Genomic DNA, 143,609 nt, shown 5'->3' on the forward strand with positions numbered 1-143,609 from the left:
GACTAGGATGACTAGGGATGACTGGGATGACTAGGGATGACTACAGATGACTAGGGATGACTAGGATGACTAGGGATGACTAGGGATGACTAGGATGACTAGGGATACCTGGGATGACAAGGGATGACTAGGATGACTACGGATGAGTAAGGATGACCAGGATGACTAGGGATGACTAGCGATGACTAGGATGACAAGGGATGGCTAAGGATGACTAGGATGACTAGGGATGACTAGAGATGACTGGGATGACTAGGGATGACTAGGGATGACTAGGGATGACTAGGATGACTAGGGATGACTAGGTATGAATAGGGATTACTAGAGATAGTAGGATGACTAGGGATGACTAGGATGACTACGGATGACTAGGGATGACTAGGATGACTAGGGATGACAAGGGATGACTAGGGATGACTAGGATGACGAAGGATGACTAGGGATGGCTAGGGATGACTAGAGTTAACTCGGGATGACTAGGATGACTAGGGATGACTAAGAATGACTGGGATGACAAGGGATGACTAGGGTGACTAGGGATGACTAGGGATGACTGGGATGACTAGGGATGACTAGGCATCACTAGAGATGACTAGGGATGACTGGGATGACTAGGGATGACTAGGGATGACTGGGATCAGTAGGGATGACTAGGGATGACTAGGGATGACTGGGATGAGTAGGGATGACTAGGATGATGAGGGATGACGAGGGATGACTAGGGATGACTAAGGATGACTAGGATGACTAAGGATGACTAAGGATGACTAGGATGACTAAGGATGACTAAGGATGATTAGGATAACTAGGGATGAGTAGGGATGACTAGGATGATGAGGGATGACGAGGGATGACTAGGGATGACTAAGGATGACTAGGATGACTAAGGATGACTAAGGATGAAAAGGATGACTAGGGATGAGTAGGAATGACTAGGATGATGAGGGATGACTAGGGATGACTAAGGATGACTGGGAAGACTAGGGATGACTAGGGATGACTAGGGATGACTGGGATGACTTGGGATGACTAGATAGGACTAGGGATGACTAGAATGACTACGGATTACTAAGGATGACTAGGATGACTAGCGATGACTAGGGATGACTACGGATGACTAGGAATGACAAGGGATCACGGGGATGACTAGGGACGACTAGGGATAACTAGGGATGACTGGGATGACTAGGCATGACTAGGGATGTCTGGGATGACTAGGGATGACATAGGATGACTACGGATGACTAGGGATGACTAGCGATGACTAGGATGACTAGGGATGGCTAAGGATGACTAGGATGACTAGGGATGACTAGGGATGACTAAGATGACTAGGGATGACTACGGATGACTAAGAATAACTGGGGAAAACTAGGATGACTAGGGATGACTAGGAATGACTAGGATGACTAGGGATGACTAGGGATGACTAGGTATGACTGGGGATGACTAGAGATACTAGGATGACTAGGGATGACTAGGATTACTAGGGATGAGTAGGGATGACTAGGATGAGAAGGGGTGACAAGGGATGACTAGAAATGACTAGGATGACCAAGGATGAGTAGGGATGACTAGAGATGAGTTGGGAGGACTAGCATGACTAGGGATGACTGGGATGACTAGGGATGACTACAGATGACTAGGGATGACTAGGATGACTAGGGATGACTAGGGATGACTAGGATGACTAGGGATGCCTGGGAGGACTAGAGATGACTAGGATGACTGCGGATGACTAAGGATGACCAGGATCACTAGGGATGACTAGCGATGACTAGGATGACTAGGGATGGCTAAGGATCACTAGGATGACTGGGGATGACTACAGATGACTGGGATGACTATGGATCAGTAGGGATGACTAGGTATGACTAGGAATTACTAGAGATACTAGGATGACTAGGGATGACTAGGATGACTACGGATGACTAGGGATGACTAGGATGACTAGGGATGACAAGGGATGAGTAGGGATGAGTAGGATGACGAAGGATGACTAGGGAGGACTTCGGATGACTAGAGATGACTGGGGATGACTAGGATGACTAGGAATGACTAAGTATGACTGGGATGACTAAGGATGACTAGGGATGACTAGGGATGACAGGGATGACTAGGGATGACTAGGCATGACTAGAGATGACTAGGGATGACTGGGATGACTAGGGATGACTAGGGATGACTAGGGATGACTGGGATCAGTAGGGATGACTAGAGATGACTAAGGATGACTGGAATGAGTAGGGATGACTAGGGATGACTAGGGATGACTAGGATGACTAAGGATGACTGAGGATGACTAGGATGACTAGGGATGACTAGGGATTACTAGGGATGACGAGGATAATGAGGGATGACTAGGGATGGCTAAGGATGACCAGCATGACTAGGGATTACTAGAGATACTAGGATGACTACGGATGACTAGGATGACTAGGATGACTACGGATGACTAAGGATGACCAGGATGACTAGGGATTACTAGAGATACTAGGATGACTACGGATGACTAGGATGACTAGGATGACTAGGGATGACAGGGATGACTAGGGATGACTAGGGATGGCTAAGGATGACTAGGATGACTAGGGATGGCTAAGGATGACTAGGATGACTAGGGATTACTAGAGATACTAGGATGACTACGGATGACTAGGATGAATAGGATGACTAGGGATGACCGGGATGACTAGGGATGACTAGGGATGACTAGGATGACTAGGGATGACTAGGGATGACTAGGGATGACTAGGGATGACTGGGATGACTAGGGATGACTAGGGATGACTAGAGATGACTAGGGATGACTGGGATGACTAGAAATGACTGGGGATGACTAGGGATGACTGGGATGAGTAGGGATGACTAGGGATGACTAGGGATGATTGGGATGAGTAGGGATGACTAGGGATGACTAGGGATGACTAGGATGACTAAGGATGACTGAGGATGACTAGGATGACTAGGGATGACTAGGATAATGAGGGATGACGAGGGATGACTAGGGATGACTGGGATGACAAGGGATGACTAGGGATGACTGGGATGACTAGGGATGACTAGGGATAACTATGGATGACTAGGGATGACTAGGGATGACTAGGGATGACTGGGATGACTAGGGATTACTAGGGATGACTAGGGATGACTAGGGATGACTAGGGATTACTAGGATGACTAGGGATGACTAGGGATGACTAGGATGACTAGGGATGACTAGGGATGACTAGGTATGACTAGGGATGACTAGAGATACTAGGATGACTAGGGATGACTAGGATGGCTACGGATGACTAAGGATGACTAGGATGACTAGGGATGACTAGAGATGAGTTGGAAGGACTAGCATGACTAGGGATGACTGGGATGACTAGGGATGACTAGGGATGACTAGGATGGCTAGGGATGATTAGGGATGCATAGGTATGACTAGGGATGACTAGAGATACTAGGATGACTAGGGATGACAAGGGATGACTACGGATGACGAGGATGACTAAGGATGACTAGGGATGACTAGAGATGACTTGGAAGGACTAGCATGAGTAGGGATGAGTGGGATGACTAGGGATGACTACAGATGACTAGAGATGACTAGGGATGACTAGGATGACTAGGGATGACTAGGATGACTAGAGATGCCAAGGATGACTAGGGATGACTAGGATGACTACGGATGACTAAGGATGACCAGGCTGACTATGGATGACTAAGGATGACTAGGGATGACTAGGGATGACTAGAGATGACTAGGGATGACTAGGATGATTAGGGATGACTAGGGATGACCAGGGATGACTAGGATGACTAGGGATGACAAGGGATGACTAGGTATGACTAGGGATTACTAGAGATACTAGGATGACTAGGGATGACTAGGGATGACTAGGATGACTAGGGATGACAAGGGATGACTAGGATGACGAAGGATGACTAGGGATGACTAGGGATGACTCGGGATGACTAGAATGACTAGGGATGACTAGGGATGACTGGGATGACTAGGGATTACTAGGGATGACTAGGGATGACTGGGATGACTAGGGATGACTAGGGATGACTAGAGATGACTAGGGATGACTGGGATGACTAGAAATGACTGGGGATGACTAGGGATGACTGGGATGAGTAGGGATGACTAGGGATGACTAGGGATGATTGGGATGAGTAGGGATGACTAGGGATGACTAGGGATGACTAGGATGACTAAGGATGACTGAGGATGACTAGGATGACTAGGGATGACTAGGATAATGAGGGATGACGAGGGATGACTAGGGATGACTAGGGATGACTAGGATGACTAAGGATGACTAAGGATGACTAGGATGACCAGGGATGACTAGGGATGACTAGGGATGACTAGGATGATGGGGGATGACTAGGGATGACTAAGGATGATTGGGATGACTAGGGATGACTAGGGATGACTAGGATGACTAAGGATGACTAGGATGACTAGGGATGACTAGGGATGACTAGGGATGACTAGGATGACTAAGGATGACTGAGGATGACTAGGATGACTATGGATGACTAGGCTGATGAGGGATGACGAGAGATGACTAGGGATGACTAGGGATGACTAGGGATGACTATGATGACTAAGGATGACTAAGGATGACTAGGGATGACTAGGGATGACTAGGGAGACTAGGGATGACTAGGGATGACTAGGATGATGAGGGATGACGAGGGATGACTAAGGATAACTAGGGATGACTAGGATGACTAAGGATGACTAGGATGACTAGGGATGACTAGGGATGACTACGGATGACTAGGGATGACTAGAGATGACTAAGATGATGAGGGATAACTAGGGATGACTAAGGATGACTGGGATGACTAGGGATGACTAGGGATGACTAGGGATGACTGGGATGACTTGGGATGACTAGATATGACTAGAGATACTAGGATGACTAGGGATGACTAGGATGACTACGGATGACTAGGGATGACTAGGATGACTAGGATGACAAGGGATAACTACGGATGACTAGGATGACTAAGGATGACTAGGGATGACTAGGGATGACTAGGGATGACTAGGATGATGAGGGATGACTAGGGATGACTAAGGATGACTGGGATGACTAGGGATGACTAGGGATGACTAGGATGACTAGGATGACTAGGGATGACTAGGGATGACTAGGGATGACTAGGCATGACTACGGATGACTAAGGATGACCAGGATGACTAGGGATGACTAGCGGTGACTAGGATGACTAGGGATGGCTAAGGATGACTAGGATGACAAGGGATTACTAGAGATACTAGGATGACTACGGATGACTAGGGATGACTAGGATGACTAGGGATGACAAGGGATGACTAGGGATGACTAGGATGACGAAGGATGTCTAGGGATGACTAGGGATGACTAGAGATGACTCGGGATGACTAGGATGACTAGGGATGACTAAGGATGACTGGGATGACTAGGGATGACTAGAGATGACTAGGGACTAGCCCGAAAGTCATTTTTACTAGCCTGAAAAAATTTTTCTGAAGCAGAATAAAAAAAATAGTAATGAATTATTCCTTTCTTAATTACACTGTAAGTTAATATGTTACTGGCTTTAATTAGTTACTTGACAAAAGGAATAAATAACCGTAAAAGTGTGAACTATAAGTAGACCTGGTAAGATACTCTTGACACAGTACACTAGACTAGTACCTTTACAATAATTCAGTGTTCACCTTTTGATTATAAATGGTCAACTCACAATTATTAAGTGAAGCTAATGGAATTAAGGTGTTCAAAGAAAACATTTGTCCGCTATTTGGACAATGCTAAAAACTACATATTACTGGTTAACCTCTTGTGAAAATGTTCAAATACTCAAGGTTCTGTAACGCTCTGAGTTCAACGCAATATTCACTCCCGATGTCTTCAAACTGTAGAACTTTTTCTAAGTCCACCGTAACACGTGAGTGATTAACATGAGAAGCTCAAAACAATTTCCCGTGGGAGTATTTCTTAGCCGCTGACAGGGGAGATGTTCATATTATTAACGGGTATAAAAATATGATAGCTTTCATCAGTTTACTTCTCATTCAAAAGTAGTGCATTCAGAAGATCATTTTTCTGAAGAAGGTTTGTTTGGGAGTCGGTTTTCCAAGTCAAGAAAGTGTGAGGGCCAAGTCACGCATCGTGAGCAAATATCATGAAAAAAAACATTATGCAAATTTGTGGTTCATCTCGTTACAAGTAACCAAAGGTTTTAAGTTTCAAAAGAACAAAAATTTTAGTTTCATTTCTGGCAACTTTTCATCTGAAAGTTTTCGTGAAAAGTGCAAACAATACGACATGGTCTATATATTTTAATCAACAAACACCTACAGAGTCAGTGTTTAGAATTTACCATATTGAAATGCACGTGACCAATATTGGCTAAAAGCATAATAAATTTCTCACTGGAGTTCAGGATCAAAACCTTTTGTTTACGTTCCTCACAAATGGTCATGAAGCAAAATTTAAACAAACAGCTTTCTCTGAATCAGTAAGAATTAGTCACGGGCAACATTTACCTCCAAAGTTTTTTCAATGTCTTGTTTTACTTTATGCGCGGGATCTCAATATGCCTTGTCTGACATGTAATCTGATACTTCGTCTTGTTTATGCAGATTTCACTTTGTTGGAGCGACTTTCAGTCTGCAGGAATTTATTAGGAATTTAAAGCATTTTGTCTTACAGTACTTCTGTAATTTTGATTCTCCGAAAAATCTTCACTTGCCCATCGGGCAAGTTAAGCACAGAATTCACTAGCCCGATCGCAAAATCCACTAGCCCCGGGCTGTCAGACACGACTTTCTTTGCCACTGGATGACTAGGATGACGAGGGATGACTACAGATGACAAGGGATGACTAGGATGACTAGGTATGACTAGGGATGACTAAGGATGACTAGGATGACTAGGGATGACTAGGGATGACTATGATGAGTAGGGATGACTAAGGATAACTAGAGAAGACTAAGGATGACTAGAGATGACTAGGGATGACTAGTCATCCCAGTTATCCCTTGTCATCCCTAGTCATCCCTAGTCATTCCAGTCCTCCCTTGCCATCCTTACTCATCCTAGTCATCCTAGTGATCCCTAGTCATCCCAGGCATCCTCACCCTAAGTCACCGTAGTGAAGGTAGTTACCCAAGTCACCCTAGTCATCCTAAGTCACCCTTGTCACCCAAGTCACCCTAGTCATCCTAGTCACCTTAGTCATCCTAAGTCACCCAAGTCACTGTAGTCACCCTATCTCACCCTAGTCAGCCTATGTCACCCTAGTCAGGGTTACTTGGGTGACTTGGGTGACTAGTGTGACTCAATAGACCTTTTTACCCATATGGCGGCCATATTGAATTAATTCAATTGAAGGAGTATTATAGGATGCGCATGGGGCATGAGCAAATTTCATTTGTATTTTCAAGCGCTTTTTGGGACATTTTTTCTTAACGTTTTCTTAGAATAAGATTGTAATGGGAAAAAAGATCCTTCTGCCGTGTTTGGATGTAATAATGATTGCCTTTTTCCCGAGAAATATACAGTGAAAGACCATATTTCTAATACTAAACAAGAAATAGGCGATGATTATTACATCAAAACATGGCACAAGGATCTTCTCTCCCATTACAATCTTATTCTAAGAAAACTTTAAGAAAAAATGTCCCGAAAAGCGCTCAAAAATAGAAACAAAATGTGCTCCCTTTAATACTCCTTAAATATGGCCGCCATATCGGTAAAAAGGTCTATTGAGTAGGATGACTTGCATAAAAAAATTTACCCTGGGTGGCGGAGGCTTTTTAAGCGTGGTTTATTTTTGTGGTTGATGAAGCTCCTTGTTAGACTGGAGAAAAAATCTCTGGTAACCAAGGTATAAAATGATCACTTTTGTAACACTTACTTTTTTTAAAGGAAAACTTGCATAAATATTACACAAACTAACCTGACGCTGGAAGAACATCAATGTTTTCAGTGTCTTCTGTCGGCTAAAAATAACGAAACAAACAGGAAATATAGAGGAGTTTAGGCTCATAGTTGCATCATGGATAATCATGGCAAGATGGCGGGAAATTCAAAGATTTGTATTGGTATTCAAAGCCAGCTAATTCTCTCTGAATTCATAGATTTGATGCTTTTGCTTTGAAAAGAGTAACTTAGGAGTTCAAAGAAACAATACACTAAATCTGGAGTGCAAAGAAGTCCGTGATCAGTTTTGAGAAAAGTTCAATTTTCCTGTACATTTTCTGTAGTTTTGATAGTGTTGGATCACAGAAAATGTATGGGAAGAAAATTGTAATCACTAGACAAGGACTCAGCGAGTTGGATTCATCCAAAGAGCAAAGGCTATTGTTTTTACCTCTAGATCATCCACATCTTCGAAATGGTCTTCTTCTTCAACCTCATCGAGGTCATCATCATATCTGTGAAAAAAAAATTAACTTAAAATCACGCTTCGCTAAAGATTAGCTAAAGGTTTTGTACGTACCGCACGCATGTACTTCAATTGGAATTATGAACAACGCGCGTACGACTTTCCATGTAAGCGTATTCTTTTCTACTCATTTCATTTTCAGGTAGCTAAAAACCCTTTGAAAACGAAGCAGGGTGGAAATACAACTTAGCCCTTAATAAACCAATTTCTGTGATTATTTTGCAGAAAAAATTTCAAAGAAATACTCACCCTTCCATGTCATCGTCCGCCATCTTGAAAAGGAAACAATTTTATGAAGCAGTCATCGTTGTGGTCAGCAACGTACCTCTCAAATCATGCGTAGAAGCGCTTGTATCCACGTGCGTTTGTTTTCAATATGGCGGCTGATTTGACATACGAAGGTTGTAACTTCTTTCGTCTAAGACTTGTTTTAGCGACACTTAGTGGAAAATCGGTAAAGATTAAAAACATAAGAGCTAATGAGGACGATCCTGGTTTAAAAGGTCAGAAGTTTTTATTCACTTAAGATCACATTTAGCAGCTAGGGTTTGTTTATTTCTCTTTTTGATAGAAAGCCAGTCTCCACCGAACAGTTTTCAAACTCTCTCATTTCTCCTCATTTCATCTAAAGCGTATTTTTCTTAATAGATTTTGAAGCAAGTTTTATACGACTTCTTGACAAGTTAACGAATGGATCTAGAATAGAGGTGAATGAAACAGGTACTGTGAGGCTCGTATGACTGGACCCAGTACATTATGGATTCGTAAAAATTTATCCGATGTCATGTGTGTGTGAAGTGGGACCTTTCTGGGAGGGGGATGAAATTGCTATTGTCCTAAGTTCTGCTACAACCAGTCAAGTAAGTGGCCTGTGGCGCACTATTCTTTTCCTCTGATGTAACGTACATCAACTGAAAAAAATGGGCCTGTGCAAGAAATGACCCACTCAATGTTTTGAGAATGTGTTTTGTGATGGGTTATCTCCTGTCATCACTGTGTTGGACATAAATCACTTGCATGATTTGTGTGGAACAATGTTTATTGGATGGTTCCTGGTCAAGTATTGGTCTTCCCTGCAGAGCTTGAAGGGACAAATGGCATTATCTTCAACTTACCAAAGGTCAGCGAATCTAGGACTGAGATGAGATGAATGTACTTCCCCTAGAGTTTCCTCCCCATAGGCTGCTTTTCACTAGTGACGGGGTCGGAGTCAGTATCGTAAGCTGATGTGTAAGTACGCAGCTGAAAGTCATAAGTGTGTTTAAATTGGAGTTAGAAGAATCAGAACATCTCCATTTTCGTCTGACTCTGCTTACAACTCGATTGCTTACAATCTAGTGAAAACCATGATTGTTGGAGTCGGAAGCAGAAGCCGAAGGATAAACTAACCTCCATGCACGTTCCCATGCTTTGTGATTGATTTAGTTCTTCTGCTTCTGCTTGTGACTCCGACAACCCATGAACATCATGAGTGATGGAGTCATAAGTGGAAGCAGAACACTGTTTTCACCAGATTGTTAACTCCTATGCTTCTGATTACAACTCTGACGCTGACTCCAACTCCGTCGCTAGTGAAAATCAGCCTTGCAGTGGCCTTTATGGGGAGAGTTCATCAACAAATTTCAATGTAACTAAAATAACTGTCACTTTTTAGGTACAATGTTATTTTATAAGCCTGGCCTCTTAGCTGGGGGTCCTGTGGAGCATGTCTGCAATCCTCAAAGATCAGTCGGTTACTACTTAGAGGCAGTGGTCATGCTGGCGCCTTTTTGCAAGAAACCACTTAGATTAAATCTGAAAGGAGTTACCAATGATAGATATGACCCTACGGTAAGAGAGAAAAATGTCATGCTGTAGGACCATTTTATTGTTTGTTGTTGTAATTATTGTTGCTTGCATCGCCTAGCATAGCAAATGATATTAGTGAAATACATGTCATAAAATAATTTGGCAACTCTTGTGTGATGAATGTTGATTTTTTATCCAAATTCTGATTAACATGTACATCTTGCCATTTTTATAAATCTTTGACAAAAGGTTCTTGCTGCCAATCCTTTGATTATAAGCAATCATCATGTTAATATCAAAAGCCAATGTTTGTTTTTTGTTTTCTTCTTTTCTGATTATCTTTCAATAATTGATTCCTTTCAGTAAAAACCATAATTTTATTAATCCTTTTTAGGTTGATATCATCAAGACAGTCACCATACCTTTGATCAAGAAATTTGTAGTTGACGATGAGAGGCTTGATCTTAAGGTATTCATGCAATCATTTACAAATGTACTTTAGGCGATAGAGATGAAGATGACTTATAACAGCGTACAAGTGTCAGACAGTTCAACAGACTAAAAGAGATTACTTTGTTGTACATTTTTGTGTTTTTTTTTTTATTGGAGGGGTGTTTGGATTCCTAAGTTTCAAGATTTTCTCCAAGATAAGCCATACTGCAAAAAAAAATCAAGGGGGAGTAGGTGTGGTTTATGTACCGGTGTAAACAGTAACTGTTACTTATTTCCATTGATTATTTGACAACAACATCACTGTGTTTGCTAAAGGCATTAATGTGATATTTAACCTGGTATATGAACTAGAAAAACCTGAATCGGGGTTGTTGACTTTGCAGCTGGCTAAGACCAAAAATTCACTTTGATTGAGGCCTTCGGCCTCTCACTTCGTGAGAATAAACTTAAAGTGTTGTTTATTTACATTGAATGTTGCAGATACTTAAAAGAGGGGCACCTCCCGAGGGGGGAGGGGAGGTGATTTTCTCTTGTCCTGTAAGAAAGAGTTTGAGACCTATCCAGAATACAGATCCAGGAAAGATAAAACGGATAAGAGGACTTGTGTATCCTTAACCATGCCATGAGTTAGGTTATTATACTCATGTACAGCAACATATTTGTATAGTAGTATGGTATCTCTATAATGTGCCTTATGTGTCCCTCAATTAAAGTGGTTTGCTTACCATCAATGTGCTATTTTAATCGAAATACACCTTAATCACATTCTATTCGTTCAAAAAACATGTATACCATTGCCCTGGCTCCTTACCACTCTAGAGATTCTGCTTTTGGTTCATACTTTCCTTTGAAGACTTGACAAAAATTTTGGCAAAATCTCCGATGACACTTATGGGGATGGGATGGGTATGAGTATTTTCATTTCTTATACCATCTGACACAATAAATCAGGGGTCGCAAGCTGAAAATACTTTAGTTTGTTCCATTTTACGTTGTTTCAATGATTACCTTAACCAAACTGCAATTTGATTGGTTGACTCATGAAGTTATGCAATGCGAGTGTCACCTGCAATATGCAACAGGGTCGTTGATGCTGTTCGTGGTGTGCTGAATCAGTTTGTTTCTGACATCTACATTTACACAGATCACTGCAAAGGAGCCCAATCTGGAAAGTATGTGCAACATTAACCCTTTAAGCCCCAATATCCACATACAAATTCTCCAAACTGATCTCCATACATCTCCTTTAACAATTAGTTGAGAGAATTTGATCAAAGATCAAAGCATTTTCTCTATGGTGATCATTTTATTAATTCTCATAACTTTATCTCTTGACAGTGTATGGATATTGTTAGGAGAAACTTGTTGTTGGTCACTGTTCGCACTTAAAGGGTTAACCTCATTTGTTACTCTCTGAGAACTCAAACATTTTGTAAAAAATAAAAAATTGAAATTTGCAAGAAGAAAGATGAAAAGCTGACTGTGGGAAGTACTGTAGAAGGAGTTTTTTTATACAGCCAAACTAGAAGAATTTTTCCTCATTGTCAAAATAATGTTAAAATGATTTAATGAAAAGGTAAACCCTGAGGTCCTGAAAAATGTTTGCCTTGTCAGTCATCACAGTGCTGAATCAAAGTTTTGTAAAGTAAGAGAGAAAAAAAGGAAATATACTGACTAAGCTACCATGTACATTGTCTTGATTATAAGTACTGACTAATGTTTCTTGTCAGTCCCATACGAAATGAATGGAGAACACTTTTTAGAGGCTTAGGATGGATTTCCACTATCTAGTAATTTTTTTGTGTGCGAATGCATTTAAAATTTACACGTGTAAATAAAAGAGAGGCAATGTAGGAAAGATTGCATGTAAACATTAAAGTTGTGCAAAAACTATGCAACAATGGAAATCAAACTTAAGGTCTGGTTTTTTGTTAATTTGTGCAGATCTCCAGGGTTCGGCATTTCCTTGGTGGCAGAATCAACAACTGGCTCCATTCTGAGTATACAGACTGCATCTACCCCAGTGGGGGAGGGACAGTCAGTTGTTCCTGAAGATCTCGGCACGCAGGCAGCTGAAATGCTCCTTGAAGAAATTTACAGGGTAGGGATGATACCTTTTGGGTGTAATTTACTTACAAGGCTCCTCTGACACCTCTCTAACTACATGTATGCATGTTGCAGGTGAATTTTTGTCAGTCACCGCGTGTAATGCAGAGTTAGAAGGAAGAGTTGATATTTCATATTTTTTTCTCAGTTGTAGTCTTTTAATGGTTATCTTTGAGTCTGTTTCATTTTTTTATTTTCGTTTTGTCAACAGGGAGGTTGCATTGATTCTCGACATCAGAGTCTTGCACTTCTTTATATGATCCTTGGACAAAGAGATGTTTCTAAACTTCTAACAGGACCATTAACACCCTACACGTAAGTTTGTTGATATAAATGGAAGGTATTGGACAGTATTTTCCGGTGGTGCCATTTATTATGTCGCACAAGATGGTTCTTACTTTTGAGTCAGTGTATGAAAGTGTGACCTTGCATTCTTTACTTAATGAAATTTGTACTTTTTTATTTTTCTTCCACAAACAGCATCCAGTTTTTAAGGCACCTGAAAGAATTTTTTGGAGTCATGTTTAAAATCCAAGCACAACAATCTGGCGATGATGGTTCAACCGATGGGGAGACTAAAGTTCTGCTGTCATGTGTTGGAGCTGGTTACACAAACATCAACAAGACTATGGTGTAGCTTTGCAAAATGCCGTTCAAGCTCTCAAGACAAAATGTTCTTGTAACTTATCACACAATCCTCTCGTTACTTAAGATGTGTTGCATGAGAGGCCAAGAGAATGTCTGAGCACTGTATAGTCTAGAAGACTAGCCCTGAGACAGATCAGGAACAAAATGCTGGAGGAAGAAGATGACACCAAAGTTTTATTGACTATCCTTAAACATGGTGCCTCAATTATTTGCCTCCATTTAGGTCACACTTGGGTGCAGTCAAGTGGCTGGTTAAAGAGAAACTTAATGACGTTATGGTGGTGATGACCCGAGATGCTCAATATTTTATGTAAAAAAACACTTCTTGAACTGAACATTAATATCATCAATATTTGTTTTACTTTTGATGCACAAAGACTGAAAATAGGTTAATACCCAGGAACAAAATACTTCAACAAAGTTACAGTGCAAGATGTTGGTAGTGAATAAAAAATATTTGAATAGTGGCATTATAGACTTTTTTTGGTTTAATAGATTTCTAGAAATGTCACTCTGAGCAGGCTTTTCCAAAATTTCTCATCTTTATGCTTTGCCTGTTTGTTAAAATATTAACCCCAGTGGTGATAAAAATTAATAAATAAGATTCATTTGATTTTTGGTATTCTTTAAAAAACTGCTTGAGGATTCTACTTGGTATAGTCCTGAAAGGGGCCTTTTCTTAGTGCTCCTTGTAACTCAAGGTGATTTTCTCAAGCAAGTGCTGAGCATTTCCTGTTTGTGGTTGCAATCTTTTTTTTTCTTGTGCAAACACAAAAGGACCGAGAAGACTAGGCTCAGTTTGAGCCATCTCCTTAAGTTTCACCATATCCTGACTTTCTGCCGTCTCCTCAACTCACTCTCTTGGGATTGTGTGACTTAGATGGATGGCTAAAATTTAAGCTATAGGAAGGCCGGAAGGTGTGATAAACGCGATAGACACGGCTAAAAGATCAGAGTGGGAAGAAGGGAGGAGTCCTCCGCCCCACTTCCTGCTTCTTTTGACTTGTCCACCACATGCACACCAGAGTGAATAGGCCCTTTCCAAGTTCCAAAAAAAACCTGTTGAATTTCCAAAATGCAAAACATTTAACTGAAAATTCTAGATTTTCTGGGAGCAAAGTTGAATGAAAAGAAAACTTCTGGGAAAATAATTCAAAATTTGGGTATACAGGGTTGTCACTAAGATTTCAAGTTGCCGGGTAAATACAACAAGTAGGTGGGGAATCAAACGGCTAAACACCGCGGCAAAACGCACTGCGCATGAGCACAAAATTTAGCATCCGGTCAGCTTTTTATTTCCGGTCTAGTATATAAACCAATTGAGTAAGCATAACATTGCCGTCGCGCTAAGTTTGAAAGCAAAAAGGGAGAAACAGACAAAAAAGGGGGCGAAAAAAATCACTTCATTCGAAAGCTTATATATTTTTCTAGTGTCAAACTTTTGCACCACATGGTTATCTGTTTGCACCAACGGTGAAAATGATGTTTGAAGTTTGCAGGTCGCGAGCGCTCGACAAGACGAAGTTGTTTTTACTGGCTTTCTTGCATGCTACTGGCTTGGCATAAGTTAATTTGGGAAAAGGCGATAACTAAGAAAAGAATGGCAATACTTATGAAAGAAACCAAAAAAAGCCGTCATCATTATCATTAACACTAGAACCGGGAAATAAAATTTTAGTCCGTTCAACAATTTTTTTATTATCAGCGAAAACAACAACTCAAAACAAAAGATGTGCGGGATTTAATAACAACCTCGACTTTGATGACTGCTGTCACGAACACCCGGAGCTTTCAGTGCTGGGAAACTAAACATACCTATAAATGACTTTCATTCAAGAAAATGCCTATTTAATTCTTTTACATGGTTGTTCTTTGGTTGTTCTTTGGTCAGTGAAGACTTCAATAATTTCAGACTGCGGCTCGGCTGCATCTCATGCAAACACGAAACTTTCAGCTGCTAAATACAAGGCATGAAAATTTCGACTTCTAAAAGCCATCGAACCAGCTTTCTCTATCTGATTCTGAGAATGAAAAAGATAAATAGAGTTGTCAACTTGCTACCAACCTCAACAGTATAATTAAGCTTATGTTTCATGGCAATCAACTCAGAAGAGTTTCGTTTCAAAACACGGTAAAACTCACTGGTAAATAAAAGTACAAAGCGATTGTGTGTTGTCATTTTCCAAAAAAATCTCGAATCGGCTTTAAGGCATGAAGACTGAGAAACTGAAGAACTGAAAATTAGAACTACAATAAACAAGCTTGCAATGATAGCTTTTTATGTCTTAGTTTCAGCCAGGTTAAGTGAAAAATAACACTCAAAAACTTTGTTTTCGTGAATGAAAATCAGTTTATCTGACACTCTAGCCAAAATTACACACTGAGTTATTATCATCTTACCTTTTCTGAATCTAATCGACTAATTGTTTCAGTGATCTGTGCCTGGTTATCCATAAAAGCAATTTCAATAACTACAAAATAGTCAAAAACACGAGCAGCATGAAGCAAAACAACTGAACCACAAGCTGCACACAGAATGAAGCCGTGAGCGCGCGGGAGACTTTGATCTGACTGGAAAGTGTGATTGAAAAAGAGACCGGAAATGCTCAACCTGACGCATGCGTAGACGTTTTGCCGCGGTGTTAAACGGCTAGGGATTTCTTTTGGTTCTATTTTTCTTCTATTTTCTAATAAAAGTAGCCGGGGGCCACTCTCTTAGTAGCTGGGGAAAATCCCCAGCCCCCGGCTCTTAATGACAACCCTGGGTATACCTTACAAGGTTGCCCTGTTTTTGGAAACTTGGAAAATGCTGTTCCATTCGCTCCTGGAAGTTGCTGAAAATTCAAACCAGACGTTTTGTTTGAATGGAAAGCATCCCCCATAACTCTAAGAGGTGACATAGAACAAGCACTCTAAGTAATCGAGCCAAGGAAACCAAGAGCTATATAGCAGAAATAACACTTCTCAGGTTCTTATATCAAGGTTGACCCAGGCTCTCCCAAGATGCTTCAATGGCTACATTGTTTGAAAGCCAATAAGCATTAACCCACTTAGGAAATTCATTACCATGACAACCCCTATGTCCCACTTGTAGTTAGCCAAGGATTACTGCTAACCATGCTTTTCAAAGAAATTGGCCCTGAACTGTACCCTACAGTATGCAACAGCATGTGAGCTTCCTTCAGGCAGGGAGAATATTTTGAATATTAGTCTCCTTTGCAGCCATTTTTAGGCTCGTCACACAACGCTCCTCCCCACAAACAGGAGGGAGGAGCATTGCGTGACGAGCCTAAAAACGGCTCTGAAAGAGACTAGATGTTAAGGTTTTCTGGAATTTTTTGGCATTTACTTTTATTACCATAATTACACAATCATGGTTGCTTTGATTCTCATGGCATACTCTGAATGAGCATTGGGTGGGGCAGTAAGCTGGTAGTCAGAGAACACCCACCCCAGAGCACATGTATGGCTTGTTACCTACTGTTACACTGTTATTTGATCTTAACAAGATCATATTTTATGAAAGTCTTAGCATCACTCAAAATAACTCTTGTTAGCTTGCGTCATTCTCTTTTCGATTAGACACATCACTCTCCCTTTGTTTTTGCAACTTCTTTGTCAGGTCAATCTGTTGCTGTAACTCTTGAACATTCTTTCTCTTTCTCTCTTGTCTCTCTATGTCTCTAATCACACCTTCTTTGAGTCTTTTACGATCTGTGTTCTGCATCTGATGAACTAGAAATATTACAGCTGAGGCAAAGCAAAATGCTCCTCCTAATGCTATTTTTGCTCCTCTGGAAATCATGGCAAACTTGAGTTAAAATCGAGTCAAAAATACATTGCATATCCTATGAAAGAAACAGAGATTCAATGGATTTGCAACAAGTTCATTCATGCCTTGTTGGCCATATTCTATTACGGGTCAAAATTAAATTCAGGTTTAAAATTATTTTTTCTGGCTTTCCATTGCTTAATACTAGCACACTTACTCTTTTTGTTAAATTTCCTTTTTCTCCTAGCACTAATTCTGAAATAAAAAATCTTAACCTGAATTTAATATTGACCTGTAACATACTTGAGGGTACTTTTAAGTTAAAGTGACAGGGATGATTGAAGGATTTTCTTGGGATTGAAATTTTCTGCTCCATGAATTTTTTGGGGAAATTTAGCATTTATTTTTTGGTGCCTTGATTTAAGAAAGGATTCGCTGGGGGTATTTAAAACAATCTGGAGATTGCCATAGTACCATATGCTTATGCCAAGGGAAAGATAAATCCTAAAGATAAATTCAGATAGTACAGTGATTTTGGGGGGTTCTGTTAGAAGCCCTAAGGATTTTAATGGGTTTTGATTTTGTCCCCTTTAATCGTCCCGTAACTTTAACTCATGTAGGGTGTACCGCCGCCCCTACACCCCCCCCCCCCCCTCCCACCCCCGCCTGGGATCCCTCCCCAGGAGAGTCACCCCAGCAAAGGTGGGGAAAGGGAATCAACAAAAAGGCCGGGCAAAGTAATCTAGTTGAATCTCTCTGTGTTCCAGGGCCTGCGAAGAGAAACAAGTTTGTTGATTTATGTCTACCAGACTCTACGCTTCATATACAAGCTTAAATGTCCCATGAGCTTAAATTAACATATATTTTGTTTTGATTTTGTAGCTCATATCAAGACATGAGGAAAACACATTTCGCCCAGAAAAAAAAACCCTGGCTACCGGTTTTTAGTAAAATACAGTAAGAACTATTACTAACCAATTCAATGGACGCAACACTCTTTTTCTTGCAGTCTTCTAGCGTCCTCGCGCAAAACGTTTACAGCCGCCATGTTAAACTTTTGAAAGTGCGCAGTGCATGGTGGGAACTCCACCTCGCAAAGGAACCACGCTTGCTTAGCGTCCACCATTTTGAGTGTTGTCTTGGAAAGGCGCGGTGACTTAGCAAGATTTCACCTTTTCCTGCATTTGGAAGGTAGGACTTTTCGATCAAGGATGTTTGCAAAGAAAGAGAGTCATTTTAGTGCAGTTTTATGGGTAATTTGGAAGAGATCCACAGCGTAAATTGTGTCGGGTGTTTCGTTGAAGAGTTTCGTTTGTATTGTGGCTGCCATTAAGCTAGCACGCAATTTTTTTTATGTCCACATAATTTTTGTCTCTTGGATTCATCGACTTCTAGCAGTCATCACTTATCATCAATGTTCAAGTGCGATTGGCTTTAGTTCCTCGTGATCGGAGAAGGAGTTGGCCATGTTCAACTAAATTTGTCGAGAGCTAATTTTAATATATAATTGGCGTGCACGTTTCAATTTAGACCGAGAACCGCCTTAAATAAGGTTACTGCACATTCTATTTTCCAGCTAAAGTATGATTAGCTTAATTCTTATATATTTTAAGATCTAGTGTTTCTTGTCTTGAGTCTTAAGGAAGGATCATGTAATCAAAAGACGATGTCTGTTACAGCTTGTGCTGTTTTCCCTCGCATGTTTAGCTTAAGTAAACCACCGAATAAACCAAACACTGGATCTTTGCAGTTCAAATTATTTACTCCTCAAGGAAATGAACATGAATCAGAGAAGATCTCTTGGTGGTTACCTCTATGAAGAGATCAGCGTAATTTTTATTTTAATCTTTTGATCTCTTTTGTGTTCTAAAGTTGGAAGAATAGACACTCACAAAGTGGATTATCCACTTTGCACCTTTTCAATGTCAAAAATGTTGAGTCAAGTCTATACATATTTACGGCCGGTTTTTCCACGTACTCGCAAGACAACTTGTTGAACTTTGCCTACCATCACGTGCTTGTTCCTTTAATAATTTTGCAAAATTTTCAAGGAAAACAAGCCTGATCTTAGGTTTTTATATATTTTTTGGTTTTCTAGCACATTGTACGAACTTGGCAGTAATTTACACCATTGTGATAGATGTATATGAAATAAATAATATAAGAACTGCAGAAATGAAGTCAAATGAAGAATGATCCTCGCAGTACACCATTGCTGAACAATGGCTTCAAATGCAACAGAAAATTTAACGAACATACTTACATGTATTTTCCTCAACATCACAGTTTTTTTTCACTTATCAGGAATCCACTCATAGGCCCAGTAAAAATACATATAAATTTGCCACAACAATAAAGGATATTACATTTGAAATCAAGAAATTTTATCTTTGATGATTTTTTCGTTCACTAGACTTGTAAACGAAAGCAGAGATGTTTTATGGAGAAATGAGCCTGGGGATGAGGGGGAGGGGTGGGCTTCGTAGAAACTGCAGATTTTGGTCTAGCGATTCAAGGTGTTTTGGACAGAAACCCCAAATTTTTACACATGAAGCTATCGCTTAGGATTACATACAAAAAAAGCAAATACCATGTCTCCTTCCTGTAGGAGACAAATAAATATTAAGCCTGGGTCATGCCCAGACAAGCATCATATTATTTTTCCCCGCCCACCCCCTCCCTCCCATCCAAAATGAGATACTGATCACTGCTTAAGCCCAAACTTGACCCAGTCAATTAAAAATCATACAGGGATGGCAGATCAGAAGATGTGAGACTGTGGTTCGATAATTTATTCTTGACTAAGAGAAGGAAACAAGTAAAAAATATTTGGCGTGAGGACTCACCATGAAAGATGCAGAGATTTTAACATTGGGTCAAAATTTCTGGAGACCCACAGTTATTTTCTACACACATTCTATCATCAGCAATCCTATCGCATGACATGCAAACAAAACCCTTTCTGAGAAGTTGTATAACATGATGTTTTTTTTTTTCATTTTTACTAAAGTACCATTATATGTCGTACTTTTATCACTACACAACTTTGGTGCTATTCTATTTGCGTGACCAGTTGATGATACTGTATTGATTATTATCCCCTCTGCAAGGCTTCCTTTTATCATGCTGATCCACTTTTTGTGATTGCTTCATAGAGAGGAGAATTCGTTACATCACGTTGCCATGGTAGCAAAATTTTTGGATGACAACAAACCGATGAAGCCACTTAAAAGTCTATTCCCATTATTTCAAACTTTACCAATCTTATTCAATTTCATTTAATTTGGCTAATCTTGGAGAAATTTTCTTTGGGACCTTATTTATTGTTATCTAAGTTTAGAAAAAGAAAGTGACAATTTTTGTGTTGTGTTCACCTACTCCATAATGTAGGCTCATGAAATTATGAAGTTTCATGTCAAAAATATAGTGGTGCAACGAGGGCAAATAAATGTTCAAAATAACATGATGCACGTGCAAAGTTGTTGTTTGTTCAAGTGAACAGTACAGGTTGAGAGTTCCAAATGAATGACTATACATTGTTTAAGAGTTTGAGATGTTGAGATGGCTTTGAGATGGAAATCAATGATCAAAAAATTTCATAGTTAAAACATGAATATGTCTGTAGAATTTTGCAAAACATTTGTGTGTTCCTAAGACCTATCTTTTTTAACAAAGCCATGTGGTGTTAAGTGTTCACTTAGCCAATTCTGTTATTTATTTTGCTTCTTACAGCAAGGAAGAGAGTGTGAATCATGTCAAGTGAAGAAGAAGCAACAGCAGCCAATGTGTTGTCACAGATGTCACAGATCCAACAAATCAGCTGTGAGACAATTGAAGCTACAGTGATAAATGTTGGGCACCACTGTGACGTGGAGACAACTGCACCTCCACAAGGTTGGTTTAGCTTCAAACTTTCCAGGTTAATAGGGAGAATAGGTAATTGGTGGAATTTAATCAAGGTGCTGCATCAACAAAACCCAACATCAGATTGGATGAGATCAACTCCTGTAACTCACTAAGGTTTGGGTTGATATCAGGTTCGGTCCTCTCCAGCATTGTTTAGCAGTCCCTTCTGCAACACCAAGAAACTAACAGGACTTTGTAAAACTCCAGGTAGTGGTCTGGTTCAGTCTGACCACATGCCAACACTGATTAAGGCAACCTAGTTCCCAAGGTCCTCTCATACTCAGCCCCAGGGGCAAAAGAGGGAGAGACTGAAAAACATAATGCATATTATGGCAGTCGTGGTCGAAATGCTTTGTGACTCATTTCCAAATAGCCGAATGATTTCAATTGTCCAAGGGACACGTGACCAGAGTCTCTCTCCCTCGCCATAGGGACGGAGTAGGAGAGGACCCTGGGAAAGAGGTTATGATTAGGGGGAGACGGACTTGATTATTTTTACTTCATGTGTATTTTTTTTCCTTATATCAGTAATGGAGATAGTGCAAGCAGAGGTTCCAGATGAGGAAGCAAATGAAGTTCTCCAACAGGTCCAGTCAGCTGTGCAGTCCATACAGCGACCAAATATGGTGGTCACCAACGATCAAGTGCGTTCTCAGCTTGACACTACTGTTGTGGCCGTGCTACCTGTTGCAGTAGCTCCAGCTAATTCTGCTACGGGTGAGTTAAAGTAGGAAACACCTATAATGGATTTATAAGTCTTCTGGGTTTGTACAATTAATAAGAAAAGCAAGAAACGCTGCTGGGCACTGGCCATCTTGGGACACAGGAAATTAAATGCAGAGTCGCACTTTGCTAAACTCACATTCTACATTGTACCTCTTAAAAAGCTGGGGTCAATGTTGTTATAAGAGCCTATTTCTGCTGTTCCCCTCCCCCCATATTAGCTGTGTTGATTTAGTTGAAACAAAACTTCAAAGTATAACACCAACACTGCACTGGGTGGGAGGAGGGAGAGGAAAAATGCGTCATTTTGACAAGCTATTGTGTTTTTGTCCTAAGAGTTTTGACCAGGGTTGTAGTAATACACTGTGTAACACTGGAGTTGGGGGTGCGGATAAAGGGGTTAAAACCTCCCACCTTTTTTTCCTTGCATTTCATACTTAGCCTATGAGCAAGCTCTCCTATTTGGGCAAGTGAAGCGAGTCTCGCGAGAACGCGGCCCCTCACTCAATTAATATATATGATAAATTGATTGCAAAATTTTCTCCAAATTGCTCTTGCTTCTCACCCTTTAAGAACCCCCATCTTCCATCTTTTCTCTCCCACCTCCCATGATCGTTCCCCTTGCCCTAGTGATAAGTTTTTAACCAAAACTTGTTCTCATTTACAGCAACAAGGGTTGTTTCAAGTGGAGGTAATTTTTTTTTCTGTCTGTCATAGTTACTCTTGTTGAATGTTGCTTGTCATTTTAATAACAGATGTTTTTTTGTGAAATTGTAATTGGATCAGTGGAGCAGTCTACTTGACTAATCTCTGCTCTTTGTCTTCAACATGTGGGTGAAAACAGTTATGCAGTGCAGTGACTTGAAAGAAAGTAATAACTTTCTAACACTTAAAACTTAGCGTTTGCTGCTTACCGTTCTGTGGGGACTGAAATCTTTTTAAATGATTCTTTCTGACTTGTATTAAGGAGGAAGAGTTTACCCTTGTGAATACTGTGGCAAAGAGTTCAACAAATCATACAATCTCAAGACGCATATTCGTGTTCACACTGGGGAACGCCCTTATCAGTGTGATCAGTGTGGACATGGATTTGCTAACTTAGGAGATCTCAAGAGACATGCAAGAACGCACACTGGAGAGAAACCATTCAAGGTAAGTCTTTTGCCAGTAAAATCTCTACTTCACTGTGAGACCTTTTCTGAGATGACTAAAGAGTTTTGATACCTTAAACTAGGGATCTGTTAAAGACTGTTTTATATTACTTTTAAAACTTATCAAGACTCTTAGGCTATGTTCATACTATACCAGACATTTTTTAGCTGCCACAAAAATCATACTGGATAGGGGTTATGTTCACAAACAAAAATTGTTGTGGCAGCACAATTTCTGAAAGGGAGCGAAGCTGCGACGCGCTGGTCTCTAAACCCGAGTGTCACATATCGGTAAGGTCTTAATACTTTACAGGGCTGTCAACGGCCCCCCTCCCCCCCCCCCCCCCCCTTCCCTCCACGTCTTCAAATGTTGAGAATTGATAGAGAACTAGGGGAAGGGGTAATAGATGACATCATAGCGCACGACACATGACGTCATTTGTGCAAAAAATACTTGTTGACCCCGATCACCACAAATTTGCAATGGCACAAAACGCCCGAAAAAGATGATGTTAGCGTAGTAACATTTGACCTGATTGGTTTACTTCCCACCAAGTTATACTATGGCATACAGGGGTTTATGAGGAAAAGTTCAATTTTAACAGCACAAACAACGCAAAATAGTTGAAACTTTTGATATTGTTGGAAAGTCGAGTCTACTGAAATGAAGAAATGGCAAACTTCGGCGATTATCCGGGAGATCTCACACTTTAATCGGGAGACCGGGAGATACGGTTGAAAATCTGGAGTCTGCAGGATTATCTGGTAGAGTTGACAGCACTGTTTTACCGAATAGCTTTTCGTAGCGCCACGAAAAGCTATTGGGTATTGTGTGAACACACCCTTAAAGATCTGCCTCAAACGTTAAGAAATAAAAAATTTACAAATCATATCCTTGTGTATACAATACTTTGTAGCAAACATTTTATTTTTATGTATCGACTCAATAGACACTGCTTTCTCTCTTTCAGTGTGAATTCTGTGGCAAAGTGTTCTCAGATTTTGGAAGTCACAAACGACACCTTCGCCTTCACACGGGGTTCAAACCCTTTACATGTGAGCAGTGTGGTAGAGATTTCACTCGCTTGGACAGCTACAAGAACCACATAAGATTACACACAGGTAGGATAAGTCTAGCTGCAAAATTCACCAGCCTGACGAAAAGTTTCGGAAAATGTTCTGTTACTTTCAGTTGTATAATATTGCTAGTTTACAAGTGACTCGACGGCTGCCATATGTCCTGAAAAACAAAGGCGTTTCTCACTGCTAAGACTACACTCGTTTTTCATTCCTTCCCCATATTTAACAGCTTGTTGTTTTTTTTGTTGTTGTTTTTTATAAATGAAATTAAATGTCCTCGTATTAATAAGACGAGCTGCCTTACACCCATTTTATAAATTTCTCAAAACTTTTAAATCATCCTAGGCTACAAAAGGAGGCGGTTTTTTTCTCAAAATAGTTTTTTCAAAGCGCGAAGCGAAGCGAAGTGTTAAAACTTCCTTTTTATTCTTTTACGTTCGTCTTCTGTGTTCTTCAAATTAGATAAGAATGAATTTTTGTTATTTTTTTATCAGGTGACCGTCCGTATAAATGTGATACTTGTGAAAAAGAATTCAACTACCTCACCACCTACAAACGGCACTTGAACATACATAAAGGAGAGAAACCATTTGCCTGTGAGCACTGCGACAAAAAATTCACCCGCCTAAATTACCTAAAAAACCACCTCAACACACATGCCAAACACGCTAGTCAGGAGAGTCAAACAGACTTCAAGTTCGATGACAGTTCTGCACAATCTCAAATGGTCGTGGATGGCCAGGAAGGCCTGGATTCTATGGAAGAGGAAACCGCTGCCCAGAGCATACAAAATGACAATAAAAGCGAGGCTGATAAAGCAGAAGGTGATGGAGGAACGGACGCAAATAAGGACGACGAGGTACTTGCGACTGTCGCCAAATTCGACGGTGTAATAGCGATTCTTGTTCAGCCACTTCTTTATGAAATGCTTGTACCAAAGAAAGGATAGGTCTTTTACATTATATATCGAGAAGTGTGGTAGCTCATTAAAACCTCTTATTTCGGTCGACCCCCATAAGTCGCACGTGTGTTGTTTGTGGGCTATGTTCTACTGTTAACTTTGATTGGTTATTGTTTTCCCGGCCAATCTAGTGAGGCCTTGATCAAATGAGCCGGGCTTGCTAACTTTGCCGCGGTGACGTTCATCCGGGTAACACAAGCCTGCGAGTATGGCTTCCCTATATCTTGTAATCTCTATTGTGTCATCCGTCAAAAGGAGGGCCTGAATCATTGGGTAGACAGCTTTAGATTCTGAGACGAGGACGACTACGAGTACGAGATTTTCTAAGTAGGGTGCTTGCGAGAGAACCAGCGCCATTTTGGCGGGAAACCATGATAGTAGTCGTCATTCTACTACTAGTTTTAGCGGGAATGTCGCAGTGGCGGGAACAAGTTTAATCATTTTGCTACCGGGAAGGGCTAAACCTTCTCCAAGAAAAAGATAACCTCACTAATTTTTCAGGTGAAAAATTATACAGTGAAGCTTTCCGGGTTGAATATTTTTCGAGAATACGCGAAAAAACTTTAAGTTAAGAACTGCACTCGTACTCTTTCCTCGTCCTCAAATCTAAAGCTTTCTATTTATTTACCAGATCACATGTCAGCGTGCAAAGAAAGTCGTGTCCGATAGCCCAGGGCTAGTGGATTTTGCTATCGGGCTAGTGGTTTTTGTTCTTAACTTGCCCGACGGGCAAATGCTGTTTTTTGGGAAATTCAAATTACAGAAGGATTAATCCTGCTAATCAAAAGGGTTTCAGGGCTAGTTGAAATGACTTGTGGGCTAGTACACACTAGCTACTACTCCTTCACTCTTGAAGGATAAGAAATAAAATCTTCACTGAGAAGTGGCGAATGATGTTTGGTTACCCTGTTCTAGGTTCCAAAATAGTGGGGCGAATGGTTAGCCTGTTCCAGTCTCCAAGATAGAGGGGAAGCATATCGCAGTTGAACAGGTGCAAATTAACCTCGATGCTCTAATCACAGTTTTTCTCTTCTCAAAGCAACATGCCTTTTTGTCATTTCTTTTCAGAACGACGTCCCAGGTACAGCCAGAACTTCAGAAACAAAAGTCCCAGATACCTCTCTGCTCCAGCAAGTTACGCAGGTTTTGGGCGAAATCGTCCCTCATAACCTGAGCGCCGAGGTGACCGAAGGGGCCGGCGGACCTCAGATCGTTGTTCAAGGCGCTGACCAAGAAGGAAGTCAGTTTAAAATCACTTTAGCTCAGCAACTTCTGCTTGCGCAACATCTACTGAACCAGGTGCAGACACAACGGAATGGAAGCGGAGGGACTGATGCGGATGATGGAGAACCCGACGTGGATCAGCCGCAAATTACGACAGGTTAGTTTCGCGACATGTATCCTTTCGGGGGAGAGGTGGGGAAGAGCAGGATTCTGTAGGTTGTTTTACTGTGTCACGAAATTTATACAAAAGTCAAACCGGGGGAACTGCCACAAAACCAGGTGAAACATAAAAATAACATTAAGGGCATGTTTACATGAAGATGGGGACCCCAGGTAGGTGAGTTACCCCACCTAAGCGGGTTACCTCACCTACCTGGGGTACCCCACCTCCATGAAAACAGGCCCTAAAATAAGGTATAAATAACACAGCGGAAACAAAAGGGGGAGCAGATGGACAAACTTGAACAAGATTGTAACAGATTGCAATTCTGGGATTTGAAAACTTGTAAGCCAAACAGTTTTGTTGTTTGTAACTTTTTAAAAAATGTTTCGGAGACGTTATTTGTCTCACACAAAGTTGTTATTTTGTCATTCGCAAGTAATTTCTCAATTTCCATAGCAAATAAGGACGCGTAATCTAAATCAGCATTAGTAACAAAAGTGAGACAGCTAGCGTTCATCGCCATTATTCCAGCTTACTTACTTTGTATAATGTAGGCGAACTCATCCTGGAGCTAAAATCCTTAGAACCATTTCCAAATTCAGAAAGGGAAACAAAATTTCGTGGTCGCTTATTTACGTACTCTATAAAACGCTTATTTTCACGACGAAGTCGTGCAGTGACGAAAGAGAGAAATGTTCAAAAAAGCGTTATGCACGTGCAAAGTTGTTGTTTTGCTAGTCTAAACCTATTGCTTTTTTGAAGTTCTCGTTGCCGTTGCCGTTGCCGTCGCCGTCGTCAGATCTTAAGGTCCCTAATTTGTTGATCGGGGATTTTCCGAACCACTCTATTCCTGAGGCCGCCTCTTATATACGGGCTGAGTGTTTTAACGTCCTTCGGTCCTGCTACAAAAGTTTTTCCGGTTTATCTCCCTCTAGAAAACCTGACATTTCTGAACACCAATCTGATTCTCTGGTGAACTGTCTCTAAGACAGACTCTTTGGAAGTGATGTCCGTAAAACATAGGAAGTGAAGAGAGGCAAGGGCCAACTCTAAGTGTCCGTTTTCTCGGGGTGTCCGTTAAGAGAGAATCGACGGTAGTTCTTTTTTTCGTTTTTAATATTTCAGTGACCATTCCCGAAATAACAGCTGAGCTGGCAGAGCAAATCGTCAACCAGGCAGCCGCGCAACAGGTCGCTGGAGAGCCTACGTCTATACAGACGAGTGCGGGGGATATCCTTATTCAGAGCTCCGCAGGAGTGCTACATGTCCCTGAAGGGGCAACTGCCCAGGAATCCGGGCAAGCAGGGATGGTCATCGAAACTGAAGTGGTGGAGGACTCCGGTGGAAATCATCATGACGAGGTATTTAATGTGGCTTAGTTCTTCGCGAATCGAAGGCCGTAAGGCGGTTTGAACGTTTCGCGTCTCACTTCGCAGAAGAGTTTTCTTTCAATGAATGACTTGTGTGCAACACGGATTTCTTGTCAACATCGAGACCCTTTACCCAACAAGAAATATCTTGATTCAGCGTCTTGCTTGGCTGCTTCGTGTCCCTAAAGGGGGACTGGCCAGGAATCAGGGCAATCAGAGACCGTGGTCAAAACTGATTGTTAAAATGTGGAGGTGTTAAACATGCCTCAGTAACAATCGGAACTCCCCTCTTCCCCGTAAAGGTAAGGGATACAGTGATTCAGAGTTCTACGAGGATGTTACATTTCCCGGAAGGGGAAACTACGGAATAATCAAGGCAAGGAGAGATATGGTCATTGGCCAGAACGTGGTTGAACACTTGAGGAAAGGTCAACATGCCGGTACTAGTTGCTGTAGCAGGTGTAGGCTTTGACGTGCTCGAAGACAAAGGCCCAATATTTTCCTTCCTTGTCTTGCATGTAAAAATCTCTGTTTTCCCTTTCAGGTTGTCACAGAGCATGTGCTTCAAGAGAGTACCACTGTCCCAGTGACGTCAGAAGACGGTGTGCCGCTGGTCGATAGCAACGCCGTATACGTGGCCATTGATCCCAACCAACCGGATGTACAGCAGCTTCTGGGTCAAATTCAAGTGATGGCGGCGGCTTCACAAGTACAACAGGCAAATGAAGAGGAAAGCCACAGTCTAGGAGAAAGCTAACGACCCTAGTTGGCCTGAAACGGCTTAAAAAGTCTTTGTCCGTGTCGATTGTTTCGAAGAAAATCTCTAGAAAGAACTTTGTACTAATTGTGTAAATAACATCTGGTCCCGTATCTCTTTGAAAATTCCGGAAATAGTGTTTCATTGTCAGACCAAAAAAAATTGAACCATATTTTCGCATTCTCTTCAGTTTCGCCTTCATATTTCCATCGCCTTGCTATTTCATTTATGTGACGTGATATGGTTTGGCCCGCGACCATTTTCCCAATTCACTCCTTTCACATTAACCCTGACATTAACCATTATACACCTTGTTTACCCCCAAAATTTTGCATAAGTATTGTTTCCAAGTTCTCTCGGGAGGATTGTCAATCCCAAGAGAAATTGGAAACAATGCTTTTGCGACACTTTTGGGGGGTAAAGAAAGGTGTATTATGGGAATGTGAAAGTAACGAATGTCTTCATGCCCATTTCTCAGCTCGTTAGCCTGTGTTCAGCCTCCCCTCAGTAATATATTTTTTTTTTAAGGGAAGCGGCGTTCTACACAGGCTACCGTTCGTGTGTGCCTTTAACTTCACCTCACCCTTATTTCACACAGCTGCCAGCATTCATTTTGTGTTTCTCTTGCTTATTTCAATTTTCGAATTCCATCGGGGATGACTGATCAACAATTATTTCATTGACGATCGCGTCCACCGTATCACGTCATAAGGCTGGGAATTGGAGGCGATATTCGTATCCTTTTTCCATATTTTATTTTCTTTTACACTAGTTGAAGAGACTACTGGAAAGTAGACTTCTATTTCAAGCGTAAATAATGATAGTCAGTTTTAACAGCAGCAATGCAGTTTTCCTTTCTTTGTGTCGCGATTTTCCTAATCGATAAATCTAAGTATCTCGAGAAAGGGTAGTCTGCTACACAGCCGTTTTTAGTGTCGTCACGCAACGCTCCTCCCCATTAAGTCTGCTACACAGCCGTTTTTACTTTCGCCACGCAGGGAGGAGCGTTGCGTGACGACGCTAAAAGCGGCTGTGTAGCAGACTAGAGAAAACGAGAAAAAAAGAACAACAAACTTAATGATGTAGAGGTTAATAAAACTCAGTTTTCTTTAACTGCGCGCCTGTTACAAAATTAAATGTGTTGAACTATAATCCACTATCAATCTTGCAATTGTGCGTTTTCCCCAAAGAAGACTGCAAAGTAGCCTTGTATTTCATACGTTGCTTCAATGGAAACGCGTGGGCTCTGAGACGAACGCGACACAAGACTCAGTGAGAGACGTCGCCAAAATGAGTTTTTTCTTTCTTTCTTTTCTTGAATCTATGTGACGTACAAACATAACTAATTAGCTTAAATTTTGTAAACTTTAAAAGGTGTCAAAACCTGCAGGCAATTAAAATGTAATCTTAGTCTGTAACACGCTCGAGTAAACGAACCAGGGAAACATAAAACGGAAAAATACTTTTTTATCTCCTTTCATTTCTAAAGAGTGTTGCAAAGATGTACAAGTAATAAATGTTTCAATAAATGAGCTTATTGTAAGATTCAAAGTGCGTCATTTCAACGGAATAACTTTTCGAGAAGCGAGATAAACTCCTCTTTTTGTTGACAAAATCGGCCAGTTTTTCTGTAATTATAACAACTGAGGTATTTCAAAGTCAGGTCAAGCAGCTTTATCCTTTAACGACAGTGTTCCTACCCAATTATTTTAAAAACTTTTCAACACATTCATAATTAACACTCAATGAACGTTTTTGGTTATGTTATGTCGCGGATGACAGGATAACAGAACGTGTTTTCTTTTCATTATATGTATGAATATAGCCTGCGTGGCAAGCGCCGGTTAGTTTTTACAGAACGCGCAAGGGAACACGCGAAGGGAGGAGGCTTACTCGATCCCCTCGTCTGGGCGCGTCCTCGAAATTTCTCCCTTCGCCCTAATAGGCCATTTCCGAGCCTCTGTATCAAAACGAGGTTAAGTGCTCAGCCTTTGATATGGAAATGATTTTTCATTCTCATGCAAAAAAAACTCATTTTCACAAGAAAGGTTGTGCACTTTGCCTCATTTTGAAAGTGAGGGTTTATGGAACTCGGCAATGGCCTGTTAAAGTAAGCATGCCCATATGAATAGTAAGCACGGACGTCAGCTAACAAAGTCGTCACTGACTGTGAGCATACTGTACATGTGTGATAAGAAGTTTTAGACCACACCAATGATGGAAAAACTTCAATTCTCTTTAACAATAGCGTGGGTTCTTTTTCATCCCCTTCAGCTTCACTGATAAAGGAGGGATGAAGAAGACAGCGGCCAACACCTGCATCTGAACTTAGACAAACACACTGATCATGATCTTGCCGAGTTTTTTAAATGACTTGGTAGGTGTTTAAACCCGGGCCTCCCCATCAGGGGACCAGTACTATTCCACTTTAGTTAACCTGGCAGCCCCCACCCACCACCAAGGACGAGTTTTTTCAAATTTTTTAGAGCCTCTTTGATCTCTCTGCTAGCTGAGCGCTTGATTTTGGCGTACGCGAGAAAGACTATCGCTACATGGATGGAGTAAGATCTTTGTACAGTTTCGAACCCAGGCCTAATAGCCGCGCTCTTGGTACAGCTGGCTCAGTTTGACCATCTGTTTATCAATAAACAGATGCGCGCACTCGAAAAACAGAACAAGGTTGACTCGACCAGAGATCAGTGCTGCCAGGAATTCAAAGCCTTCAAAGGCTCGACGCAATTAACGCAGGTAGGGCCTCATTTTCTTCCCCTCACGGTTCAAAAAGACAAAAGACTTGCTCAACTAACTTGCTCTCAGGTTGGCTTAATAAGCTCAACTGGATGGGGCCTTGCGTCCAGTCACTGGCGTCACTGGGACGGTCAGGATTGGAACCTATGACCCATCCACTGAGAGACTCGTGGAAAGGAAGGCCATGTACTAGGTTCACATGTGACACAAGTCCTGCCTACTGTAAGGATTGACCAGCTATGTTGAGAACCCACTGTACTGGTCATACTGTGGTTGAACACGAGACTTGGTCAGTGCTGTGTTTAATTACACATTGCGTGACTGTTTTGGATATGCCATTGCCTCTTTCATTGGCTATTCAAGGTTGTGCAGGAAACTGGGAAAATTTTCCCACAAGACAGTCCCACAATGTAATTTGACCGAAAACCAGCCCAGTCTCACACACAACCTTAGAATCGCCTGTACCATTCTTGTCTCCAGTACTGCGATCCTTTTGGTCAGTGCCCCAGATGGAGTGGATTGCAGCTCTGGAAACAAGAATGGACCCATGGCAATAAATAAATAGAGATCATGGTAAACTTCTCTCAATTCTTACACCATGATTAGTTTGGTTCACTTGACAGGAGGAACTTATTCAAACATCACACTGCTCATAACAAAGAACTTATGACAAAACTCACTTAGTGCTACGTATTTTGCAAGGGTATGCAGCATGAGCTAAATCCCTTGAGTTAATTCGGTTGAAGGGATGTCCTATACTATTAAAATAGTTCTCAGCAAGTTAAAATGTAGTAGGATAGATGGGTGTACAGCAATCAAACAATAATGTTCTATGAGGCTATATTTGGGTTGAGATGTTTCAATACAATACAACCAAGTTAAGTTGTTCGTTCAATTAAATATTTGAAACTATTTTTTCCCTTAGCTTGGTTTCATTTGCACCAGTTAGCTCATCAACCTAGAACAACAAGAAGAAAAATGCTAGAATTTTGTATTAAATATATCCCCTATGTTTGGCACTATTAAAATATATCACCATTAAATATACAGTATACACCATTAAATATATCCCGTGTTTGGCACTGTAAAGAGTAAATGTGGTTTAGTAAGAGAGAGAGACATTAAAATCTAACTCGGCTCTTACATGTTCAACCCTGTGCCCTTCTTCACAATGAGAAAAAGTAAAACAACAAAAAACAGATCAAGCCCTCATAAAGAATGGGGGGTGGGGGCAGCTACTAATCAAAGTTTAATACAGGGAGGCTCCAGCCTGAGGTACAACCCCCTACCAGTGATTTTGTTACCTCTGCGTCCTGCATCCCTGACGCAAGAACAATCCCCCAAGATGCACAATAATTCATGGAATGCATCCCATAGGATGCAAAGAACAATCAACCAATTTGAAGACTTTTTGGGTAGAAAATCCTGTTCATGTGATTTCTGTGGCTGTTTTTTAAAGATGCATATTCACTTCTATGTTAATTTTAGAAGTCTTTTTTGTGCTTTAAATATATTCTTGGCTTGCAACCATTTGACAAGGTGGCCATATTGGGTTCAATACAATAGAATTTTTCCTCGAATAATTTAGTTCCCAGAGGAGAGAAATGCTTTGTTCTTGCATGGCCACCAACATGGCCGCCGTCACGTGACATGCAAACCAGCTATAGAAGGACTATATTTTAATTTCAGTAAACTGTTACATTTATGACTCCTTGTATTTTTGGACTGGGACTCATTGGTGGACAGGGATGAGTCTCAGGACTCACCAAAACTGTTTGTAACAAAATCGCTGCTTATCCTCTCTTATTATATAAACACTGATGAAATACCAGGTGAGCTTTTGTGCAAAAACATGATATCTTCACATGTGAAAAATAAAATAACATGTTATTTTCACATGTGAAAATATCACCTTTGCTAAGGCTACATAATAAGTTGCACCTTTCACACCAAAAAACTATTAAGGTGAAATGGTTTGGTATTTCATTGGTGTTTATATAATTAATAGAACATTACATGGCCGCTTGGAGACACAAAATTTCTCTTCTCATGTTGAAAAAATATTTCACAAGTGAGCACAGCGAACGAGTGAAATATTTTTTCAACAGTCGAAGAGAAATTTTGTATCTCCGCGCGGCCATGTAATATCCTCTATACAGCGTTCTCCCTAAATTTTAGCTCAGCAGTTAAGGGACCATTCGTCGCCGGTCAGGCAAAAAATATGTGCGCACTTTCCTGGGGAGGGGGTAGTAGAGTGAAGGACATGGCTTCGACCACGCTGTGAAATTAAGGAGCTAAGTTCTCTGAAACGTCATTCCCCCTCATTTGAAGTCCTGTTTTACGCAAGTCAGCCGTTGTTATCTCAATTCAATACGTTTGATTCTAACAATTGTTCTCTGTCTTCAAATGCTCTGTTTCCAAAATGCGTGGCCCATAAAAAGAAAACCTGTGTGTACATTAGTACACTTCCATGTATTCATTCATTACCTTGATCGGATCAGATCACAACTTACGTATTCTTTAAAACAACTTACTTAATTTTAGTAAACCTTCAAGAGGTTGCAGGCGGTAAGAAGTGTTACTTCAGACAGTAAATTTTACCGGTTACCGCCTGATAAGGAGAACACTGCTATATATACCATTTTTGGCAGAAAAGGTAGCCCTTTATTACCCCTTCTATTGAAAAACTCCACTTATTTAACATACCTACTAATAAGAATAGTTGCTAAAATGGCAAGTCTTTATGTTATTTTCGTATATCATTTTAATAGACTAAAATGATAAAAGACCTTTTAAATTTCTCTACCCTTTCATGCACTTCAATTTATGAAATATTCACTACCCTTTGATAAACTGAAAACTAGAAGAAGGTACTCCTTTTGGAGGAAGCACATCTCCCCTCACAGGTTCACACCCCATTGAAATCCTGAATTTTTTTCAGGCTTCTTTATGCTATTGCATAAATTGCGTTCACTGCAACGATCATTTCTTCATTTTCAATTGATATTATCCATATCCATGTTTACCTAGCCATCTTTTGATGGCTCAGAATGGCTTTTTATTTCTAGTACACTCGAGCATTAAATTTTGAAGGACCTTTTTGGGACAAAACCTTATATTTGCTTTAGTTTCCGGGACTTTCCAAGGTCTGTGCAAACTATGAATTGTTTTCATGCATTAGAAGCTTCAAGCTCTAAATTAATAAATTATACAAATAAAAACTCATCAACTCTTTTTTTGTCTTTTATCAGTTAATTGCCAAAAGTGCAGACCTATCATGGCAATGGGTGGTCATAATTAGCTAGGCAGAAGATGATGACAGATAGCTTTTAACTGTGGCCTTAAACAAAGGCAAAGACGGAGTGATAATGTAGCAGTAACCGGAAGATTATTTCACACCGGTACTCAAGTGGGCAAAAAAAGAGTACTTGTAGGCATCAAAAGCTTACATAGCAACTTTACTCAGCAAAGGGGTGATCCTCGATAATTATACCAAGTCAATATATGTACTATTGTATCGTTTGGTATGGTGTGAAAATTATTGTGTTATTGTGTGAGGGCTGAGATCACTGATGTGTTCTTTGTGACACAACTCAAGACTTGCTATTCACTTGCTATGTGGTGCAGCAGCCCAGCAAAGGTTATAATCTTTATAACTATCAGATATGTAATTTTATCTGTTGAACTATAAAGACACTTTATTTATTTATTTATTTATTTATTTATTTATTTATTTATTTATTTATTTATTATCACTGAAAGTACTTATTCAATTGTCATTGCCTGATTAGAATAGAGGCCATGATCAACATTCCATTAAGATAACACATTTCTTGCAAAACCCTTTGTCTAGTGTTGCTATTCCCAAGGTTTTTATCTTTTGAAAAAAAAAAGATTATAAAATAAATAAAATTGTCCTTGTACCTTTTTGCCATTCTTGTAGAGCTTGAAAGTTGGCATGGCTGAAATGCCCTCAATTTCAGCAACCTCCTGTTACAAAAAAAAGTAAGGGCCCTTTCAAACCTCATCCAACATTATTCCAGAGAATGTTTCATTACAATTAAAATGTAAACTGCAAACATATTAAAGCCAAAAATATGCTTGCACTGGCTGTGGAATACCATGAATGAGCAATTCTTCATACTGCATGAGATAGCCTCATACAGAATAAAGTATTTCAAGAATTTATTCACCAGCTAACAAAATTATAACAATCATCGCTGACTGTAGAGTGAAATCAAAATTCACCAATCATTTACAATACAGTAAAAGCCCAGATATAAGTACCTAGAATATTCAAGGTCAGGCTGAACAGGTTCTTATAATATTATTGTAGGGTAGTTTTTCATAATTCAGGCTGATTAGGTTCTTAATAGGTTCTCATTTTTCAGAGGTTGTCGTAGTGTAACCACTGGCAGAAAAATTGTGCTACTGATACATAATGGTTTATGGAAAACAGATTTCTTGAGAAAATCCAAACATAATTTGCTAGGATTTTCAAAGAAAACATATACACAATAACTTTTTGTCAGATGTTTCTCACACTGACAATAATACTAAAATCTGGAATTTTGATGATCAAAATTGGAGTGGCTTTTTTGTATAAGAACCTATTTTTCTTTTCCAGGCTGAACAGGTTCTTATTTTTTGGGGTATTTAAATGCCAAATTATGTAATTCTTATATGTGGGCTTTTACTGTATGAGGGAAAAATAATATGACCATCTTAATCCTACTTCAAAAATGACAAATATTTTGACCACTAACTTAATTGAGAATTTCCACAATAATAAAATAATCATGATTATTTCAAAAACTTGATCAAAGACTCGCAAAAGTTTGTTTTATAATCTGATATTCCAACACCTGAAGACAATGCTTAAATTCAAGAATTGAATGAAGCTTGATTGAGCAGCTTGTAATCATAGATAACAAAAACAGACATCCATGTAGCAGCTGGGTGATTTGTTTTATCATGGTATGATTATTACAGACAGAACTGGACAGCATGACTTTCTGTTACTTATTTACCATTAGAAGAAAAAGGTTGAGAAAAAATAACTTTCCTTGGGGTAGACTGTAAAGAAAAGAGAACCTATTCAGCTATACAGCTGCATCTTAATAACAATGTACTGAGCCCAGCAAAAGCATAATGTTCTCATTTTCTTCTCATTGAAAGGATTCTTAAATGAGGTTTTTGTCATGAGAATTTTATTAAATCAAGGTCTTGGAAAGTGTTATCAGCCTCAGCTGATAATTATCATTACCAAGACCTTGATTATTCTGGATATCACACAACCTGAATTTGGTAATATTTATTGTTTGAACATACATTATTTAATAGCTACAATCAGGGTTGTCACTAAGATTTCAAGTTGCCGGGTATTTGTTGTTAGTAGCTGGAGAAGTCGCAAGCAGTCATGGACCCCCCCCCCCCCCCCACCCCCCGCTTCCCCACCAAGAACTTATTGAAGTGCAACTTCTACCCTTTTATAAACGACGCTGAGATGTCAAAACGAGACTCGAGGAGAAGAATGCAAAAGTAATACTAATGCTTCACTTCCCTTTTAAATATAACTTCTTGGAAGTAGAACTGAGAGGATGTAATCATGACCTGCGGACAATGATCGAACATTTCCCATTGACCGTGCGTTATTTTAATTTATATACTCGATACCTAAAGCTCAATGTAGACCTCGTCACTTTTAAGATGTCAATTTATTAAACATAGCAATCAGTCACAGTCTTCATCTTCACAGCCTTTATCATAATCCTCATTATCATCAAAATCACCATCAGGGAGATTTAACGCTCAGATGTAACCTCAACTTCTTCTGTGATGTCAACAGAAATCTGCTCAGGTCTTTCATCCTGAACAAAAAGTGTAGATTCCTTTGCCACTTCTTCGACATGTTCAACACAAAGCTGACACAATGGTTGGAACTATAGGGACTTTTAGCATCGAAAAAGGTGACGGCAGCAAAAACGTCACTTTTAAAATGAATTAGCGTTTTTTCAAACTTTGTCGTGTTTATTTCAATTCGCTGAAAATAGCTAATGTAGGCCAATTTCCCTGGAGTTGATTTCTTTGGGACCGCACTCAAGTTTAGAAAGAAAAAGAAAAGTTTGTCATCGCTTGTTTACGTCCTCCATAAAACGTGAAACTAGGCATTTTCACGTCGTAGTCGTACAGTAACGGCAAAGAAATATACAAAAAAGCGTCATGCACGTGCAAACTAGTTGTTTTGCTCAATAAACCTATTGCTTTTTTTGACGTTCTCGATGCCGCCGCCATTGTCGTTGCTAAAACTCCCTACTGACATTTCGCGAACGGAGGGTTTTCGCGAGTGTGTAAGAGTACCAAATCTAGGTCAGATGTCTTTTCCGACATTTCTTAGTTTTTGCACGGAGTATTTCAAAATTACTGAAACCTGCTCCAGATGAAAACAGCATTTAGTTTCATGGATAGTCTTTGTGCGTTTCAATGGTGTGCTCTTTTGGTTTAATTTAACGACAAAAGTAGCCGGGGGTCATGCTCTGAGTAGCCGGGGGAAATCCCCGGCCCCCGGCCCTTAGTGACAACCCTGGCTACAATACACTGTCACATCAAACACAATTTATTAATTTTGAAACACACGTTATTAATTTTTTTAGTTCTCTGCTAGGGTGAACTGATTTCCAGAATAAACCATAGGCTCTTAGCCAATAACAAGACAGACAATACCATACATTCTCAGGAAGGAGATAATTATTACGATTCATATTTCAAATATTAGGAAATTTGCTACAGAGCACTGGCCTTCTTACTTACAGAATTTTCATCCACATTGACTTTTGCAAAATACGCCTTTCCACTAAACTCCACTGCCATAGCCTGTAACAGAAACGATCCTCTCCATGTTACAATTTCAGTGCAAATTTGACTCTATCACTTTCTGAAAAACTACAGTAGAAACCCAGTAAGAATTTCTGCCAGCATGTTCTTTAACCACGGCAGGTTCTTTCAATGGGTTTTTACTGACATGCCAGGATCTATGAACTTTGACTGAACCTTGTGAATTTGCAGAATGGTGTCACATTATGGTACTATATACACAATAGAACAGGGTTTGCAAATTTTATTGATGAGTGGAGTCAGTGTGACTTCTGCTTCACAAATTTTGGAGTCATTTTGGAATATTTTGAGTCAAGTATCACAACGCAAAAAGCTATTTTCAGACTTTCCAGTACGTGATCCTGGCATGCAAACACTATCGTGAGGAATACATGAAGTAGCTGTGGCGGTCCACTGACCTGGAAAGCTAAAATCCACGATGTCGGACATTGAGTAAACTTTGATCATAATTTACCCTCTTCCCATTTTGTCGTGCAGTATAATTCTTCAATTTCGGTGATTTAATTAAGGTTTGCAACGTTTCCAATTAATGTAAATTGTATTTGTTGCGAAAAAGGTAAGGAAAAAACTGTGTTTCTTACGAAAACATTCTGGAGTCGAAGTGGCTCCCTGTTTGTTACCGAAAATTTCTGGAGTCGAAGCGACTCCCTCCGTAACCTCGGAAGAGTCATCTGAACAACTTTGGTGTAAAATGCACCAAATTTGGCGTATTTGCAAACCCTGAATAATTAGAACTAAGAATAATATGCAGTGACAAGTACATAGCCATTATCAATCTTCCAGGAATCACACACATCACCTGAATGCTTGGTTTCTTTACACATCTTGTCAGACATTTGACTGATCATAAAACAAGCAAAATTTTGAAGATCCCATATATTTAAAGTCATTCATTGGTCATACATAAAGGCATCGTCATGTTAATGTGGTTGTGTTCTTTTCTTTTTCAAGAAAACCATGGCAGCTCAGCTTTTAAGCCTGGCTAAATTGACATAAAACTATTAGTACCGTAATTTTTGGAGCTATCAACTTGCACGGGCCACACCAATCAGCATAAAAGTCTACAACAACAAGTGTTGAGGCTGCTTCCTTGAGAAATGCATCAAAATCGTCCTGCAGAAATTACAGTCATGATTAATACCGTATTTATTCGATTAACCGCCCTGGGCGCTTATTAAATTTTTGGACCTTGAGAGTGGGCGCTTATTCGAGGTGGGTGCTTATTTGAGGCTGGGCACTTATTAAATTTTTCACCATTCTCAGCAAGTGTAGTAGTATATTTTACAACAAAACAGTAAATGCTAATAACAAAAAGCGAAGATGTAACAAAGCAAGGTCTCTGTACAATACCCTGAAAAAAAATCCGCCTTCAGGAGGGTCTCTTATTATCTCTTATTAGTGTTTTTGTGGGAGGGAGTGGGGTGGGGTGGGCGCTTATTTGAGGCTGGGCGCTTATTCGAGGTGGGCGCTAATTCGAGGTTGGGCGCTTATTCAAATAAATACGGTATTAGATTAAAAATGGTACATAATTGCAACTTACTGAGAAACTCACAAAACTGTGAACACTAGAAATATTTTTATGGAATGTTATTATGTTACAAGGAAATAGGCTATAAGGCCAGGAGTGATAAAACTAAAACTGAAAAAAAAAGTGATTACTTTGCAGTTTGCTCATGTGTCCTGAACTTACTGCGCTTTTCACAAACATGCGAATTCTGAAGTTCAAAAGCCAACTGACGATTGCGTTTTTCGCTGCCGTCAATCATCTTAACGGACCTCTTAGGAAACAAAACTTTACTTTAACGGGTTCAAAAGGTCAAGGTTTGTGATTTGTGATTGGTGGATTTCAATCCGTTTTGTGTGTTTCTGTGTTTCCAGGTTCGTTGCTTGTGATCGTAATTATGATTGACGGCAGCGAAAAACGCAATTGTGAACGCGGCTTTTGAACTTTAGAGTTCACATGTTTGTGAAAAGCGCAGTAACTGTGATTGGTCACCACATGTACACAATCAACATTCCTGAAATTTTTTGGTGTTTACGGTTTTCTGAGTTTGACAGTAAGAAGACAAAAAAATCCAAACTATAACCTTTAGCATTCATAAAAGTTACTAGAAAACCTGCCTCTCATCTCTGAGCATCACAGAGAGAGTGTCAAAGCATGTGGTTTAAAGGAGCTGTGTCACTAAATTCAGCCAAATTAGGTAATTACAAAATGCCCATTAAATCCGAGAGAAACATAAAAATAACCACTTAAAACATTAAAGGAAGGATAAAATAACACAACAGATACAACAGATGCCATGGATGGGTATAACTGAAGAAGATTGAAACGGATTGAAATTAGAGTTTTTGAAAACTGTTCAGCCTAACAGTTTTTCAAAGTTTATCTCTGCTGTTTGCAACTTCGAAAATAATGCTCCAGAGACATATTTGTTTGTCTCAAATCTCTGATTTTGTCATTTACCTGTAATTTCTTTGCTTACTTTAAGTTCCATGGCAATTGAGGGTGAGTAATTGGCAAAATTAAACAAAATGAACTGTACTGCCATGGCACAGTCCCTTTTATTTTGATCAACATTGGGTAAGTTGTCGCTTCCACAGATAACATTGCATTAGGCCCTCCCGAAACAATTGATCTCTGACAATTTTTGTCCATTTGATATTGGCACTCTTGTTTGGTGTCGAATTGTAATATTATTTCAAAATATCTACACCTAAGTGAGTCAGTGAGTGAGCAACACATTTGCACATTAAAGTGTTCACAAAGACTGGTTCCATCCCTAGACTTGCTGCAAAACCAGATTTCACAGTGCCCCACTCAAACTGGTCTAAATGATCATACGTTCTAGCCTGAATTTCAGATGATTACTTTCAGATGATTAAGTCGTTTTTACTCCCTCAGTAATGTCTGAATCGACCGGCTGTTAACGCCATCCAGTGACGTCACTACCCAAAAACCAGGTTGTGATTTTGATTGGCTGATTGTCCAAGCATTCGCATAATTATGTAAAATTATGAGACATTTTAGCGGGACTGTTGTTTGATATTCAGCAGATTGCGTGGAGTTAAAAAATTTCTACCATCTTCATCGCAAACAGCAAAATCGGTCAGTGTAAAAGGCAGACTGCGGACTGCAGACTGCAGACTGCGGACCAGGGGTAAAATGCAGACTGAGTGTAAAATGCAGACTGCAGACTAAGAGTAAAACGCAGGCTGGGGTAAAATGCAGAATAAAGACTGTAGACTTTTTTAAACATTTGTGCTCCTTCTTCTTCAAATCGGTGAAATAGCTAGACGGTATCAGTAACACACTTCGCTTCCTAGTTGAAGTGAATTGCACATTCGCCAGAAGTTTCAATGAACATCCAAACAGCTTAAGTCTTCGTACCTTGATTTGCAGTACTTTTATAGAAGGTCATCCAAATTTCCTGCAGAACATCTTTCTTTGTTGTTGGAATGACTTACTCCCGTTTTTATCGCCATAATTCCTGTACAGTATTTTGGGTCAGCAGCTTTCATTTAAGCGTAAACATCTTGGTGTTGTACCAGTTCACGGTCCCTGGTCACATATATCGAAAACTTCGCATCAAAAATTGAAGTTTGAAGTCTCTCGGATGGAAAAAAGGTTCAAGATTGCGATTATGTTTTCGGGTTGTCGACGACGTTCCAGAGAAGAAAGGAATGGATTTGTGAAAGCAGATGTCATCAAGTAAGTGTTCGTTTACATGTATTTGCGGGATTTTTTTGCCCTTAAACTCTTCCACGACTACAGTTTATGCTCGGTCTGCATTTTACCCCAGCCTGCCTTTTACTCTTAGTCTGCAGTCTGCATTTTACACTCAGTCTGCATTTTACCCCTGCTCCGCAGTCTGCAGTCTGCAGTCCGCAGTCTGCGTTTTACACTGACCGACAGCAAAATTGCACTTGTCTTTGAGACTATGAATTGATAAATATTTATTGAACGACGAATGAAGAATCATTGCAGTGAGTCGGGAGGTTTTTCATTTAGAGTCGCTTTGTAACTCCGCAGTGATTTTGTTTATGCAAAGTTTTCTGAGATTTAAGTCATAATTTGACCTTCTTGTCATTTCCACCGTCAAGTGTGATGATTCGGTTAGCTTTTCTGACCTGTTTTCTTGTTTTCTTTCTTCTTCATTAAGGACCAAAGAGATCCTTTTCACTTAAAGCAAATTGTTGTGTTTTTGAAGTGTTCTGTGTGTGTATTTTATATTTCATTGCGATTGAGTTTGATTACCGAATTACAGCAGATTCGTTCAGAGTACTGCATGCAGTTGAAAGTTTGGACATCAAACATGAATTACGATCAGAAAGAGTAGAGCAATTCTGTATCATGTGGACATCTCCACATGATATTTCTTTGTTTGCCAGTTGAAAATTGTGTTTTACTTTTTGCATGGATTAAAGCAAAGGAGAAGTGATGTCACTGGGTGGCATTAACGGGCAGTCAATTCAGATGTTACTGCGAGAGTAAAAACGACTCGAACTAATCGTCTGAAATTCATGCTACGTGGAAAGCACTGGAACTGAAAACTTTGCAACTCTTCAGAATGACTTCAGAAATCCTTAGAACATGTTTGGAATTGGGTCTTGTATGAAAAATTGTGGCACTCTCAGAACGACAATTTCATACTTTTGACTACAAAAACATTGTCTGGTGTACTCTAATTGGTGTAAGGGGTAGTAGTAATGAGCTTTTTATAAACCAGCCAGGGCCTGTTCCGTTTGCTACACGGAATTTGCGGATTACTAAAAACAGGAAGTTTTGGTTGAATGGAAAGTTGCTTTCAAATACCAAGAGGGAAATGAAAAGATAACTAAATGAATCAGAAATAAGCAAATCAATCATTTTACTTCCAAGAATTCCTAAAACCGTATGTGGCCCAACATTAATCAGTTTCGAACTGCCGAAACTAGAGCGCGATAATTTTCAAAGGTATTAAACAAACATTTTTTAGACCCTCATTTATTACAATACACTTTCAGAAATCGTCAGTGCTTAAGATCTATCGTTGACTATTGTACATGTTCAGGCTTATTTTTAAAAAGTAAAGTCTGCCAGACTGTGGTTTTGCTGAAGTCATCGCCCAATTAGACAATAAAATTATGCTCAACCATGGCTGTATGCCTCGCGTGTAATAAAATCTATTAGCATAAGCTTTAATTAGTGTTTCAAACGAGAAAAGAAAGAGAGACAATTTGGATATCTTTCATAGATTATCGATATGATTGAGACAGGTGAAAAACAGTGCGTGGGTAAATTAAACTAAGAACAAGTTGCTTCTGGCTACGGTTGAAAGAGCATCAGGGAGTCGATCACTTGCAGTACAATTTATGGCGCATGAACTTTTAACTTTGTTCAGAGCTAAAACACGATGTATTAGCAACGTATTTACCTTAGTCTCGAGTACAACAACTTCTCCCGCTGTTGGTTTCACCATTCTGTAGTAAAAAGTATTACGTAAGCTTTTACCGGCAATTAAAACTCTACGCCCGAACGACTGTCACGAGTTCTGAACTTCTTACTCAAAAGTTTGATGGGCTGAGTAAAGACTGGGATTTAAGTCCCAAACCACAGGTATCCCAACTTTTCCCAACTTTTCCCAACTTGGAGTCAATCAAAGACTTTGTGGCTTGGTGTAACTCTCTTTCTAATATTTGTTTTTCCTTTTTCTTCGAAATACCTTATTTCTACCTATTATTGTTACTCTACATTCGCCGTTCAGTTAATATTTAGTGTATTTTGTAATTAAGTAGAGAAAACCCACGTTGTATAAGCATCTTGGTTTCCTTGGGCTTTATGGTCATTTTCTGACGAATGTTTCTAATTTATTATTGTATCATTAAAAAGGGGTGAATTAAAAAAACAAAAAATAGAAATAAATTAATAACATTCTTGAGCGCCATTACAACGAGACCAAAACATAATTTTTTTTCTTTTTTTGCTATTTCCAGTTCTTCAAGTTCACTACCCTTTTCGGGATCTATCAGTCTATCCAGGAGCTCCTGGTCTATCACATCACGCCACCACTAGTATCATCGTCATCAAACGTCATTGCGCCAGCCACATCACGAAGAATGCGTGTAGTGCTGTAGTGCATGCGAATAGCAGCCTGGAGATTAGGATTGGGGGTTCCTCTTGTCGCGCGCAATTATTTAACAATTAAAAATCCCCCCCACCCCCTCTCATCCTCGCCGCCACAACCGAAAAAGTTATAAAATATAATCAATGTATTAAATTACAATAAGGATAATGCAGGGGTAGAACCAGAAAAATCCGGAAAAGGGGGAAGAAGGCTTGCCGACTCTGGGAGTAGCTGTATCCAAAAATTTAGGCAAACCACAATACTCGTCACAAATCTTGAAACACTTGTGTGATTTTCCCCTTCCCCAATGTTGATTTGGGTATTACAGTGGTCTCACTGGTCCAAAATACGCGTGGCTCAACATTGGGGAAGGAGAGGGGCAAATTCAAGTGAGAGCGAAGATGTCAGGAGTGAGTGTAAGAAATCTGGAGAAAATTCAAGACAAATGGCTCCTGTTTCAACGATTTGTGACGAGTATTGCAGCTGCGTTCAAAAATTAGTTTGCCAAGAAGTTTGATCACACTTTCAGAGAAGAGGGAGCGGCCATCTCGACCCGCCCTAATTGTTGGTTTTCACATAACGTCACTAAAGCACAAACTACAAAACTATCGATCCTACTGAGATTTTACTTTCATGATGTATTAGAGCTGCTGAAAACTAATTTTCATACAAATTTTCGCTTCAAAAGGGGTCTTGGTTTTGTGATAGAGTACGCTTGAATTTCTAAGCTTTTGCGTGACGTGGCATTTACATGACGGCCGAGAGAGCTGTCATGTAGGTTAAAAAAGTGACCTATTTCGGGGGATTTTGCTGTCTAAACAGTTCCTGGATTACAAAAAGCATTACTTTAATATTTATGAGTTCCTCGAGGAATAAATTCACGCTTTTGTACCAAAACTCGGTAACAGATGTTTTTGTTGGTTTCCGTCCGCCATGTGCCGGTGCCCACCTGGATGGGCACCGGCGTGGCGTCTCCATACAAATCTCTATAAATTTGCGTAAAACATTTCTTCGGATATCTCGTATACGGAATATTCTTCTGACCTGAATCTTGGCGAGGAACTTGGTATATTTACCTCCTTTCATTCCCCACATTCCGGACTTTATCTATTGAACGGTTTTGATTTTGATCTATTCTGAATGCTTATCTGGGATGAAGAAATATACAGGCACTAACTGTATAAGCGGGATCTGATTGTGTGTCCTGTTTGGCCGCGGAATTACCGCGCGAAGCCAACCGCATCCCCAAGGTCTTCTCGTTTTCCAATATGGCGATGGCAGGAGAACACGCGCCTTTGAAGGGGTTTTTAACCTGAGTTTTCGCGGACGTCAATCAACTGTTTCCATGGTTTTCCACGCGCTCTGACAGAGAAGGTTCCCTCATCGCTGAATGAAGGGCCAATAATTTCGAACGACGACGGCTTTTAAAATTATTTTATTAAGATGAAGGATTACATTTTTAAAACAACGAGGTCTCTGCGAGCTGAGTGAAATAGCCGAAACATTCTCTATAGTTTACGTAACGGTTTTCAGGTTGTTCATATATTTGATGTATGAAAACACGGGAGCCGTGGACGACTGAATTGCCAAGAAGCTAAGCTAGTATAAATTCAAAGAAACAAAAGATATCACACCGAAAAGAGAAAAAGTTTCCGCTGAATGGAGGCTGTTTTCGAAAATGAATTTACTACTTATCATTCTTCATGTTATCGAATAGAAACCAGAACTAGCAAGAACTCAGACGAGTTCCCGGTGACGAGTTGCGAGCGATTGAGAAAGCTTATGTGGTTGTAACTTACAGTGTGTAAATATGTCGATAATTTGAGTTTCCTCCGAGAAACACTCAACAAATTCTTTCTCCTCGTAATCTTGACATGAAGCGGTGTCAGATCCTGCAGCAAAATATTGCAAAAACGGCTGAAACGCCGACACATTCTTCCGAGTGCTCAAGAATCTTCTCTAGGCCAACGCGTGAAAAACCATGGTAACGGTTGATTGACGTCCACCAAAACGCATGTTTGAGCCGAAGACAACAACAACAACAATTTATTAAGGTATTTCCATATCTATACATGGCATTACCTATCTAATACTTATGAATAAAGTACAAATATATCATTTATAAATATATGGCAAAATAAAAAGATTATATTCTTTTCTGAAATAACATATCATGTCTGTAACGCATACATTCAAAAACAAAAGCAGCAATTGATCTACAAACAGAGGGATCTATACTATTAAAGAGAAATAAAAGTTTTGAAGTCACATCTAAGTCCTTGAAAAGTGTATATCTATCAGATATTTCACTGAAGAATTTTAAACGTAAATTGTCATAAAGTTTGCAGAAGAATAGAAAATGAAGTTCATTTTCAACTTCATTCGTCTGACATAGATAACATATTCTTAAATTTTCGGGAGTTTTAGGTACTGTGTGTCTGCCTGTTTCAATATGTAATCGATGATTTCCTAGTCGAAATTTATTGAGTGAGGTTTTGTGAAGTGGATTTTTAATCATATTTAAGAATTCTGCTTTTTTATTATCGTTCTTAAAGGTAGTATAAAAATTCAATTTTCTATTTGTTTTAAGGAGGGTAAGTTGATGCTCAGTTAGAGCATTATTGATGTTTTGCTTGATGTAAGAGGTGAAGACTTTTTCGTTGTTTTCATTCAATGTTATGGCGGTTGCGTTGTACTTGCTACATATAGTTTTTATTTTCTGCATCAAACCTGGCTGGTTGTTATCGGCCATTTCCTGGGAGAGTTGTAGACATTGTTTTGCTATGTTTTTATCTGGCATATTTTGTAAATGAATCCAAAATTTAATAATTGAGGTATCTATAGTTAATTTCAGCGGTAATCTACCTAGTTCATTTCTAGCAGCGACGTTTGGACATTGTTTATTTACGCCTAAGGACTGTTTGCAAAAATATATATGCGTTTTTTCAATTATGTCTTTTTCCCAGGCGTTAAAATCATCTTTAGTATATATGCCCCAGATTTCAGATCCATATAAAAGAATGGGGAGGAAAAGCGAATTGATGAGTTTATTGGTTATGTCAATTGGTAGTTTCAAGAAATCAAGGTAGCGTCGTATCGCAAAAAACGATCGTCGTGTTTTTTCTTTTAAGTTTATTTTACACACATTGAAGTTCCCATTTGTAGCTAAATTGATACCGAGGTATGTATAATTGTTAACAATTTCTATTTTGTCATTGTTTATCTTAAAACAATATTTGTTAAGGACTGATTTTCTACATTTCTTTTGAAAAATCAGAACTTTAGTTTTCTTTGAATTAACAGATAGCAACCATTTGTTACAATATTCAGCGAGCACAGAAAGCGCTTTTTGAAGTCCTTCGGCTGAATGGGAAATTAGAACAAGATCATCTGCATAAAATAAACAGTTCAGATGAGTTCCATTTGGTAAAATAATAGGGTCTGTGTCTTGTCGGTCAAGTAAAAAAGGGATTTCATTTAGATATAGGTTGAAAAGCATAGGAGAAAGGATACAACCTTGTCTAACCCCTTTGCAATAGTTAAAGAATTCCGTTCGTTGACAATCGGAAAACTTTATGGAGCATTTAGTTTTTGAATAAAGGTGCTTTATTAAATCATAAAATTTTCCCCCAATGTTGTACCGAAGGAGTTTATAGAATAAGCCATCATGCCAAACCGAATCAAAAGCCTTTTTGAAGTCAATAAAGCAGGTATATAATTTTCCTTTTGTAGTTTGATTGACGTATTTATCGATTAGTGTTCTTAAGGTAAATATGTGATCAGTTGTACGATGATTCGGTAAAAAACCTATTTGAGCTTCATGCAATATGTCTTGATCGATTACAAAATTTTTCAGTCTGGTATTAAGTACTGAGGTGAAAAGCTTTCCGAGACAACTATTTATACATATACCTCTATAATTTCCCGGGTCTTGCTTGTTTCCAGATTTATAAATAGGGGTTATTATTCCTTCGCACCAAGAGCTAGGGTAAAAACCACTTTGGAGTATAAGGTTAAATAATTTTTGGAGTGCGGTTTTCAAGAATTGTACGCTGGCTTTCAACATTTCATTACGAATTTTGTCAGGTCCCGGAGCTTTCCTTGACTTAAGTGATTTGACCGTAGTTTCTATTTCATTAATTGAAATAGGGCTATCTAAGTAGTTGTGAATGTTTTTCGTTTCTTCTAAACTGGAAATGTCTTCCTTTAAGGAAACAGGATCTGTATAAAAAGAAGGGGGGTCTGAAACCGAATGTAAGCGTTTAAAATGGCTAAATAGACTGTCAGCTGGAATATCGTTTTTGTTAGAGGGGGAGCGTTGTTTTTCTTTTAAAGATTTGAGGTAAGTCCAGAATTTCTGACTGTCTTTGTTTTGTATGAGGTCCTCAACTTGAGAATCTAGTAATTTTGCTTTTTTGTGTTTAACCAATTTCTTAAAGTTTTTACGCATGCTGTGATAGTCGTGTCTGAGACTTTCATCATAAGGTTTTTTATGTTTCTTGTTAGATAGTCCCCTTAAATTTTTCCTTAAAAGGGCACAGTCCTTATCAAACCATAATTTATGCTTTTTTGGTTTCTTTTGTGTACAAGCTAATCTGAGAGAACAGGCGCATATATCATTTAAAATGTTTGTAAAATGTTCCGTAGCAGAATCAATGCCTTCACTGTCCATGGCAAAATTAGTATTTTCAAATAGATTTAATCGTGAGAGGAATTTATCTTGTTTTAAGATATTAAGAAAGTGTTCTCTTGAAGTTTCATTCCAGATGAATTGTTTAGGAAGATCAAATGCTTTTGCTTGCGGAGGAGTATTTGTTTGAGGGGAAATTGATGGGGAAATATTCAGCCAACAGATAAGTTGAGAGTGATCCGAGAAAATTGTTGGTTCTTTAACAATAAAATTTTCCGTCAAGCTTAATATTTCATGACTAACAACGAAGTAGTCTACGGTGCTGATTCCTTTTGGAGAATGATAAGTAATGTTACCAAAGGAGTCTCCTGTCGTCCTCCCATTTACGATTCGTAAGTCACATGACTTGCAAATGTCTAGTAGTGATTTACCGTGTTCATTTATATGGGTGTCGTAATTTCTCCTTTTTCTTAGGTTGCGCTTAGGAAAGAGGTTATCGCCGGGTATATGATTATTTTGATCAATGTCAACGAAATCTAGAGCAGAGCCTGTTCTAGCATTGAAATCACCTGTCAACATAATAAAGCCTTCTGCACTATAATAAGCAATGTGGTTTTCGAGATCATCAAAAATGTCAGGGTTAAAATAGGGCGAGTCCCGAGGGGGCACGTAAATGGCACATAAAAATATATCCTGATCTATAGCAAAATAGTTTTTATCAATTTTGCACCACAAAAAATTAGTATGATATGAGATTAATTGGATGCCTTTCTTGAAGGTAGTTCTAAAACCAAGAGCAATTCCACCTGAAGATCTGCCATTTTTCTTTCGATGATGTTTTTTACTGGGGTTTGTGAAAAATTCATAACCCGGCAAAGAAATTTCATCTGACCTCCAAGTTTCAGTCAATACAATTATATCACAATGATTGAAAAAATGTAAAAAATCACTATTTGATAATTTGTTACCCATAAAGAAATTTTCGGATAAACCATTCACATTCCAACTAGTTATAGATAAAACGCTAGATCTAAGAGAGGACATATTCTATAACTACCACTCAACTAAGGAATAGCAGTAAAAAACAACTCAAATGAAGTAAGATAAAGTAATGGATGAAAATCAAAGTAGGAAAAGGATATAGGGTATCATTGATGACGTGTAGATTCATAAAGTCTCAAGAGTTCCATAACAGTGTTAATATTTATTGATTGGGGTTTCATTCCAGCTTGGGTGGTTGTTTCTGGAGGGGGCATCCTCGCCATTTCAGCATAAGACGGTTGTGGTACTGATTGTGTTACTGGTTGTGGTTGTGGAACTGATTGTGGTATTACTGATTGAGCAGTGGATTGGTGAATAGGTGGAAGTGACGGGTAGTTGACTTGGTGGGGAAGACGATTTGCATTGGTCATGAGAGGTCCTAGGCCACGAGAATTCTGAAAGGTCGTAAGAGGGGATCGCATAAGTGGGGGAATCAGTTTGTCTGTTGATCCAATGCTTTTTCTTGGAAGTCTTAATCTGTTGAATATGACATCTTTCAGGTTGGTTACCAATGCACCGATTTTGCGCCTTTTGAGATGTTTATTATCGTGCAGGTAGTCTTCTGGAATATTTTCGTTGTTCACGAGATGAACATTTGGGTATGGAGCGCAAACCGTGCCAAGTTTGGAATTTAAGTCAGATCTGCGTTGATCCGTTGCATCTCGACGCTTGAGAAGGGAGGAGATTAGCACTTTAGAAGACGGGTACTTTTGGGAGGCGATTTCAACCATGGTCTCGAATTGAGTAAGACAGGAGTCGAGTGAAGATCGTTCGATATCGTTTGTTCCAACATGTATGATAAGATGACTTGGCCGACCAAGAAAGGATTCAGTAAGTGTTTTTGTTACTGAAGAGAGTGTTGGACAAAACATTTGCCGTGTTTTTTTGTCAGGAATGAACCTAGCAGTGTCGATATATTTTCCATTTGAATCAATTAGGATAACAACATCATCATTGATAGCGCCCTCAGGTGGGTTTTCCTCAGAGGGGGTTGTATTGTTATCATCAGAAGAAATCTGGGAATGGTCATTGACAGACACATTTGGGGAAGGCGGCGAATCGCTGGTGCTCTGATTGGAAGAGGTTTCTTGAAGGGCAGCAAAGGTGTTGGAAATTATGACATCATCAGGGAAAGTTAACTGTTGTTCTTTTTCTTGATCGGAACGTTTGTCTCCTTTATTATTATCTTTATCTTTCTTTCCCAAACCATGTTCTGTCATCATGTCAGCGATGGAGTTGTGTAATTTCTCATTGTAGGATTGCTCAAAGGATTTCAGTTTTCCTTTGACGTTTTGAATTTCGCTTTTGAGCTTAGCGTTTTCTGATTTGAGAGTCTGGTTTTCATCTTCTAAATCTGTAATACGTGAAGATAAGGATTGGATTTGTACTTTTGAGGATTTTTCGACCTGTGTAATTTTATCCATTAGTTGAGATATTTTATTTTCAACAAGAGTCTCTAGAGACTGCGATTTCAGGACAGAGTTAATTTCGGTAATTTGTACTTCGAGGTTACTGACGACTGCTTTCAATTCAGATACCGTTGCACTTTTTCTTGAGGACAAACTTCTCATTGAATCTAAAGAATTTCTTCGTTTCCGGTTTATTAAAGGTGTTGTAAACACGGGGTCTGGAGCGGTTGTAATTTCAGGATATGTGTCCTGATTTGCGGCCATTGGATTAGACTTTTTGGACTTTGTTTTGCCTTTTTTGCTTGGTAGTGTGTTGACTGCAGCCGCTAGGTTTTGCAGAAGGGCTTTATCCTCTGGTATTTCGACATCTTTAGCGTGAGACACGTGAGGATTTTGTTCCTTTGTATCGGGATCGTGTTGCAAAAGGGGATTTGATATGGCGATTTCTGTCAAATTCTTTAAAATAGGGAATTCTTGATCCGCCCAGACTTTGAAAGCATAACCTTGGAACATAATTACTCCCGTAGTTAAGTAGAGATGTATTGTGATCAATAGAGAACGGTGCGAATCACTGATGGTGTCATTTCGGTGTTGTGACAAGTCGGGTAGCTCTGCTGTGTGTTCGAAGTCGATTTTGTAAATCTTTATCTCGATCTCCTGGAAGTTTGACGAGTCAAAGTTTTCATGGTCGATCCATTCAATGTAGTAACTGTTATTGTCCTTGAGTGTTTCATAATAACGGAATTGGAACGTTCTGATCCAATGAAGAATTCGTTCCTCCGATGTCACAAAGGCTGCACACTTAGACGATGGTTTGTAGATGTCTAAATCAATTTCTTCAAACTTCACGGCTTTTTGCTTGTTTGCTCTTTCTTTGAAGTTACTGATCAAATACTTGCTTTGAATCTCATCCATTGTGAGAGTTTTACCGCTTATAACCGAAGAAAAGTGGTTAAAAGCGAGACATTACTCGGAGACACGTGGAGCTTGTCCACACACCGCCATGTTACAAAAAACCGACCCTTTGAGGGCGCGCGTGTTAGTGGTAACCGCTGCAAAACTCTTCACTCTGTCACAAGTTGTGTTTCTTACTCAAAAGTCTCATGGGCTGAGTGTACATACGTAAAGACCGGGAATGAAGTCGCAAACCACAGGCATCCCAACTAGGAGTCAATCAAAGGCTTAGTGGCTTGGTGTAACTTTCTTTATTCCGCGCGTAGCGACTTTATAATCTTGTCGCGCGCGAAGCGCGCACGCAGTCTGCTAACCGCGCGTGGTCTTAGCCAGCTGCGAATATTCGAGGTTTCATAACAAATCTTTCTTTCTCTGAATGTATGCTTGGTGTCCGCCAATGACGTCATGGAGCATTTTGCGTTTTCAGGCAACACAGACTTCGCCGCCGATGACCAAGGCGCATTTTGATGTGTTTATTCATCGTCTGTGAATGAAAGTTTACCATCGGTGAATCACGAACAATTTCCCATGCAAATGACACACAAGCACAACAAGTGGCTCCAAATCCTCGCCCAGAAAGATTTTCCACCGAGACTCCTCTGAAGCGAGAACGCCGACTTCAAATTCAGCGTGAACAACGAAGAAGAAGACGTCAACAAGAAACCGCGGAGCAGAAGGAAGGAACATCGCTTAGCACAGCGAAGGCAACGCCGACAACAAGAGACAGAGGAACAGGACATTGGAATCAGAGGCATTATTAATCGTTCACTGTCGAAAACCCATCCCCGCCGATATATGTAGATCAAAGTCTGCAAAGTTTCAGCTCTGTATTACAACCCGAAGAATAATAATTTTCAGGCGAACTGTACTATACCGGGCCATATTTGTTCTTTGTTTTTGTCTTTTTTTAAATCCGGACGCCGAAATAATGCTAAATCTGCTTTTCAATACACTGTTAACAATAAGACCACATAATATGCAAAAAAGAAGAAGAAGAAAAGAAAGAACAACGTATGGACCTTCAAGACGATATTCGTGGTTGATCACCCATCCGAGTGCCGTTACCAAACCGAGTTTCGCGAAGGTTATTGCGAGATACGTATTTCTAGTTTTATTTGTTTTTCCTTCATGTTTTAAATACCTTATTTCTACATATTATTTTGACTCTACATTCGCCGTTAAATTAATATTTAGTGCATTTTGTAATTTAGTAGAGAAAGCCCACGTTGTATAAGCACTTTTAAGAGTCAGTGGTTCGCCTTTTAAGGAACCAATTGCCAGGAGATTCTAAAGTAGTGCAATAAATAAAGAGCATTTAAGATTATTCGAGGATTTCAATGACGACTGGGGTGTGTGAATAATTTGGTCTTTTGGATAAAAAAGCTAACTTCTCACTCTCGACTTTTGGTAATGCATAAGTTCACATTAAAATTAAACGCATCACCGTGACTCAATTTGTGTGAGTGGCTACGATCGTAATTTCCGTTATTTATGTTAGGTTTCATGAAATGCAATCAAATAAAAATTTATTGTCCAATATCAACTGAGATGAATTTTTATTATAATGAAGAATATAGAAGTATATTTTTCAGGGGCAAGTGTTACTTAAAATTTGGAGGAAAAATATTTCAGAAATGCAGCTGATATCACTCAGTATGTTAAATCAACAAAGTAATTAAGTAACAACATAAAAGATAAAAATATTGAGCTGGACAAAATAAGCATTCAGAAACAATTAACGTTCATCTGTTTACACCGAAAATTACAGAATTTTTGTCTCACGAAGATAAATGACAGATTTGACTGAGTCAAAGCTGAGTCCGATGCTTTTCAAACAGCAAAATTTTAGTGAAGAGTGGCAACCCGGAAGACAGCAAAAAACGTGCAGTAAAAAGGACTCCTCGACTTTTTATAATAACAGTGAAAAATTGGTACACATACAACCGCTGTTATATTAGGGGAATAGACGATCAGTAAACTACGGCTAACATAATTTTCAGAAACACTGAGTTCAGTAGAATTTATCTTCATAATGGTGATGGCAATTTCGTCGCGTTTTCAATATTTTAGACTAAGGTCACCACTGACAGTTTTGGCTTCGGATTTTTTCTTAAACAGTAAAATAATAATGCGTAATAAAAATGGTAATGATGACGTTAAAAACTTTACTAACTTGCAATGAGAAGAACCTTTTATTATCAGGGAACATACACCAACCTAAATGAGTTATTGGTTGAAAAAAGTGGTCTATTTACGTTTAAATTCCTTAACTAAAACGTTACTTGAAAAAAGATAAGATATATACATTTAGAACCATAAAAGATGATTTAAAAACCTCAATAATTGACCGTCCGCTTTCTAGATGGCAGCCCCGCATCCCCCATTTAGTAGGACTTTTAACTTCATTTTCCTAATTTGAGCAATAAAAATGTGGACAGATCTTTCCGGTCTTGATAATTTGTTAATTTTCAGTGAATTAATATACAGTTAATAAAAGGTACTTACGAGTTCGTAGATCAAAGTAAATGCAGTTGGTAAATGTTGATGTTACCTTGACGAAAGAAAATATGTTACGTTGTCAGCGTAGTTACAGAATCTTTAGCGAATCTAAGAATTATTTCAAATTACCTAAAACGTTTGCAATAGTTAAAAAGATTCATACCTTGGAGTTCCCAGCGTAGAATGCCTCGCCCACTGAGGCCTTGTTGTTTAAATAGTCCTGAGAAGGAACAAAACGTCACTAGTGCCAATCAAAGATAAGAGGGCGGGGCTAGTAGGAGAATTGGAAGAAACAGCCTTTTTTGCCGCTTTTGCTCAAAGTGTTTTTTCTTCCTTTCAGAAGTTTGGCGTCACGATTGGAATTTGCTCCTTACAATAATTGCTGGCCGTTTCGGTAATCAAGGGAAAATTAAAGGCGGAGTTGATTAGAGGACAGGAATGATGAATAGCACCCCGCAGGAATTCTTTGTTTTCCGTTGAGTTCTTTTTAATCCCTTTTTGCTACTTGATCTCGTGACTCCATTAGATTAATAATTCTTTTTTAATTTGAGCAAAAGGATGAATAGCGCCCTTTGTAGTTTTTGTTTCTAAATGCTTTTATTCCGCTACGGTTACCTGATCCTGTGACCGCAATTTGTTAGTTCCCTGATGGTTAATTAGTGGCCTATTCCCCGAGTCTTCCAATATGCACTGACCCAGGACACAGGAAGACTACTGATACTAATTCACTTTAAAATAAAACTATTAAATCTGTGTGTCTAGCTGGTCGTTTTGGTTCTTTCTGCGTGTCTCAGTGGTCGTTATGTGCCTCCCAGATCTCCAAATGTGGAGCCCATTTTAGCAAAAACATTGCATTGAAAATGATTTCCCGTTCCTCCAGAAATAAGCCAATTTTCAATACCCCATTCTAAAGCTTTCTTATTCTAAAGCTATTTTTATGCGTGCTAAATATCATATTCCGTTCTAGCATATTTCTCCAATATGATCGAGATGTCCTAGGAGTCCCTCCAACTCTCATGTTTTGATCGTTTGGGCTATTAACCAGTCACGGTCTCACGATTTAGTCTTCAACTCTTAGGGTGAATCAGAAAAGCTCAGTGAAATTGCCAAGAAATTTCGGTAGGAATGAAGTAATCTCAATAAATTAGTGTGTCCAATCTAACTTTTGACGCTTAATCTGTGAACAGCAAAAGAATACAACAGAGAGCACTTATAAGGTAGAGAATATCATGGGACAATATGATTTTCATTTGATACGAATATTTATTATATAAACACCAATGAAATACCAGGTGAGCTTTCGCGCGAAAACTTGATATCTTCACGTGTGAAAATAACATGTTATCTCTACATGTGAAAATATCACTGTTGCTATGGGTACATAATAGATCGCGCCTTTCACACCAAAAAACTGTAAAAGTGAAATGGTTTGGTAGTTCATTGGTTTTTATATAATAAATGGAACATTACATGGCCGCTTGGAGATACGAAATTTCTCTTCTCGTGTTGAAAAAAATATTTCACGAGTGAGCGCAGCGAACGAGTGAAATATTTTTCAACACTCGAAGATAAATTTCGTATCTCCGCACGGCCATGTAATATCCTCTATATATTTGGATATCTCCAGGTTTGAGGTCCCCGCAATCTACAGGTTTTTTTGGCTTTTTCTTCAAAATATCCTAACATTTGCATGGTCTTGGAGTTGGCATGTATGGACTCATCCAAGGAATTAAATTTAGCCTCTGGCGGGTTGATGGAAATTCCAAGAAAGAGGGCTGTTGAGACATGTTGCGGAAATCAGTAATTGTGAAGATACAGAACTTTTGTTAGCCCAGCCAAGGTCAAAAAACAGGATGCTGTAAGCAAAAATAGCACCTGAACAAAAACATCAGCATTGAAACAATTGTTATCGATCAACGACGTAACCAGACTGTTGCCATAGTTTTTTTTTTAAGAGTAATGCAAATTCCACGGCAAAGACTGCATGTCCAACTTTCAAAAACGATGACTCAATCAATTTCATAGGGATGAAATAAAAGGAAATAAAAAATTAACTTACTTTCTTTATTATTATAGTTGTGAAGTATTTTGAAGGCTGTTTTTAAGATCTGTCTCATCTTTTAAATTCCGTTTTTTGTTTCATTAAGTAAGTCAAGGTTATAGTCTGGATTTTGTCCATATAGGTATTTTTCTCGGATTTGATCTTTTGTTTTTACTTGTACTTGAATGTTTGCTTAGCTTGCGAACTTTTTTGTACTTAACGCTATTTCAGGAATATTCCTGATTGCTATTGTCAGATCTGAGTTTTTCATATATAGTCGTGTTTGTAATGTTAGAACTGACATTGGTTGATTGGTCTCGTTGAAGTTCCTGTTTGGGTTTGTGAACAAGGGATTAGTTTTTTCATTGGTTTGTACACACTACCCCTATAAAATAAAGGTAGTGTAGGTGGGCAAACAGGTTATTTTCCTTGGGAAGAACTTGTTTCTCCCTTTACTACTGTGATCATAGGTAGTTGCTATTTTTTGGGTGTACTGGTGTAAGTGATGGAGATTATGATTGGGGGCTCCTCTTCTCGCGCGCAATCGGCCCATGTTCGATATATTAAAATTCTTACATTTCTCCGAGAGTTTCTGCACATATTTCTATATTTTGTTTGGTTTTCTTTGTGCTCAAGTCTCTTCTGAGAATTGCGAGACAATGGAGTCGTAAAAAATTGGCAACTTTGACCCTATGCCTCGGAGTCATGTTAGAATTTTTATATATCGAACGTGGCCTATTGTTTAACAATTAATTCAATGTATTAAAGCACAGTAAGGATAATGCAGGAGTAGAACCAAAAGATTTAGAGAAAAGGGGCAGAAGGCTTGCCGACTCTATAGGACTTTTCAATGAGTTAGCCTTAAAAGAACTCTCAATTTCAGGGGGAGCAGCCTTCTCGACCCGCCCTAATAAATATTCCCAATAGACTGCTTAGCTGGGATGGAGAAATATACAGGCGCTATATAAGCAGGATCTCATTGCGTGTCCTGTTTGGCGGCGGAATTACCGCGCGAAGCTAACAGCGAAGTCGCGAGGAATGAGGCTCTAAGGGACTCCACCCCATTCTTCTCTCACCATTTTAAACAAAAGCATCGAAACTATCCGTGGAATGGAATACTCACTCGCGATAAATTCCTCTCGCTACACAGCTGGGCTAACAATTTCAAATCCCAAAATTGCGAGTGGTAGTTATTTTCTGACGGTCAATAAAATCACACAAGACAGAGGAATTTACAAGACTACTTTATTATCAGTAACATTAAAAACAACTCTTGAGTTGTGCCGCCATTATCCATTAACAAAATAATCCTGAACAAGGATCCCCATAATTTCTTCATCTGAAGCGAAAACAATTTTTAAAGAAATGATTAGTGTGGACATGTTTTGCTTTAGACATTTTGGTAGGGTAACAGATTTAATTTATGATAACCGTCACAAATATAGACTGTGACTGCTAGACAATGGGTTTTTAATACAAATTGAGCAGATGCGTACCGTCTGCGTCGTTACTAAACACAGCTGATTGGGCAATAGACTATTGTATTGCGGCAGTAACACTCGTCACAGTTTCCAATCTTCCACTTTTTGTTTTCCTCATTTGGACAAACTCCTGCTTCCACTGGAATCAGAAAAATAAATAAAAGAGTACATACATGAATAAATCCTTAAGTAATACGTCTAGTAAAAAGCCGCCTGTGTCGGTCTCCTGAGCGGGAGCTAGGTCGCGGGTTCAAACCCCGGCCGGACCAACACTCAGGGTCTTAGAATAACTGAGAAGAAACTGCTGCCTTTGTAATGACATTTGCAAACAATTAGACTTTGTAGTCTTCTCGGGTAAGGAAGAACAACCAGCTTCCGTCTCACAGCACTTACACTTATTTGGTTCTCGTGGAACGTAAAATAACCCATACCACTGTTCGAAAAGAGTAGGGGACCTAGACCCCGGTGGTGTGGTCAACCCTCACATATCATTCACATCGTGAGTTGGGTGGGTACAGAAAGCTTATAAATGGACTGATAGCAGCTGCCAGTGGCGCCCTTATATGCTGACGTCCGAGCTTACTGTTAACATGTTAATTGATACTGTAAAGAGGGCGCGTCTGTTGTCCTCTCATCCACGACTCCTTCCTTCCTTCCTTTTACCCGCACTTCAGGGACACGCAAAGGACAAGCGTGGGACACGTGTTCCATGATTTGAGGCCAGAAAACGAATGTGAAAAACAAGAGAGGAATATCCCCACAAATGCATAGATTTTTATGGCCTGCAAGCGATAAGGATGCATTCTTCTTCAACGAACGCAAGATAATAACTGGAAAAAGTTGGCCTTATTCCTGTTAATTCCCTTATCAAATTCTGTTCCTGAGCTGTATACCAGGTTGTTCAACCATTTTGCTGTAAAGCTTAGAAGTCTCAGAGTGAAAAACATACTCTCCCCGATTTTTCAGGGAAGAGGACAGTTATACTTAGGATAGGGGACAGACATTTATGAGAAGGGCGAGAGAGAAAAAAGAGCGTTCTGAGTTGATAATAATTTTTTGAATAAAAGCGTGTGGGCGAGGGGTTGGACTTTGACATCTTAATCGAACAAGGACCAGTCGGGATTTTATCATCAAAAATTACCCGGTGGTAAAGACATTTGATTTGTTAGTGGCTTAGAAAAACTTGGTATAAAACTTCAGATATAACTTGCGTACCAAGCAGTAAGTTCTTTCAAAAATTCCGTGACTTTTAATTTCAAGCAATTTTAGTTTTTTTTATAGCCATCCAATCGTTTGCGTGTGAAATGATACTCTGAAAAAGGATTTTTCTCGAAAACTGGTTAATTTGATTAGGAGTCCGTCGTATCTTTACTGGTTATACCAAAGAAAAAAGTCGTTTCTGAGACTTGTTTTTATTAAATCAGGTACACCGTAAATTGCCGGAAAAGATCTGTTTCAGCCCCAAACTGAACTGCGCATGCCAAGTCTGATTCAGTCTCTCCTGGAGTCATTTGAACACAATTGAAGTCGAAGCAACCCATGGGTCCAAACCATCCCTAGATTGAACTATATGTGCCCTGATTGTTTAACGCAGCCAAATTAGTCCCAAAACTGAATAGTAATGTATTGAACTAATGGAAACACCCCCATTTTTAGGGATGAAACAGATCTTTTTTATTTTTAGCTTAGTTCTGGAAAATTGGTTGAAGAAGTATGGAGATAGGAAATTTATTCCCCGGTTCAACCTCCTCTGCTAAATTACCTTCATTGTTCATAGGCAATCCATTTGAGTCTAGAAGATAAAAAATACAAATCAAATAACAAACTGTCTCAATAAAAGGTAATCAAGGAAAAAAAGCTGTTTTTTTTCTTAGCAAATGTCATTCGACTGGTCAAATGACTAAGGTTACCTTCACACAGCATGACCGGACGAATTTTCGACAGGCTGAAAAATTTTACCGGCTGCTTGTTAATACGAAACTGTTCGTTATTTTCGCTCTGTTTACAAGGAACTTGGGGCGATTTGCGTATGACCTTGAAAAATGGTTTCGGTAAGTGTTCGTTATTTGTTTTGTAAGCCAATGAATGAAAAGATGCAAACATGGCCTCTTCGTTTTCCCTTCAAAAACCCCAACATGGAGAAGGCATTGTTCGATTGGTCAATCGTGTTGCAGTATGACGTCAAAGCGAAGTATCGATTGATTTCTAGAAAGTTCTCAGGCATGAAGTTTTTTCAGCAGAGCGTTCGCGTAACCAACCAAAACCCACGAGCGTTTGTATCCGTTGGAAAACCAATCAAATCGCTCTATTTCCGTTCGTTTGTTGTTTCTGTTTTGTTCGTGCGTTTTCATCTCAAGGTCATACGAAAATCGCTCTAACAGCTAGACGTATGAATGTTCGTACCATTAAGGTGTTTTCGTGTGAACGGAACACCTAAAAGCACGAACTTTCAACAGGTCGAAAATTCGCCCGTACCATGTGAACATAGGCCTAAGGGGAAAACAACTGAGCAAAAGAAAATAATGTTACTAGTGCTACTGATAAATAATAATTGTGATTATAACGAACAAAAATAAAAACAAATAATGCACTTAGCTATCGGATAAACCTCAAAACGGAAGGTTTAAAAAACTGAAACTGAAAGCTGAATAAGGGTGACTCAAAGCAATTTTAATTGGGCCACACAGAACACACCTTAGGATATAGCCGAATATATGTTGCATCAAAACCGCGTGTGAATTCCGTATATAAAAGGTTTTTTACATTCCTGCAATCTGTCGATTTCGTCTTTTCTTTTGTTCGTAGAATGTTCGCAACGAATGATTTGTATCGGCTAATTAAAGGTGCCCCTGAAGACAAGGTCGTTTATGGGAGCCCAAGTATAATAGTGAACTTACTGTGCATTAAACATACAAAGAGGAAAATTCCGCAAAGAAATATCAGCGTTCTCATGTCGATGAATAGGTAGGATCTTCAATATCTGCTGAAGAGAAAAACAGAAAGTTATAGAACCATGATAAAGTCATGACTTCCTCTCCTCTCTTGGTTGAGAGGCTCTCACTATCGCCCCTTTGACACTTCAAAGGTATAAAGCTTAGTTTAGTTATCCGAAATATTGACCACCTAATATATCTTACGTTTGACTTTAATATCATCCGCTCTGCATTTTGTTGACTAAGTTTCGAGCGCAGGCTGAATAATGCTTAATTGGCCATTTTGAGGTCCTGGCCAGGCACTGTGTCAAATTGCACACTGGTAATACTTTGGGACGAATTTTACGGGGGAAACATTTTTCCTTAGAAGCCAATATCGTGTCTTATAGGATTATTTTGAGGACTTTCCTCTAATGACGAAGCATAATTAGAGAAATCGTTTTGGAGGCTAAGCAATTCTCGTACAACAGCCCAGCCATGTTCCTTTTAAAATGGAGCTACTTGCCAAGTTTAAAATGTCTCGTCTTTTTTTAACTTGGAATATAACCTCATTTGAAACTATACAGTGACTATATAGAGGTAAATTGTTTTTGGTTCTTCCTCGTTAACTTTTGTTGGCTGATTTATGAACTTATGTTGGTTTTTGCCATGGCCAATTTGACGATTCGAACTAAAATCTGCTTTTACATCCTAATTTGCACACGTTTTTTGCCTCTAAAGTGTTGGTTATTTCTTTGCTAGCTTGTCGACATATATATATATATATATATAAAAGAGATGTCTCGCAAATTCAAAGCAAAAAAAATTCGTATTGATTATTCAACGTTCGTTTTGGCTTAAAGGTTAGGTGGCTTCCCAACAGATATATGATATATTTGGAAGATTAAATTTACTTTACAACCTTACCAGGTCTCTGGGTTTTCCTGCCTCGAATCGTTGTTCCTCTGAAAGTGCACGAATCACTTCTTGGTTTGTCTTTCTTATGAATTTAACCGTAAAAGACAGTGGCAGAATTGTTCTTCGCGCAGCTGAACAAACGAAAAGGACACGCTTCTTTTAACTTAAACACTTTATTTGTCATTGATTAGAAAGGAACTTATTGTGCAATTCAGAAAAGATTAAAAACCATGTCAATAAAACAATAAAGAAAATTGAACAAATGCAATTTAAGAGAATTATTATGTTCGAAAAAGAAACCCGAAAAGGGTAATTATTAGCGAAAATGAGATGAAATTAGAATTTGTTCCGTAAAAGTTTACTTTAGGGAACAGATTATGTGTATTTCGAGGGGCTATATACGCTTATTATGTTTTCATTTCCTGTTACCAAAGGTTATTTTCCGAGATCAGCGCAAATATAATAAGAACGTTTTCATCCTTGGTTATAGAGTATTGGGATTTTACGATGTTCTCTTTAATAAGAAAGTAAAAAGCGCTTTACTAGAATTGATATAAATTATGAAGAAAGAAAAAAGATTGAAAAGAAATTGAAAATTTAACAAATACCAAAGAGGTAAACGTTCCTCCGAAAGGCTTCAGTCAAATCTTCCCAGTTTTGACGAATTGATCATAACGATTGCGAAATTCGGGAGTAAAATGTTCTGTTTCGGTGACTAGTGAACACTCAAAATACGTTACTTCGTTTCCACAAAGTTATCCTAAATAGTTTTTAGCCATTTGCAGAGTTCTAAGATTCCGGTTGCTTTTTATAAAAGGAGGAAAGTTTGTGGAATGATTGCGATTCTCCTTAAGCAGCGAGGATTAAAAACACTGTCATATAGCAATTACAATGGTTCTTAACAACTTCATTTCTTAAATTTTACATGGTCTTGCAAAGAAATTTTATTTAAAATTAACAAAAATAGATCAACCTTGATCTGTACAACCAACAGCACAGCTACAGAAGAGTGTTGCTTAGCAACTATCACTTTAATGGCCATGGCCATACTCAAACATTTCGGCCAGACTTAAAACTAGAACCATTTCGTAAAACCTAGTACAGTATCACAGGCAAGTACTGCTCAGCAGCTTCCATTTCACGGTGCCTCTGTGCAAATAGGCAAGGTAGTTAAGCAATGAAAGAAAAACCAAAATAAATAAATAAATAAAAATTAAGTTACAAACTGAGCCGTTATTCTCGCGCGTCTAACAATCACCGAGTCAACAACTCGGTTTAGAGCGTTAATTATTCAACATGGCGATCATGCAAAACAAAAAAAAACACGAAAAGCGTCAAGCAAAGACATTTTATTTAAGTTCTGTTCAGATGTATTTGCGAGACACAATAAAACTACAAAGTAGCAGGTACGCATTCCATTTAATAACTATTTTTGAGAGCATTTATGATTCACTTATAAAAATAATGTTGGATAATAGCACTACACTCCATTAAAAGACGGTTTCACAAACTTGGGACTATTCTCAAAGGCTCGTGTTAACAGTTCAAGGGAACCCTGGTGAGTTTAAAACAAAAAACGATGAAAAGAGAGACAAGATGTGATAACGTTTCCAAGCAGCCACCAAATGGGTCTCTCAAGGCCGCCAATACAATACGTTCTTTGAAGTTAGGAAAGGAATAAATGGCGTCAAAATTATTCTCGCCTTCTCCGCAGAAGTTCTTGGGGTGTTGTCACGCGTTCCTTCCCCAGGACTGCGTGACAAGCCAAAAGAACGTCTGCGTTGGAGGCTAAAATTATTTGAGATAAATTATCCAAAAACGCATTTAAAACTTTCAATCCTTTTCTAAGTCTTTTGTAAAAACTAAAGAATTAAACTAGTATGGCCGATTCTGGTGAAAAACGATGGCCAGGCGGCCTGTTTGGAGCAACAAAGGAAGCCATCTTGATCTGGTGGTAGGGGGTTTTGATTTTTTATGTTCACCCACAATTACACACCTTCGAGCAATTTTGGTCTCTGGTTTGGTTAAAGTCATTCCCTACCAGTTGTAGTTGTTACTATCCACTCGGGTGTGACCGCGTTTCTCACACTGTGCGAGGCGCGCAACCCACACAAATTTGAGGAAGGGTTGTACGCAAGTTTAACAGTTTAAGCTCGTTTTTGCTATCATCTTTGCGTCGAAGTTTTATCGAAAACAACTTTAAGATTCACTGCTGTTCCATCATCGGGGGTTTTGCTTTCTTTTTTGACGGTAACAATCAGTCTATCAACTGAATTGTAAATAATAAGCACAGGAAAACAAATGCTGTTAAAACAATCACCGCCGGTTTGCTACGACGATGCGGCGAAAGGGTTATAATCTCGTTCGCATTCCTTTATGAGCTAAAGAATATTTGACTGTTGGATCAACTGTAATAACAGCCTGGGCAATTTTGTAAAAAAAAAAAAAACTCTCAGCCCGCTTGTTCAGCCTCATTGGTGTTATCTGTGGTTAGAATGACCAAGGAAACCCCGTAAAGTACATTAGGAAGTTAAAATTATTAATTACAATAAAAAGTAGCTCACAAACTAATTTTTACCGCAGGCCATCAAACATCAAACGATATATTAGTTTTTGGTCTACGTAGACGTGAAGGTTCGGGGAGAATGAGAAATAATATAATTCTTATAAATATGGGCTATACAAAAATGTAATTAGAACTAACTCCACTCCAGCAACCTTCACGCGTTCATTATATTCGACCTTATGTTACAGCACCGTGCTGTGGCCAATTCTGGTATTTTTAAGGATTTAAACAATAATCCTGAGGTTATCATTGCCCCACGAACAAATACCCAGGTTTGGATTCAACAAGGGGAGAGAGAGAAAGCAAAAGAGGTAAAGGGGTGGGGTAGAAGGAAAAAATTGACAGTGGAATAAACACATCCAACGTTAACTAACCACTGTTTACCTTAAATGATATTCATTAACAAACAAGAGGGCTGCCACTAAGGGAAAAGCAACCCACTTATTTGATTTGGCTAGAAATACGTTAAAAATCCTGTCTACATCCGTCTTGGTGATAACAGGGATGCAAAATCTGTAAGAGAAGTTTCCAAAGTAAACCAAGCAGTAATGAAAAGGTAGTTGTGTTTCATTGCTTTTTTCTTGGTTAAATACCATTAGAATGTATCTCCTGTTAGGGTCGATTGCCACTGTCGCGTAATTTTTACGTGCGTACGTACGTAAATTTACGCGCGTAAATAAAATAGAGGCAATGTAAGAAAGCCGCGCAAACGAAAAGATTGAGCGAGGTGAAACTTTTACTTTTGCGCGCGAACTTCCATACATTGCCTCTATTTTATTTACGGGTGTAAAATTTACGTGCGTATGTACGCAAAAATGACGCGACAGTGGAAATACACCTTTAGGCAGTTAAATGACTTCCTCTGTTCAAACAACGACAGATATTTAAGATTATAAAACATGACTAAAAATACATCTGTACACAAGCTGGTATGACGAATATTTCCCTTCCTGTAGTTGATCAACATTGACCTTGAATAATAAACATTACAGACCAATAGTTGCCCTTCCTCCAATTCATTACTGAGGAGTATCACGTTGTCAGTTGACCGGTAAAAAACCCAAACGAGACAGAGAAGAAACTGTACGGTTTCTGCCACTCTCAAAACTGACAACGGTTACTAAGGGCCTCTCCACATGGCTCATGTGAAGAAGCCCTGAGTTTTTCTCATTTAAAATTTGTTACAAACAAACTTGCCTCATTCACCAGATTCAGAACCGGATGCGCGCTGAGTCACGTGACTGTACGTTGCTTAGTTAAGCATAATTAAATCAGACTCTGACATTGAGATAAAGTCTTGAACTACGTTACTTCGCGTGTTTTCGACTTGTTCCGCAAGAGGCCACGGAACAGATGCAATGATAATTTATAAGTTACATAAGCATTGAATTCACGTGGGGAAGAAACTGCGATGAATTCCATTTACATGAGTTTCTGTTACGTATCCCTGCAAAAGAAAACATTAAAAAAATTAAGTCTTCACGGAATTATTCAACTGCTACAGAAAAAACAGTTCACGTTGTTTTGCATTGAATGTGTTATTGCCCAAGTAAACCTTTAATATTTTGCTCCTTTCTTCCAAGAAGTAAATGAGAGTTTTCCAAATATCTGGAGTATTGGTTGATTTTGTATATCGCTCAATGTAAAGGCTTGTCTCGAGTAAATGACTGTCTTTGATCTTTAACCGTTTAAACCCTACGATCAAAATTTGAATCCTCATTTGTTGCCCCTTTTCATTTACGCGACTCAGCTGTCACTGTTCCACCGAAAATCGTTTTGCTGGAAAGAGAAATTAGCTAGACGGTAGGGTACATTAATAAAGAAGCACAAACCTTGAGCCAACGGCGGCTGTTTGCTGCGTTCTGTTTGGAGTGGAACGGCGGCTTGAAGCTTGTCTCTGTCGCGCTAAAAATGACATCCCTCCTGTATTTCCCGATAATCTTTCCTCAGCAGCTTTTCTGTGAAGCTGCATGCCCTGAAATAATATGACACGCTGCTCGGGATTAATGCGACTAAACACTTCAGGAAAATAAAGAGGTTTATCTTCCTTTTCCTCCGCAACCCCGCCCTCCAAGTGGAGCCCACACAAATCCCGCCCTCCAAGTGGAGCCTACACCAACCCCACCCTCCAAGTGGAGCCCACACCAGCCCCACCCTCCAAGTGGAGCCCACCCCAGCCCCACCCTCCAAGTGGGGCCCACACCAACCCCACCCTCCAAGTGGAGCCCACACCAGCCCCAACCTCCAAGTGGGGCCCACACCAACCCTGCCCTTCGAGTGGAGCCCTCAGTTTGCCAAGCCAATGAAGACTCAAACTCTGGCTTTGTGTTTAAAACTTAATATAACACGCGTTCACTCACCATTTCATACCACGCACTAACAATAAGTTTTTCTTCTCGTTCTCTTACTATTTTCATCTTTTCATGATCTCGCTAAAGCAACAGCAGGGCAGAAAGAAAAATAAAAATCAGAAAAGACTCTCATAGAACAAACTTTTCGACATCGTTAAAAAGTTCACCACTTACCTCCAGATGTTCTATAATTTTGTCTTTTTCTTGTACTTGATTTTTTAGCACTTGAATCTGACGGAAGAGGAAACACATTAATGTCTATTCCTTGCGGCTGTCATTTGTCGTGCACTGCGAGTAAATGTTGTCACTAGGTTATAGAAAATATCACGATCTTGATTGATTGCGGTTTATCACTTGGAAAAAATTGTCCCTTAACGACCCTTGGAGCTCATATTGCTAAATTGAGTTTAACAACTACATCGCTCAGTAGAGCTTAAGTTCCTGGAACAACCAGAGGCTTGACAGCCCCTAGATAGAGTTACTCCTTTATGGCTGTCCCCGAAGCCACCAGAGACCGGTCACCAATCACAATCACTTATCAGTGGAGAAAAATAAAAGGAGGGAGGGGTGGGGGTAAACTCAAGTTCCAAAGGCTAAACGAAGCTCAGTGGTCGCCACGAAAGTGGTAGCAGATGCAAGCTCTAAGATGCGAGCAAGACGGACTGCGCAACACCGGCGCGACCAAACTGACCCCTGGCTAATAACACGAGATGTTGCTCTTTGCTGTTAACTGCGTTAAATTTCATTTAACTGCGAGATAATCAGGTTACCTCCGGTTGAGAGCCTTGACTTCGTTTGGGATCCAGTGTGTTTATAACCTGAAATGAAAGAAAAAAAACTTAATGCACGCGACTTACATGGGAGGTTTTACCTAAGATGACACCACGACAATAGGCCATTTCTGAGTTGCTTCAATCCTCGGACGGTTATATGAAGACTCGTAATCAGTAATTGGTGCGTTTCGATCCGTCTATTGTCACAGTTAAAGGTGCTGTGTCACGAAATTCAGCCAAATTAGGTTATTGCAAAATGCCCGTCAAACTAAAAGAAACGTAAAAATAACCGCTTAAAACATTAAAGGAAGGTTAAAATAACACAACAGATACAACAGCTGCCACGGATGGGTAAAACTGAAGATTGAAACGGATTGAAATTAGGGTTTTTGAAAACTGTTCAGCCTAACAGTTTTTCAAAGTTTATCTCTACTGTTTGCAGCTTCAAAATAATGCTCAGGGGACATATTTGTTTGTCTCTAATCTCTGATTTTATCATTTACATGTAATTTCTTTGCCTACTTTAAGTTCCATAGCGATTGAGGGCGAGTAATTGGCAAAATAAAACAAAATGAACTGGACTGCCGTGACACAGCCCCTTTAAACAGTCGTCTATTGTTAGTCAAATTGTCAGTTCTCCAGTCGTTCTCTCGTAGTTAGTTTTGCTTGATCTCATCAATAAGTCGTTTGTACGACGCTGGTAACTGTTGGCTACGATTCACTGGCGTTTATTCTAAGTTAGTAAACCAGCTTTCTAAAGTAAGACGTTGATAATAGTCTGTAGAATACGTTATACATGTCGCAGAGTTCCAGTCAATTTGATGTTTCGTCTGTAAATGGTGCTCAGCAATGTGATTGTTGACGTCACCATTCCTCGTCGTTCGTTTGTGTTTGGTCAGTCGCGTGCTTAGGTTTCTGCCGGTTTCACCAATGTAAGAAGCCTGGCAGTCGCAGCATTTGATCTTGTATACTGCTCCCTGTCTGTCCTCCGGTTTGTCTTTGTCCTTGACATTAGTAAGCAGTCGCCGTAAAGTGGTTATCGGTTTGTGTGCAACACGTATATTGTAAGGTTTTAATATACGTGCAATACGGTATAGTCGCTGTCGTAACAGGGCCAGAGTTGGTCTGAGTGTTGGAATCAGTGTTACTGTGAGTGTTCCGTCTAACAAAGTCCGTGTTGCAATTGTAATTGTTGTAAAGTTAGTAACTGTCTGAAGACGCGAAGTGCACTTCCACTATAAGAAAAGGCATTTACATTTTATAATATTCAGTTCAGTTTCACTGTATTATTCATAATGACCGTACAATACGTTGATAGTATCATGCTGACTAAACTGAGGCCCATAAATATTTGCTCACACTTTTAGCCTTATCCAGATATCTCTTATAGCGTTCTTCCATCCCTTTCATCTCTTGGTCTTTTTTGTTCAATAGTTCTTGAAGCTCATTCACTTTTTCCGCTAAAAAAAAAATACGGCGCACAGATAAACAACTACACTAAAAAATTGTGCAGAAATACAGAGAAACTGGGTTATACGTTTCTAAGAAACTGCCCACCTACCCCTCCCCTAAGACAATATTTTGCCCTAAGAGAGAGGTAAGTGTCATTGTTGACTTAGGGGAGGGGTAAGTGAATAGTTTCCCAGAAACGTATAATGATTCTCTAATTCTTCTTTACGAAACAGTTCATCAATCCAGTTCACTCACTCGTGCTAGAGACTTTGGGTTCTAAACTTTCAATGTACGTCTTCTTCTTCTGTAATTCTTCATTTGCTACTCTAAGTTTGTCCCTGCAAGATATGAGAAACATTTTATTAAAAATTCTTGACGCAGAAGTCCAGGGCGACCAGGGCAAAGTCTTCCTTCCCGCCGCCCTTTATGTTATCTACACAAGCTGGCTAAAAATCCAGTTAAATCAGCCATTTTAACTTCTCTATTGGGACTATTTGTTTTCCCCACCTGGGAACACATGTCCCTGGGGATATGTGTTTGCCCTAGCTGGGAACACCTATCTCTAGGGATACATGTTTCCCTTACCTGGGAACACATATCACTAGAGATATGTGTTTCCCCTACCTGGAAACACATGTCACTAGGGATATGTGTTTCCCCTACCCGGGAAAACATATCGCTAGGGATGTGTGTCTCCCCTACGTGGGAACAAATATCCCTAGGGATATGTGTTTACCCTACACGAGAACACATATCATTACCTGAGCACGTATCACTAGGCATATGTGTTTCCCCTACCCGGGAACACATATCACTAGGGATGTGTTTCTCGAGTAGGGAAACTCATATCAGTAGGGATATTTGTTTCCCCTACCCGAGAACACACACCAGTAGGGATATGTGTTTGGGGGAACACATATCACTGTGACGTGTGGACGTTACTCGGTACAGCGTTTAAAAATAAGCTGCCTTTTATACTTGTAAAACCACAATAGGCCACTTCCGAGTTCAAAAAACCCTCACTTTCAAAATGAGGCTAGGTGCACAACCTTTCTTGTGAAAATGAGTTTTATTTACATGACAATGAAAACTGATTTCCATATCAAAGGCTGAGCACCTAACCTCGTTTTGAAACAGAGGCCCGGGGGGACTCGGAAATGGCCTAATTTATAGGCCTCATACCTCGGAGTTAAAGTCCATACTGAAATATCAATTATTAACGTATATGATCCTTGATAATCTACCTTGTAGCAGGTGAAACAGAATTGATAAATTATGAAATACGTGCATGGTACCATCCGGGGCGATAAACGAATTAGGTGAGAAATGTCTTGAAGCAGCACCCATACTAAAATTTGAATCACGGTACTCAATGTTTGAATCATAAAGATACCTATATGTTTTGCTTCTAAACTCCTTTGGCCGTGATAAAAGACGAAACATTGAGAACTATGATGGCGGTCTCAAAGTGTCCTTGTTTGACCTTTAGCAATTTCACTTTTAGATGCCAACATCGCATTGGTTCCTAGCATTAACTCATAGTACCTGCAAGCTTATTGGCCCCTGGACCACACATACAAACACACAAAGCCACACAGATACAACATGTCGATCCGCTCAGACCACTAAAATAGCTCAAAAACGGCAGCAAAAGCCTGAAAGTGGTATAAAGGATGGCTTTGAAGAAAGGCAACACGAACGGAACTTAAGCTTCATTTTACCATTTTTTACTAGAAAAGTTAGCACTGTTACCTTCAGTGAAGAAGGTTATACCCTCTCGCGATCGCAAAATGATAAAACTACTAATATAACATTTGATAACTTGTTTCCGCCACTTCGACATTCCCGCTAAAACTCGTAGTAGAGTGACGACGGCTACCACATTTTCCCGCCAAAATGACGCTGGTTCACGCGCGAACACTACTTGGTACTAAGAAAACCTCGTACTTGCAGTCGTACTCGTCTTAGAATCTGTCTGTATTACGACTGTTTTAACAAGACTACATTTTCAGACGTTCCGTTGCTTCTGAAATTTTCCACTCAAACGACCCGAAAAGTCGTGCTCTATTTACTTTCCGACCAATTTTTTTCTGGTAACTTTTTGTAAATGGTAAACAACCTATGTACAGAAGACAAAGAAAAAGCCCTTTTGCCAGGAGGTCAGGCTGAGCGGACAGTACTTACAAATGATCCGTATACTTTCTCCCCAGTTCACTGTCATTGTCCATGTCACCCGCGCTCCTCTGATTACGTACGTCATCCAGCTCGCTTTCGGCTTCCATTAGCTTTTGATTTAACTCTCTGTTAACAAAAATTAATTGCGCCGTTTTCTTATGTTACCAAATACTATTTTGTAACGTTGTTTACTACTAGAGCCGTAGTGCAACGCAAACCGAATTGGCCATTTTATGCCAATACAGATATTTAGAGTCTCGTTTATGGCAAATAAACGATGAAAACGGCTCAAAACAGTTCTTATGGATAAAAATAACGTGAAACAACTAATTTTTGAGTACAAGTAATGAACAGTAAACAACAATTATTATTATTCAAAATATTTCCCCAATTCTGATTGGCTAAAAGCACACGCATAATTCACCATAACCAGTTACTGATGACCAAATTTGGAAGAATTTTGTGTTTAACGAGGAAATGACGTCAAAATTCAGCCCGCTACATGTTAAGGCACCGTTACCGAGAAGACCTGGGGACGAGGTTGAGTTGTTTTGGTTGTGAAAAAAAAAATGGCGGACATTTCACTCGTTTCAATAGTAAGAACTACAGCTGGAACTAGGCGAAATAATAGCTAAAAGCATGGCAAAAACAGCAAGACAAACCTAAACGCACACTATCGAAGATGAACTTAACTTCGATGTAGGTAAGCATGTTTTAGCTATGTTTTAAAATTAGGAATTATTTTGAATGTATAATAAAGCAATGAATGAATTCGGCTTTCGTAGGATATGAAGAATTAAGCAGATCTCAGAGGGTGGTATCCACCGGGGCCGAATAACACCCTCCTCGACCTGCTTAATTCTTCATATCCTACGAAAGCCGAATTCATTAATTCCTAAATAAAAGGAAAACTTGGTCACGTGGTAAAAATTCACGTTCGCCGTTTGCCGTAAACGTGTCAGTCTCTAAATCTCTATTATCACGCTTCTAAGGCACAGTTCATAATTTACCGTAATGGTTAAAACAAGAAAATTTAATCTCTTATGCGAGCGACTTTGCCTTCTTTTTCGTTAGCAATTATGGCGCACAAGCATGATATTAAAAAGTTCTACATCAGGAATTAACGTATTTCCAAACTACAGAGCGTTTTCACATGACGTCACGGCGGCCATATTGGCGTTCCAAAACAATGAAACGGCGGCCATGTTTGTGTCCCAAACCATTCCTGTGGGAGTTGATCTCTTTTCTTATGTAAACACTTTCTTTTGTACCTATAAACTTGCATAGATGCTGGTCACGTGAGTGAAAACGCTCTATTCAGTCCCTTTTACCGTCTTAAAATAATCATTTGAGGGCCATTTTAATCGTCTTTAAACGTTTGACCTTTCTACTTCGTAAACAATCTGCAGCTAAAGCAAGCGTTTCTATTGAGTTCACAGTTGCGTTTTTCAAGGAAATTTGGAAATCAAGTAATGAAATTGCAATTGTGTATGAGCTGCGAAAAGCTTTGGAGAAGAAAACTGCTAATAAATATTAGTTTCCTAGGTAGAACATAGGTCGTAACAAACCCCTCAGAAAAATCTTTTGTCACCTGTTTTCTCTTTCTAACTGGTCTTTCCTTTCATTTGCGTCATTCAGTAAACTCTGAAGAAGCTGATTCTGTTGAAAAAAAAAAGATAGTCGTTAACAAAGTTAAAATATGCATATATTATAGTTCCGTTTTGCTGCTCTCTTATTCTCAACAGAGACCGCTATGTCTTACATCGGTAAACAAACTTACAGGCTTTGACTGCCGTTATTGTCCAGCAATAGCCTTGCACGACAGCTTGTTATTATATTGGAATTACCATGACTGAGTTAAAAGCTTTTATTGTTCATTCAAAATATTTCCCCGATTCTGATTGACTAAAGGCACGCGTTTAATTCACCATAACCAGTTACTGATGACCAAATTTGGAAGAATTTTGACTTTAACGAGGAAATGACGTCAAAAATGCAGCGTTTTCGCAGGTTAAGGCAGCGTTAACCGAGAAGACCTGGGGACGAGGTTGAGTTGTTTTGGTTCTGAACACAGGTGACCCAAGCGTAATATGAGAGTTTGTATGGGAAAACTAGAGTTTGAAACTTAGATGAAATAAATGAAGTAAAAGCGATAAAAGTTATTAATAAAGTGTAAATATTGTTACCTGGAGTCTTTGTCTTTGTTTTTACGAAGTTTCAACGAGATTTGAGTACTTTTACATCATCTGGCCTGACAGTGTAATAATAAGAGTCTCTTATTATTACACTGTCATGTCAGATGATGTAGAAGTACTCAAATCGCGTTGAAACTTCGTAAAAACAAAGACAACGACTCCAGGTAACAATATTTACACTTTATTGATAACTTTTATCGCTTTCACTTCATTTATTTCATCTAAGTTTCAAACTCTATTTTTCCCGTACAAACCCTCAAATTACGCTTGGGCCACCTGTGTTCTGAACTTGAAAAAATGGCGGACATTTCACTCGTTTCAAGAGTAAGAACTAGGCGAAAAAATAGCTAAAAACATGGCAAGAACAGCAAGAAGACAACTCGAAGGGCGACATCTGCTATTTGGAGAATATTTGCGAAGCTGGACAAACCTAAACGTACACTATCGAAGATGAACTGAACGTCGATGGATCGATGGAGGTAAGCATGTTTTAGCTATGTTTTTAAACTAGGAATTATGTTGAACGAATAATAAAACAGTTATTGAATTCGACTTTCGTATCATATGAAGAATTACTCAGCCTCATTCATTAACTGTTAATTAAGTTGAACATATCGCGCACGAAGTCTTTTGGATCGTGCCCTCACACTGCCATTGTCATGGTTACGAAAACTCTCAGCTAACAACTGTGTAATGTTCAGAAAATTAGAGACCTTTAGATTCGAGGACGAGGACGACTACGAGTACGAGATTTGACTTTAAGTTTTTTCGCGTATTCTCAAAATATAGACACCACGAAAAGCTTCATTTTACCATATTTCACTAGAAAAGTTAGCATTGTTATCTTTAGTAAAGGAGGTTACGCACTTTCCCGATTTGAACATTTGATATCGTGTTTTCGCCAGCACGACATTCTCGCTAAAACTCATAGCAGAATGACGACGGCTACCACATTTTCCCGCCAAAATGACGCTGGTTCACCCGCGAGTACTATAGTACTACTACTTAGTCCTGAGAAAATCTCGTACTTGTAGTCGTACTCGTCTTAGAATCTAAAGCTCTCTATTGACTTGCAGTGCAAGTAGAGTACCTGCTCTTCTTGTTCGCCAAGTTTCTGCTCCTTAAGTTTCTTGTTTTCATGTTCTAAACGAAGGATGCGTTCCCTGTGATTAAATATAACTGAAAATTATTTCGTTGAAGCAAAAAAGAGATTATTGGTAAAAATGTTTCAACGCCTGTCCTGTTCGTAAACAAAGCATTACAGTCTTGCTACATGTACATACTTCACTTCAGGGGACAGAGAGCCAGCAAGATCAAAATCATCACTTGGAGGAGAACCAGGCGATAGCTGACGCATTGGAGATCCTATAAACAAGTGAAAAAGACTGCTACATGAAACACTCAAGGAACAGAGCAAATAGGAAAGAGGCGGAGATTTCAGATTACCTGCCACTTGAGCTAGCTGTAATTCCTCATTTTCTTCTCTTAACTTTACTCTTTCCTGTCGTAAACGCTTAATACAAAAAAGATCAATAACGTAGGTTAATAAAGGAGGCTATTACACCCTTCATTCAAATAAAAATTCTTTTGGGGGTTGGGATTTTCTGATCCTGGAAAATGTCCACATCCCTCTCATGTAAAGCTTTTGGAATTCTCAGGGAGGAGAGCACAAAGCTCTGGCCTCAGTTGATCAAAAGGTGGATACCGCCGTCCACCGGATGAATTTCTATCCAGTGGGTAGTGCAATTGGTTTCCCTAATACTTATCCACTGGATAGTGATTAATCCGGTGGATAGTACTCTCCAAGGTTTGAACAAGCAGGACCTGATGGAAAATGGATGGGATTAGGGAAGGCAACGAAAAAGACTTCTCAGGGTGTAGGAAGGATGTTTTATTCATGTTAAATGGTACGATAAAAAAAAATAGTTTGCAGGAATGAACAGTGATTTTGTTAGAAATAGTCACGGTGAGTCCTAGGACTCATCTTGTGAAAAAACATGAGTCCCAGTCCAGAACCATTTAGACTGAGTTAAAAAAACAACGAGTTCTATTAAACTGAAAAAGCTTGGGTCTTTATGTGACCAGGCAGTTACTGAATCTGAAGACAGACTCCAAAACTCTTAATCACAGTTTACTGCAATTAAAATGTAGTCCTCCTATTGAAACAACAAAAATGAGGGGACTAAGATAAATACTGTACGCATCGTTAAACAACAACCACATTTAACAGCCACAGAAATCATACGGACAGGATTTTCTACAAAAGCATCTTCAGATCGATCGATCTTTGCGTCCTACGTCTTTGGGGATTTTTATGCGTCAGGGACACAGGACGTAGAGGTAACAAAATCACTGAATAACGCAGAATTTCTTTTCATTAATTCAAAATCACAAAGTTAGGTAAGAAGTGACAAAGACTTACTTCATTTTCCGCTTCAAAGTTTGTAAGCTTTTCTTTTGATTTCTTAGCTTCAAATTCTGCCTGCATATAAAAGCAGCATATTCATGTGAGCACATATAAAAAGGGCACAAAAGTTTTCTAGTACAGCCTTTAGGAAAACAACAAAAACAACAACAGCGACAAAAAAATTGTGGGGTCAAGAAAGGTCATTGATTATGCCAAATATAAATTCAATAAAACTGGCAGAATGCACACTACGACTCCTGCAATCATTCAAGTGCCTAGTTCTTAATTATTACGTTCGGTGTTCACTCTGTGTAGATTTATACACAGTATACAAACCTTGTCTGCCCGTCTTTGCAAATCTGAAACTTGTATCTGTAGCTGATGAACCTGATAAGAAAGTAAAATACAGTATGCATTGCTTAAAGCGATATTTACGGTTAACAATATTAGAGAAAAAAAAGTAATGCAAAAAAGTACTCAACAAAGACTGTAAACTGTTAACTTACCTGCTTTTTGTATGTGTCTACTTGAGATTTAAGAGAATTGGCTTTCCGAAGATCCTGTAAAAAATGATACATACTCTTAGATAAAACGTGTAGTACATTGAAACATTACAACGCGCATTTTAGCGAATGCTAGGCATCAGGATTAGTTCAGTCGGTAAAGAGCTAGACAGCTAAGAGGGTGGTTGCAGATTCGAATCGCTGTGCTGGGCTAATTTTCAGGGTTTCAAAATAACCTAGTGATGAATGTACTGCCTTTGCCCCACAAATGGCTAGACCTTCACCTGGCTCAGATGACCATTCTAATACTCTAGGCATCAATGATAAATGTACAAAAACCATGTACCAAACCCAGAAAGCAGCTGTGATGATGTTTGCAAAAGATTAGAGCGAGCTGGGGAGAGAGGAGAAGTCATCACATTGCCAAAGTAGCAAAATTTCTAGATTTCAACAAACTGTGGTCCTGCAAATATGGCAGAAAAAAAAGGAAAAAATTGACATGTATAACTTTCCCGTGTATCATTGCACTCTGGAACAACAGTAGAACATACTTTTCTTCCATTGTTCAACAATGCAAATGGCTGTATCTGCTAGGAAAGATTTTTGAGATTCAGAAAATTTTGCTACCATGGTAACATGATGTCACACTTCTCTATTACCTGAAGCTTTGTACACTTCATACTAATTGGGAAAGATAAATTGAGGGACAGCTAAATATAAAATGATGAAATACAGTATATGTTGATGAAAGAATTGAGTAAGTTGTCAATGAACAGTGGAAATATAAATATAGTCAAACATAATAGAGGATCAACATTATAGGAAAAGTCAATAGATGTGTGTAGCATTTTGGTAAAATTTCAAAATATCTACCTCCTGTAAATTCATGGTTTCCTTCATGTAAGTCACATTTTTCTCTTCCAATGCCTTCATTTGCTTTCTCATGTCAGACAATTCCTCTGCAAAATCAAAGCTGGTCTTTAAGATATTTAACAGACAAAAGTTTTTTTAAATTCAGAGTGAAGACTCAGCAAACAGAAATAGAGATTGTAAAGGTAAAAAAAATCCTTGGTAACTTAACTTTATAATTTAATGAACGCAGAGAAACAATAGTAAATTAATAATAGGACAATTGCACGATGACGTCATTTTACTACAACTACCAGAATCCTTGAGTTTGTTGTTTTCTTGTGCAAATTAAGACCATTGTTCTTTAATCCTCAGTGGGATTGACAAATTTAAATAACAAGGCAAAAGCGAAATGAATTCTGGTAGTTGTAGTCAAATATCGTCATCACGCAGTTGTCCTATCGTTCTATTCCTTACCTAATTTCTTCTTGTAAAGTTCTATTGTGGACTCATATTTTATCTGATAAAAAGACAAATGTTATTTAATCAGTGCATTCTTAAATAACAAAAAGAGAAACAAACAAGTACTAGAACAAAAGGAGTAAAATAAATTTAGGCAAAGTTGAGCTCAGGATGTGGCACCACAGTCCCGCCAGAAACTTTTGAAATGAACAAGTTGGGGATAATCCATCGACACCGATGGAAAAAGGGTCTTAAAATTAGTAAAATTGCCAAAGTGGCATAAGATCCTCTTTCCATTGGGGTTTACAGACTTTCCTGCATTGGTACTTGGAAGGGTCTATTATGCTTATGGGAAAAGGTTAACAAAGGCATAGAGGTCGAGTGCTTTCCATAGTGGCATATGATTCGTACAACTTCGGACAAACAAATTTCGACTACTTTTCACGGATTTTTCAAGGAACAATTACAGAGTCATTTACGATTTTTACTTCAGCCATCGGTCATCACATTATTTTATACTATTTTCCGCAACAAGACTTTGCAAAATGACTGGGTATGACTCACAATTGCATCTGAGGTGCAGAAATAGCATTTGAAATAAAATATTGTTCATGTACAAAAATGTTTTTGCGTTACTTGTGAGTTTTACAGATTCTTACACCAAGGATAAGCCAAATTTTCCCCCACAAAATAATCTAATAATTAGATTATTTTGTGGAGGAAAATTTTTACAGAAAGAGGTGTCTGGAATAGACAAGGTTGTGAATTTCAAGGACGTTTCAAGACCTTATAAGAAATAAACTACTTTTCAAGGACCTAAACCAAATTCAAGGACTTTTCAAGACAACTAGTAAAATTCAAGACCTTTTCAAGATTGTACATGTACCAACCATGATGGCAGACCAAAATGAAAGTGACCAGGAACCAAGGGAAAATGGAACAAGATTGGTTGATTCAAAGAAACTTACAACTGGACCAAAACATTTCAATTGCATTTTGACTAAATTTTTGTGACTTCTTACTGATGCTTAACCAAGAAGGGAAATTTCAGAAAATGGAATGGTAAGTGTTCATTAGACCAGACTCAGATTAGTGAAAGAGGACCACCTTTTCAGCTGGAACACTTTTTTAACATGGAAATACATGTACCCTTGCCCTTAATTTTAGGAAAATCATTTAAGATAAAATTTCAAAAATTATACAGCTCCTGTAAGTTCACATGAAGTAACCCAGTACATACAACTTTCTCCTGGGAATGCCGTAGTACATCCATTTCATCTTTCAGCATCTGTGATTCCTCTGCTAAACTCTGCAGTTGCTCATTCTTCAAAGACAAAAACATTCAGATTTAACAACAGTGAGCAAATACCCCTTCAACTGAAATTTTGCCACAAAAAATAAATAGGAACATTCTTTTTTTGCCATACCCGCTCATTCAGTAGTAACACATCTCTCTCCATCTGTTCATACTTAATTTTGTACTCATCACGAGCTGAAAAGTGAAATAAGTCATTTAAACATCTCACATTGTTCACATTCCATGTCTATGTACATGTATATAGCACATTGATGAGCTACACAATTAACCCAGCTAGAAAAACTTGTAGGTCTGAGATCTGCATAAAGCACAACCAAGTGTTTGTTCAGTGCAAAGAACTACAGGCACTTAATTGACTGCTTCAGCTCTAAGCAAAACATTCAGACAGTATTTCCTTTTTCTTTTCAGGTAAGGTTGGAGGGATGTCATGTAATCATTTATGAAAATAATGAGCAACAGTCTTTTGCTCATACTTACAGGTTTCCAGAGTGAAATTCTCTTCTTTGAGTTTATCAATCTGGTGCTGAAGATGCTGAAGTTTTTGGGTGGAAAAACTAAAACAAAACACAACATGTCAAGATTTCACTGTTTAGAAAAGATAATTTTACAGAAAATAATCTTAAAATAGAACTACAGAGTAAAAATATTTTGACACCTGGCCCTTATCCCAAACATAATCCTGCAAAACTGACCAGCATTAAAGAAAGAACATTATCATTGTTTTCTACTTAATTTAAAGGATGGATGAACTTAGTTTATTTCAACAGGTACATGTGGCTTCATTAAATATTTACTGGGTTGACATAACAAGATGGGGCATGGATTATCATAAAGATGTGAATGAACAATATTTTTGTTAAAAGTCTGTTGAATGAAAGTGCCATTTGAAAAATTAATTATGGCTCATTAGAACAAAACATTGAAGTTGAGTTAACTGTGTGAGTGTTCATTACGATTTAAAGATTAAGCTCTGGAATTGCAACCTACTCATTCCTTACCGCTGTGCATCTGAAACCACGCCCATATGCTAAGTATTGCTACACTGCATTCTAACTGAATTAAAGTGGGACACCTCGAGAGGCGGCCATTGTGGAGACACAGCAAATGTGGCCACTTTAATTTGGGGCAATGTTTTTTTCTTGTTACTACTTATTAATTTAACTTAGTTAACAACAAGGAGCGCAGGGGCGTGTTGTTGGTCAGCAGTCTGTGCAGTGGCTCAAGTTCTGTCAGAATTTGCTTGCATTATCTCCATGTGCTGAAAAAAAACCCTGGACATCCCGGGCACCCAGCTCCACTAAGCGACACAGTTGTTCATAGTACAGAATAAATACATAACACAATCAAAGTACCGGTACAACATGAAAACAGAAACAAAATGTCCAAAACAAAAATTCTAACAAAAACAAAGTGAGTATGTAACCAGCAACAGTACAATTTGTGCACATAATTTGCTTTTGCTAATAATGTTGTGAATTAATGACAATCAGGGTTCTATATGCCAAATCTATTCAAAAGAAATTAGCAAAATTTTCTGCTTAAAACTACCATCTCCTATAAATGGAGGTGAGTGCCTGGGATGTCCAGGGGCTTTTTCTTTATAAAGCCAGCCCCTAGATAGACTTGTGCCCCCATGCCTGGTAAATCAGCACCTCCCAGCCATGGGCAACCAGGCACCTGTCACTGACTAAGAAAACAATAAAGGGATGCGAAAAATAAAGTCTCGGAGGGAGAGATACATGTAGAAGTAAATGCAAGGTCCAAAGGCTGCCACATTTTGCAATACCAAGTACATGCAAGCAAGCAAGTACATGCAAGAGCCAAAGGCTTAACGAAATTAACCAACTGGCTGCCACATCTTGCTGGACCAAGTACATGCAAGCAAGGCTAAATGCACCTGTGCCAGCAAAGTGACCAACAACAAGTATTGTCACTACTTGTTACACTGCCTTAAAAGCATGGAGGGGAAAGCGCATGAACAGTATACAGCACCATCAACGCCTTACTCTAAAAGGAGGAATTTGCAGTGTACATGTACCTGACATCATCTCTGTCTCCAATGGAATCCTGTTGACTTAATCTTTCCCTGAGTCGTTCATTCTCCATTTGCAAGCTACCTTCATGTTCTTTGATGAAGGACAACTACATGTACAAACAGAGGAAGGTAAAAAAATCACTGATGTTGAAAAAAAAAGAACAGTGTAATAAGTCTAGTTTGACTAAGGAAAAGAAGTGTTGTAAATTTGACAAAACATGAACTGTATCTTTATTGAATGGCTTAAAAATTTGACGACCTTTGATCATTCCGATACTATTAATCAGGTTTTTAAAATAATATTATTTTCCTGAGAAAATCTTAGTGAAAATTTCTGTCTGAATTCATTAAAATATTTTTAATGAGTTTTTCAAAACACACCAGGTTTCTTGGGCAGCAAGAAAGAGCTACTCGTGTCCACTTGAGATTATCTGAATTCCTTTTAGCTATAAAAGAAATCCTTTATTGATCAAGAGAGAGATGTTGAGATGGTACAAAATCGGCCTGTCTTTCTCTTGTTAGTTATAATATGTATAAAGCATTTAAACCTGTTCATCCAATTCATGACATCTCTGGGACAGCTCTTCTTTCTCAGCTGAAATACTGCTCAACTGTTCTAGTGTTCTCTTGTGCTGATTTAGAATAAAACAGAACATTATTACAAATTACTATATACTATATAATTAGCAATATTAATTGATGTGCAAGGATATGAGGGCTGTTTACTATTTACATGGGCAAATGGTGAGAAATATTCAGGACTAGTAAACTTCATTCCAGAATCGCATTTACCGTTTGCAAAAATTAGTTCACTTTGCTGAAAAATAGCCGCTAAAGCCTGAAACTAGTATCAACGATGGGAAAACAAATCTCCATGTTCGCAACATTCCGTCTGCAAAAACAGTGAACCAATTACAGATGTTCCATTGCTCCCAGAATTTTCCACTGGAATGACATGGAAAGCCAATTGTTTCATTTTAATTTTTTAACTGTAAATGGTAACCAACTAAGACCTTCAATTTTCTAATGCATCTCTTTTCAAGTTGGGTTGTCTGGGTATTACGTGTAACTCTCATATGTTTGCTTTGTCCGATGCTCGTGATTATTCATTTTAGAAAGTACCATATTTGGAACGAGAAGAAGAGATAACTGACCAATCAAACTTTGTAAACAACGTGATGTAATTTTCCTTCAGGTTCCCGCGCCGGCTTAAAAAAATGGCCGAAAAACAGGGGAAAAACTCCCGAAAGCTGAGAAAGCTTTCAAAGGTTGAAACCAGGAATCTTACCGAAACACTGAGCAGGATATAGTTGCCTTACCACCCGGGCCAAAAGTAACATTATAAACCCTTTGACGTCCTCGCAACTTCTTGAAGTTCAGTCACTTCAAAAAACGATGCCTCGTTGACCCTCTGCACAGTAAACTTATAATGCAAATAGGCATTTTATTTTTATATTAAAAGTCTAGAATAGACAGTGAAAAATATTTTCGAATAAAATTCATAAGCTGCGTATCGAAAGTGTCCAAAACCTGAACCTGATATCTTCGCAAAAAGCGATGCTTGTAATGAATGTGAGAAGCATTTTAAAAGCTTAAATTAAACTTGGATGTTGTAGTCACGCTCGTGTTTTGAGCTAATTTTATGAATGAACAAACTCAAAACAATAGACAGAGAAGCCGTTTCTTGAAAATTTTTATTCAATGTCCAAAAAGTTAAACCTTTAAAGCAATTCGGAAAACACTATCTGGATCGTGGATCCGTTCACTAAGTGACATTGGCTAAGCACATGGCAAAATTCAACACAAAATCCCTCTCAAATCAGGGCACATTTTGTAATTTTTCTTTAGCGCCGAAGAGAAAAATTTATAAAACGTCTATGAAGCATTTAAAAATACATAAATTCCTTTTCAAAAATGTAATTGTCTTGGCCATAGAGTGCAAAATGTACCTGAAAATTCAGCAAAATCTTCGCTCACTTGGTTGCATTTCAAAACAGACCATGGGCTCTGCTGTGAAGAAAACAAGGTTGAATTCCTCGAAGGACGATTTCTTGATGAAAATCTTCCCTTTCTCCACAAAAAGAAAGCTGAGCATTCTTTTGAACTTTCTCTTTCCATTTTTTGTCTTTTAATGATGTATTTTTAACCTTGAAATGCAGAACTCTTGTCTTAAAACATCTGCATGGTGATCGCTCAGCAGCCATTTTGTTGAAAATGGATATTCCCTCACTAAGATTTCCAAATATGGTCAAAATGAATGATGACAAGCATTGAATGCGAGTTACACGTTTCAACCCCTTATGGGTTTCTGGTGTTACTCAGTAAACTTTGCATGAGATGTCACGTGCACCTTAAATTCAATTGCAGTGGTTTCAGAGCAGCCATTTTGGTTATTTCCAACTTTTCATGTAATGTTGTTAGCTGACCAAAAGGCAGTAACAGGTGAAAAAAGTTGAGCTTGGATTACTGATTTTCTGAGCATTGATGATCACTTTATTAATATTAATCTTGTTAACTTTTCTCTTGACTGTGTATTCAAATAATTGTCACTCTTGTACATGTACAGTGTATATCAATTAAAGCGATATGACTTTTGATAACAAAACCAGCTACAACATTCAGCACAACAAGTGCTTTCAACCAAAGGTAGGGCTGTGCTCTAGCAGAGCCCGGTGGCCCCTGGGGCCTAACGTTTGCCCTCGGGCGACTAGAAAATCTCAAATTTTTCATGCAAATCATACGCTGGGCACCCTAGATTCTAATGTTTCAGAGCACTTGGCTCCCTTCAATTTTCCTTAGAGCACAGCCTTGAAAGGTTACTATAAAATAAACTAGTAAAATGATGTTTATTTTTTGTATATGTACTTACTTGCATTTCCAGTTCTTTGAACATTTCACTCTCCGCTCCTGACAAGCCACTATCTTTTACTGTTAACAACTGCAATACATGGTAAATTTTGTAAAGAAAAGAAGTGAATAATTCTATTACTTTGTTACTTATAAGAGACTTTTTCTTTTGGCAGCAAGCTACCATACCTGTAGATTCTATCTTTTTGGTCGTTTAATGTTTTCTGTTGTAGTTAATTTTTTATCTCAGGAAATTTTTGTTTTTCTTTCGTTTTTGGGTAATGTATGCTAATGAAGTTGAAACAAAGGAAAAATAAAAATTACCCAAGATAAAAAATTAAGTACAACATATCCATTATTTATACCAAATTAATTTTTGTTTTGTAAAATTCTAACTAAAATGAAAAAAAAGTACTATGTACTACTGTATGATTTTGTCCACAGATGCCAAAGTTAGAATGAAAAAAATCTTCTCAGCATATCTAGGTCAAGGGGCGAGAAGGTTGATGCAGCAAAATAAAAAGCAAAAAAAAAAAAAACAGTTCAGCAAACCTCTTGAATTGCCATCATAACAACATGTTGTACTGATTCCTCCATTGACATAATGACTTGGATGTATTCTGAATAAAAAAAAAGATTTAAATAGAATATGCAAGTCTTAAGACAGCACTCCAAGCAAGCATACAGTCGTGTAACCAACAGTATGTAATGAACTAACAGCAGGGCTTTCATTAAATTTTGAAGTACTGCATAGTAAAACTGACTGAATGAACCCTTTATATTAACATAATAACAAAATAATGATATTCTTTACCCATGTACCTGTAAAAGATATGGAAAATAACCTGGATATGAAACCCCATTATATCAGAAAAATTTTTGCCAATCCCTTGGCTTTTTGTTTTATTGTCGTTCCACTGAAGACCCAACAGAAAATGGGAAAAGCAGATGTACATGTAGTTGGGTATCTGACATGTTCTTGTGTAGCACTGAGAATCAGGTTTAAGATATCCAGGCAAAATTCCTTGCCCCTGGCCTTCTGAATGAAGACCATGCACTCTCGTGTACATACAGCAGATGATTGATTAAGTGCTGTGGCACTTATTTCATTTTCCCTGTTATAGGTGCGACTCTTATTCGAGAGCAGCGCTTATTTCAACTACAGGTAAACCCTGAGAGGAATTTAATATAGAGAGCATTAAGTGAGGTGTGTGCTAGGTATGCACAATTTAATTTATATAAAATACGTACACCTACAACTGTTATATGAACCCAACTTCAAGAGCCTACATTAAAACTTTAGAACTCACGAGTTGGTCGAGGTCCCATATAGCGTTATGGTTTTGATATCTCTTTATATGAAGTGCTGTTACAAAGGTGGGGCTTTAATTTGTAAATTCCCAAATTAGTGCCACAGCCCTTATTTGAGAGTGGTGCTTATTAAATTATTTTCGGTAAAGATGTAGCTCTTATTTGAGTAGCGATGCTTAATCAATCACTTATCGTACATGTACAAAACAGAATTACATGTAAAACTGATTTTGAGTGCGAGCTTAATTTCTGAATAATATTATCTACACCTACCCTGTTTGTCTTCACAGTTAACTGCGCATCCTAACACAAGTTGTAACAGTCTTCCTAGCTCCGATATATTCAGGTTTTCCACTACAAATAAAGAAAATATTAACCCTCTAAACCCTAAGATCAAAATTTGAATTCTCATTTGTTGCCCCTATTCATTTCCTACAGAAGAAGAGGGGAGAAGTTAATAAAATATCAAGAAAATTCGCCTTGTGTGATCATGTCTGTAATTCTCATGACCACTTTGTTTTACAAAGCATTGATATTACAAGGAGAAATTTGATGCTGATCACTCTTAGGGCTTAAAGGGTTAACACAGTGTAAGTGCCTTATTTTTACGGTAACAAAAATGAAGCTGACAAAGCACTGTCTCCAGTTTTCCAGCCAGGCATTACCAATGGGCGGAGGGTAAGATCATTCATTCGCTCCTCCTATGGAGACTAAGGGCCTGTTTACACAGAGGTAGGGCACCCCAGGTAGGTGGAATAACCTGCCTGTCCATATAATCTCTCATTTTAATTTGATGACGTTTACATGATAGGTGGGGTGACCCGCCACATGTCACCTCGCCTATCTGGGGCCCCCCATCTCCATGTAAACAAGCCTTAAGTGTAAAAAATTGTCATTTGTGTAACCATGAAGAACTTAAGAGTTCCTAAGAACTTGTTTAAACACATCCATGCCTTCCAGATCAAATTGAAATTTGGAAGTTTTGGTTTTTGAGCAGACGGAAGTACTGGAGTACCCGAAGAAAACCTCCCAGGAGAAGGGAGTGAACCAACTACAAACTCAGCCAACATAAAGCGTTGAAGCCAGGAACTGAATGTGGGCCACGTTAATGGGAGGTGAGTGCTCTCACAACTACATCACCCTTGCTCCCCATGATGTACATTCAAAGCAAAAGGACATTCCCAGACCTTTAGAGATTCCAGAATTAACAGGGAGGACATTGCAAATTGTGATGTCAGATCACTGCCGTCCCAAGCTCAGGTTACGAGTGTGTTATGTAAATTAACTTTCTCATAAGAGAGTCAGGGCTGTGTGGCGTTACACACAACCACTGAGTTTCCTTTATTTATTTTATAGAAAAAAGGGTAAAAATTATGATATTTAGCGTTCACAGACCTCAGAATTTTATTTCTCACAAAATCTCAACTGTTGCCTGTAACATGACACTGACTCTCTTATGAGAAAGGTAATTTACATAACAAGCTTGTAACGTGAGCTTGGGACGCCTGTGGTCAGATAGGAATGGTGTTTTCAAGAATGAGATCACTGTTCAGAGCATCTTGACTGCAAGAGCTGAAAAATAAAGATGATGGCCAAAATGTATTTGCTTTGACCTTTCTAAGTTTAGAGGGCAAGGTCATTCCCCGAATATCCTGGGCGAGAAATCCTGGAATGACCTTGTCTGAAGTGATTTTGTCCTTAAAGTAAAAGTTCCACACTGTACCTATAGCATTTACATCAGGCATTGGAAATCCTGAAATGTCCATTGTCAGGACCTAAATGTTGAAAAAAAAAGTGTTTATTAACAAATATTAGCCCTAAAACGAAACACTGCATTTCTTTTTCTCAGAGAATTACACCAACAACCTACATTGTATGCAGCTATTTTGAGAAAGGTTGTTGAAAACAAATGTGCACACAACAATCCCGAAAGGTTACATGGGATATGATCAATACCCTGTTCCTGACTCTGTAGCTGTCAAACCTACTTGGTTTTCTTTAGCACTCGCAAACATATGCCCATGACCTCTCGTACCATTGTTTCAAATTTCTTTGAAGAACAGTGAACTCAAAACCACCCACAATACCTTTCGGGATTGTCGCGTGCACTTTCTCCAATAACTTTTCTCGAAATAGCTGTACATATGTATATCACAGTGAGCCCAAATGCATTATAGCAATATAGCTACATGTATCTAAAAGCTTTAGGTTACTGATACTAACAACCATTATCAAGCTTGCAAAATTCTTGGACAGCCCCCCCCCCTCCCTCCCTACTATGACAACTACACAGTGACAGCCAAAACTGTACAGAACTGACTACTCAACCTACCCCCATTATTTTGCATATGCTTTTTGGTAATAGATAGCTACAGCTGTACACTAAACATCACCATTTGTCTTACTCTTTGTTGGGTGCTATATTTTTCTTTCATACACCCACTATGCAGGTTTCTTAACTTTGGTTGGGTATGCTTTACACTCTAGAGGAAATTTTCCTATTCTGCAAACTTGCCATATCATATTTTGCATTATTACCTCGGTATAATAATCTTGTACTCCTTTAATGAGTTTCTTGAGGTTGTTTACCTGCCAAAAATATTTAAAGCAAATTTATTAAACAACGACATGTACATGTACATGTACAACAAACACAATGTTGTGCTTAATTTATTTCCTGATTTAAACCTTCTTTTCCTTTGTTTTTGGTTGTGGTAATAAAAATAACGTCTACAGGTTTAAAGCAAAAGTATGCTATAATAACTTGAACCAAGGATAAAATTGAATCACCACAGTACATGTGGCTAAATTAAGGTAATTCAGGCAAAGTTAAACTCAAACAATTCTGGCTGGTGGTTTTGATTGTACAGTGTAGTTGCTCGCATTAATTGTGCAGGGGATCCCAGCCAAGCAGAAGACTTTACAAGGATCAAGCTGCTGAGATTCTTTGCAATTTAGTGTGTTTTGCATTTAAACAGTCTCTTGTTGATTTTGTCTCTGTCCCTCCCATAGGCCACAGAAGCATGGGCGGGGGCTGGAGGGAAGTGGGGGGGGGGAGGGCTGGGTGAGCTTCAGCCTCCGCTTAGAATAATAAATAACTTTCTTTTATTTTACCACGGTCAACTTCTTGATTAGGACTTAAAATACAAAACCTTAATTTATTGGGTTCTGCAATGGATCAGTTGGGTTTCCTGTATTTAATTTTGCTGTATGTGAGACCAACTTCCATTTTTTAATAAACACGAGTCTCGGAATTTTCCGCTCTAAGATGCCTCAAAACATACCACCTTTTATTGCTTATTAGAGGGGGGGATGTACCTTTTTATTTCAGCCCCCCCCCCACTTTTTATTTTGCTCTGCCACCACTACCTCCTTCATTTTCAGGTAAGTGTACACTGATCTATTTGGTCAGTGAGACCGCGCTGGTGGTGTTTGCCGCTCACTGGTTGCCATGGATATATTGCATTCATCTCTTAGGTGGCTGGTACCACCGTGCTTTGGGACAACCACATCCATCAGTTTGAAAACTCTGTGAAAGAAGTTACACTGCACCAGTGTGTGTACTTTCAGCAAAGGTATCGCCATTTAGAGAATAACATTGCTCACAAACCTTGAGTCTTCTATTGTCTCCTGTATCATGCCTGATTTTCGACATCCATTCATCATCAAACCAGTCTGGTGCACTAAAATGAAAAGTGGCACATTATTTTATTTAATTACGTGAAATCACCTGCAGAATATTGTGTCATTTCAATTCGTAAAAAAAAATGGAAGTAAGTTGTCATCAACATTAACCTTGATTCAAAGAATTAGAAAATGGTAGGGGGCCCGTAAGAGTGGATACCAGCACAGTACAGAGAGGTCATGACCCCACTGATCCTGAGGATGACTTTGGGATCACAGTGGAAGGATTTGAATACTACACGTTCTTTATTTACTTCTTAGGGTCAGTTATTGGGGGTATTGAGTGTATATGGGACCCTGCCTAATGACTACAGTCAACTCTCTCTAAGACCTTTGGGACCGGCACTAAGTGTCGTCTTAGAGAGGTGTCTGTCTTATAGAGAGTCATGTAAAAGGAGTAAAGAAAGGCAGGGACCACCTCTAGGTGTCCGTTTTACAGAGGTGTCCATACCTGCCAACTCTGCCGGTTTTCCCGGGAGTCTCCAAGTTTTTCATCAAATCTCCCGATCTCCCGGTTAGAGCACAAAATCTCCCGGATAAAATGGACTTTTGAGCATTTCTGTGCTTTAGTTTGAAATTTAGTCCATTTTTTCACAAAATTCGAACTTTTTTTATTCATTGTACAGTTTCTGGGACATTTTTGCATATGTTTAGTCAATGACAAAGATTAGTTCGTCATTACAATGATGAAAGCGCATTTTGATCCCATGTACGTCATGTAAGACGTCATATAATGTCCTAAGGCAATTTGTTGGCGCGGGGGGGGGGAGTGGGGGTGTTGGTGCTGTCGACATTCAGGGGTGTAGTGCAAAAAAGAGAGTCTCCAGATTTTAGATCTCCGGAGGTTGGCAGGTATGGGTGTCTGTCTGTCTTATAGAGGTGTCCGTTAAGACAAAGTCGACTGTACCCTGTTTATATGACCACCTCATTATTATGAATAGGATTTTATGGCTGAGTGGTGGTTCCATAAACAGGGTTACTGTAGTTCGAAAATCTTACGATGTGACATTCACATAGATGATGTACAAAATTTCCAAAACTTTGACCGAATAAAATACCCCCTCACTTTGTGTTCAAGTTTTTCTTCATTCATAAAAGAACATTTAACCATTGAAAAACATCTGCAAATCATTCTGGCTTGGCAAGTTGATTTTTAATTTTTGTCTCACACTCAGGTCAAATGCGTATCAGAATAAGAAACACATCACTAAGCAATTGGTCCTTTTTTGTGATTTGAACAAAAGGAGACTGCATTAAAATTAGGTATCACAAAATACTTGTCAAGTGGGCCCATGTAAACAATGCAAAATGTGAGAATGTTGATAAATAGACTCTTTATCAACCCTAAAAGTCGATCATTCTCTGCAGTGTCAAGAGCCATTTGCTTCAGAGTTAAAAGCACAAAAAATTTGAAAAATCACTTAAATAGCAGTGGCGAATGACACATAGAGCTTAAAAGTAAATACAACTTGAATCAACAGAATTCTTTAGAAAAGTACGACTGATAATTTACGGTTCAATTCGCAAGAACATGTTATGACCTGAAGCTCAAACTAAACCTATTGTAAAAAACTCCCACGTTTAGAGATTACAAAGCGCAAATTGATGTTAATAAGAATCGGAAGTCTCCAATACCATCAAAGACATTCAAAACCAAAATATCAATCGAAATGTTTCTGCCTTTCCGCATCTGAGCGTTTCGTTATGGGTTATGCGTTGACCCTATATCTAACGTCGCGTTGTAAACTTACACTTCGGCCAAACATTCACAGAGAGCGACTCCGTCTGTCAATTCTTCTATGGTTTGATGGGGAGCTTTAATCCCTTCGAACGTTTTAACCTGTTAAAAAGGGAAACCGTAAACTGAATTCAGCAACAAAGTCAATATAACAGCATTAGTTGTTTTTACCTACTCTCAGATGTTCCGTCGATTACGAAGTGATCAGTAAGTCGACACTCTATGATACCACTAAAATTGAAGGCATATTCTCATAATTCCAGCTTACCCATTTCATCAGACTCTCGCACATCAACTCTTCGTCCATTATTCTTGGAAAAAAAGCGTTAAAATCGAATACACAAGAAGAAAAAAGTTAAAAAATTAAGCAATATTTACAATAGCAGCTTCGCCGGACTGAAGAAATGTAACAACCGCTGGCGTGGTTACAAAGCAGAACATTCAAATGGCCCCCTGGGGACAGGGCTTAAAAACGGCTGATTGGTCGAGAGGTTGTGACGTGAAAAAGCGATCTCGTAGTTACTACGCATGCGGAAAGTTAAGAATGAATGATCTTGTTGTCAATATGGCGGACGATCGGTGGCCGATTGGGAGCTGTATTTCGGCGCATTTTTCAAATTTCTTACCATATCAGGACGTGTTGCTACAGTAGTTGAGATTTATCAGTTTGTATTAAATTCCTAATACACAAAACATAGTGTTTTGGCTACTTAATCAATAGATAAAAGAGCAACATGTTTTGATGCAAGTAAGCGTCAAGGGAATCAACCGTCAACAACATACAACTCAAGTGGTTTGCGACTTTTGGTCATTGCCTTTTTTGTATGGAGTGGCTTCTAGAAGAGCCGTTTTGTGTTGGAGAAGTCTTTTCCATGGATTGATGACGGCCCCTCAAGCTTGACATTTGATTTCGTACGTTTAAAGATGCGCGAAGCGGGAAATTTCTTTTTCTGGATCATATTAAACAGCCCTTGTCGAAATCTTCTGCATCATCATCTGCTTTCTGGTGTAATGAATTCCCTTCGTCATCATCTTTATCGTCGCCATCGTTATTGTCATCATCTCCGGCAAGGTATCTGGAAATATATTTTTTGTAACGTTCTGGTTATGTTAAATGCATGTTTGTATCGACGTTTGTGACAATGATCACGCGTGGCTTGCTTGCTGAAATTTTGTGAGCTTACTTGAAGTTGTACAAGTTATTGTTTTCTCTTTTACATGCTAAAAAACTCAAATGGTTCATGAATAGTAAGCATTATATAAAATTTATGTAGTAATTTCTTGTTTTCATTGTTACAACGATCAGTCTCGAGATCAGATAGTAAGGAAACACTGTTCACGTGATAACACATTTCTTTTTACCTGCTTAATGACTGAGCCAGTTCTTTCATCCTTTGTACCAACAAATTAAAGGGTAACATGAGGGGCAGTTTACTCCCTCCGTCCAGAAATAACTGTGGTCTGGGGATTGTTGGTTTGTGTTATGCACAACTGAATTATGTTTTCGAAGTTGCTGTTGTGCACATAGGTTGGCATGTCACATTTCAGGCAACAATTAGGCTCATGACCAGGAAAAGCATAGCCAAGGGGAAAGCAATGCTGGTCTAAATTAGGATTGCTAAATGGAAACTAGTAGCCTAGGGCTGAAAAACTAATGAGAATTAAAAATATATCTGCAAGGCTTGGCCGGGTTATTGAGATAGAATCAATTTTCACTTCTTTGTTTACATGACGAGAAATTTCTTGAGTGACAGATGCAGAGACTGTAGATAATAATAATAATAATAATACCAGTATGAATATTATATCTTTTCAATACTTGATACTTTTTTCTTCCTTTGGAATTTTTTTTGCATTTTCACTCTTCTTCATCCACACGTCACTGAAGATGTTTATAAAAAATTCTGCTGCCGAAAATACCAGTGCAGGCAAATTTTTCCTTCCTCTCGCACTTGTGCACTGAGGTAGGAACCATTCAATAAACTCATTGTCATAGTTCTACCCCTGAGTGCATGGAATGTTGTTCTTATTTCAGGTGGCATTGCCCACACAGGAATTGAACATTCCTTATTTTTGTTGTAGTTCAATGAAGACAAATAGTTCAGTAATGACATTACGAGTTCAGTAAACATACACAAGCCTAATGACATTCCATTCTAGGTGCATGCATGGCCATTTATAGTCTTACATATGGTATTTATTTTTATTGCCTGGAAAAAAAGTAGTTCAGTAACCACATATCAGGTCAATAATCACAATAGTTCACAAACCACACTGCAGCCCAGTGCTACAGCAATAATTCAAGGAATAATTGAAATGCCTATCATTGAAGTGCCTATCATTACTTGGCTGTGTAGCCGCGTGATGCGGTTCCAGTTGAGACCCACAAATTGGCCCTTGCTCACCATAGAGTCTCCAGTAGCTCAAGTGGTTAGAGCATCCGACTAGATCACGGAGGGTCGTGGGTTCAAATCCCATCTGGGACTCGGATTTTTTTTTTTTTTCCGAGTCCTCCTCAAATTAATATCTTGTTGTTGTTGTTTCATCTTTAATATAATAATTGAAATCATCTATTTAATTCTTTTGGGAAGGATGTGGAGAGGGGATGGGGGATAGAGGTGGTGGTCTGTATTTACATAGCTGTTTAAAAATTATTATGCCTGATGAAAATATATTATGCTTTGACAGAAAGTTATGAAGAAGATAGAAGAAAAGTCCAGGAGTACACGACTTTGAAGATCAGCAGATATGGGGAATTTTTCTCTTGCATAGTTCAGTAAAGACACAGTAGTGAAGAAGAGATGTCCCAGAGTGCATAATGAAGAGGAGCAGTTGATAGAGAAAAAAGAGAGAAAACAGGGGAAGTTAGAATTGAATGGTGCAAAAGACCAAAGAAAAAAATGTTCTGTAATACATTGTTTTGCAGTTTTTACCTAGATGTACACCACTAAGTTTCTTTTCTGTCTTTTGGCACATCTTTAGTACTGCTCTCTAAATTGAACATTATTTTCACATTTAAATTGTTTTCCGGCTTGTCTTAAGATTTGGTTAGCCAAGCGGTCTAGCTGCCCAGCCATTACTTGTAGTTGGTCAGCCACTCGCTTGGCTTCAATGACTGCTTGTTTAATGTTTTGTTTCGTTTCGCTGGTTGCTACCAGGGCTCAAAATAACTGCCAATCAATAAACAATGTCAGGCCAAGGTGACCATTTGTCCAGACTAACTCTTGGTTTGCCAGCCATTTTGAGTGGACATGTACACTGCTAATGGATTTGAATTTATTTATATTTTTTCTTTTTAAGCTACTATGTTTAAATTATCCTCCTGGTATAAATCATCGTATTATTTTTAATATTTTGGACATGACCCCTCAAACAATAGACTTAACCGAGCTGATTTTCTTTGGCTGGTCAGAATGACCAGCAACAGTCAAAAAATTACTTTTTTTTTTACTCAGACTACTTAGTTTTGTACTTCATGTACATTTCGCAGTTTTTGCATGTATAGCCCTATTTTAGAAACCTCTTGGCTCTACTGAAATATTTGGCTATTACTTGTAGTAAACTACTTGGTTTCAGAACAAACTCAGGCTATGCAAGACTGCCGCATGCAACCCTTGATTTTTGGGGCTTTCTTCTTTTCTCTGAAAGGGTGTGGTTTTCATCAATGAATATTGCATCAAAAATGTCTTGTTAAGTTCCAGCTGCATGCTTGTCACAAGCATTTTCCATTTTAGATGGGACATAGAGTTTTTCCTCCATTGTTATAGTGTCTGATGAGAGCCTTGTGGAATTGTAGGAACAGTGTGCTAAATAATGTGCCCCCCTCCCCCCCTCCCCCTCGTGAAAAAGAATTTTACAATAAGGCAGAAGTAATGATGTAACTGCAGTTGCCATTTTCATGTTACTTGTGAGAATTGCCTATGTACTACAGAGATAAAACTTTAATTTACTTAATTTCTTACAGTCAATTGTGTATATTTGCTCGGGACTGTTAAAAGGACTTTTAGAAGTGGTTACCTTTCAATTTTCTCTTCTACAATATTATAGTATCGTTCAGAAAGTCCTCTGGAGTTGAGCACTTTTGCTGAAAAATGTCTGTCAGATATGACATAATACATAACAGAGTCTCATGATCAATACGGTGATTGGATGCATTTTGTATACATCAGTAATGGTGTAAATAGGTCCAAAGTACACATGTATATGTCTTGTTTGCAATTGTGTACAAAAACTACAATGGCTACCTTATTTTTTCTAGAAGTATTATTTAAATTCTCTTTCCTTTCCCAGGCCCCTTTCCTTCTCCAGAATTACAAACGTTTGTTTGAGTTCTCCATACTTTGGGCTCTGGTCTGTGGACGTTCATGAGCAACAGTTTCGTTTGTTTCCTTTAGTTTTCTGCAAATGGTACTTTTACAAACAGATACACTTCGAAAATAACCACGGGATCGTCCTTCTATACCCGTATATACAAACACGTCTCCAACAGGCCGGAATTGAGCCTTCTCTCATAAAAACAAAACATCATGAAAAAGATTAAAAATAGGCCGATGACAGGCTGGTTATAAGCTCAAATAACATCATAACATTGGAGACGCACGCGGCCAGCCGCAGAGTGTAGCTCGCGGTGACAGGAAATTAAAACTCAACATGGTACACAATGAAGTCGCATGAAGTTTAATAATTTCAAGTTTTCTGAACACCGTCACTTACAAAACAAAGCAAAATTATGGTTATCAACAGTGTGTACAAGACTTTGTACGCCTAAATATACAGTAAATATGAACTAATCTTTCAACTATCGGCCGGAATCCTATTTCAGTTTCTCTTACCAGCCGCAAGAGATGAGAGTAAAGACAGCAAAAACAGAAAAATGCAATGTTCTGTACTCACGAACTGCACCTTCATTTCATCCATATGCAAAGTCAACGACGCCCACGAACAAGAAGCGATAAAAAATTTTCATCAGAACGAAAAAAAAGTCATATTTGATATTTTGTACAAGAATGAATAAGCTACAAGAAAATGCACTTTAAAACCTTATAGAAGCCGAGACCACCTTATATCACGGCAAAACTGTACCTTGACTGAATTCTGAAAAGGTGAAATATTGTTTTAAAAGGCGTTGTGTTGATCGCTTCATTAAAATCACACCACCGTTCCGATTTGCGCCGTCGTGCATCAAACCCAAACAACAGTCTTCGTTGTGTTCAGTGACGCAGAATTTGAAGGCCTTGGGCGAGCAAGATGTCGCAAATAGCCGTCAGAATGACGTGTAGAATTTTCATTCGTCGTCCGCCATTTTGAAAATCGAATGGCGGGAAGAACCCCAGAGTTTTAATGCGCATGTCCAGCCGTTTTTAAGCCCTGTCCCCCCTGGGAAATATCGCGCTTTAATTGGTCGTATGGGAGGGGTGGTTTATCATTTCATGTCAGCTTTGGTCCTCAATTTGAAAGTCGCAAATGAAAATATATTTTCTTGGCAATCATTCTCGCGGACACTTTTTTCCATGACACCCGCTCAACAGATCGTTGTATTCTATTACTGACTTCTAATCAGAAGCTCCTGTTACGATCTTATACATCTCGCCGGAGTTTTCTTCCGAGCAGATTTTTTTACCATCTAACGCTATCTCCAAAGTCACCCCAATATAAAAACTAAGACAGCAACCATTGCGTTTTTCTCTTCTTTCTTCCACCTGGCTCTTTCAATTCTCGTTTCTCCCTTTTTTTTCTTTGCTAGTAGTGAATAGTGTGATTTTTATACTTTTCTTCATACTATTCTTTGTATAACGAAAAAAAGAAAAAAGAAATTTTGAATAAAGAACAGGCATTTGATGGCTGCAGAAATCTCAGGCGTTCTTAAGGAAGTCAAAGCACAAACGCTTATTGGCAGATAACTGTGGGGGAGCTTCCTATAAACAATCAATTTAAATAATTTTTATAAATTATTTTCGAGAGGACCAAAGTAGTTGCCCTCGTGAATTGGGGTGAAACTGCTAGCTGGAGGAGTCAGAAGCTTGGGGAAGTGGGGTGGAGTGGGAAAGAGGATGATTTTAATATGAAACGAACGGAGGGAAGGGTTGCTCGCCGTGAATCATAGTGATAGTAAATTGGTTCAAGAGGGGTGTTCAGGACAGAGTGTCTATGCAATCAATCAATGCCGGATAACGTGGTCATTCTGTGAAAAGAACACAACTATGGCTCTTACTTAGCTCTCTGTTTTAGATCGGTATTTTAAGTTTAAAATATTAGGACAACACTCCCAAGCCCGTCAATTTCCGTTGCTCTTCCGAGTGCGGTCTTTGTCCCTTCCCGAATGAGATGATGATGATGATGATGATGGGATGAGGTCGGGCTCATTTTCCAAAACAGCGACTTGTAATCGAGCCTAATTAATCATTCTATTCATCATAGTTCACAGGGACAGAATCTCCTGTCAAAGGTTTATCCAATTTTCTTTGTGAGGAATTATAATTTTTTTAATGTGAAAATGTGATTCAGTTTTCCTAACTATACTAACAATCAATTAAAACTTTCCGTTCACTTGCGAGTCTGAAGTTTAAGGTTTGATTTTAACTAGCCTTGCGAATACAGACGACTCTCTCGCTCGCTCTTTTCCACTAGGACAAGGAGAAAGGAGCGATTCCTCAAGCTATTTGAAGACCGATGTAATTTGAAGATATTAGTACGTGCTTAGCCTTCCTGGGGGTACTTACTACAAGGGACTATAAGCGTATACGGGGATGTACCGCCAGAAGGACTTTTGGTAACCCGGGTACATAAAAGCCTAGGGATTTTACGAGTTTAGAGTTTAAAGAAAAATTCGTAAAATATTACGATATTACGAGTTGAGAGGTTAAAGAAAAAAGCTAAGGAAAACTGCCAGTTTAGTATAAGAATGGAAATTGAAAGGGGACTTTCTGGCCTTCTGATAAAAAAATAGTATGGTTAAAATGGTTAAAAGCAAGCAGCCATTTAGTGGGTACGTAAAAAATGTTTTTTTTAGCAATCTTTCCCCTGGAACAGCTGGAAGTACTTAACAGTCTAAGAACAGACAATTATCTTTCTCAGACAGTTTTAGATTTCCAGAAGATCAATAAAAACAACAGTATGATCCAGTCTGATGTTATTTTAGGTCCGTTGAACGTTTAAAAGCGCTATTGTTCATCGTCATTTGAAGTCCACATGCACTTTAGCCTGTTCCAGGTGTTCAGATAGTGGGAAGCGGTGCGAAGTAAAGTAAGAGATGAAAGGTCGAGGAGGAACTGGGGAGGGCGGTGCTGGAAGTTTCATCTCTCACATCTCCCCCTCTTTCGTTTTTATTTTTCGCGCTCCTTTTTACTTCGCACCCCTCCCCATTATCTGAACGCGTGGAACAGGCTACATGTACTTGTACGCTCCATTGTATGAAAAATGTTTCTTTGCATGACTCCCTTGCTTTTGGCATATGCAATTAACGGGTGGTGTGATCAGTTTGGCCATAAGCTGACTGGCATCACGCCATACAAAAATGTAAACAAAGGTTGAAAAAAGATAAAAACTGTCTGACTGGGGTGTTAGTTGGACAGGGGGGAGGAGGGGGGTTATGTACCGTCCACACCTCAACATTCTAAGTTAACACTTTCTGATCTTGAGTTCGAAATACCATACACCATTCCAAAGTCTGTTTGAGGCCAGGGTACTCTCCAAGTAACCATACTGCACTCAGGCGGTCGCGGTTTTTAGTTCAAACGTTGGATCCAGCGGATAAGTAATAGGGAAACCAAATGCGTTATCCACTGTATAAAGATTTATCCAGTGGATACCGTCATCCAGTTTTGGTCGACTGGGGCTTGGCTTGTATCCCTCACCCAGGGGGAGGAACACAGACGGAACATTGAGATACGAAAAAATGGACACACTTTTAGAACGCAGTATCATTCTGAATGATAAATTTGTTTTAAACACGAGGCCCAAATTTGGACACAAGTACAAGAGTCGCACTCATCCATCCAAAACACTACCTTAGTACCCACCCCCGTGGGTGAAATAAGGAACCTCCAAATCACGACCATACTCGTAAAGGGATATGGGGAGTTACCCCCCGGGTTGACATATAGTAGCCCGAGGGCAGCTAGGTTTCTGGGATACGCGGCTGAAATATTTCCTCAGTGTTTAAAGCTTTAAACGCAATGCCTAAACACGATATCCTTACTTTTGACACCATGGTCGAAGTTGCGGACGAAAACGTGAAATTCAAGAGAAATGGGCAACGAGCATGGATTATTGGAGCAGTTTTGGTTGTCACAGCTTTCGCCCTTGGAATTGTAATTGGGCATTTCGCCATAAAAAAGCTACCCTCGAACGACGACCGCGACCAGCCCACTTCTCCCAATCCCACGAATCTTGCAGACGCGAAAGGTGCATTTAAAAGACACAGCCAGGAGATGATGAATCATCATAAAAATTTCCAAACAATCCTTAGCGAAGAGCAACTTGAAAATACTCTCAAGTAAGTCAATAAAACGCTCAGCTTAGACCTAAATAATGTACTAATTTTTCACATGAATGTGATCACAAAAATATGTTTTTTGATGATTTGGTGTCTCAAGCCGGGGGTGTATTTCAGCCTCCTTTGGATGCAGGGGTTTGATAAGTAAGCAGGGGAACTTTCTGATACCGCCCACATTAATTTTATTTTCTCTTGAAGCCTTCGAAGTATTTCGTTCAGTGCAAACAGAAGTATCGGTCATGATTGAGAGATTATATTACTTCTTCAATTTTTCCATAGACTTTTAGCTCTGTTATCTTTTACATCTCCTAAAGCAAAACTGTAAATGACTAAACATAAAACATTCTTTTGGTGCTTACTTAAAATACCTACCGTTCTCGGGATAGCAGGATAGCAACGTCAAATAGTGGCAGAAAAACAAATAATAATGATATTAATAATAATAATAATAACAATAATAATAATAATAATAATAATAATAATAATAATAATAATAATAATAATAATGATGATGATGATGATGGTGATGGAGATGATAAATTTGGAATGAATAACAACGGCCGGGAACAACGGATTACCCAGTTTAGTGGCTCGTCCCTTTACGACCCTATATTGACCAAACATGGGAGTACCCCCGAATTTTGCCCTCGTGCAGACGTCTCTTATTTCCTTTGTTGCACGCGGAAAAGGGACGACTTCCCTTTTCCGCGTGCAACAAAGGAAATAGGATACGTCTGCACGCAGGCAATTCACACACTATTGTGTCCGTAAGAGCTGAAGAAAGGTCCACTCTTTCAGGCAAAACAGATCAGGGACAGACACGTAGGCTAATCATTTCAAACAGACACGTAAAACATACGCAAACAATAGTCAGCTGAATAGTTAAAGATGTATTCCCAACATTTGGATGCAGGACTGCAAATTCTCACAGTTTACTATTGGAGTGGCCACTGTTTATAAAAGATGACATGAAAGTAAAGGCTATCTTTTTTAGAAGGTTTAGCCTCATGTGGTTGCAAATCATGACGCTAAAGCGGAATGTCCTTTTGGTACATATGATATTTTTGCGTCTTCCCCTGGAGCCTTATTGACTAAAACCATTGTAGTCAAACAAAGGCTTCTGACCTTTCAGGTCATTCCATGCTTATAGAAAAATGTTAAACGGCAAACTGATCCTTAGAGCAAGGAGATCAAGAAGTATATAGTAAACAAAAGAATAAAACAAAAAAATATATATTTAAACAAATTGCCCAATATTTCGGTTTGAAGACAAACCAGGTCTACAACTGGGAGATTTGGTGCATCAGTATTGGATCGGTAGATCGGCGTGGATCGGTGGATCAGTAGATAGGGGATCAGTACATCGAAGGATCAAAGGTTCGATGGATCAAATGGATCGCTGGGTCGATAGATCAGTGGATCGGTGGATCAGTGGATCAGTAGATCGCTAGATCGCTGGATTGCTGGATCGCTGGATCGCTGTATCGTTTGATCGGTGGATCGGTGGATCGCAGGATCGAACGATCGATCGGTTGATCGGGGGATCGATGAATCAGTAGATCGAAAGATGGGTTGATCGGTAGGTGGATGGGTTGATCGGCAGGTAGATTGCTGGATCGCTAGATCGCTAGACCAATGGATCGATAGATCGCTGGATCGCTGGATCACTAGATCGCTGGATCGATGGATCGATCGATAAGTAGATCGCTGGATCGATGGATCGGTGATCGGGGGATCGCTGGAACGCTGGATCGCTGGATCGATCGCTAGATCGCTGGATCGGTAGATTGCTGGATCGTTAGATCGCCGGATCGATGGATCGGTTGACCGCTGGATCGCTGGATCGATCGCTGGATCGGTGGATCAGTAGATCGCTGGATCAATGGATCGGTAATGGGAGGATCGCTGGAACGCTGGAACGCTGGAACGCTGGAACGCTGGATCGATGGATCGATGGATCGGTAGATCGCTGGATCGATAGATCGATGGATCGGTGGATCGATAGAACGCTGGATCGCTGGATCGATCGTTGGATCGGTGGATCAGTAGATCGCTGGATCGTTAGACCGCTGGATCGCTGGATCGATGGATCGGTGGATCGGGGGATCGATGGAACGCTGGATCGCTGGATCGATCGCTAGATCGCTGGATCAGTAGATTGCTGGATCGTTAGATCGCCAAGAAATTCAGTCAAAGCAAAACCAAAGAAAACATGGAGTTAATGAATTGAAGAAATGGCGCAATAATGCCACACGATTAAGAAGAAAGGCGAGCACATGAACAATAACTCAAGAAAATTCTATAACACCTTTACTCCTTTCCTCAGGACCAAACCAAAAAAGGACAAAAGTTTAATCTCTCTTAATATCGAAGATGTTACACACCAGGACCAGAGGCTTGTGACACAAGAATTTACCAACTACTTTTGTTCGATAGCTGATCACATTGGTGGGACTGACGTAGGGGCTCTAACAGAGGCTCTATGTTATCAACATCGTAGTGTCGCGAGCATAAACGCCAGACACGATCCAAATGCATTCAGTTTCAGAAGACTGGATAGGAATGAGGTCCTCGCAGCACTGAGAGAAATTAATCTCTATAAAGCAACAGGATATGATATGTTACCTCCAAGAGTACTTAAAATGACAGCAGAACTGCTAGCAACACCACTGACTACTATATTTAATCAGGCTATTGAGGAAAATCGTTGGCCCAGCGCCTGGAAAAGAGGAGAGTGGATCCCGATTTATAAGAAGGAAGACCCCTTAGATAAAGTTAATTACAGACCAGTAACCGTGCTAACTGCGGTTGATAAAATCTTTGAGCAGCTAATATGCAAACAACTAAGTGAAAAGTTTGAGCCAATTTTCGATACCTTTTTGTCAGCTTACCGCAAACACTTCAGCTGCGAAACGACCTTGATACGCCTTACTGAAGATTGGAAGCATGCAGCAGACAAAGGGCATGCATCAGTGATATTATCCACGGACATGAGCAAAGCTTTTGACTCATTACATCCAAATTTGTTACTGGCAAAGTTAAAAGCTTATGGGCTGTCTGACCCCGCTTTGGGATTAATGCGATCTTATTTTGATGATCGGGAAAACAGAACAAGAGTTGGCAACTACACAAGTGATTGGAAAGCTGTCAAACGAGGCTGCCCGCAAGGGTCATCCTTGGGACCGCTGTTGTGGAACGTGTATCAAAACGATTTATTCTACACTGGCGTTAAATCTCAGTTGTCTGCCTATGCCGATGACCATCAGATCTACTGCTCCAATTTGAATCTGCACTCTGCTATAGATAGAATTAAGGAAGATGGGGAAGAGACATCGAGGTGGTATAAGACAAATTTTCTGCAAGGCAATTATAGCAAATACCAAGCAATGGCTATAGCAAGGGACACACAACAAATGGAACTAGTGATTGATGATTGCAGTATTAACTTTACCGATGCATTCAAACTGCTAGGCATAATTATTGATAAGGACTTGAATTTCTCGCAGCATATATCAGAGGTCTGCATAAAAACCAGTAAAATGATTGGTGTTCTTCAAAGGCTAAAGAATCTGATCCCGATGAACGCCAAACTACGGATATATAAAACTGCAGTTTTACCCCATCCCACATACTGTAGCTTGGTGTGGCACTTGTCGAGCAAGCGACAGAAACAAGCTAGAGAGAATTAATGAGAGAGGACTACGTACAGTCTTCAAAGATCGAGTCTCTCCTTATGGTGACCTTCTTACACACGCTGGAATGACTAGTCTATATAACATGAGATTATATTACAAGATATCGCTATCTTTATGTTCAAAATAAGGAATAGATTACTGCCTTACAACATACTAGAACTCTTCTCGTCATCGTCTTCGAATTACAACCTGAGGAACTCGGACTTTCACGTTCAAAGGGTAAAAACTGTTAAATATGGAAAGCATTCCCTCAGATTTTTTGGGCCATTTTTATGGTCAAAATTGAGTATGAAGGACAGAAACGAGACCTCCTTAAGCAGGTTTAAAGCAAATATAAGGAGAAAAGATCAGAGCAAATTGGTTAGTGATAACGCGTGCAAAGGGTGCCACCTGTGTGACTCATAATTCATAAACAGGAAATATCATAACTGGTAGAGTTGTTATATTATGAAATTGTATATATAGTTTTTTTCTTATTTATTACATACAATCACAGACAAAATTAGTTGGGAAGGTTGTACAACTTAACAGTAGTCCATTTTAATCCTGAAAAAACAGAGTTTTCTCTTTTGCTAAATATCCCCCGTCCCCCCTATTCAATGTTGCGATATAACAGAACAATTGCGCGCACAAACATTAACGTTTTGATCAACATTGGGCCAGGGGTGGGGGGAGGAAGAAAAAGAAGAGGTAAAAAAGGCAACCTTCCCAACACTTTTGACGATGATTGTAGGTGTATTTTCGAATCATATTGAATATCGTGTATCTTTTAAGTAGTTTTTAGAATAGTTAAATCTTATTAGCTTATAGTATTATGTATATATATTTCTTATTAATAAGTTATTTAAGTAGTGTCCCCGATTAGTAGGCCTGACGGCAAGCTAGAAGACTAGACACTGAAATAAAGTTGTTGATTGATTGATTGATTGATTGGATCGATGGATCAGTGGATCGGTGGATCGATGGAACGTTGGATCGCTGGATCGCTGGATCGATCGCTGGATCGGTGGATCAGTGGATCAGTAGATCGCTGGATCAATGGATCGGTGATCAGGGGATCGCTGGAACGCTGGATCGCTGGATCGATGGATCGATGGATCGGTAGATCGCTGGCATGGATCGTTAGATCGCTGGATCGATAGATCGATTGATCGGTGGATCGATGGAACGCTGGATCGATCGGTGGATCGGTGGATAAGTAGATCGCTGGATAGTTAGGTCGCTGAAGTGATAGATCGGTGGATCAGGGAATCGATGGATCGCTGGATCGCTGGATCGATCGGTGGATCAGTAGATCGCTGGAGCGTTAGATCGCTGGATCGATGGAACGGGGGATCGATGGCACGCTGGATCGCTGGATCGCTGGATCGCTGGATCGCTGGATTGGTGGATCAGTAGATCGCTGGATCATTAGATCGATGGATCGGTGGATCGATGGATCGATGGAACGCTGGACGGCTGGTTCGATCGCTGGATCGCTGGATCAGTAGATCGCTGGATCGTTAGATCGCCGGATCGATAGATCAGTGGATGGGTGGAGCGATGGAACGCTGGATTGCTGGATCGGTGGATCGAATCGATCGCCGGATCGGTGAATCAGTAGATCGCTGGATCGATGGATCGGTGGATCGGGGGATTGATGCAACGCTGGATCGCTGGATCGATCGCTGGATCGGTGGATCAGTGGATCGGTGGATCGGTGGATCGGTGGATCGGTGGATCTATGGATCGGTGGATCGGGGGATCGATGGAACGCTGGATCGCTGGTTCGATGGCTGGATCGCTGGATCAGTAGATTGCTGGATCGTTAGATCGCCGGATCGATGGATCGGTACATGGGGGGATTGGTGGATCGGTGGATCGGTGGATCGGTGGATCGGTGGATCGATGGATCGATGGATCGATGGAACGTTGGATCGCTGGAACGCTAGATCGCTGGATCGATGGATCGGTGGATCGGGGGATCGATGGAACGCTGGATCGCTGGATCGATCGCTGGATCGGTGGATCAGTAGATCGCTGGATCGATGGATCGGTGGATCGGTGGATCGGGAGATCGATGGAACGCTAGATCGCTGGATCGGTGGATCGGTGGATCGGTGGATCAGTAGATTGCTGGATTGTTAGATCGCTGGGTCGATGGATCGGTGGATCGATGGAACACTGGATCGCTGGATCGATGGATCGGTGGATCGGGGGATCGATGGAACGCTGGATCGCTGGATCGATAAGTGGATCGGTGGATCAGTAGATCGCTGGATCGTTAGATCGCTGGATCGCTGGGTCGCTGGATCGCTGGATCGATGGATCGGTGGATCGGTGGATCGATGGATCGGAGGATCGATGGAACGCTGGATCGCTGCATCGATCGCTGGATCGGTGGATCACTAGATCGCTGGATCTTTAGATCGCAGGATCGATGGATCGGTGGATCGGGGGATCGATGGAACGCTGGATCGTTGGATCGATCGCTGGATCGCTGGATCAGTAGATCGCTGGATCGTTGGATCGGTAGATCGGTGGATCGATGGAACGCTGGATCGCTGGATCGATCGCTGGATTGGTGGATCAGTAGATCGCTGGATTGTTAGATCGCTGGATCGCTGGATCGATGGATCGGAGGATCGGTGGATCGATGTATCGCAGGATCGCCGGATTGATCGGTGGATCGGTGGATCAGTAGATCGCTGGATTGCTAGATTGGTGGATTGCTAGATTGGTGGGTTGGTGGATCGATGGCTCGGTGGATCGCTGGACCGCTAAATCGCTGGATCGATGGATGGCTGGAACGCTGGATCGCTGGGTCGGTGGATCAGTGGATCGTTGGATCAGTTTATCGCTAGATTGCTAGATCACTGGATCGCTGGATCGCTGGATCGCTGGATCGGTGGATCGATGGATCAGTGGATCGCTGGATGGATCGAGCGGTGGATCGATGGATCAGTAGATCGAAAGATGGGTGGATCGCTGCATCTTTGGATCGATGGATAGGTGGATCGGTGGATCGGTGGATCGCTTGATCGCTGGATCGATGGATCAGTGGATCTGTGGATCGATGGATCTGTTGATCGAAAGATGGGTGGGTCGCTGGATCGGTGAATCGAACCGGCTTTCTACGCGTATCGAATTGACTGTGATGATGGATCGAAACGACTTAAGTTTGGATCGAAACGACTTGGATCGAAACGACCGAACTGCAGATTTTTGACAGGATAGGTTTGTCTTGAAATTTTAAGATGTTACAGTGAATCAATCTCAATGATAGTTTCAGACCTTATTATACATATTACGAATATTATGTGAAGAGTTTTTAAAAAATTCGTTTGAGTCGTTTCAGAGATATACCTAAGAGCGCTAAAAATCCAAATTTTGAATGAAGTTGCGCTTATACAGGTGTTGGGAAAACGGGTTAGTGTTTAAGAACGAAAATACACCAAAATTTCCTAGCATCAAAATATGATATTAAGGAGCATTCTAACGCTACTTAAGAATGATTTGAGTCATTTATAACGTTTTTATTAAATAATCTATCACCGTGACAGCTCTCGAAAATTTAAGTTTTGACATATATTTTCGTTTTAGTCGCCTTCAAACATACGGAATTTTTTACTTCTTAGGGAGATTGTTTGCTTAACGTGAAACTTTAAGTTCCTAGTGTTGGATTTTCAGTAACTGGTCTAGATCACACAAAATTCAGCTTTTATCAATTTTATAGGTTTTTGTTTATTGTTGTCATAGTAACATCGATTTTAGTTAAAACAAACATTTTCACAAATTTCAATCCATAGCCAATTACTGGTTAAAATTTTATAGCGATCGGACACCGAAACAACCACTTTTAAGGCGATTGAAAAATATCGGTATGGCCTCTGAAAAACTGTATCGAAACTCCTTAATGTAAACTATTCATGCAGTAAATAATTACTTAAATACATTTGCATGACAATTGCTGCGCTCTAGAAAGTTGAGGGTCGTGCTTAGATTATCAGTAGGCGGTATCCAACAGCAAAAACATACCTTGTGAGTTAATTACCGGAGAGGCAAAATTGGTTATCTTTGCCGGTGACTTTTGCCACGATGGACGACGACAACGTAGAACTTACTTACAAGAAAAGAAAGAAACAGCGTAGGGTTCGCTGCATTGCAATGATCGTTGCGTTCATCGTAGTATTTTTCATTGGATTTTTGATCGGATATTTGGCGATCAAAGCAAAAGGATCAAACGACCACAAAGAAGAGCGTGAGAAATGTCACGAGAAAGCTGAATTTCAAAAGCGACATGAAGAGATCATGAAGCATCATAAGGCTTTTCAGTCAGCTCTTAAAGAAGAGAAACTTGAAGACACTCTAAAGTAAGTTTACTAATAAAGAATTTGCCGCAGTCATGGTTATTACAGGGCCCGAGTAATCATATCAAAATCAGTCTGACTGATCTTTCGGCATTCTTTTAAATCAGTCGCTAAAAGGATGTCTGTACTCAATCGTTTGTTGTGCATTTTCACCCTAAGTATGTGTACCTCTTGGAGGCCGCAAGACAAAAACATTTTAATGTATTTAAATGTAAATACTAAAGGAAAGCAACCTCAACATTCACGACATATTTCCATTTGAAAAAACTTAAGTTACAGTCTCAATTACTGTCTGATCTTTTAACCTAGCAACGGAAATGACTTATTGTTCCAAGCTGGTACATAAAGTTAACTTTAGTTTATGAACAGCTGTGAACTTGTTAACTTAATTCATGGAACTGAGAAGCCCTGATAAGAAACATAATAAGGAACATAATTCGATCATTTGTTTTCAAATTTAGCCAAATTTGAATATAGCGATCCTGTAATGTATGCGTCTCTTTAAGAGACGCTGTTCTGCTTCGTTACACACTTTATTTACCTTCAAAACAAGGCGTTGACTTCAGCCCGGTTCACACTTATTTGGATAAATTTTCAGAACAGGGGAGTTTGAAAAGGTAGCTTGCAAATTCGTTGAGCGAAAAGTCCCAGCGGACAGTTTTGTCGGATTAACATTTCAAAACATACGTTTTAATACTTGAAGTCACTCCACATACACGACTGTTTTAGCGTACCATATATTCCATGCACCTTTTGCGCATGCATTTTGCTCGGAGATCCATCTACCAGTAAGATTATCGAGCTTCTGGAGTCGAAGCAGCTAAAGAATAGACAACAAATGAAGGGGCGATAGGTGAGTTGCATTGGGGTGGGGGGAGGGTTTAGGGGATGAGTGTAAGTCAGACGTTTCGGGTGGAGAGAAGCGACCGGAAAAACGTGTGCGTTCGCAGGTTACCGCAACTGCGCATGCGCCAATTACTGCGGTCCCTCAACAGTCCCTCCCCCCATGAGAGATAGACCACCACAACGGGGACTACGTCCTCCACTCCTTCCAAACAGTGTGTGGGTTCTTTAACGTCACGCATAATTTATATGTGCAAGAATTGGAGACGGGGTTTAGGATTTACCGTCTTTATCCTGGAAGACTAGACTTCAGGGCGGGGTTGTTCGAAGCTGGGTTAACCCAGGGTTAGCGCGAAATTTAAACTCAGATGTGGGAGCTTAAAACGCAAATTCAGTTTAATTCTCTTTGCCTACAAATTAATGATTGGATACTCTAAAAAGAATGGAGAAAATTATCCGAGAGAGTGCTTTTGACAAAAAGATAAAGAATCCTGGGTTAAAATTTAACCCCAGGTTAGCGTTAACCGGCGTTCGCCCAGATGTGTAAGATTATACGAATACGTGCGTATCTCGCGCCAAGGTTTTGTTAGAGGATATCAAGGAATTATTGGTTCTGCCTTTTTATATGTAAAATCGTAGAGGAACGTTGTTAAAAGGGACATGGTTATAAGAAAAACAAGAATATTACTTGTATGAATAGAACAAGTTAAGCCGGACGGTGAGTCTTGGCTGAGCCTTTTTCTTTTTGTCTCTCGATTCTGTCTTCATTGGAATTTGAAGTTCATGCCTTTTACATTGTAAAACTCCACTTTAGATCGATAAAATTGTACCTCGGCTCTTAGCCTTCTCTAAGAAGGTCCTTCACAAAAGCATTGAACCCGATCGTATTGTGCCTCTACTCCAAGTAACTATCTAACCCGGTTTAAAACCCACAGTAAATGATGGAGACTTGCAAGGTAGTTGTAACTTTAAAGTCTGTGGCCCGCGGACCTTATAACGGAGGCTCTGCCCGGAGGCTGGAAAGGGGAACCCTTTTCAGGCTTCAAGTGTATGAAAGGGTAGGGATTTCACTGATTGAAGTATATGAAAGAGGAGGGAAATTTGTCATTTCGGTCTTTAAAATATGGCCTCGCACCGAGTATTGTTAACGAACTATTTAAGCACAAAAGCACTAGTTATTCACTAAGAAACAGTGATTTTGATATTCCAACTTTTAACACTATTAACTATGGAAAGCATTCTCTTAGATATCAAGGACCTCATATATGGTCGAAACTAGATATTAAATTGAAAGGCTCCTCGAATATTGAATCGATCTTTCAAAAAGAACATTAGGAAAAAAGACCTAACGTCACTCTTAAACAACAACGATAGCTGCTGCAACCTTTGCAATTCTTAGAGACTACCTTTTATATAACTATTGTTTTATTATACAATTTATACAGGCCACATATTTTAATTGTATATACATTATTATCATTATTTCTTATTTGTAACTAATTTTTATTTTTGTGTCCCCAACTAGTTGTGAAAACTAAATACATTGACACATTAATAAAGCTTTTACTTACTTACTTACTTACTTTAAAATGCCCAAAAGAGCTAACAGATGCTTTTTATGACTGTGAAAAATGTTTAGAAGACGTTCTGGTTTTGTAGATTTATTTATATTTAAAAGACAGTGTATTTATATGATTGGAAAGGGATGCAAAGTTCTAAACTTTGTAGGTGAAGGCGGGTATCATTTGTCAATAAAAGGGTTACGAAAGGGATGCCTTTCCTGTCACAAATGGTATAATCTAATGGTACGAATGGTATAAATTAACAAGGTCAGGGGCTACCCCTCGGGGTCTGTGGACGAAGTCCTGTGGTGTGACTACTCAAATAAAACCTTTTTTTAATGGCAATATTTACGACATAAAATTTAGAAATTTTGTTGGATTTTGACTATGTTCACTTTTGAGATTGAAAATGACAACAAAACAACAAAATTAACTGCCTGGAAGTTAGGAGAAGGCGATCGCAGTTGTCTTAAAGAGTCGACCGCAAATTATAGGTCGGCTTTACAGAAATTAAAGAACTTTGGCAAATGATGGCTTAATAGAGGATGACTGGTTATACAGGTTTGACTATATTTCTCCTTTTTTGCAGGTTTTTCTCTGAGAAACCGCACGTCGCGGGCTCACCCCGTCAGAAGGAACTTGCAGACGAGCTAGAAAAGCGTTGGAAGGATTATGGCTTTGATAAAGTGGAGAAACCCGAATACAAGGCGCTGCTGTCTTTTCCTGACACAGAAAATCCGACAAGGATAACTATCAAATACAAAAACGGAACAATAATTCACCAAATCAAAGGAGAGGAACAAGTAATTTTTGCCGAAAGCATATTACTTTTGTTGAGCTTGTTACAGTAATGAGTATGAACGCCTCCTATCAATTAAACGTCTCCGCTTAGCCCGTTTTTTATTAAATAGACGCCCCGGGCGTTTATTAGATGGATATTTACGGTAATCGTTTTCAGTTAATCAAAAATTACCGAATGTCGAGTTTCTCTTCAACCATTTGTCATCTGCATGTCTTTGTTATTGTTTGATTAGGATGGAGGTGGAAAGGGTATTATTCAGCCGTTCCTTGGTTACAGCCCCAGCGGTTTTGCTGAAGGAGAATTGGTGTACGTGAACTACGGACGAGTACAGGACTTTGAATTACTTAAAACCAACCTAAGTGTCAATGTGACAGGGAAAATTGCCATCATGAGATACGGGAAAATATTTCGTGGAAACAAGGTAATACGGGAAGTCAACATAGCTTTGAAACATTCGTCTCCTTGTTATAAGTACTGAGCAGAATAATTTTGGCTAGATTTGAACAGGCAGGTGCAACAAAAATCCCCACTTTTAAGCTACGAAATAGAGAGTTAAAGTAGCAACGTTTTTGAGCGACGCAAGCCAACCGGAAGTGAGCCTTTTTTCTTTTAGTATGCCTTTACACTACCAAATTTTTATCGCTGTGTCTAGTGTCTATACTCTAATAGACTCAGAGAAAGAAACTCCACTACCTGTTGACGCGCTTGACTGAAAAACGTCGCCGCTTTAACTCCTGGTTTAGCAACAGGACGGGAACGTCAGTTGACGACGGGAAAGCGCGCGGAAGGACTGAACACGACTTCCGGTGCCCAATTTGCCGCTCTAGCATTGGTCAAGCCAGTTGCTTGATTTGCGCGCTTCGTTTGTCAACTGACGTTCCCGTTTTGTTGCTAAATCAGCCTAATGAGAGTTGTGTGCGACCCGGTGGTTGCAATTGTTTCATTTGCAAAGCAAATACTCGGGGAAGACGGACATATTTAAGGGGCTCCGGACCCCTCCGACCGTTCGCCTGTATTCGCTTCAGAACAAAAGCAGTCATAAATCATATAAAGCCTTAACCATGTCCGGTTTGGTCTTCTTCAGGGGTCTTAATTCTGTCCCATTTCTCAGACTTTTGACTCTCTTTTTTCTCTTGCAGGTTGCAAACGCTGCAAGGTATGGCGCCATAGCAGCCCTTCTCTTCTCAGATCCTGCCGATTACGCCAGGGCTGGCCCGGATCCAAAAGATACCTATCCTAACACTGCATGGCTTCCTGCAAGCGGTGTTCAACGTGGATCGTTGTACACATTCCCTGGAAGTGGAGACCCACAAACACCTGCTATAGCGGCCCTTCCAGGAATGTGGCGGCGACCGCAGAATGAGAGCGAATTGCCCCCCATCCCTGCCCACCCCATGGGGTACGGAGATGCTATCCACTTCCTTAACAAAATGGGAGGTACGTTATGTCAATGGAAACTTTGAATGGATGAATGAATGAATGAGTGAATGAATGAATGAATGAATGAATGAATGAATGGACGGACGGACGGACGGACGGATGGATGAAAACTTATTAACGTGTCTTTAGGAAAATAGCTGACGGGAAAAGTGCCCTCTACTAATTGAAGACACCTACTAACACTATCTAAAATAGATAAATGAAAATAAATTACCCTATAAAGATTTACAGTTTATATAACTAAAACGTGAGACTTAAGATTATACATTACTACAAAGTGCATATTTTATAATTTTTACAGAGATCAGTGTCAAGAATGTTGGACAGATCGGCCTTGCGAATTAAGAGTTTAAATTGCTTAGGGCTGAGATATTTCTTGAAAAACTGTTTATCATGAATCAATAATTATGAAAGCAAAACTCACGCGCTTCAGTCTTTTTTGCGCCAGAAAACACTTCGCTTGATTCAGCAGCGAAAATTACAATAAAAAGCTTAAAAACGGCCCTTTTAATGTTATTTTTGCCTGTTTATTTTAGGCGCTCAAGCGCCACCCGAATGGAGAGGCACTCTAGACGTCAAATACAACCTTGGACCCGGCTTTGATGGTGACATTACGGTTTCAATGAATGTCAGTAATTACTATGAAGTCAAATCAATCTACAACGTGATTGGAACTATGTATGGCAGCGTCGAACCTGATCGGATCGTTTTGATTGGTAACCATAGAGACTCGTGGGTAAACGGAGCTGTTGATGCTTCTACCGGGACCACAGTGACCACTGAAATTGCTCGCGGGCTCGGAGAACTGAAGGACGCAGGATGGAAGCCACGTCGAACAATTAAGGTAGAAACCAATCTAGTCTGATCCTTTTCATAAGGGGAGGGACGGGGAGGGGGAGACAGGGGAAAATGGCTTACTTACCTATACCCCGTCTATCCGTCTTCCTCTGAAGACAACATGATGTAAATGATTTAAATCTTACTCAGGCAACCAATTTTTGACAGGATAATTTACCCAAATTTCGACTCTTAGGCTAGTAATGTTGAATCTAGGAAACCGTCTTATAAGGCTCTTAAAGGTCTTTTTTAGGTTGACATCATGGCCTCACTTTTGTTGTTAATTATATTAGTTTTACTAAATACAGTCAACTCCCTTTACAGCGGACAATGTAGGGACCTCGAGTTAGTGTCCTTATTAGCAAGAGTCCGTAAAAGCGAAAGTTTATTTCAGTCAATCCTCTGTAATTTTTTTTACCGGGGATTTAGCTGCTGTCCGTATTATCGGGGTGTCCATAATAGCGGGGTGTCCGCAAGGCGAAAGTTGACTATGACTGCTGACGGTGTTGTATGGAATTGTACCATGGGATTGTTATCGCTTCTTTCATTGGCTATTGCCTGGCTACGTGGGACGCCGGGTCAAATTTCGTTCCCAAAACAAACCCATACTGCAATTTATCACTGGACCAGGATGGGCTCCTGGCTGAACCCAGTCTCCCACCTAACCGCAAATTCCCCAATGACGTGTTCAAACACACTGCTCTTGTAGATTTGCAGCTGGGGTGGTGAGGAATACAGTCTGATCGGGTCAGTGGAATGGGTCGAGCAACATGAAAAGCTTCTCACAGAACGAGCGGTAATCTACATGAACGCAGATACGGCAGTGGCAGGTAACTACAGAATGGAACTTCATTCCTCTCCTCTTGTAAAAGACACTTTGAGGGAATTCAGCAAGACCGTGGAAAGTCCTAACGCGCATGGCGATAAGAAAACCATATATGACCTCACGGCTGAAAGAAGACCTGCCACACCGAAGACAGATCCCCCTAAGCCGGAAGTGGGAAACTTGGGCTCCGGAAGTGATTATGCTTCTTTTTATCAGTTTATCGGCGTCCCTGCGGCCGACTTCATCTACCTTGGTTACAACAACACGCCGGTTTTCTACCCGACATATCATTCGCAACACGATACGTTCAAATATGTCAAGAAATTCGTTGACCCCAACTTCAAGTTTCACAAGGCTTCAGCACAGCTTATTGGTGGCTTACTTTTGCAATTTGCCGACTCGCCCCTGTTGAAGATGAGCGTGATGTTGTACGCAGACGCATTAAAGAGTTCTCTGACTGCCCTGAATGAATCTTACGGTGATGATCTGAAGAACCACAAAGTAACACTGGACCTACTGGAAGGCGCTGTCAAAAAGTTCGAGAGTGCGGCCAAGACTTTCAATGAAGCGAAGTAAGTTTAAGGGACAATCATGTTTTTCTCGAAAAATATTTGAAAGTATTACTGAAGTTTCACAAAGTTCATAATGGTGCCACGATTCCAGGATTCAGGACTACAGCTAAATTTAAGTCGCCCCTACCTTTCTATTTGAGTTTATGACTAGTTTTGGCGTGATAGGTTTTTGCGGGGTTGGATACGGCGATTGGCCTCTTAATGCCGTAGATAGCTAGGGTGTTTAGACCAGCGGATACGATGAAACAACCAAACCTAAGGGCGAACCATAAACGCGGATACTTTCCAACAGGAGTCCGTCGTTTGGCCCTTTAAACCCTGAGAGTGATCAGAATCAAATTTCTCCTTGTAATATCAATGCTTTGTAAAACAGAGTGGTCATGAGAATTGGGCCGACATGATCACACAAGATGTATTTGCTTGATATTTTATCAACTTCTCCCCACTACTTCTATGGTAAATGAGTAGGGGCGACAAATGATAATTTTAATTTTGATCTTAGGCTGTACTAATTTTTGTTCGGTATTATTCAATTCGTTAGAGATAAACTGGAGAAGAAACTGAAAGATTTTGACGAACCAAGCTTTGCGGAACTGCGCAGACTCAACGATCGGATGATCAAAGTAGAGCGAGCCTTCATTTATTCCTATGGTCTGCCGGAAAGACGCCTAATCCGTCACGTAATCTTCGCTCCCAGCAAGTATAACCTGTATGGATCTTCCAGTTTCCCCGGCGTGAGTGACGTACTGTTTACACTGAAGGAGACTGGGGACAATCAGGAAGTTGATAAGCAACTGTCCATCGCTACACAGTCTGTTCTCGCGGCAGTCGATATTATCTCTGGCCCTTATTAAGACAGTATGCCCATATTTGGACATTCGACTCCATAAGAACGTGTAATATCACCATTTTTGATTATCAGACTTATGAAAAACATGCATGTACGAACGTCAGCTTGTTTTCGCAGCGTGTACCCCTGACTTTGATAGGGGTGTTTTAATTGTAGCGTTCTAAAAACAAGGCGATTTTACACACGACGATTTGCGCCGACGATTTTTTATTGCAGCTTAGAGACGTTGTTTCGAGTTGTTACAACATTGTTCCAACATTGATGCCCTACAAACCGCCTGTTGCAAATCGTCCTGTGTAACATGCTCTAGGAACGTATATAATGTCCAGAAATGGACATCTGAACTGTAAGAACGTGTAGTTTTTGGAAGCTTGTATTTTAGTAAGGTGTTTCATTGTAGTGTAATAGTCATAAATTACCTTTGTGCGATATTTAGTCAAGGGACTGGTTACTTATTCCACGTCAAGGTACAACCATCCCTCCAATAAGGTTTAACAGACATGGAGTCCGTTTCCAAAGAAAACAATTTCTAATAATTAAAAATAGAAGCCATTTACCCAAAATCCTTTTAGGGGCTACCTACTATTATTACCTACCCGCCTTAGCTCTATTATGTACAACCTTAATTTTGGAACAGGAAAATGAGAAATGAAGAGAACGGATACGATCAGGATTGGACCTAGATCCACTGACAAGGCTTGCCAAAAATTTGAAAGGACGAAAAAAAAAATTTAATCGCATGTGCCCAAAAACAGTCGTGACTTCAGTGACTGGTATAAGACAACTTTGCGCTGCTTTCTCAGCCAATCAGAAAAGGGCAATCGCATCTAGCTAGGCAGCTCGTACTAGTTTTCCCGCGCTTACTACATCAATTTTTGATTGGTTGAATGGATTGATCGTCCGAATTCATTCCCAGGACCTTCTCAAGACTGACCAAACTTTTGAAATTTAGGTAGCAACTTTGAATTTTTGGCAATTTTTTAGCAACTTTTTGGTATTCCAGTACGCACTTATCCAGCATTTTACCCGCATAATCGGGACAGGCTTGATGACCTGGAAGACTGGGACAACCAAGACGACAGAAACGACCGAGATGACTGTGAGGATTGAGATGACTTTGAGTCCCGAAGCATCTCTTCCGCTATCAACCGTAGCAGGATTAGCTCAGTCGGTAGAGCGTTTAACTGCAGAGCGGGAGGTCGCGGGTTCGATTCCCGGGGCCGGACCATTACTCAGGGTCTTAAAATGACTGAGAAATGAAGGTACTTCCTTTGCACTGCAAGCGACTTGACCTTCGCGTGGCTCGGATGACCACGTAAAATGGCGGTCCCGTCTCCATTAGGAGACGTAAAAATAGTGTCCCCAATTAGCACTTTCGTGCTAAATACATTGACACTCAAATAAAGTGCAACCGTCGCACGCGAGAAGAAACGACTTGTACCCCGGTTATAGAAGAGACGCGAAGCTTGAGGAAAGAGACATCAGGTGTCAATTTCAAATGCACCCGCGTGAACCGAGCGCTTGAAAGTACGAGTCGAGCGCGTGACCTGTTGTTTCTTGAGCCCATATTAAGATAATTTATAGCAAAAATAGGGATCCAAGCGTAGTCTGAAAACTGAGAAACTAAATTTCAGTCACAGCGTAGAAAATTTAGTGACTTTCCGTGACAATGCAGTCGCCGGTCCAGCGGAGGGACCTGGAAGGCCCGGCCCCCCTTATTTTTAGACCAAACTGACTCACGAAGGGCCGAAAAAATTTTTTTTGGTGACCGTCCCTACCCCCCTTATCTAAAGGTCTGGATGACCGCCTCCCCCTTTATCTCAAGGTCTGGATCCGACACTGCAATGGTAAAATAAACCTTAACTTCCAAGATCGTAGGCGGCGAAATAAAGGCTTTGAATCTTGTTATTCTCTTTTCTCATTGGTTGTGGTAAACATCAAAGACATTAAAAGGTTTCCATTGTCTTGCGATTTCAAAGGTACACGTGTATGACCGCCGTCTTTGGCGACCATACACGTGCAAAGAAATGGTGGTATTACCGAACGATATTCTAGAAAAGTCTCGATATAACGATATGTTATAGTGAACATATTTTACCATTCCCTTCAAAATCTCACTTCCACGGAAACAAAACAACGTAGCCTGTATGGCGGACTGAGTTCCCTCCCTTGAGTGCCTTCTGCGTTCTCCAGTCCGAATTCCTCTTTAGCCGTTACCTTTTGAACAAAATCGGGATGAGGACAGTATTTTCAATCAGAACCGCAACCAATCCGCAATCAGGACAAGTGATTAAATAGCTACAAGAGGTTTCCCCTGTTTTGTTTTTACATTGCGTTGTTTTTCCGGTATTTTTTCTTGCTGAACGTACAAACAAGGCAAGAAAAACAAGTGGGATTACGATTAGACTCAAACTATATCCTGAATTCGGTAAGTACTCAAAATCGTTTTTACCCCTGCACCTGCACCTATATCCCGTAGTCAATGACCGTTGGGGCGCCACGGACGTTGCAACCCTCTCTCTCCATTTTATTTTGTTTCTCTTACGGCGTCGCAAAACTTCATCCCTTATTTTCCCCTTATTGTTGCAGTATAATCAAAACACCTCTAATCCTTCAGTATTTTTTTAGTACCTATAACCTTCTCGGTTAATTGTGAAATTAATAGCGAAGATGATCTCTAAAAAAGAAAAGAAAATGAATAAACAGATAAGTCATAATACCATTGTTAGGGTCCAAAGGACACCGTTAAGGATTGTTTACACATGCCATGTATTGAAGATTTTTGGTGGCCACTTCTAATGCAATTTCGGTATTGTCGCGCTTGAGCTCACAAGAAAAAAATTGTTGGTGTCGCCTAGTAGTGATTTCGGAACCATTATGGCAAATGTTTCGAAGATATTGTCCCTTCTTGGCAGCGAGTTTCGAAATGTCATGGCGTAGTAAATAATTAGAGTGGTAAAATTAAAAGGTAGTCGCACTTAAACGGTGCCAATGGTATTTATTTGCGACAAAGGTAAAAGTAAAAAAAGAAAAAAGGAGGCAAAGTGAATCGCATTCAAATTTGCTGAAATAAACCACGCCAAAAATGGCTGTGCTTGATTCTCTGTATTTTCGTTCATAAAACGATCACTGTCATCAACAAAAAGTGGTCCAGAGTAAAAATGTAATAAAAAGAGATTCTTCCGATTGTATGAAATTGATGATCGAACGCCTGACTGGGTCAATCCAAATCTGACTTCTCTCGATTAATAACACTAGGTAAAGTTGTCCATCCATTCGAGCTTTTCTAGAAAGAAAACTAAGGTATTTATCAAGAGCACATACAGTGGAACCTCGATTTAACGAACGCCCAAAGGGCTGACAAAATTTCATCGCTATGTAACGAGGTTTTTTTTCATATATTTTATCAGTATTATTGGGGTAAAGAAAATCGTTCGTTGTATCGAGGACTTTGTTATATAGAGGTTCGTTATATCGAGGTTCCACTTTATCTACATGGGCGAAGCTTTGTTCCCCGCACTAAAGACTGAAATCTAAATTTGCGGAATTTGTTTTCGAGAAACGCAAAAGTCCGCTTATCCGAATTACTTATTTTGACGAACACTGGTTAAAATATGGCATAAGGCGATCACATTTGAGTTTTATGGTTATCCATCTATCTATTCTGGCTGTTTATTAATTTTGGAACAAACAAATGATTTTAATTTTCTTTAGTTGAGGGTAACAGGTTTAATTTCTGTAAAATGTCTTGTATTTTGACTCGCCCTACGAGATCGCCGAAATACGGCGTGACTCGTAACGATATCCCACGATACTACACACTAAACCGTCCAATAAGTTATATCTATCTCCATACAGCGAGTCAGAGCTTTCGCATACTTTCTGCAAATTGCACGTTTCGACATATTTTACGTCTGTTCTTTTATTTCGCGGCGATCGCTCAGGTATGGAAAAATCCTCATCGGCAATATGTCTTTTATACAGTGATGCTGTGAAAGGGGACCTAAGTCCCACGTGGCCAAGGAAATATCAGGAAGAGAACGAAGAAGTAGCCTGCGAAAACACCCGTTCCTCCGCGCTCTTTACCGCTGGGGACGTTTCTGCGACTCAGCGACAGAAATTCCATACTGATGACGTAAATCATTGTCTACTTAATAAATCCGGTAGTCATGGGGTTCCAAATGCAAATTTATTCAATTGTACGTTTTTCCTGGTCGATTTTGGTAAAATGTTGTGTTCGTCTGCGAAGGAGCTCCAGCAAAACTCAAATGCTTGTTCTAGAGAAGACTATATTCCGCAAATATTGATTGTTTTGTTAGAGATTCTTCGCATTTAAATTTGACCTTTGTCTGTCATTCGTAAACAACAGCTAAAACAATGTCACTACCTTCATCGACCAATCAGCGCTTCTGACCGGATTCCGGACATATTTTACGTCATCAGTTTGGAATTTCTGTCTCTGAGTCGCAGACGTTTCTCTGCGCGAAACGTCCCCAGCGGCGAAGAGCGAGGAGAAACTGATGTTTTCGTAGGCTACAGAAGAAGCCGTGAAAAGGGCAATCCGGCAAGGAGTCGGAGATTTTCGTTTCATAAATATTTTACAACTTTTGTCTATCAGGAACGCCTGTTTCTATTTATTTATTTTTCAATCACCTTACTTTATCATTTTTTTCTATACTTTTTTTACCCACGACATTTAGCTACACACCGCCAAATGACGTCACAGAAACGAGCGCAGAAATTCCATACTGAGGACGCGTCACTACCCAGATCCGGGTAGTGCTTCTGATTGGATGAATCAAATTTCCCACGCGGCACGACCAATCAGAAGCACTACCCAGATCTGGGTAGTGACGCGTCATCAGTATGGCATTTCTGCGCTCGTTTCTCAGACGTCATTTCGCGGGGAAACCAGTGGTGGCGTAGCAAAATCTGGGCTGTTTTGGGACCCCTGTTTTGTCAGGCTAACCGTAGCGTAGTCTTGACGAGCTATTTCATCTCAAAGCTGTAAAAAATACTCCTTCAAACCCAACAGTAAATTCTTGAAGAAAAAAAGTCAAGTAAGACCAAACAGAAATGCCCCAAATTACCAAAGAATTTGGCGAACGTTTATTTTTGTTGTTTTACGAATTTACCGGATCACGTAAAACGGACTCAAACGTTCTAAAGGGAATAGGCGACACTTGATTCATCTGTAATTAAGTGTTTGGACATCAGGTGAAACATTTCCTCGTGTTTCATAAATTACGTCGTTGTTCGCATGCCAGATAAATCACTCTTCCTCGTGTTTGATATAATAATTACTTCTAAGTGTTTGGATATTTTATCTCCTGTCGTTTTGGTATGAGATGAAGCACTTTTTCTCGTGCTTGACATATTACTGCTCGGTACTTAAATATCAGATCAAAAACTCCATTTACAGATTAAAGTATAATTCCTTGCTTTTTGGATACCAGATTGAACTCTCCTTCATGTGCTTGATATATTACTTTAAAGACACTTCAATATTAACTATTTCTTATTGGTAATCATGGTAGGAGGTTTGCTATTAAAATGGCAGGAAGATTCCGTAGAATTAGTCGGCGATTGAGACGATTTCTAAGCCAAGGCAGCATTGAGCAGAGGATTGCACCAGAGACCTTACCAGAGGAAAGGCTTCGAACTTACAGTACCAGTAAGATATTGGAGACCTCAGACCTGGACTGTGTTCTTAAAGCTGACCTGATGATTAATGGAAGACATAGAAGACTAGCGTGGCAGGAGACAGGAAATACCGAAGATCGTTGTAACGCATTGACCAAAGAATGGCTGGAGGAATGGCAGGTACATATCAGAGTTAAGAAGATATCCCAATGCGAGAGAATGCCCCTCGGGGGGGAGGGGGGTACTCCCTTATTTTGGCTATACAAGTGTGTTGCACACCCCCACCCAATTTTTCTGGGAGTACCCCCCCCCCCCCCCCCCCGGGAGAATGCAAGACAGTCTTGGATTATCCCATTCCAGTCACTGGATTTCGGATTCTCTGTCAGTGGAACTTGGATTCCAGATTGCAATTGTTAGTGGAATTTCGGATTGCTTGAGTTGTACTTCAGATTCCAAAGCCAGGAATCCGGATTCCAAACGCAAAAAATTCCCGCATTTCGGATTCTCTTACACGTGGCCAAAAAAGAGAAATTATGTTATCAAGGTTTCAAATGATAGCTCTTTTATACGTCTCACGATAGTCACTCCGCTACGGTTGGTCTTGAAACGAGTTTGATGTTGACTATGAAAAACGTCCTAGGATAAAATAGCCAGGAGCCCATCAAATGGAGCCTCCATCTCCATTAATTTCTTGAGTCAACCCTTTCCCGAGTAGATTTATAAATAGAACGGCTTGTTTCCCGCGAAAAGTGTCATATTTCCGTGAGTCTCGTATGTCACCGTGAAAAAAATGAAGTCGGATGAAGTCGAGTTCAGAAGCCCGTCCTTCGACCGTTTTCCTTTTTTACTATACGTCCATTTTTACAATTTTACAGCCGCTGGGATCTGGGTGTCATGAAATAAAAGTTAATGAATTACCCGACTGAGACTGAGCATGAAGCGATAGGAAAAAGGCAGCGAACTGAGGATCACGGAAAGATTATCGTTGCGAGTGTTGTTGTTTTTTTTTTTTGCCGCCATACATCCCACATTTAAGCATGCACCTTGAAAAGAGTCGACGATTAAGCGTTCTGTGGACGATTTGAAATTTGTCGATGATCAGCGCCGAAAAAGTGCCAGGATTATTTGATTTTTGTCATCACCGTGGAGTGGATTTCGCCAGTTATAAGCACCGCGTGCAAAAGCGACGACCTAAGTAGCAACTAACGAGGAATGCTTCAGTGCCGAAATTTGAGAAATTGCAGTCTTCCTTTACAACTGACTTGTATCACCATGAGAGATGCCTGATAAAACTGGCACTTGAAAAGTTGAACAGAAGACAACAGTTGCTCGACCGTAAATAATTTGCTAACGGAGGAATTTGTGACATCGCGCTCAAGTCCAAAGACCCACTTATCTCAAGAAAAACAAAATAGATTGTATCTGCGCCAAAAGAATCATGACTGACTAACAGGACAATTCTCAGCAGTTAATGTAGAAGTTTAGGCTCAATTCTTTCCTTCGAATTCGCATCTGTAGATCACTTTTTTGCGAGAAAACAATGGCTGGGCCCGGCGTTACAAAACATGGCAGGGAATCATCACACTAGCTGACGGGCAAAACAACCGCAAGGACTACAAGTATTTATTCAGATAAACGCATTTCGGAAAAAAAAAGCCTTGAAAAACTAGAAATTTGATTAATATTGAGTCGTTTAGCCGAAATGAGAACCTTAACGCTCAAAAAAATTGGCTAAAGAAAACGAATCCTGTCAGAACTACAGACTGCAGGTAGTAGTTAATCATTATGCATGTAACAGACCAGCTTCATGGCCTCTTAATGTGAGACAAGCAACCAAAATTAAGATTAACATAGTCAGAGTGTAAAACTCTCTACAGTATAATCTACCCGCTAGAAAGAAAAGAAAGAAAATCTCCGAGGGATGAAAACGCTAAAGTCACGTTTCACTAGCTTATGATTGTGTTTGGCCTGTCAACACCAAATTTCCTGCTGTTTGGTGAAGTACAATAGCAGTGTCATTTCGTCGTTGTGATTGGCTCTTCCCACCGTCGGCGCGCGAAGTCTCCCCTGGGAACCGTTCTAATTATAAATCTACTCGGGAAAGGGTTGACTCCAAGGGCTTGTATGGGAGATCGAGGCTCCATTTGATGGGCTCCTGAAATAGCTGACTTCAAACTACATCACAATCTTTCCCTTACGTCATTACGCATGCTCCGCACGTATGTAGCCAGCTTCGTTTGGACTTCTACTAAGAATGAACGGAATGCATCGAACATAATCCATGATCATGCGCGTTCGGATCTTCCATCACTTGTATTAATCGCGCGTGTTTTGATCATCTATCACGCGAAACTTACGCAAAGCGTTACAGAAAAAGCGTTTTGACCTTCGATCGTTGTCTCCCGCACTCCGTAACCTTTGGTTATTTTTAATACTAGTCCTTGCGATACAGTTAAAGTTATGAGCTGTTTTGTTTTGTTTATTTTTCTAGGTGCCAATGATTGTTCCTTTTGGCAAGCTAGAGTTTAACCATCGAGTTGAGAGTGTGAGAAGCGCCATTTTAACGGACATGGAGGAAGAGCTTGCACGAGACATGCGCAAATACAACCTTGCAAGTCGAAGACAGGCAACATGCAAGGAGATGCTTTCTCCCCAAATGGTGAAAGCTGCATGCACGCTGGGGATCTTGGGATTTAACTAGAAACTTGAGGCGTCCGGTTTTCGCGAAAATTAAATTCCGTTCAAGTCAACTCTACGAAAATTTACATGAATTACTGGATTTCTTTAACTGACTGTAATGTACATATCTATCTTTTCTTTGAATCTTGAGCGGGGTTTTAGCTGGTAATCCTGGTTAGTTGATCAAATTGATACCTACTGTTAATATACAACTACTAGGAGGCTACGGTATATCTTGCTGGAGAACTCTCTACCGGCAAAAGTGTTCCTATTACTCAATTGTATTTTTTTGCACTCACGAAAATTTGTTCCCGCAAAGTGTACAAAATTTATTAGTATAGGTGATAGCATGATTTGTAGGGATATTTCGAAACTGTTATACGTAATTTCACTAGCCGTTAGGCGAGTGAAATTTGAGACAATTTGAAATATCACGAGTGGTATTTATACCAAATATCAGGTACAAATCATGCTATTATTTGTTTATACTACTACCCGCAAAAGGTTTGTAATTTTCACATGTAGGTATTTCAAATTAAGCTGAAATACCACTGCTCTAAGCCAATCAAATTGCAGAAATTTCTCATGTAGTAGTAAAACTCTTGTTATTTGAGTCAAGCCTGGCAATGAAAGGGTGTTCGATAATTACCTAACCGCATTCCCAGGATGTTTCGCGTATTAGAAATTCTGGGGGCGCCCCTCTTAATTTTAAGGGAACGTTCGCGCTCGATCATTAATTTAAAGATGGCCAAGCATCGAAGGAAGTATCCGATTTCAGGTATCTTTCCACTGTTTTACAACCAGCAGGCCATTGTTCTCGTCACTGACTGGAGTTGCTGGTCACTCGTTCTAATAATTATTTATTACAAATAATAACTTGCTCTAACCAAAGGAAAACTGCATTTAGCTCTTAGACTTTGAACAAAGGTGCAGAATTTTTAGAACATCTATGAAGAAGCTGCGCGTTTTCAGTACGGTAGATTCACGTTTGGGTGTGATACAAGGTTTATGTGATAAAATTGAAACGCGGCCTCGCTAGTACCCTTACGTAAGAGTATTAATTGTAAATTTTACAGTGTGTTATTTATTGCGTTCACTTCAATACACTCGTTCTTATCGTATCCTAATGAAACTTGTAAAGAGCTTGAATGTATTAAAATATAAGATGCAAAGAATGTTGTTTACCCAATAAGAGTGTCAATCATCCACGTTACCACGGCAACAGTAAAGGGAACTGGAAATGTTGTAGTATCTACTTTGTTTTTTACTTTACAACAGAGAATTACTTTCTGTCGCAACCCTTTGTTTACTCAAAGACAGTTGTCATAGTTTAAACAATAAAAGTGCTTGCCATTATACACAAGTAGCAAGCCCTCGACTGAATGAGGAACGAAAAACGAATGATGAAAAATACTTTGTCATAATCATACAGTAGATAACTATACACTTGTTACTACACAAAAACTCAGCCCAACGTATTCAGATAAACGGTAAGTTAATATTAATTTTCTCAGAGAACACCCGACTAAACCATAGTTTCAGCCACCAAGGGAGTACGAAAATGCCTCGGTGAAAATCAAATCAAATGTGACAAGCGTTTTGCTAATTTACGCAGTCTCAAAAATCAAAATAACGCCTGTCAAAATCAATTATAGCCTTTCAGTAATTTCAATGGGTTTGTAAGCGTACAAATCGAAACAAAGGCTTTCTCCCTCAAGTGCCATACGCGGCTATGAAAGGGAGTAAACGAGTCGCTCTAATAGCCGAAGGTTTGAACGGTGCGTTGAAGTTCGCACAGACGGAAAATCTACAGGAAGTAGATCATTGGCAAGCAGAACCCAGATCCTTCTCGCTTTTTTCGGACGGCTATCGTTATTTTTCGTGTCCCAAGGTTTCATGCGATATATTTTCTTTACTGAAGTAAACAAACAACCAAACAAAAATACAAGCGCGCAAAGTAGTTCAAGTGAGCGTGTGCCTTGAATAAGACAAGTGTTACAATGTACAATACGTGCTTGTTCAGAGCCGTGATGAAAAGAAGCTATTCACAATTGCAGTAGAGCACAGGCTACCCATTTTCTCTCCCCATGTTTCAGCCTTGTGTTGGCGTGAGGGGCTGGGGTGGAGCCTCGATTCTGGGTCTTTTGCCTCGATCATCCTTCTTTTTCGCAGTGCTTTTCCCTACTCGTCCCAGTGGCCCTGGGCCATCACCATCCCGAGAAGGCTGGTTCTGAGCATATCGGGTGACAGTCGACACGCCATCGACGAACTTTGTCTTGAACAGGACGTTAGCGTTGTTGAACATCCCGTCCTTAAGGGAAACCACGATGAACTGTGAATGCTTGAAGTGTGCTCTGAGCATCTGGCCGATGTTCTGTGTGTGGGAGAGATCCAGGGCAGCATCTACTTCATCGAGGATGTACAATGGAGCGGGTTTAAAGAGGAGCATGGAGAGAATGAGAGAGAGCGCTACCAGAGACCTGAAAGAGACCGGTAGTTAACCCTTTAAGTCCCAATAGTGACCAAAATCAATTTTCTCCCAATGATATCCGTACATTGTCAAGAGATTAGGTTATGAGAATTTATAAAATGAGCACCTAAGAGAAAAATCTTTGATCCTTTGTCAAATTCTCTCAACTCATTCTTTAAGGAAATATATAGAGATCAGTTTGGAGAATTTGTATGTGGATATTGGGGCTTAAAGGGTTAATTGAGTCATCTGGTGCATTAAGCTCGGTGCAAATGTTGGGCCAATAATGTTGGGAGTTGTTGCGTCTGAGTTGGCAGTGGTGTGCAACTGATGCAACAACTCCCAACAATGTTGGGACCTACAGTGCATCATGGGAAGGATACAACACATAAGACTTGCTGTCTCCAAGGAGACCATGTGTAATGCGCGTACGTGGCCCATAATAAAATGAATTCATAGTAATCCGAGCGAGAAGGGGGCTTATATCCGGGGGTAGGGCTTATCATCTGATGTATTGTTTTGTTAACAGGAAGATCGGCCTATAACTTAAGGGGCTTAAAAGTAACCAATTAAGCACACATTTTTTTAAAGAAAATCTTATTCTTTATTCATTTTGCAGCTGAACCTCTCCACAACGGCCTCCTTGGAGACAAAAGAAAGTGGCCGCAGTAGAGAGGTCTAAACAAGAGTCAATGCATGGACTGCTCCCCCCCCCCCCCCCGAAAAAAAGGCTGTTGTGGAGAGTTGACCGTAAGTGGAGGTTCGACTGTATCTATTTTTTTCATTTTATTTTTATCATTAAAATATTTATTAGCGAGGTTTGCCCTCAGAGAAATAAAGCTCATTACCTTTGACCGCCACTGAGTTCACTAAGACTCTCCTTCCACACGTTGCCGAAGGCGACTTTCACCTCTAGGCCGTCCAGCTCTGTTTGCCCTTCAGGTGGAGCCAGCTTGGCTGTGGTTCCGGGCAAAAGAGTGGAGAATATTGAGCCAAAATCCTACAGATACAAGGAAAACAAAGACAGATTATGTCGCAACTGTTGAGGCTGTGTTCACAATTGCAGAAGAGTAGAGAATATTGAGCCAAAATCCTACAGATACAATGAAAACACGGTCAAATTATATCACAAGTGTTGAGGCTATGTTCACACCAAGTGCACGAGAGCTAATGCCAGGGAAAGGTAGCGGTAGAAAATGGTGTTATGTTCACACTGGATAAATGATGAATAGTCTGACCTTGTTAACTTTCTTCCAAGCGTTTCTCAGCGCTTCATTTTTCTTCTCATCAAGTTCTCTGATAACAGAAGCGATCTTTTCTTTGTCATTTAGGACGATTCGCTTCTTTTTCATTAAATCGTTGTACTACAGGAAAAAAAAAACTATGAGTTGGTAAACACATCAATTGAAGTACAATGTACTTCAACCAAATAAACAATCTACCGATCAATTTAGGTGTCTGGGAAACTGGCCACCTACCCCTCCCCTAAGCCAACATTAACACTTACTTCTCGTTCAGGGCAAAATGTTGGCTTAGGGGAGGGGTAGGTGGGTAGTTTCCCAGAAACCTAACTTGATCCCAATCTAATACCATTTGCTTCAGAAGAGCCCTAAAAGACAGGGTCCTTCCGAAAACAAACAAACAAATATCAAACTGTATTTTCCTGGTCTCAAATAGAAACATGTAAATGTGCTGAGTTGCTAACGGTTTTAATGGGCCTTCACATCCCATCTGATGCTAACGAAGCTTAGCTTGACATCCTGGTGTGACAGCAGAGCCTTTCTTTCGCGTTCTCGGTTTTGGCGTGCTCGACAAAGACTCTGCATGAATCGAATAAGATATCTCTTGGGCATGCGTGGCATGTTGCTTGGAGACAGTTCGAACCCAGGCCTAGTATCCGCGCGCTTAGTACAGCGGGCTCTGTTATGAACATCGTTTTCTCAATAAACGGATGCCCGCACACAAAATTCCAGTTCGACGAGAGGAAACAAGATTGACAAGTTTATGACATAGATGTCACAAACGTCGTTTTATTAAAGTTTTGGCGGCGGAGCCGTGATTCCAAAAAAGGGAGTGGAGACAAGGCCTTTGAAATACTGCCTGCCAGAAAACCTCCGTATTTTGAATAGTCCGCACACCAGTGCGCGGAGAAAACGGATTGGTCGAGGGCCATTCATGTGTCAATCACGTTAGAAGATCCTTCGCATATCTCCCCAGGGAGCAGATGACAAACTGTAAGGGAAAAAGAAATGACGGACTCGGCTGAATAAAGTGTCGATAAAGCTCAAGAACGTCTTAATGTGAGCAGAGAGAAGCAGAAAATTATCATTAAGAGGAAGCAGGAAACGGCTGTGAAGGAGCTGTTTGCTGGACGTGATGTTATGGCAATTTTGCCCACAGGGTTGGGCAAAAGCAAAAACTGAGGATAATTCTTGACTTCTCAATAGCGAAGGAAATCGCGATGGTATTTTTTTTCGAGGGAAGGAGGCAGACTTGGCTTTATTGTTAAAGGTGGGGCCGAGGACAACATTTCGTGTTAAGACAGATCGCAAAAACCGCAGCAAACAAGTCGATAATTGCCCGAAACAGGACGCTCACAAGCAAGGAACCTTGAAATAAAAACGCATCGAAATCCATCAATCACAATTACAAATGTGACATTTTGAACTCTTTGAAATGAACATCTATAGCCCAAGAGGTCCGTTAAGTTGAGGTGATAAACGTGGGGGGCATTCGAAAAATCATGGTTCTCTGAGAGGCGGCATTTCTATTTCTCCCGGCTAACGCCGCTCGTGACGGCTTCGCCGCCAAATCTCACTTGACTACTACACAATACCGCCAACCACGCTGACTATCCACCGCTTTTTTTGACTGCCTTACCTTTTCCTCAGCTTTGCCAAGCATGTTCATTGCCCTCATGTTGACATTTTTCCCTAATTTCTCCTTAGTTTCCTGCAGCTTGCTCAGTCGTCTCGACACCTCTTTCATGTCGTTAGCAGCAAAATCGTACGCCGTGTTCGGTTGACCAAAGAACTGCCTTTCATTCGAGATCCATTCGTACTTTTCCAACATCTGCTCAACCTGAGGACGCAGGAGAATTTTTGACAGGGTTGTGACTCATCAAAAAAATAGAAATAATAATAAATAAAGAAATATGACTCCCTGACTTTGAAATGACCTCCAAATAGTTATCACTGACCTTGCATTTCCAATCTTCTTCAGCCAAATGCCATCAGTGTTCTTCTCTTTATTTTCGGTCACTTTTACTTAAACTTTTAAGTTTCTTTTGGAGTGATTTCGGATTTTTCTTTACGGAAATTGGAGTTTCAAAATAGACCGACTGCACAGTAAATGTATTTTTCCGAAACAAAATGTTCATATGTATAATCTTCACGAAAGCATATGGCAACACTTTTCACCGTTTTTGGCAAGAATTTCAGTTGAACCTCTCCAAAACAGCCACCTTTGGGACAGAAGAATGTGGCCGTTGCAGAGAGGTGGCCGGCCGTTGTAGAGAGGTTTAAACAAGAGTCAATCCATGGAGAGATGGACGTTAGTGGAGGTTCGACTGTTTTTAGTTTTTCCTGACAATTTCTGGGCCTTTTTGGCAACATGCACTGACTTTTTCCTGGTCTCGAACACGTTTCAATTTTTTCCTGACTATGGCGTCTCTGTTTTTGTCTCATTTACGCCAGTTAAAGCCACACTTCAAAGTCCTTAAACTTGAAATGCGGACAAGAGAATAGCCTACCTTAGTGGCTGCGTCTTTGCTGTCTTTATGAAACTTGTTCACCTTATGATCCATCTCTTTTAGTTGCAGTTGAATATCTTGACCTTGTTTCTGCAAATCTCGCTGCTCTGCCACCTTCTCGCTGATCGCCTATTTATACAATACAAAACGACCGTGATTAAGGGTTTTTGAGGGGAGGTTGGGGGAGTTTAGTCTAATTGATAACGAATTGATAGTCTAAGGGTAACAAAATTCACTTGAACTAGCTCTAGTATAGGCTAAGGGTTCCAGCGTCCTAGGGTGGCCGCGACACATCCCCACCCGAAAATTCCTAAAGTAACTCCCCCCCGGCCGGTAGCTCCTTAAACAGATAAACGCAAGTAAATATCATACCTCATTACAGGCCTGTAGAGCTTCCTTTTGTTTATTCAATTCGTCAGCTGCCTCTTGAACTGTTTTCTGCAAGACAGCGAGGGAAGCGTTTACATGTAAGCTGGCTGTCTGCGTCAGACCAACGGTCCACAACGCAAGTTCACACATTTAAGAAAAGCCCCGCGTGTTTCACTTTGCTTCCGTTCGTTGAAGCAGCCAAAAGCCGCATGTGTTCGCCTACGTTTACATCAACTAAAGCAGCACGCGTTAACGTCGGTTCCCTAAAGCCAAGCAAAAGCTGCGCGTGTTTGCCACTGTTAAGCTACACACGTTTGCCTCAGTTTTGAACACCAGTTAAAAGCCACGTAATCTTCAATTATCTGGGTCGTAAAAAATCGCCTCAAAGGCACACTGCGAACTCATAGCACTGTAAACGTACTTTTAAAATACAAACCAAACAGCAATACCTTTGTTTCCTTGGCAGCCTCGGTATATCTTGTGACTTGTTCTTCTGCTTTTTCCAGCGCTTCGTCGATAACTTTCATCTGCAATAAAAAATCTTTTCATCAGAGGTATTTAGAATGACCTTCACGATAAACAGTAAACGTAAATTAGTACCACGCGACTAGGGCCTCGTATGTGTGAAGAAAGATGTCCCAAGTAGAAAGGTCACTCTCCCCGTCGAGTTAACTTCAGCGAGCGATTTTATGTGGAAAAAAACTGACCCCTTTGCCCAAGTAAACAGCACTTGCGCACGCTCTGATTGTCTAAACTGCGCTCGCCCGTGCTTTGATGTCTCGCCTTGACCGAGTTGACCCGGCCAGGCGAGCCAAAGTGTTTATACGGAGAAAGTTGGCGTGGCTAGGAGGGTGACCCGGATAGGCGGGTCACTCTTCTAGCCGAGCCAAAGTTCTGTTTCTAACGTAAACGACTCGCCACGTGTTGTAAGGAAATGTATGAAACGTTGGCTCGCCCAGAGCGGCTCGGTTAGACGGTGAATTGTATAGTGGTCCTTGTATCGCGATCTGTATCGTATCGTTTGCATTTAAACTTAAGCTTACCTGCTGCTCAACGTTGGAAACCTCGTTGTTCAGCTCCTCCATTAATAGTTTCATTTCTTCTACTTCCTATACGTGGGACAAAGAGCAAACAGGTTGTTTGAGAGTTCACAATTTCAGGGTTCGTACACTTTTTCAGGCCATAAATTCAAGGACTTTTTTAAGGGCTTTCCAGGAATTTGCTTCATTCACGACAAACGTTACTAGCACTAGTTCCTCTTAAGGTAGCCTTGATATAGCCTTGTCTACCTGTCCGTAGACGGCGAGCGATGTTAGAGAGAATTACGGCTTTTCGCTCACGCTAAACCAAACAAAAGCCACGCACCTTTGCAAAAATGATGAAAATCCGCGACGAGCAAGCCTTCACTCGTTATACCAAACAGAAGCCAAGGGGACAATTTTTACACCGTAAACATTTGACAGTAGGCTGCGTCTTAAAACCTCCTCACTTCCTAATCACTCATGTGCGCAAACAGTAAGAGGAATTAATAGGAGAATGCTATTCATAGTTAATCTCTTTCAACTACCTGCTGTTTCCCTTTCATGCTTTTGGTTGATTCCTCCGCTTTTTTCTTTGCTTTATTTAAATCTTCCTCTGCCTTTTTCAGTTCCTTCTCGCGATGAGCTTTTGCTTCCTGTAAAAAGAAACATCGGCAACAATTTTGTCGCCGATTGTAGGTTCCAAATAAAATACGAAAATATTTCGTCAAGCACAATTAGTATCGCCTACAATGTGCATGTATGAAACAATGATGCAATGGCAGTACTAGTAAACCATTCTAGACCTCAGCCTTTTGGATCACAGGCTGTCCATACCTGACTTTCATTTCCTCAATGTCATTGTTTTTTCAAGGACTTTCAAGGACCAAAATGAATAAAAGAGAATTTCAAGGACTCTAAAAATTCAAGGATTTTCAAGATGCGTACGACCCCTGCTGATAAACCAACCTTCATTTTATTTTCGACATCTTTGCATTTCTCAGTCGCAGATGCAATTGTTTCCTTTGCTTTCCTCATAAGCTCCTGTTGTTCTTCTGCAAAGAAAACAGGAAAGATTCAGATTCTGATTGTACTGTGGATTACCCCTCCACTTCGTAGCGAGGTTGAAGTCCCAAATTACTAAAATTTACTGAGAACTACCAAACATACAAAACCATTATTGATCCAGGAAGTCAACGAGTAGTATGTTGGGCTGAACGTCCTTACTAGCTAGCCACAAAGCCCGGGGGAAAAGGGCGGGAAGACGCATGAGCGCAAGAAACTAATGGGTTTTACCTTAACAATTGATTGGCCGACAAGGTGGCACGAGTTTTTTCAGCCAATCAAAAAAATTAGCAACACTTCACCACAACAACCTACGCAATCGGACAAGGCGGAGGAGAGAATACGGCAAACCATGTTTGACAAGCGTTGCAATGATTTTGTTTGGAAAAAAAATTCCGCCAAACTCCACCTTCCATACAGCAATTTTAGTGAAGATCACGACAAAACACACAAGTAATAGTTGTTATTCATTCAAAACATTTTGCCGTTTCTGATTAGCTTCAATCCTCAGCCTTATTCTTCATAACGAACTGGCGCTTACCATATTTGGAAGATTCGATGGTATATTTGATTGGAAACGAGGTTGATCGATGGTAAGTTGGCCTGGAAACGAGGCTGCTTGGGTAATAGTTAACTAACAAGAATGGTGTTCACTGCTTTCGCTTTCGAAGACGAAATAGCCGACGTTTTTACTAAAACTGAATGGAAGAAATGTAAGCAAGAATACGTATCGCTTAACGGACGTTGTCTGCTTTTTGAGCGGTATCTGCAAGACAAGACATCTGTTTATTTTTCGAAAACGAGCCGAGAAAATTCAAATAGACCAAAGTTTTGAAAAAAGTCTACGACGAAGTAAGCATGTTAAGAATTTGGAAATACTTTGAATAAATAATACAATGTAAAACAATTTGTTTTTAATTTGGTTTTCGTATGATGTGAAGAATAATGCAGATCCCGGAGGATGTTATCCACAGAGGTCGATAACATTCTCCTCGATCTGAAAAATTCTTCACATCATACTCAGCCTCATCCAATAATTGTTAAATAACTGTAGCGAAGCAGTTGTCCAATTAACGTGATTTAGGACCTGTTTACATGGAGGTGGGGGACCCCAGGTAGGTGAGGTAACCCGCTTAGGTGGGGTAACACGCCTGTCCATATAACCTCTCATTTTAATTTGGTCACGATTACCTCACCTATCAGATGACTTACCGACTGTTTTCTGCATTGTCTCTATCTCCTCCAGCTGATGGTGATGAGTACTCTGTTTCAATCGAGCCTGCACAAGTTCTGCTTCATGAACTTTTAGATCATACTGTTGTTTTATTTGCCGAAATCTGGGACAGGAAAAATATGTGCGATTTCAAACATTTTAAACTAGAAATACATGTATCGCAGAACCTCGCAAAGCTCGAGGGGTGGTGGGGGGGGCATCCATGGAGATGTTATCAATATAAAGCCAGTTTTGGCATGATGCATTTAAATGCAATTTAAAGGAGTTAACAACTAAGAGCGCCTTTAGTGCCTACGGTCAGCGGTCTTTGGCATGCGTATGCCCAGTAGCTGGCTACATCGATCATGTGATTCAGTGGCGCGTTTAGTTTTCCTTCGTGCTCGGTGCTGGGTTCTTTCAGCGTGTGATTTAGCCCTGTCATATTTTGTTTTCAAATTTCCAGGTAAATAGAAAGGGCAGCTGGGGGAAGATCCCTCTTGCAGCAGACGATTTTGTGGGTTAGGATTTTAAATTAAGTAGACCACATAGCTAAAAGTATTTTGAATTGTTCCGTCTTACTTGTCTGCCACTTTCTTGCAAGAGTCAAGTTCTTTGATAACTTGTTTTAACTCAGCGTTCTTTGACTGAAGCAAAGATTGGGCTTCATTCAGTTCTTGTAACTTGACCAAAATTGATGTATGCGTTGATCGAGCTCCTGGAACAGAAAAAAACATGAGTCTACAGGTCAAATTATACCAAGAAAGACCGAAAAATCTTTCTGTAAAATATCTTATTCCTCGGTTCAACGATAACGACAATAACAACAATTTCAGTTTTCAAACACTTAAAACCTATTTCAGTAACTTTCTAAAAGATTTTAAATAACTTAACAGAGTGTTGGTACCTTAGCTTTGAAGTACTTTACTCAGCTTTTGCAAATTTCTCTGGTATGACCAATGTGAAGCCGGGTGAAAAATCTCGAGCTACTTTTCTAACCTTGGGGCATTTACCCAGGAATTCATGGTTATGCATTCTGGTAAGTTATCAGTGAGGTACGGCGTGCTTCGAGAACTTATTGGTTTACTTGTATTTTACACAGCAAAGAACAAATACAAATGCATTTTTACTCAAATGCATTTGATAGGATATCAGATCAAAGTGCGCGAACAGTGCTGGTGATCAGTGGTTGGTCTAGTTAGGTATGCGCAGTAGTTCTCAACATCGTTCGTGCGGGGTATTTTTCGGGGAGATTGATCGCTGAGAAGTTTGTTAATCTTGCCATTTTTTTAAGAGCAAATTTTGGCGACTGTAAGTTAGTACAAAGGATTCGTAATAAATGAATCAAGTCATCGCTCTTTGTGACAGGTACCTGACAATCTCACTTACCCCCTGTAGCGGTCCCCTGGGGATCAAACAGGTCACCACCCAGCGTCACTGTCCTGGCCTGAACTTTAGGGTCATAAGTAACCTGTGTAACAAAAACAACCATGAGCAGAAAACATAATAGGTTATTCACCTCCTTTTAGGTACCTCATCCGCAAAAAAACATGAAAACAACGACAAAACAAAACACAGTCAAGCAGGTAATTTAATCGTTAAATGGTTTCCCTTAATTACTGAAACTGACATCTGTCGCTTCTGACAGCCGCCACCTTTTCCTAGACTCCAATAAGCTACTTTTTAACAGCCTTGGCCTCTACAAAATCGTGGTTCTTTTTTAAAAGGGTACCATTGTAGTGCGTTTAATTCATAGTCCCCTTTTTCTCGTAAAATCGTCGAAATCGAGCGCTTACAGCAATCGGCCTTCGTAAAAACATCTGGAGTCATACTAAAGGTAGATCATCAGGCAAGACAAAATAAATAAAGAAACGGGCGGGTAAATCAATATCCAGTGGTTAAGTATCAAGGAAACCTTAACCAACTGTGATATCTAATGGAAAACGTTTTATCAGCAGATAAAGCTATCCACTGAACTCTTGACCAGCTTTGTGGCAAGCGTAACCTCTCAATACAGGTTTCAGTTCACTATGACAGGATGCTCCAGGCCATAAATGTACGCATGCTAGGGGACCTAAGGCCAGCCAGACGGTTAGCGAGACGGAACGATGGCATTTTCGTGGGCGAAAGTTTACAACCAGAAACAAGAGATAACGCTGGAAAGCTACACTTAAAGAACGAATTATATTTTTCTAGGCAATCAGAAGCGGGCAAGAATAGCCACCCAGAATCTCTCCCCTCCTCCCCATCTAAACAATAGGGAGTTTAAGATACCACGACAGCGACGGCCACGAAAACGTCGCTCAAAAAGTGACTTTGGGTTCTTTCAATCTCTATTACGATTTCTCCAACTCAATTACTTTGTCAAATGCAAGCGAACTCTTTTTGAGCCGAATTACAAAGAAACATATTCATCTTCACAAACAGAAAGATTATTTAGCCGTCGCTTGGTTATGTCCTTCATGAAACGTGAAAATAGGCATTTTCCCGTCGCAGTCGGGCAGTGACGGCAAAGAAATGTACAAAAAAGCGTGATACACGTGCAGAGTTGTTGTTTTGCCTATTCAACCTATTGCCTTTTTGACGCTCTCGTTGTCGTCGCCGTCGTTATGAAAACAAAAACTTTTCAGCATAGGGTTAAGTGTGCGATGACGAATCGTGGTGTTTGGGAGGATATCTCTATGAATGCCCGGCCTTTCCAGTGGTCGACGGATGATGATGATGAAGTGTGCAGGGTACACGAAATACAACATTGCTCGTGGACGAGGGAGTTAAGCGACGCAAGACTTTTGACCTACATCGTACAAAGGTAGAATATAAAAACGCTTTTGATTCCAACCTTTTTGGCGTTGTCCATGTTGTCACACACAAAGGTGGTACCAAAGACATAAGCCATAGCAGCCTTGATTTCCTCATCATAGCCAACAAGGGAAAGAGCGAGGTACACATTATCTTTACCAACCTAGCAAGAAACAAGTTTTACTGCATTGAGAATGAATGTTAAAAGCTTTAAACAAAAAGTTAAATTATTGGAAAATTAATTCGGGGAGTAAAAGGAGGTTGCTGAAGCAAAGAGCACGTTCCAGGCTCTCAGATATTAGTCATGACAATAGGACAATTGCACGATGACGTCATTTTACTACAACTACCAGAATCCTTCAGTTTGTTGTTTTCTTGTACAAATTAGGACTATTTTTCTTTAATCCTCAGCCGGATTGACAAATTTCAATAACAAAGCAAAAACCGAAATGAATTCTGGTAGTTGTAGTCAAATGTCGTCATCGTGAAAATGGCCTAATTTTATTATAAACAAAAAATGAGAGCGAAATGAAAAAACACGCAAACAAACAAATACACGGTTTGCTGTTTTTGATTGAAAATGGGGATTTTTTTCTCCGGTTTGGCCTACTGTCCACGCGTATCCGGTGAAAACGGGCTACCAGAAACGCATCTTTTCAAAAACGCTCTCCAGTGTGGAGATGTCTGACCGTCTTTCTGTACTCGTATGGAAGGATAAAACAAAGGTTGTTGAAAACGATTACGTCACGGAGTTGGATACCAGTAAACGCGCATACTCCCATCAAAGATGGTACCGTTTTCAGTTGCATGTTGACGGACAAAACCAATTCAAAAACGCAACGTGTGGACGCAGATTTTTTGTAAAACGGACAAAAAATCTCCAAGTTCAAACAAAACCAGATACGTGTGGCCTGGGCCTTAGAGCACTGGCATAAGAAGTTTCTTACCAACGAAGTGATATTTATTTTTTGCATAGGATACCGAAAAATTCCGAAAATAAGTCCCGGGGCTTACATACGGAGGGAAATTTGCGTTTCAAAATCGGCTATGCTTATACTGGGAGGGAAATATGCGTCTCAAAATCCATTGGGCTAGCTAATAGTAGGAAGGAAATTTATGTTAGTAATTTGCAGCAATTCTCTACTGAAACCCGCCTTGAGGACGTAGATCTTTCTAAAACTCAGCCATGCAAGTACTTTGTCTATATGGACCGAGGAAACCAAGCCAAGACTGAAGAGTGAACTACGCAAACAGCAATATGCTGTGACACTTTTTGACTTTAATCATTGGGCACACGTAATAGTTCTATGTGTTACTGTACAGTTTTTGCTTTGTTTTATTTTGAATTTGGGGGCAATTTCCGAGTACAAGCCCCCAGGGGCGTGTATTTGGAGGGGCGATTTATCGGAGGGTTTTTTGCGTTACGAGTTTGGGGGGGGGGGGGGGCTTAAATTTGGAGGGGTTTATTTTCCGAATTTTACGGTATATGGCAGTAATCAATCTACCTACGAATGCTGCGCTTACAATGCTCAATTATTGTTGAAGACGCCTACCGCATGCATGCATACATCGTTCATTGACTAGGTCCGATCAAAAGGATGACATATGTCCTTTCACGAAGCAAAAATTATTTACAGCTCTGCATAACTATGTAACAAACAAAGGCCAACTCACCAGACCTTCAGCTCTTTTAACAACATCACCAGAAAGAGTTCTGGAGGCTATTTTATTCAATGGAATGAACGTATAACGCCGTTTGAGCTTGCCATTACTTATCAACTTTTTCCCAGTTACCTCTGTATCGACCACCACGTTATAGAGCTGAAAATAACATTAGAGACCTTTAGATTCTAAAGCCCGGAGCAAACGGACGCAACATTGTTGGCCAACAACTCCCAACATTGTTGGATGTTACATGTTGCGTCCGTTTGCACACCCTGTTGCATGTTGTTGCGCAAAGTTTGAAACCGGTCAAACTTTTCAGCCAACAACTCCCAACATTTCTTTTGTTCCGTGATCGCCGAAGCGTAGCGCAACAATGTTGGATCCGTTTGCACAGCTCTTCCAACATTGTTGGGGCCACGCACGCTCATTACGCATGGATTACAAAGACTTATGGGTTGTATCCTTCCCACAATGCACTGCAGGTCCCAACATTGTTGAGAGTTGTTGCATCCGTTTGCACACCACTGCCAACAAGCACGCAACAACTCCCAACATTGTTGGCGCAACAATGTTGGGAGTTGTTGCGTCCGTTTGCACGCAGCCTAAGAAGAGGACAACTACAACAAGAAGATTTTCTCAGTCCCAAGCATTGCGTGACCGGGAAGGGGATTTTGAACGTGCGGCGTGGCTACTACGCCAAAAGTAACGGCCATCGGTAGCTACAGTACGATGAAGAACCGATCTAAGGAAGCGCTAAGGTCAAATTTTTTTGCCACATTTCTCGTCGTCTTGAGGTCATGACTTGACGTTTGGAACTAAATTGACATTTTCAAGGAAGGAAAATCTTTGGTCTAAGCTCAAGCGAAGTTTTGGAGCGATTGAAGGAGAATGAAGGTAATTTTTGCGCTTTTTCCTCTGGACGCATAGCACAGCCGAGTTTTCCCTAGTCTTCTTCTTAGTAGAGACCAAAAGATTAAAACTTGCTATAATGGCCTTTATAGGGCCGGAAACCGTAAGAAATATATTCATGAATCATGAAGTCGATAATGTCACACTCAGTGCGCAGTCAGATAAATCTGTCATGCTAGCCGGGATTGATTGTTTAATGATATCCCATTCTTAATACCAATGTATTTACCTTTGGACCAGCAGTAACCTCCAGTCCAGTAGCAGTTGACACATCTTTGACTTGAATAAGCTGGGCCACTAAACCTTTGACCTGTGCAATGGACATACATGTACACACTGTTTCAAGCCCTTTGAATAGACCTTTTTACCGATACGGCAGCCATATTGAATTAATACGATTTAAGGAGTATTATAGGATGCCCAGGGGGCATGAGCACATTTCGTTTGTATTTTGGAGCGCTTTTCGGGACATTTGTTCTTAAAGTTTTGTTAGAATAAGATTGTTATGGGAAAAAAGATCCCTGTGCCTTGTTTGGATGTGATAATGATCGCCTTTTTCCCGAGAAATATACAGTGAAAGACAATATTTCTAATAGTAAACTAGAAAAAGGCGATCATTATTACATCCAAACACGGCACAAGGATCTTCTCTCTCATTACAATCTTGTTCTAATAAAACTTTAAGAAAAAATGTCCCGTAAAGCGCTCAAAAATACAAACGAAATGTGCTCATGCTCCCTGGGCATCCTATAATACTCCTTAAATCGAATTAATTCAATATGGCCGCCGTATCGGTCGACTCCCGATAACTCGAACCTTCAAAACAGTTTGAGTTAGCGGGAGTTCGAAGCAAATAACCAAAACTAAGGACTGAATGAGATGGGGGAGGAATGCAAGTACATGTATCATGTACACTTTTCTTCAAGGGCAGCAAGAGATATATTGATATTTTGAAAAAGAAGTCGAGCAACGAAGCTTTGATTAGTGAGTACAGCGCTAAACATTGTATTTGAATTGGACTCGGACAAAAAAGTAAAGAATCTTAAAGAAAAAGAAAACACTATCGTTTTGAGAGAAATTCAATGTCTTGGACTGCAGTTCACTGCGTTCTTTTCGAAGTTTCACGAGCTTAAAACATGATTCGAGAGTAAAATTGTATAGAACTGATCTGAAGGAAACCAAAACTTACTTCGAGTTAGCGGGAGGTTCGAGTTATCGAGGGTAAAAAAGTAATGAATGAAGGAAATCAAAGGGAAATCGATTTTGATTCGAGTTATCGGGAGTCGACTGCATAAGCAAGCCAGTATGTATACACGAGTTTGTAATACAGTCAAAGCTCTCGCAGCTACTTCGGGAATCAAAAACGGTGGTCTCCACTAGTTTGATAGTTTACTGTTGATGAAAAGCTTTTTTTAATTAAATAAATAAAACAATGTCTTCTTTACTTTGGTTCTCGAATCAGTCTATTACAGCAAACCACCTCCTACAATTTAACTGTACCGCTCCCTGAACAGAGAAAGCACCATAAACAGCATTTTTGACTGACCTTACTGCGATTGAAATTTGCCTCTGGGTCCTTATATTCAAACTGAAGGTTTGGAAACCTGAGGATAAAAAGGAATAGCCATTTTCAGGGCTCAAACTAAACTTGACAATAAAGATGCAAAGGACACCCTTTGTAAATGGAAAAATGAAATGTGATAGCCGAATTTTACTTATAAACACATTGTACATGTGTACCATTCAACGTATTTTTTCCTGGATGGCAATTTAGAAAAAGTGTCATAGCACATACTTGGCCTCAAGAGTTTCCACTTTCTCTCTCAGATTCGAAACTTCAGCCTCCAACTCACGCCTGAAACGACAAGAAATAGTACATTTCTTACGACCTCTAAATAAGTTCTGACGTTGCATTAACTGCATTAGCTAAATAAAAACTTAAACAACGTCACCCATGTTCACATTCGCATGCCCCATTTAGACCATGTTTTGATACGTTACGTTCTGATTTATGATTAAAATATTCACTTTTTAGTAAAAATTGTTTTTTTCCTTACTCCCGGCTATTTTCTTCGAGCTCCCGATAACTCGAACGTTTTTCGATTTCCCTTGAAGGTTCGAATTATCGGACGTCGACTGTAATAAAATCACTGATACTGTGGCAACCACAAGTCAGTGATTTTTCTGGCAATTTTTGGGAGTCACTAGATTTAGTAGCAATCGCTAGAAGAGACTTGTTATGGGACACGTAGGTTACACATGAAACAATAAACAGTCACCACACACCTTTTTGCAGTGAGCATTTCCTCTTTTCTTTCTTCATAATTAAGCTTTCTCATTTCATCCTTTACAAAAATGCAAAATTAATTTACTGCAATAGCAAAAGTATTATTGTTTTTACTTGCTAGCCAAACTGACCTAAGACAAACCAAGAGCATCATAGGTTTGGTACATCTTTTGAGGAAATAGCATTTAAAATGGAACATTTAATACTTAGTGAATGACTGGTCCCTCGAGAAACAGATAATTTTGTTTCCAGAGGTAGAGACGAGGGAAACATTGAGATTCTTGGGGAAACGAAATTAACTGTTTCCAGGGTGGCCATGCAGTCTTTATGTGACTTGTTAAATAGCTGGAATTCTGAAGCTGGAAATTCATTAAACCTCACTGTAACGGCGGTCGTCGGTCAACTTTCGCGGGTAACAGTGCACTCTTACCCTCTGACGTCATAGATTTTGGCGAGAAACAGTTTCATTAATAGATATCATGTGACCTCAAAGTAACCAATGAGAGCACGTGCTGTTGGGAAAACATTTCAAGCTATATAACAATCCTAACTGTTTTTCAATCATTTTACATTGATATCTCCAAAAATAGAGCCACAAAGGATGATAAGAGTCTACAAAGCAAGAGGTCATCAGACATTTCACTTACCTCAAGTTTAGTTTTACTCTTTTCAATTGCATCATAAACATCCTTGTCTTTCTTGTAACTTTTTTCGGTGTTTTTCAGCTCTGACTGCTTTTTCTTTAACTCTGACTGTGCATGCTTCAATCTGAAAAAAGAAAAGAAAAATTCAAGTCATACATTTTGGAAAACTACAACTGCTGCACATAAAATGGCTGGGTTAGACTGCAAACAGTTGTTTTTTCCCTCAAAATCGGATTTTCAAGGTGATTGTAATGCTATTGGGCTAAAAATTCTGTTCTTAACTTTCCTATGGTGTAACAGGTAAGTGAAGTTTTTTGGGGGAATTCAAATTACAGAAGAACTGCAATCAATTCTGCTCATCAAAAATTTTACCCTTGGGCTAGTACATGCTAGCTTTAGCTTGCCCCCAAAACAAGCTGTAAAACAGACTTTGCACTCTAACATTTGATTCTGAAGACAAGAAACCAGGTCTTGGACTGGCAAAATGGAAAAAGCTGACTTACTTCATCTGAGCCTGTTTGGATTCAGTCTCGGCAGAGCTGATTTCATTCTTGTATGCTGTGGATCAAGAAAAGAGGGTGAAAAATGTTGCCATACATGTGCTGACACAAGGGTCTGGGAAATCAGTGGATAGCCATGTACAGCATAGCAGAGAGAACCCTGCAGTTATAGCTGACAAACCTGCAATTAGCCCCACTCCCAGACACATATCACACCAATTTGAATAGCCCCCTCCTCACTGCATAGAAGTTAACTCACCACGCCCTGAAACATCCCTTAATTTCAAACAAAAAGAAAACAGCAACAAACTTACCCCAAGCAAAGTTCTGAAATTATACAACAGCGGAACCGAGCCATTTTGGCACATTTTGCAGCTCCATAGAGGATGCAGTGTATTAATGACCAGAGGTATTACTCTGGGCAAGTTCATCCTTCAGGTGACAATCATCGAAGCAGAGGCCATTATGTCTGTTTACGAACCCGTTTTAAACAATTCAAACCAGGGTTGATGGACATTTCAGAATGGTAAGGTTACGGCTTGAGAACAGATTATTTTCAAGACGAAAGGGAAAGTGACGTTAATTTTGAATAAACATATTGTATATATGAAAACCGTACATGCGAACTGGATGAGTGATTGTTGTACTTGCCCGACCATTTTGTAACTCACCAAGGCAAGCGGGCGAGCACCAATGTCCAACCCTGTATATGCACTTAGTCAGAGGGGAATTGAAAAACCAAAAAGAAACAAAAAACACTTTCCAGGCCACTACATTCAAAGTTGAGGAAAATTCAAGAACTTTTCAAGGACTTGCATAGAAATTAAAGTACTTTTCAAGGAAAAATGGAATTCAAGGCTTTTTCAACGACTGCCCATATAATTCAAGGACTTTACAAGACTGTGCGAGCCCTGTTTTCGCATACTTTAATTAATTTGCTCTAGCTAAGAGTTTATTTATTTAGTGATAACACAGGTGCATAGGTGAACATACTCATGACTTGGTCGGCAAGTGTCTTGTCTTCTCCTCCTTCATTACTGGATAATCCTGCCGACACAGCATGGAAATGATCCTGAGCTGCTTGAACTGCATTGCTGTCTGCTTGGCCTGTCTGCTCCAGCTTCACAAGAAGATCACTTAGCTTCTTTAGTTCTTTTTCTTTGTTTTTCAATTGAGATTGATCCTTGGAAAGGTTAAAAGAATGTAGTGAATTAAATGATTAGGATTTAGGACATTGCTTGGTCCTTTTTTATGAAGTACAAGCAATGAAATTTTGAGTCTTCTCTCTTTCAGCTGGTAAAGGTAAGCTGGGAGGCAGCTCTTAGCTTCTGGTAGAGTTGTAAAATACACAAAATAATACATTTACAATAATATGACAGTAATACATGTACCATAAACTCACATCATCAAAGCTTTTTAGAAGTGTTTTCTTCTTTTTCTTCTCTGCTGCTAGGGAGTCTTTTACATGTTTGAGATCAGAAT

General features: G+C 39.8%; 7 protein-coding genes and 1 long non-coding RNA gene across 11 annotated transcripts in view; 3 read left to right on the forward strand and 5 right to left on the reverse strand.

Annotated features, from left to right (window-relative positions):
* Positions 1–8,773, reverse strand: part of LOC140921607 (DNA-directed RNA polymerases I, II, and III subunit RPABC2-like) — a 36,022-nt gene extending 27,249 nt beyond the window's left edge. Inside the window, exons 1-3 of the mRNA XM_073371612.1 lie at positions 8,698–8,773; positions 8,374–8,437; positions 7,960–8,002 (exon numbers count right to left, since the gene is read on the reverse strand). Of these exons, the coding sequence (XP_073227713.1) occupies positions 7,960–8,002; positions 8,374–8,437; positions 8,698–8,720 (130 nt within the window). The 5' untranslated portion in view covers positions 8,721–8,773. The remainder of the gene's footprint in view (positions 1–7,959; positions 8,003–8,373; positions 8,438–8,697) is intronic.
* A 23-nt stretch (positions 8,774–8,796) lies between these two features.
* On the forward strand, positions 8,797–13,746 carry LOC140921606 (RNA 3'-terminal phosphate cyclase-like protein). 2 transcript variants are annotated; one of them, XM_073371610.1, is made up of 9 exons: positions 8,797–8,951; positions 9,097–9,168; positions 10,103–10,278; positions 10,631–10,705; positions 11,170–11,294; positions 11,736–11,861; positions 12,634–12,790; positions 13,007–13,110; positions 13,276–13,746. In XM_073371610.1, exons 1-9 carry the CDS (start codon positions 8,825–8,827, stop codon positions 13,430–13,432), a joined length of 1,119 nt encoding a protein of 372 aa, XP_073227711.1. In that variant the 5' UTR covers positions 8,797–8,824; the 3' UTR covers positions 13,433–13,746. The 2 variants fall into 2 exon arrangements, with proteins under 2 accessions (XP_073227711.1, XP_073227712.1); XM_073371611.1 differs by lacking the exon at positions 9,097–9,168 and having other exon boundaries at positions 13,276–13,745.
* A 4,549-nt stretch (positions 13,747–18,295) lies between these two features.
* LOC140921537 (uncharacterized) lies at positions 18,296–28,821 on the forward strand. The gene is made up of 10 exons (XM_073371542.1): positions 18,296–18,406; positions 20,948–21,109; positions 21,650–21,838; positions 22,512–22,535; positions 22,812–22,996; positions 23,967–24,117; positions 24,570–24,934; positions 26,105–26,417; positions 27,549–27,784; positions 28,338–28,821. The coding sequence occupies exons 2-10, from the start codon at positions 20,968–20,970 to the stop codon at positions 28,548–28,550; spliced, it is 1,818 nt and encodes a 605-aa protein (XP_073227643.1). The 5' UTR covers positions 18,296–18,406; positions 20,948–20,967; the 3' UTR covers positions 28,551–28,821.
* A 3,083-nt stretch (positions 28,822–31,904) lies between these two features.
* Positions 31,905–43,769, reverse strand: LOC140922034 (thioredoxin-like). Its single transcript, XM_073372064.1, has 5 exons — positions 43,607–43,769; positions 39,201–39,305; positions 38,109–38,171; positions 35,223–35,288; positions 31,905–32,256 (listed from the first exon to the last, which is right to left on the reverse strand). The coding sequence occupies exons 1-5, from the start codon at positions 43,649–43,651 to the stop codon at positions 32,194–32,196; spliced, it is 342 nt and encodes a 113-aa protein (XP_073228165.1). The 5' UTR covers positions 43,652–43,769; the 3' UTR covers positions 31,905–32,193.
* A 14,329-nt stretch (positions 43,770–58,098) lies between these two features.
* Positions 58,099–62,336, reverse strand: LOC140921394 (uncharacterized). 2 transcript variants are annotated; one of them, XR_012164008.1, is made up of 5 exons: positions 62,191–62,336; positions 61,249–61,331; positions 60,114–60,143; positions 58,367–58,490; positions 58,099–58,209 (listed from the first exon to the last, which is right to left on the reverse strand). It is a non-coding gene; the product is annotated as an uncharacterized lncRNA (long non-coding RNA). The 2 variants fall into 2 exon arrangements; XR_012164009.1 differs by having other exon boundaries at positions 61,249–61,334; positions 62,191–62,310.
* A 1,179-nt stretch (positions 62,337–63,515) lies between these two features.
* On the reverse strand, positions 63,516–91,251 carry LOC140921264 (protein Hook homolog 3-like). Its single transcript, XM_073371249.1, has 30 exons — positions 91,116–91,251; positions 90,861–90,949; positions 89,036–89,108; positions 87,964–88,014; positions 87,149–87,200; positions 85,699–85,779; positions 84,667–84,734; positions 84,137–84,205; positions 81,816–81,899; positions 81,271–81,374; positions 79,710–79,786; positions 79,342–79,406; positions 79,155–79,238; positions 77,930–77,972; positions 77,477–77,562; positions 76,607–76,660; positions 76,437–76,487; positions 76,116–76,175; positions 75,140–75,206; positions 74,977–75,058; positions 74,784–74,856; positions 73,090–73,157; positions 71,508–71,624; positions 69,579–69,661; positions 69,231–69,331; positions 67,869–67,916; positions 67,273–67,329; positions 67,108–67,179; positions 66,580–66,722; positions 63,516–66,194 (listed from the first exon to the last, which is right to left on the reverse strand). Exons 1-30 carry the CDS (start codon positions 91,152–91,154, stop codon positions 66,185–66,187), a joined length of 2,151 nt encoding a protein of 716 aa, XP_073227350.1. The 5' UTR covers positions 91,155–91,251; the 3' UTR covers positions 63,516–66,184.
* A 7,816-nt stretch (positions 91,252–99,067) lies between these two features.
* LOC140921296 (glutamate carboxypeptidase 2-like) lies at positions 99,068–115,552 on the forward strand. Of its 2 annotated transcripts, none has more exons than XM_073371288.1 (7): positions 99,068–99,341; positions 110,380–110,593; positions 110,825–111,013; positions 111,732–112,029; positions 112,569–112,876; positions 113,579–114,267; positions 114,809–115,552. In XM_073371288.1, the coding sequence occupies exons 1-7, from the start codon at positions 99,277–99,279 to the stop codon at positions 115,119–115,121; spliced, it is 2,076 nt and encodes a 691-aa protein (XP_073227389.1). In that variant the 5' UTR covers positions 99,068–99,276; the 3' UTR covers positions 115,122–115,552. The 2 variants fall into 2 exon arrangements, with proteins under 2 accessions (XP_073227389.1, XP_073227388.1); XM_073371287.1 differs by lacking the exon at positions 99,068–99,341 and adding an exon at positions 107,032–107,388.
* An 8,730-nt stretch (positions 115,553–124,282) lies between these two features.
* The window catches only part of LOC140921393 (structural maintenance of chromosomes protein 2-like), a 32,326-nt gene continuing 12,999 nt past the window's right edge, over positions 124,283–143,609 (reverse strand). The window contains exons 11-33 of the mRNA XM_073371392.1: positions 143,530–143,609; positions 143,121–143,310; positions 142,131–142,185; positions 141,631–141,751; positions 140,983–141,041; positions 140,492–140,551; positions 140,243–140,300; positions 138,926–139,006; positions 137,797–137,943; positions 136,163–136,285; positions 134,713–134,794; positions 133,906–134,041; positions 133,326–133,450; positions 132,018–132,103; positions 131,597–131,704; positions 131,073–131,138; positions 130,479–130,556; positions 130,033–130,098; positions 129,661–129,789; positions 128,790–128,990; positions 127,148–127,273; positions 126,758–126,909; positions 124,283–125,919 (exon numbers count right to left, since the gene is read on the reverse strand). The exon at positions 143,530–143,609 is cut by the window's right edge and continues 16 nt beyond it. Coding sequence (XP_073227493.1) covers positions 125,532–125,919; positions 126,758–126,909; positions 127,148–127,273; positions 128,790–128,990; positions 129,661–129,789; positions 130,033–130,098; positions 130,479–130,556; positions 131,073–131,138; positions 131,597–131,704; positions 132,018–132,103; positions 133,326–133,450; positions 133,906–134,041; positions 134,713–134,794; positions 136,163–136,285; positions 137,797–137,943; positions 138,926–139,006; positions 140,243–140,300; positions 140,492–140,551; positions 140,983–141,041; positions 141,631–141,751; positions 142,131–142,185; positions 143,121–143,310; positions 143,530–143,609 — 2,717 coding nt within the window. The 3' untranslated portion in view covers positions 124,283–125,531. The remainder of the gene's footprint in view (positions 125,920–126,757; positions 126,910–127,147; positions 127,274–128,789; positions 128,991–129,660; positions 129,790–130,032; positions 130,099–130,478; positions 130,557–131,072; positions 131,139–131,596; positions 131,705–132,017; positions 132,104–133,325; positions 133,451–133,905; positions 134,042–134,712; positions 134,795–136,162; positions 136,286–137,796; positions 137,944–138,925; positions 139,007–140,242; positions 140,301–140,491; positions 140,552–140,982; positions 141,042–141,630; positions 141,752–142,130; positions 142,186–143,120; positions 143,311–143,529) is intronic.

This window comes from Porites lutea, chromosome 12 (genome assembly GCF_958299795.1).
Source record: "Porites lutea chromosome 12, jaPorLute2.1, whole genome shotgun sequence".
Taxonomy (NCBI): domain Eukaryota; kingdom Metazoa; phylum Cnidaria; class Anthozoa; order Scleractinia; family Poritidae; genus Porites; species Porites lutea.

What these genes read in the sequence shown, in the direction of transcription:
- LOC140921606 (XM_073371610.1), top strand. Translation starts at nt 8,825, where the DNA reads ATGGCGGCTGATTTGACATACGAAGGTTGTAACTTCTTTCGTCTAAGA. An exon ending in ATGATAGATATGACCCTACG is followed by an intron (nt 10,279 to 10,630) that starts GTAAGAGAGAAA and finishes AATCCTTTTTAG; the next exon opens with GTTGATATCATCAAGACAGT. An exon ending in AAAGGAGCCCAATCTGGAAA is followed by an intron (nt 11,862 to 12,633) that starts GTATGTGCAACA and finishes TAATTTGTGCAG; the next exon opens with ATCTCCAGGGTTCGGCATTT.
- LOC140921296 (XM_073371287.1), top strand. Translation starts at nt 107,114, where the DNA reads ATGGACGACGACAACGTAGAACTTACTTACAAGAAAAGAAAGAAACAG. An exon ending in AAATATTTCGTGGAAACAAG is followed by an intron (nt 111,014 to 111,731) that starts GTAATACGGGAA and finishes TTTCTCTTGCAG; the next exon opens with GTTGCAAACGCTGCAAGGTA. An exon ending in AGCCACGTCGAACAATTAAG is followed by an intron (nt 112,877 to 113,578) that starts GTAGAAACCAAT and finishes CTGCTCTTGTAG; the next exon opens with ATTTGCAGCTGGGGTGGTGA.
- LOC140921264 (XM_073371249.1), bottom strand. Translation starts at nt 91,154, where the DNA reads ATGGACGAAGAGTTGATGTGCGAGAGTCTGATGAAATGG. An exon ending in ATCTGGATAAGGCTAAAAGT is followed by an intron (nt 67,917 to 69,230) that starts GTGAGCAAATAT and finishes CTTTCATTTCAG; the next exon opens with GTTATAAACACACTGGATCC. An exon ending in GTCAAGGCTCTCAACCGGAG is followed by an intron (nt 67,330 to 67,868) that starts GTAACCTGATTA and finishes CTCTTCCGTCAG; the next exon opens with ATTCAAGTGCTAAAAAATCA.
- LOC140922034 (XM_073372064.1), bottom strand. Translation starts at nt 43,651, where the DNA reads ATGGTGAAACCAACAGCGGGAGAAGTTGTTGTACTCGAGACTAAG. An exon ending in TTGTTGTACTCGAGACTAAG is followed by an intron (nt 39,306 to 43,606) that starts GTAAATACGTTG and finishes TAATTTCTGCAG; the next exon opens with GACGATTTTGATGCATTTCT. An exon ending in TCTACAAGAATGGCAAAAAG is followed by an intron (nt 32,257 to 35,222) that starts GTACAAGGACAA and finishes TTGTTGTTCTAG; the next exon opens with GTTGATGAGCTAACTGGTGC.
- LOC140921537 (XM_073371542.1), top strand. Translation starts at nt 20,968, where the DNA reads ATGTCAAGTGAAGAAGAAGCAACAGCAGCCAATGTGTTGTCACAGATG. An exon ending in AAGGGTTGTTTCAAGTGGAG is followed by an intron (nt 22,536 to 22,811) that starts GTAATTTTTTTT and finishes ACTTGTATTAAG; the next exon opens with GAGGAAGAGTTTACCCTTGT. An exon ending in CCACATAAGATTACACACAG is followed by an intron (nt 24,118 to 24,569) that starts GTAGGATAAGTC and finishes TTTTTTTATCAG; the next exon opens with GTGACCGTCCGTATAAATGT.